Source organism: Carassius carassius, chromosome 49, assembly GCF_963082965.1.
Source record: "Carassius carassius chromosome 49, fCarCar2.1, whole genome shotgun sequence".
Lineage (NCBI taxonomy): Eukaryota > Metazoa > Chordata > Actinopteri > Cypriniformes > Cyprinidae > Carassius > Carassius carassius.
The window spans coordinates 7736496-7880674 of record NC_081803.1 but is presented as its reverse complement, the minus strand read 5'-3'; the positions used below and the strand labels follow the sequence as shown (position 1 = coordinate 7880674).

General features: G+C 39.0%; 1 protein-coding gene across 1 annotated transcript; it reads left to right on the top strand.

Moving 5' to 3' along the window:
* Positions 1 to 34171: 34171 nt before the first annotated feature.
* LOC132132240 (protocadherin-1-like) lies at positions 34172 to 131506 on the top strand. The gene is made up of 5 exons (XM_059544578.1): positions 34172 to 34765; positions 38846 to 39664; positions 40343 to 42529; positions 99007 to 99226; positions 127804 to 131506. Exons 2-5 carry the CDS (start codon positions 38873 to 38875, stop codon positions 128175 to 128177), a joined length of 3573 nt encoding a protein of 1190 aa, XP_059400561.1. The 5' UTR covers positions 34172 to 34765; positions 38846 to 38872; the 3' UTR covers positions 128178 to 131506.
* The last annotated feature ends 12673 nt before the right edge of the window (positions 131507 to 144179 follow it).

The window sequence follows — 144179 nt, the reverse complement described above, 5'->3', positions numbered from 1 at the left end:
TTGGCCCATATTTGCATTGTTACCTGATTTGCTTCAATAGGTCTTCAGCAGGGGGTCGACGGCTGTACTATTTATTGTTATTGTTATTGTATGATCTCAAAAAAAAATGCAGTAAATAAAGATACACAACATTTAACCCAAATAAATATGATACTATATGCATATTTTTATAGGCCAAGCTTTCAAAACTTTTACAATATACAAAAGGCATATAAATGGTCAAAGACCCAGTTACACAAAATCAAGTGCTAAAAAAAGCAGATGGCATGCACAAATTAATGACGCCATCAGCGGGTGTGATTTTATCTTTGTTTTTGTGCACTGGGTACAAAACTAATGATGGCACAACCGTTTACAGTTTGATCATCCACTGCAGAAGGTGATAGACTGTCACACTGCATCTGTCCTTCTGTCGGCTCCCTGAACAGAGCAGCGACATCCCAGCTCATCCGTGGAAAATGCCGGTTTGCCTCATGGGGAAGGGCTTTTGATCGGCTGCCTGTCTGCATGACCTCCTCCCCCCCCCCCCCCCCCCCAAGCCCTGATTCTATCTCTGCATTGAGCCATTAGCCAGATCTGCATGCTTAGATACACATGACTCCAAGGTTTCTGCTTTCTTTGGAATTAATGCAGCTAATCACTGTGCCATTAGTGTGTTGTTGGTGACATATAAACCTTCCCGCTTCTGAATGATAATTTGACTTTCTGTATGGAACTACTCATGGTGAGGCAAAATGTGGGAAGTGGGTTTGTTGTGTGCGCTGTCACATACTGTAAAATGTGTGTGTGTGTGTGTGTGTGTGTGTGTGTGTGTTCATACATCTTTGGGTGTGTGTGAAGGCAGGTGAAGGAAGGTGAGAGAGTGAGCGAGCATGTCTTGCTTGCACTCTCTTACATGGACTGTGAGTCTGGCAGGGGCCAGCAGGGGTTTGTGTGTTGCCATGGTAATGTGAGGCAGGCTTGAAAGAGCAGTGTGGTTTGCCCAACAGGACATGTCTAGGACATGTCCAAAGGAACACGTGTGAACCTCTTTTCCTCTCTCTCCCTCTGTTGCTTGTTCACTCTTTCTCTCTTCGGTATTAATCATCTTTATTTGCAGAACGTTCAGCTTGTAGCACTAAGAATTTCTTTGCCAGGTTATAATGTAATATATTAAAATCTATCTGGATAATGTGGCTGTAATAATATACTGTGCTATTTTTCCTGTTCTTCATTTCATTTGATTATTTTTTTTTAATCATGACCTTAGTTATTGTCATATTTCAGAAAAAATATATATTATTAAGATAGATGAGTATTCAGCGCTAGTACAGTTTGAGATATGCCAGGATAACTATACAGAATTAGGGGTTCTGTTCATTCAGAAATAATTATTTTTAATAAAGTGTAAAGAATTCTGACCTAAGGTAACCTATGTGCTTCATGTAGTAAAAGTAAAAATAATAATTAACAAGTCTAAACTAATATAAGTACTGTCACGATCTCTGGCTGGAGTGCCTTGCCTTAATGTGTTTTTTTTTTTTTTTTTTTCTTGGACTGTTTCTGTGTTTTGTGCCTGTTTTTTGGATTACTCTCTTGGTCTACTTGGTTATTGTTTCCTGGTGATTAACCCTGCCTTTGACAATCATCTTTTAATAAAGCTATCATTTGGACCCGCAACTCCGGTGTCACGACTCCTACTTTACAGAAAATGGAGTCTGGGGTAGAGTGGCAAGAGTCTGGTATGGAGCGCCCTCTAGCAAAGAGATTGTGACAAGTACTTTTCCTGCTGACACACACACAAAGATAAGAATAAAAACTAATTTAACATATTAATAAATAAATAAATAAATTAACCTTTTTTACTCCAGGGCCCTCCTCCTCTCTGAATCAATACTGCAATGCCCTCCAACCTTTTCTAATCACACAAATCTTTGTATTCTACTGTTATTGTTTTTCAATTTCATGTAATTATTTTTAAACAATAAAATGTTTAAAACTAAATTCCAGATAGATTTAAACACCCAGTGTTATATTATGCAAATATACTTTGCAAAAATGTCATGGCAGATATTCTCTACTACTTAAAAGTATGTAAAGCTCAGATATACAGATATGTACAGTAACCTAACTTCAACAAGTAAGCACAAGTCAACCTGCCATGCCAAAGAAGACCACAGGGTGATGCAAAGACCGCATACAAACTACTACAGGGATCCATTCAGAATCACTAAACACATCATAATACAAATGAAAAATAGAAACATTCTCTTAAAAAAAAAAACATTCTTAATGTGTGGATCTGAAGGCGTATCGATGTCAACAGTGAATATCATGTATGTGTTTGGAGCATCTGATGTTCATGTGTACACATAAACACCACTGATCTTCACAAACTTCTCCAAAACATGCTTCTTCAGTGAGCATCCATTATAAAAAACTTGCTGTACATACATTTTTATCAACGTGAATATACTGAACTGTTCAAGCAGAAATATGATGTTATAGCAAAGACTATAGAAAAGCAAAGACTTTGGTTACAGTGATCAGTGTGCCGAGAGTGCAAATACACTGTTTGTTTGTACATTAATGAGCAAATCCTGTATGTCACTGTTATCATCTTAACCTCGATTCCAATCGTCATCCATCAAAACTTTACTAGCATGACACTGGTTTGCTTCAACCAGTTGTGAGCTGTAGTTTGCTTATTATATGCTCATGTAGCGGTCGGGTGTTGTGAACCGCCGTTCAGTCTGTATTTTACACAGCATAAAGAGAAACGGCTTGAGCTGCTCTGAAACACAGAATATCACAAAATAGACCTAAGTACCCTAAAAGAGAGGTGATGCTGTTCTTTATTGTTATATCAGTTATAAAACTGTGAATAGTGAAAAAAAATAGTGAATTGAATATACTTTAATTTTAAGTTATCTCTCTGGAAGAAGCACACTCTACCCTTTGGAAAATAAGTGAAAAAAGAAACAGCAATTCTCACTCAAGCTTCTATTTATAACAGGTCAGTGTTTGACATTCTAAATTTGCTGAGACAAGGAGCAGCCGCAAACGTAGGTCGATACATTTACAAATCCTCGATTCGCTCAGAGATCTTTATTTATAGAAATAAACAAGGAGCAACAATGCTGAAACGCAGACGATTGAATGTGACCTTTTCCAAACGGAATCATGCCTGACATGCAGTAAATTAATATCACAAATCAGTTTGAGCGATTTCCTTATTTTGTACACAATCATTTTAGTTGGAATAATCTGCTCTGCCATGTATCCAGGCAACTGAGTCATGTGTTTGTGACCCCTTTGGAAATAACAGTGAAAGGGAAGATGTACATTTAAATTAGGTTAAAACGACATTTTGTTTCTGCTCTACTGTACATTTCTTTTTTATCACCAGTCCATTAACTCCTGTCAGGTCTGTCATTCCCTCAATCTACTTCCCTTTTTATTAAGCCTCTTTGCCTGTCACACTGTACTTAGCGCAAACAAAGCAGTGGAAGGAGGAATCCTCAAAAGTGGAGCATCACCGTGATTGGGTTTGGGTTGGCATGCAGCCCCAAGGCCCTGAGTAAAGACAAGTTTTTTTTAAATACTTTTTTTATACGCACGTCCTTGAGACGTTTTCACACCCTGGTCTTAAGTGCAGCCGCGCCAATGTGAACAGGTGAATGCACTCTTGCTGTGAAGCATCTAGGTAAGTGGCCCACTTTCCCACTTAGAATGGTGATGTCATAACCTGGTACTGAAAAACACCTGGGGGAACAAGCTTCAGAGTGTGAATGAGATCTGTTGAGAATGTTTGTTTTTGTGAAAAGTGGGGCCATCCCATAGGCATATTGGTTTTTATACTGTAGAAACTGTATATTCTATCGCCCTTCACAAACCCTACACCTAACCCTAACCCTCACAGGAAACTTTTTGCATTTTTACTTTCTCAAAAAAACTAATTCTGTATGATTTATAAGCGTTTTGAAAAATGGGGACATGGGTTATGTCCTCATAAGTCACCCTCTCCTTGTAATACCTGTGTCATACCCATGTCATTATACAAAGTTGTGTCACACACACACACACAAACCAATGATTGTGTGTATAGATTAACTTATAGAAACATATAAATTACAAAGTTTCAGCTGATGTCCTAAAATCACTAAAACTGAATTAAAAAATGTATAATATTTTGTTAAAAAAATTATACTTTTATTTAGCAAGGATGCATTACATTAATCAAAAGTGACAGTTAAACCATTTATGGTATTATAACATATTTCTATTTTAATTAAATGCCGTTCTTTTGAACTTCAATGAATCCTAAAGAAAAATAAATAAATAAATAAATAAATAAATATACATTATGTGTGTGTGTGTGTGTGTGTTTTCCACAAAAACTGAATGATCATGTGACACTTAATCTGGAGTTATGATGCTAAAAATTCAGTACTGCATCACAGAAATACATTAGATTTTAAAAGACATTAAAAGAGAAAACAGTTATTTTACATTCGTATTATTTTTCTAAATAGATTTTTGTAATTTAAAAAAATGCAACCTAGATGAGTATTTTTTTAACATTTCATAAACTTCACCAAATCATGATTTACATTACAGCTAGCTGTTCTGCAGACTATTTTGATGTGTTGACACTGAATTATCCAAGTGGAACACACTGGTGGTGTTGAGTCCTAATTACACAAAAAAAGTGCATAAAATGTCTATAAAAGTGCTCCCCAACTCAGTACACTCACTTGAAAACACAACCAACTGCTCATAAATCAATGCTCTTTCATGAGAAAAATGTTATTGCAGACATCCAGAAATAACACTTCTAATGACCTAACATTACTTCAGATTAAAGCTTGAAGTGTTTTTTTGACAGCTCTGAAATGATTTATGAAATAAGATTCATGAAAACACTCTCTATATATTCTCTAGGCTCTCTCTATAGGTTCTACATTCTCTTTACTGTCAAATAATGAAATTACACTTAATTTTTCTATACATCTAAAAAGAAAGAAAAAAAAACATTAATTGAGCTATTAGTTAAGACTCGTTAAGACATGTAATTGTACAGAAACGTAATTAGTTCCATACCAAGTACTAATTCAGATTACTATATCAAGCATTTAGCGGAGCCCGATGCCAGTAACACCTGTCGAGGCTAAGCAAGATAACCTGAGAAATCTTTCTCGACTTTCTGTCATCATTAAAATTCCCAGGGCACTTCTTGCAGGAAGGCTAGGGTGATAACCTGGCAACTTGGACAAATTTCCCACTGTGGCCCATTGCTTTAAGCCTCCTCCATCAAAGAAAAAATTCTCCCCTGCCCTTCGATGATAAGTGGTGAGTGCCCATGGCCAGCATGAGTACTTCTGCAAGCTTTACAGGGTAAATACATATGGAAATGCCCAGTAAGAAAAAGGAACAACAACATGCACTTTTATGTAATTATGTTGTGGAACAGTCTGTGATTGTTGTTGTTGTTAATTATATTAATTAAAAGTAATATCATTAGCAACATGGGTTCCATAATGAAAAGCATTGTAGAGTGATTTACTATCTACTGCTACTACAGCTCCTGAATTTTATGAATTTTTACTAAGAAATCGCCAGACTAACACACTAATTCCTCACAGATCCTGATTATACAAGTGCCATCGATGAGTTTTCAAAACACTGTTGAAATTGACAGCCTTGAGAGAAAAGTTTTATAATGCCACTTCAGACTTGAGGGATCTGCAAAAGGCCATTTTCATAAAATGAATGTATTCAAACAAGACATCAAATGTTCTCTCTAGTGAGGAAATTACTACAAGGTTTTATAGTGCTTTATAAGCTCCAGCAATTTTGAACCTTGTTTTAGGTGTAACAGCATTGTCTACGGTTTATGAATCTCTGCTTTTAGAGAGATTTTAAGCTTCAGCAATTACAAAAGTCTGTAAAAGTCTCAAATGAAAACTCCAAAAGTACAATCATGCTTTACAGTGGTTCCAAACCTCAGATCAGTTGAAATCTCAGTAACACTTTAGAATAGGTAAAACCTATTAGTTGCTTATTAGCATGCATGGCCCGGTTCCCCAAAACGTTCTTATCACTAATTAGTTCTTAACCTATTACTTAACCTCTCTCTTAACCTTATGGCACGATTCCCGACACGTTCGTACGCTAAGTATATCTTCTGTAAGTCATACTTTTGTAAGGTTGGTCTGGACCATTCGTAAGCTCTCTCTTAGCGTTGTTTGAGCTCAAGACGCTACTGTACAGCCGTCTTTAGAAATCAGCAAGTGGCACAACGGGATAAGGAGTGTGGATGATTAGCAAGGGATACCTGGTTCGTCTAACCGTCAAAACATATCGTGTGAACATATTACTGATCATTTGATAATTTAATTTATAGTCTATATTCTACTGATAACTTAAACTATGTTAAAATAAATGTTACTGTAATAATTTGAGGAATGTTTCATTTGCATAGAACTTGTTATCTTTCTTAACGCTGTATTGCACCTTCGCGTGAAGTGGAAAATCGATTCCTGAGCAATCGATGCCTACTAATTCAGCACCCTCACTCGGGACAGCGCTCTTGTAACGTCGGACGTAAGAGGCAGCGTGTTAAATAGCTTCCTAAGGGACACTTCGGGGAACAGACTTAGGAACATAAACAACTTTGGTAAGATATATCTTTCGAGGTCTTCTTAGCGCGCTAAGAGTGATCGTTATCGGGGAACCGGGCCCAGATTACTAGAATATTAGCCATGTATTAGTGCTAATTAAGAACATATTAATGCCTTATTCTACCTTACCTTATTCTATATCCCTAATCTTACCCAATACCTTAATATAACATCTACCTTACTAACTATTAATAAGCAGCAAATTAAGAATTTATTGAGAGAAAAGTCGTAGTTAATAGTTAACAAGTGTTACCTATTCTAAAGTGTTACTGAAATCTCCTTCCCTTTAAAACTGTTAAGTGGTCACAAATATGTTATTTGCTGAGTGCAAAATAGCATGTAAATTTTAAAAAAGTTTTATTTGCATCACAATACTATCAAATGATGTTTCCCTAACATAATTTTATGGTGGCTCATTCAATCGCAAAACCTTGTTTGGGTGGAGCATGCTTACTGTTAAAATGCCAAGTTTATTTACATTTAAATGATGTTTTCTTACAAACTATCGCAGATAATTAAGTTCAAGGTTTCTAGTTGCGGCACACAATTACTTTTTGCTGTGAGTAATTATGACAAATTTGTACCCCCCCCCCCCCCCCATGCTCAAAATGTTCTTTTTATAAACAACAATCTCTGTTTAAATGTCAAATCTCACCGCTCCGAGACTCTCTTGACCCTCAACCCCAGCCAAGTCTTAATGGCCTTTTCTCCAATCATAAACAGACAGAATATTTACAGTATACCTACTCTTCTGTTTCTTTCACAGTTCACTGTAAGGCTTTTAAAGAAAGAAGGGGAAGAACTAAATTAGCTTTATGTTACTAACCAGATTCTATCTCACATTTTCCACATAAGCATCACACGTTTTGTGTTTTGCTTTACAGCATTCAAAGCCAGTGCTGGTTAATTAAGATTTGACAGACAAACTCACACCTCCATTAGACTGGTCTATTACTTAATGTGTCAGTTGTGACAAGACTATGTTTAATTTTTGACACTATAGTTACAGGTGATATTCACAGTTATCCTAAAAAACAGAAATGCTGCTTGAATTTGGTGATTTGTTCATAGAGCTGGATACGAACTCTTTTCACATTTCCACGGTTGACAGGGTAAAAATTGTGAAGTCGGGTAAACTTCTATTAAACCTTCAAAAAATCTCACTGGTCAGAAAGGAGAAAGATATAGAATTTGCCATTACTCACTTCTTAAAAAAATAAAATTAAAATAAAGCTGCTCTCGTTTATATATATATATATATATATATATATATATATAGTAGTGGCTGGCCACCACTGCTGACCCGCCAACAGGAGAGTGTTATGGTTAAGGGTCAAAACACTCAATGATAGTTGGTAACCATCTGATGACACAACCTCCTGGCTGAGAGCTCCAAGGATGTATGCTATAACAATTGTGGATACATGTCATCACCAGTCTGTGAAATGGGTCCATAGTATGACTAGGATGATTTGAGAGTCACACCAGGTTTGAATCCTGAACACTGACTGTGTGAACGCAGAAAGGGCACTAATTGCTAAGCCACGACTCAAGACAGTCCAGCATATCTGAAGCAATTTTAACACAAATACATTGTGTGCTTAGAGTTCAGATGAATTTTGTGTTCAGGATACCGTTTCTCTTACGGTGCTGCTCACGGCAAGGTAAAGGTAATGCCTTCGGCGTCAGACAATACCCTGACACTGCGCTCCCAACACTTTCCTTTACAACATCAAAGGGGTACAGATCATGTAAACACAGAGCACATTACATCAAAGCAGAAGACTTCATGTTTATAGCCCCTGACTCCCTCTTCCTCTCTCTTTTCAAACACTTGCAACAAAACACATACACAAACCATGATATCCCGCAAAACTAGCCGTGATTTGTTTCCGAAAGACAACAGGGTAACATGTTTCACGAGCTGAGGATTTGTATTAAGAGCCAATTGTTAACAACTAATTAGACACTCACAGCAATCATAAATTAATAGCGTTCCAAGGGGCAGAAATAATCCTAATGGAAAAAAAAACAGCTTAAAACATACTAAACCTAGAGAAATGTGCAAATAGACTGTTTGCGCTAATCCACTCAAATCTGTAATATTGATTTAAAAGCATTTTTCTCTTCTTTATGACAAACCGTTTCATTAGACCACTGTATCATTAAGAGGCTTAATATGCTATTTCCTTGCCGGCTGTCTTCTCTGCATTTGGTGCGTGGGTAAAAAATGAGCATGATAGACATTAAAGCAGAGCCCTATCACTGTTGGCCATGCCGGTTAGACAAGAGTCTCACCGCAGATCCACACAGTTGTAATCCCACTAAACAACCCGACGGCAGATAGCCTAGAAGGTAGAAAACAAGCATCTGCTAAGGAGTAAGCAGCATGGCAGGGAAAGAGGTGAAACGTGGCTGGGAGCTAGTACAGATACATTAAACACTCACTGAGAAAGGGAGAAGAGACACAGAGAGAGAGATCTCTAAAGCAAGTAAGATGACTAATTTGATCACCGACTACTTTGATATTCAAGTTAAGACATGTCAGAACATGTATTTTTCTTGGTGGTAATTGCTGTGGATGACAGTGCGTGATGTGCGGGTACCAAGGTAAAATCACTTGTACAAGCTCAACTAGAGCAAACACGCACCAAAGTAACAGGTTCAATATCAATGGAGCAGGGAGACATACAAAACGTGAGGTGATGGGGTGCTTGCCTATGTTTAAGTTCACTGTGTTATGTGGTTGTAGATTTTGGCTAGATGATCTTCTGTTTGGATCCTTGAGTAATAAACTATAGGCCTCCAGGGTATTTCCTTTGTCATGTGCTCCCTTACAGCCACATACTACTGAGAGTAATTTTAGTGTTGTAAAATAATAGAATCATATTAAAATCAGTAAAGAATCATTCTATCATTACAATAATAATATATTTTATCCTATTTTCTTATACTTAACATTAAAAATAAGAATAATATTTAAATTGTTTTACTGATAATCGTAAATCTGTGCCTTTGTATATTCTGAAATATTATATTTTTAAGTATAATTTATCTATTATTATTAAGCAATTATATTTTTAAATATACATTTATTATACAATTATTTATAGTATTTAATACAACTTAAAATGCATATAAAAAATAATAATATTCAGGATAAAAAATTATAAGAAGAATCAGTCGATCAATCAATCAATAAAAAATTTAATTAGCAAATACCTACATGCAAAGTATAACACTACTGTTAATAATGTGTTAAGAATAATATGATATTTTTCTCTCAAAAGTATACTTCTTCAACATTGCATGGTAAGGACACAGTGTAACTGAAGTTATTCTGTCTGTACTCAAGCTGCTCAATGCCTAAAGCACAAAGTCATGACATACAGAATTCATAAGTCACTTCTCTCTAGTCTGATACTCTCCTGTCTGTCCTACAACCTACAAACAGGTTCTGCCCTGTTAGATCCTCTAGAGGGAACATAGGTGGGTCATGTCCTGAATCCAGCCGGAGGAGGGTCAGTTTTCTGCTTGACACCCCAATCATCAAAGGATTACAGCTGATGTCCAAAAAAAAAAAAAAAAAAGTTTTAATGTATATTTTACAAAGCAGAACATAAATTATACAAAATGGATGGAATTTGTATTGAATTCACAGAGCTTAAAGTTTAGACTGAAATGTCTGGAAGAAAACAAATCTCCCTCCCACTGTTTTTGCATTGCCCTCTGTCTCAACTGACATGTTTTACCAACCTTTAGAGGGCATCTATGCACTGACTACCCAACTTACATCTAGACTAGCTCTTCATTAATTAACTCACAGGATGTTCTGTTTGACCCACTGTGTGTGCTCTGAAGGGGATGATGGCTCATATTGCACCAGAGTCGGTAATTTGCACAGAAAAAGTCTCATTCTTTATTCTCTCTAAATTAAGTCATCTCTCTTTTTCTCCAACGAATCCACTCCATCTTAACCTACCTGGCCCCTCCCCCTCATAACAGAAACCCCTCCCTTTTTACTCCATTCCTCATGCTTATTAAACTATAATGTGGTTTTAATCAGCTCATCACCTCTGGAATAGATCTGTGGAGACAATTTATCCTCTCAGAGGACAACTGGACAGCTCAAAGGGTCTTTTATAGCACAGGAGACTTTAAAAATACGTTTCATATGAGTAGTGACACTGATGTGAGAAATACAAACACTTGCATTTCTGTTGGATAAACGGACAGCCCGTACCATATTACACAACTGGTTGAGCTATTGTGCATTTTAAATAAATAAAAATACACACATTTGCAGGAATATTACATTTTCAGTACAATTTAAGTTCATTCAGGCAGCATTCATTGCATAATGCTAATTACCTCAAAAATAATTTGGACTCTAAAATGTTTATTTATAAATTGGTACACTAAATTTCAAAACATTGTTATAAAAAAAAAAATTATTATACTAAAACAATTCTAATACATGCATTCATTATTGTCTTTTTTGTTTAATATCATATTTGATATACTGTTGAAGGATATGAAGATCAAAAATACAGTGGTATCTTTATACCAGTGTAACACACTACTTGCTGTACACATGAGTTGGCACTCTATATTTGACAATAATATGTCTTAGTCAGATGATATTTAAGTGCTCAGTTATATAATTAAAGCTCTGTTTCCTACAAAATGATGTATGGATAATCAAGTAAACCTTAGTTATTCTTGTATTTATTTTATAAAATCAGTAAATAATTCTAAATGTTTTTGAGAGAAGACATGTATTAGATTATGTACAGCAGGTTTTATAACAATGTGAAAATACAAAATTGAGTATCAGATATGATGCAATAGGATTTATAAGGTTAAACAGTGAAGATGTGTAAATGATTGGTGTTGTGTCGTCATGGCAACTAAGTTAGAAAAGGATAGTAATCAATTTTCCTCTTTTAAAAATGAAGTTCATACAAATTTTTTAATATCTTGTGGGCTACATTATTGCAACAGAGTTTTTATATGCTTGGCTCCAGTCTTTCACTTTAACATAGATTTGTTATTTTTCATTCAGGAAAAGAAGGTACAAGTGGGAAATAATTTCTTTGCCAATCAATATTATGTCAGAAATGCTGTCAGAATGTTCTCGGAATATTCATTTGTAGGTTCTCTCCTATGCATTTAATATCATTGCTTTCTTATAGAGAAAAAAATTTAGATATTAAGATTGCAATTGTAAATTTTCTTTCTTATGGGCTTTTCACTCTCTCTTCTGTGAGTTAAATAACTACTGTATTCTGCCTGAGAAAATACAAGGCCAAACCTTTCTCCACTGTTTTTGACCAAACTTATATTCGGCCCATAAATGTAAGCACCCAGAGGCAGGAAGCGTAAATAAAGTAAATTGCTATAGGATGCCATAACATGAGGCTGTTTGAAATAGAGGGTGAAGTGACAGTCATTTAAAAGCTCATCTAGCTGGGCTGGCATGACGTTACTCAACAAGACAAATGGCTGAAGTAGTCAGCTCACTGTAGTGGCTTCACCAGAAGCCAGAGGAAACCTACTTAATAGATATTACAAAGCAAAACGAGAAAGTTCTGCACTTTTCTGCTCACACAAGCTATTTCTTAAAGGCCATCCACGTTTCTTTCCCTGCAATACCTCTCCTCTTTTAGCAATCTCGGCATGCTGTGTTTTCTCTAAAGCTTTCATCACCTCTCCTCCCCAGCTGCCTTCAGCATCGCCTACACACAGCAGCCTCGAGCATGACTTCCAGGGCAGATGCTTCCTCTGGACACTAGAATAGAAAGGGTATATAAGTTCAATGTGCATGATACTGACAAAGGCAGCACTGTATATTTAACTGCAGTCAAGTAGGAGGAAAATATAGAGACTTCATCTATTATGGGGAAAGGTGTTGCTTCAGCTATCGGCACTTTTGCCCTAACTAAACTCGCTTAAAACAAACTTTTTACACTCTCACTAGTTTAAATTGTCCAATAACAAAGTTCAACAGTGTATATATTCATACATCACAGGAGAATACTGTCATGTTTTCTGAAAACCAAGAATATTTCCAGCATATTTGAAATTCTGTATTGTATGACGATGGCAGAAATTATGTTCTGGCATCTTGCACGTTTGCTATTCGCTATTTTTAACCAAAGTAATATTACAGCGACCAAAGATTTTTTATATTACGCAGTTTTAACTAAACCACTGTACACAGAGCCGTCATGTTCTGTTTATGTTTGGAAGGCTACTTTGCAGAGAGCACTCTTGAAAGGTTGCCATGTCCACTTATTATAAGTGACACTTTTTAAGTGTCTTTGAGCTTGTTGTCTGGTCTCATAAAGCGATTCAGTTTAAATTTGGAATTGAGTTTATTATGGATGTTCTATTTTTTTATTATTTTATTTTTATTTTAACATCTGGCAACATTAGTGAGTCAAAAAATGTACCCTGTGATCTAGTACAGAAAAACCCCACCCCTCAAATATGCATTTAAATAAGTAACGTTTTTGTAAATGCAGCAGTCAGTGAATTTTTTGAGAGTCAGAAGCGGTTGTGGAATGTGGTTGTCACTCCAGTAAACTAGTGAACTGTGTGTGTACAAAACAGAATTAAGCACTAAAAGGTGAACTAAGAAACCGAATTTAGCTGCAGTGTGTACATGGCCAATGAATGACCTACTTTTACCTACTTTGTCTACCTAATGCTGATTTCACAATACAAGGCCAAACCATTCTTCATTGTTTTTGAACAAATTTATATTTAGCCCATGGAAAACAGTAACTTGTTCAGTAACAATGTTCAACAGTAGATATTCATACTTCACGTTTAAATGTTTTTCAGAATAAAATGGCGGCATCTGTTGTGTTCAAGAGGCTTATTTCACAGCTAGCATATAACGTATCTGAAATATACACAATGTACACATGATATTTTCATACTTTTGGCATAATTTGACTATTGCAGCCTGATTGGATTAAATAAAAAAATGTGATATCTTCCTTGATTTCCCTTTGTTTTCTTCATACATTAAATATCTCATATTTCATTTCAAAAGCCTGTACACTGACAGTTTTGTTTCCACGGTTACAAAAGAACACTTACCTGAGGAAAAAAAAGAAAAAACTTTATTGGGACAAATGTTTGTTTTGAAAGAAAACAGCATAATAACTGAGAAATAATTACCACTCGTTCTCTCTGTGTGTGTGTGTGTGTGTGTGTGTGTGTGTGTGTGTGTGTGTGTGTGTGTGTGTGTGTGTGTATACAGTACAGACCAAAAGTTTGGACACACCTTCCCATTCAAAGAGTTTTCTTTTTTTTCATGACTATGAAAATTCTAGATTCACACTGAAGGCATCAAAACTATGAATTAACACATGTGGAATTATATATGGAGTTATATACATAACAAAAAAGTGTGAAACAACTGAAAATATGTCATATTCTAGGTTCTTCAAAGTAGCCACATTTTGCTTTTATTACTGCTTTGCACACTCTTGGCATTCTCTTGATGAGCTTCAAGAGGTAGTAACCTGAAATGGTCTTCCAACAGTCTTGAAGGAGTTCCCCCGAGAGCTGCTTAGCACTTGTTGGCCCTACTTAAAGTATAAAGTATAAAAGTAATGTAAGGAAAAAAATACCATTAAGAACAAAAGCTTAGGCCGCACCACAGGGGCCTATTGTGCACTACCCCTCCTCCTCAAAAAAAATTGTTCTAAAGGCCATAGGCCATAATGACTATAATGTTATATTCAAATGTTCATGTTGAAAAATGTGGGATGCACTAGGCTACCTGTTTCAGCCGCATATATGCCCATTGACAATGAACGCACTTTAGTACAATGCAAATACATTAAAGAACTAGAGATATGATGACTAGTTGCCTAGGGTGACCATATGAGCCATTTTCCCTGGACACGTCCTTGCCAGGATTTCTATATTGCCTAAAACATCCAAAGTAGTTTGACCAATAACATGCAGGTATGTTACATAATCAACCAATTGTGGCGTGTGATAAGGTGAGATCTACAGAGAACGATCAAAGTAATGCAAATACACGTACATGTTAGGTGTTTGTTCGTTCATTCAACTTGAAGCGTCGCTGCGCACCAATCATTGTATGATACCAAAGTACCAAGAGAGTGATTTGAATGCATAAGGAGCCGTCTGTTCTGCTCTGCTCTCTATAGCTCTTTTGAATGCCATACAATGATCGATCTGCAGAGCACAACGGCCAAACTCTGGATATTATAGGCAAAATAAAAATCCTGGCAAGGACATGACCTGGGAAAATGGCTCATATGGTCACCCTATAGTTTCCTATAAGTATTGTTATGGTGCAAAAAGTCAAACTTCAGAGGCATGCCATCAATAAGCTTTAATGGAATGTAAATGTACATCCAAGCTTAGCTGCAGGAATCTGCGAGGGCAATGGACAAGAACATTGGTGCAGGCTAAGAAACAATTACCCTTGTATGGTTGTCTATATACAATAAACATTATAGTGCTGTCAAAAGAATAGAAATGATTAATCAAAAACTAAAAATGAAAAATAACTCATAATCCTGATACCTTCTTGATTGATAGCTTCCTGTATTCGCTACATACGTCTGCTATGTCCAGTGTGTGTGTGTGGGGGGGGGGGGGGGGTAACGAGTTAAAAAGTTGGTATAGCCTACTTATCACAACATTGTCAATCGAGTCGTCAATCGCAAACGATAATTTATTAAAACGTCTCGCTACCGAGCTACCTACAGTAGCTTAATTTGTGGAGGACGAAGAGAAAGCACCCATTTGGTAAATGAGCCAGTAGTGAGAAATAATAACTTTTAAGTAGGGTCCAGTGCCATTTCGATACTCTTAAAATGGTACCAGTGCATAAACAGTGCCTGAACCGATAATAAAAAAAAGAGCCACAAAAAAACTATGGATAACATTACAAATATTTAAAATAAATCCATAGCTTTCACCTTAGATGATATCATTTCCCAAGTTGTGCTTCCCTTAATCTAAGGATAAGAAATGTATTTCACAATCTGGGTCATTATTTAATACAAAACCACACATAATGTTTCTACTGTATCTCTGGCACTCACTGATATTTAGTTAAGATGAGTGCTGTCTGTCACTGTCTTTAATCAGTTCTGTGAATTACTGTATGCTCATTCTTTATAAAGTAGCAACAGTGTCGATTGTTAAGTACAGTACTGTGCAAAAGTCTTAGGCACATTAGTATTTTCACCCCAAAAAAGGGTTTTAAGCCAGTTATTTATATCTTTTGCTGTAGTGTGTCAGCAGGAAATATCAGTTTGCCATTAATTTTAATAATAATCTAGTGCGATTTTGAATGCACAAGCAGTCTGACAACGGCGAAATGAATGTTTGTAAATGTAAACTGATATTTTATACTGAAACACTACAGCAAAATATATAAATAACTGGCCGAACACCATTCTTTTAAGTGAAAATACTAACGTGACTTTTGCACAGTATAGTGTATGTATAAAGTACGTATGATTAAATTAAGTATATTTAAATAAGTGTAATTAAAGTATGTGTTCGTTCAAATGTGTTAAGGGCTAGATTTACGCTGGAGGAAACAGCTGTTTAGTGATGAGCGGTGAACGCGGTGAAGAGCGCGCTGAAAGACGGAGAGGAGACCGGTCTGACGCCGGTTTCATATGAAACTTACGAGGACTGACTCTGAGGCGATCGCAAATTTGAGTACAGTTTATGGAGCTAAATGCTACAGCCCCGCTAAAAAAAAAGCCTAGCGACGCCCGTGCTTCTTGTGTACATTTCAGAGAACCAGGAAAATATTCAATCGATCGCTCAGGCATTTAAAAGGCACCGAAATCTGCTTCCTCTTGTTCGGTTTGGTGCATACCGGTTCCATACCCAACCCTACTTTTAAGAAATATATTTTTGATAAACGAACCCAAAACTGGCAGTGTCCTTGTTTGAGTGTGGTGTGATTTGTGTCATGTGCAGGTGCGATGGGTCGCGTACAAACCAATAGGGTGTCGGAATGGTACAGTATATGTTTATACTTCTCATCCAATCACAACCAAATTCACTCCATCCGGACGGCGCGATTTATCTGGATAGGTTTATTTTTTTTTTAATGATGACAAACCGGAATGAAAACAAGCCGAAATGAAATAGCAGTTACGAAGCTATTTTTAAAATTTAAGGAGTAGAAAGTACAGATACTTGCGTGAAAATGTAAGGAGTAGAAGTAAAAAGTCGGCTGAAATATAATTACTCAAGTAAAGTATAGATACCACAAATTTCTACTTAAGTAATGTAACGAAGTATTTGTACTTCGTTACTTGACACCTCTGCCCCTAAACCATCTGGATTGGGTTCAGGTCCGGTGACTGTGGAGGCCAGGTCATCTGGCGCAGCACCCCATCACTCTCCTTCTTGGTCAAATAGCCCTTGATGCCTTCAGTGTGACTCTACAATTTTCATAGTCATGAAAATAAAGAAAACTCTTTGAATGAGAAGGTGTGTCCAAACTTTTGGTCTGTACTGTATATATATATATACACACACACACACACACGTGTATATATATAAAGAAATTATGATTGCATGGTAAATATTATCTAAGACAGCTATACTGTTCATTTAACAAATGAAAGTGCCCAGAATGCAGATGTTTGATGGCTTTGTGGAATCAAATATGTTTGTGCAAGAGAAGAAAAGGGGTGCTGAAGATGTAGGGGCTATTCTCGATAAGGGGTTTGATATTAGTTGATAACACTGTGTGTGAGCCAAAACACTGGACTCTTTGAGCTGTCAAGTCAAGTTTACACACAAAAACCCCTCCTTCTTTCTCAAAGCTATCTGAGATGTCAGATTGGATAGCTAATAGCCCCATCGATGTGGAAATAGCATCTCAAAGCAAATAAGCTGCTGATGTCTCTCAAACAGGAAGAAAATCAATTACACACCGTTTTTAGTTTTGCTGCTCTGAGATGTTAAGGCTAAACACAATTATCAACAACACGAAAACAAATACAATACGACCTGACAGAATCACATGAGCAGCTAACTAATAGATGTCAAAGGAGACTGACCAGCAGAAAGCAATTACATTACATAAATCAAATACCACAACAATGTACAGTAGAAGGAACTTGTTTACATTCTGAAGTTCTAATTTTATATGTTAAATGAGAGATAATCAATTCTTATCAATGGTCTTATCAATGCAGAGTTAATTTTGCACATGACAAATGTTAATGTCACTGCATACTTATTCATCAAATCTCTATGGAGATGTGTAGCTTTAATTATCTGACATTGTATTTAAATTTTAAGCCTGATTAAATCACATGTTTTGTCTTACTTAAGCAAGATCGGCAGCCATTGCTCCACCTCCTAAGAAACACTAATGTACTTCTCTTATTAAATTCTATTGTGCGCACACGTCTTTTTTGTTCACTCTTTTTTTCAGGATATTTAATGTATTTTGCCCCCTAACAGTTCCCTGTTTAACCTTGTTCTTGTTTCTTGGAGTACTGATTTTATTTTGACTACAATGTTTATTTATGCTCGGTGCCCTGTTGCGTTTTGTGTTTGACTACTACAGCATTGGACTTGGTGATTTAGGTGATGCAATAAACACTGAATCTTTTTACATTTTTTTATTCTCCTAATTATATTATTCTGCAAAGATTACATTTTTGTACTCCAAAACCTGAAAACTAGTTCCAGTTCCGTCTGTGATTAACACAAGCTCAGGACATTTTCATGTTTTATTCTATAATACAAGATACATTAGTAATACCTCCTTGTGATTGTTTTAAAGCTTTTACTTGTATTAAAAAGGCCGTGTCTAAGAAGTGGCTAAAAAGGACTACAGAGGTTTAGGGGACATTAAACGTTATCATTAAACACCAAACAGAAAAACTCATCTACTCACTAGTCAGCTTTCACAGCCTCGTTGCATTTATAATCATGCTCTTGCAGACTATTCTAACTCAAACTTTCAGGAAATTTTTTAAATGTTTCTTTTCTTTTTTCTTTTTTTTTTAAACTGAAAGAGTTGTTGGAAGGTTAATGGTGGTGTCATTAATGTGATGGTAGTTCATTTATAGCTTAAGTTCAGCTTTTTACTTCTGCCAATTGTATTTAGGCTTAAAGATTCATGAAAGCTGTGTGCATTTCAGAACATTATGATGAACAAAACATGTAAGAATCATTATCTTTTGTTGGTCACAGAGCTTATTTTCTGCAATGATCCAAAAGCCAATGGATAAATCCTGCGTTTTTGTGAAGCAAACTTATGGAATGGCCTACAAAAATACATCATTGCTGTATAACACTATTAAACTTTGGTGCAAAAAACACACTGTATCTTTTCATATATTGAGGTTTTACAATTGCACATAAGCATTACATTTTTACCACTATTTGTAAACATCATTAACAATACATAAAATTGCAACCATGTAGCAATGCCCTGGTAACAATCCACAACAACTCACTGTTTGTATTTGTCAGGAATACATCTAAAAGCATGACACAATAAAAATACATTATTTGATTTATCCTAACATATTTGTGGTACGCTTCCAACATTCAATCCGATTATTTTGACATATCAACTTTAAAACAGTTTAGTTGCAATCAGCAGCACTTCCGATGCAAATGAGCTCTTCTGTTTTCAAGATGCCGTTGTGACAAAAAAACAATAATGCATGTTTTTCCAACAATTTCTCTCCTGGTATTTTCACTACAAGAATAGATACATAATCATTCATCTCCAGTACACCATTGTTACTGTGAAATTTCTAATCGTTCCCATTACAGATTGTAGCCCACTGATTTACAATGGACAAAGAAGCCAGTTATAATTACTCTGTGATATATGGAGGTTATTATACCATATTGAACACTATAATACGATAAAAGGCCTCCATGCCATCCACCTCTGTCGCAGTCTGTGGGGGGCGTATGCTGCCTCAGAGCATTGAGGTGTGACAGACCTTTGATGAAGGACTTCATTTAGACCTGTTTGTGCAGTGGCTGGTCAGTGTGAGCTGAAAGAGACCTGCGGGGGTTCGCGTTAAGATTATTATGGAGTCTTCAAGCCCATTCGAAGGCCACATATGGTTTTAGTGTTTGCTTTTGGAATTTCTGTGTCTCACAGGGGTAGATCACAGGAAAGTGGTGGTTAGATCTCAACAATATAGAGTTGAGGAGATTATGCCACCTGTCGATGGGCCAGGACTCACTCAGTTTAATGTTTAAACTCACTCATTTATGATGCTTGTCATGTATAATTAAGGACACAAAATATATAAGTACCATTACAATTATCAACTAAATTTAGTTTTTATTTATTTATGTATTTATTTATTTTTATTTTTTTAAGATAGCACTTAAGAATAGGAAACACATATTCACTATTAACCAAGAGTTTTCCCTGAACAAACTTTGCCTTTTATGAATAGTTGGAAGTTGTTAAGGTTTGGTATTAGGTTGGATTAAGTGATCTTGAATATGCAGAATAAATAAAATTTATGCATTTGCTTTTATCCAAAGTGACTTACATTGCATTCAGGTTAACAATTTTCTCCTAACATGTGTTCCCAGGGATTCAATCCCCCAACCTTGCATTTGCTAAAGCAATGTGTCTACCACTTGAGCTACAGGAACACTAATGTATTACGTATTACTAATGTATTAAAAGCTAATAAGCAACTAGTTAGAATTAAAAATAATTAAAAGCTCTTCAAATTAATAAGAACCCAACCATGGTGGTTCTATGGACTTCCTGCAAAAAGCTCCTTTTGTAACCTATATTTTAAGACTGAAGAATGAATTGGAAAAAGGGGACATGATTGTGTCTAGCATGAGGAAAGTCCATCACATACAGTCATTATGATAAGAGATGAGCCACCAAGCAAAGGAGAGACAGATAACACCAATATTTGTTTGCTAACAATGCTAACTAACTGTAGAAACATAATGCTACCAGGGCAGTTTCTTTTCCAAGCAACATTGTCTGAAGCACTCTAATGAAAAATAATTATTTTAGCTGGTTCGCCGAGCGAGAAAGTGCAGTTTTACATTGTGTTGGTTAATGTTCCTTTGGATGAAAGCCACACACATTAATCCTTGTCTTTGCATTTAACAAAGCTAAAGGCTTATAATCATCATTACTATTTATTCATTTACATTTTTTTCAAGCATTGCTTCAGCAATTTGAGTTGGAGGAAAATTGGTCCTCCACTGAGGTAGCCAAGACATCAGCTCTGTTCCAAAACCTATTGAGCTGCTTCTGTATTTTATGCATTTTAAAGCATCACACACACACTTTCGACATTAAGACTCTTCCAAAGTGTAATTTTTTAAACTTAAACTTAATTATGCAGGCTCCTAAGACACCATCTTTTGCCCAAATAGAAAGGCAACATGGTATGTATCCTTCACGGAGAAAGTAATCCTAGAATGAATTGAAACGAACAAAGAAACAAAGTTGATTACAAAGGATTTATATTTCTTTCAATACTGAAAAGTTTAAATAGTTTTAAAAACCTGACTTTTTCTTTTTAATCCAAACGTCCTGTATTCTATGCATATTTATGCTAATTAATGTAGTTCCTCTCATGCTGTGTGAATTTAAATCAATTGTGTTTTTTTTAGTTGTGTGGTTCACTGTTGGTGCCTAAATTAGTCACTTATGAGGTTTCATTTCAGTTAGAATGATGCCTTAGAAGGGAGCTGCTTATGTAGTCAGTATAATGCTGACATGAATTTCAATCTTCAAAAAATTAGTTCATAAGTTTATAGTGTTTTTGCATTGCTGTCAGTACTGTATGTGGAATGATTATATGATCTCTATACTTTCAAGGCTTCGTATGATAGATTATTAAATGGTATTGTAGGAACTGTAGGAATTGTTATCTGAAGCCTCCTTTCATAAAGTCAGTCGGCTTGAAGAGCAAACTCGCTGAATTTCCAATCATCATGCCTGCTCTGTTTTATTCAAAGCTTTCAGGTGAAGATCAGATGTTTGGCAATCATGACAACTCACTATGTTCTGTAGAAGTCTAATAAAACATTACAGAGTGTATGTACTGAGTGTTAATTATTTATTATTGTAGCACAGCATCTGCAGTCAGTGAAAGGGCCTTCATGCTGACAGTGATTTGCAGAGAAGAAGCAACTAAAAGTCAATCATTTTCAATGAGAGTTGGTGATTTCTGGCAGCACGAGTGACAGCGCCAGTTGTGGGTGTGTCCAGCTATGTCACAAAGGTGATAAAAGTTGAACTTTATGCAAATGAACAGCAAGTCAATGCAGCTACTAGTAAGATGAAAACAACGGAGCTCCTGTGATCCATCAATAGTGAGTGATTTCATTGTTCTATGATTTGTCTGTGCTCACATGGTGCTATATAATTATGCATGGAAACTATGTTAGAAATTGTCAGCATTGAATTTGATTCAAGCATTAATAATTGCTCATCATGTTCATGTTATGATTAATTATGCACTACTGCGATTTATATACTGTACCAACCCTTTTGGCTCCAGAAAGAATTTTGAAAAAAAAAAAAAAAAGAAAAAAAACAGCTTCTGTGTAAAATAGAATGAAAGCTTATTTTTACCAGCAAACATCCCATTTAGATAGAGACAGACATGGATGGATGGATGGATGGATAGATTTGTGTCAGATTATTATTGTTGTATTATTACAAATCTTTCACATCTCAAATTTTCGCAACTCTGCTAGTTACGTAGCCCCCAATAACATTAGTGCATTCATCAGTAGAAAGTAGCGAGCAACAGTGTAGCAACCTGATGGCTTCCTACAATAATATCTCTGTCAGTGTGAATGGGGCATTAAGTGATGCTTTTTAGGGGCCGGCAGAGCTGAAAGTGGTGGGTCAACCAAAATATAGCTTTTATATAAGGTCAACAAACCATCTGAATACCAATGTGCACTTACATTCAGTGATTCAGGCAGCGCTACTAGCAAAAATGTTTGGCCTTCTCTTAACATTACTCTCCTGGACCGTGTTCAAGGTTGGATCCAACTCTTCATTTGAAAGGAGTAATTTAAGCAGGTTCCTTGGGTGGGAATATCTTTTTCTTCATGCACTGGCTTTATGCTGTCATAATGCTGTTGACCCTGAAACGTGTAGAAAAGGTTCCTGCCTGGTTGTGTTCCTAAGCCCAGTTAATTGTCCCCCTACAGTCTTGTCACATGAATCAGCCTCAGGGCTAAAGCATTAGTTCACATGAATTTCTCTGAAGCAGAGTTGTTTTAATGTGTAAATGTCAGTTTGTAGAAGCAAAAAATGCCCACACACATTATGTTTTTCCATTTATTACTAAAATCATCATCGCACATAGTCGAAGAGAGAAAAAGAGGGAAAAAGAGGGAGTTCCAGCTGTAGAAGAACAATGTGTGAAATGACTGTATGGAAATGTCAAAACCATCTCATGCTCTAAAGAGGAGAATAATCAAACTGCTTTACTTGAGAAATAGAGCACTAACCAAAGTAACTCCTCTGCTCCCCCCTCCGAATTCTGTACACTAAATGCAATTTTTTTTGCAATATAAAATGTGTCTGTCTATTTGTAGGTTGGTACCATTTGGCCAAATTGTTATTATATTGTATATCAATATGGCTATATAATAATTATAATAATAATAATAATAATATATATATATATATATATATATATATATATATATATATATATATATATATATATATAAATTATCAATATTAATTATTTTTTACTTTTTATATAATACTAACAATAATAAATAGCTGAAAAAGCTTTTCACTTCACTAGACATGTACTGTATTGGTCTTGTAGATTACTGTGATGTTTTTATCAGCTGTTTGGACTCTCATTCTCATGGCACCCATTCACTGCAGAGGATCCACTGATGATCAAGTGATGTAATGCTAAATTTCTCCAAATCTGCTCAGATGAAGTAATGAACCCATCTACATCTTGGATGGCCTGAGGGTGAGTAAATTTTCATTTTTGAGTGAACGATTCCTTTAAATATATAAAAGGAAAATACTAAAAACCAAATAAGAAAATTATAAATGTGGTATTTAAAAATTAGTAATAATATTTATATTTTTAATTGTACATTACAACTATAAAGTTACAATGCTAATATTTGTGGCTGTCTTAGTTTCTTCATTTTTACATATTAAACCAACTTTTATTTTGATGTAAAAACACAAGGGTTGCTTAACGGGATGGTATAAGATGCTGCCAAAAAGAACATTATTTTGGTGTAATGAAATGTGTTTATGTGGTTTAAGGTAAAAAAAATAATTATTTTCCACATACTGTACATTATTGTTTCTCCTCTATGCCCTGCCTTCTGAAATGCATACATTTTTACAAGGTTTATTGGTCTGAAAAGCGAGGTGCGCTGTGATTGGCCAGCTATTCAGTGCATTGTGATTGGCCGAATAACTCAAGCATGTGATGGAAATGTTACGCCCCTTAACATATTGTGATCCCCTGCCCGTCCGGAGCAATGAGACATAAACATAAAACCCATTATAAAAGTGATACAAACATCATTTCTAGTTGTGTCCTTTTTTGGAAGGCCACTTTCTCAAAGAAACAACGTCACACACTGCAGTCTTGAGTGAGTGGAGGCCGGAGGCCTAGAGTGAGCCACGGCCCTGACTGAGCGGAGGCCGGCTTGAATGAGCAGAGGGGGGGCAGCTTGAGAACAGCGCGGCCAGCGGATTCTGCGAAAGGAGCGTCAACCACATGTGACGACCACGGGCTGGACTCCGCTTTGTCCACAGTGAAAGCCGATCCGGCGATCCACAGTGCAAAATTTATGTATTTCCTCAGCGACCAGCACAGATCAGCTCCAGGCATGACAAAGCGGATATTGTCCTCTTTTGGAATGCCAAACAAAGTAGTTTCGATTTCACAGTGAAACGCGCATCGTATATTAGACATGGCGGCTGCAGCAACAACAGTACTACAATGAGAATAAAAGTACACCTTTTTAATTTGCATGAACATCTGGGCAGCGCTATGCAAATCTTCCCACTTAGTGACATAGAGATGTGGGGGCATGTTAGAACGAGCCGTTTTAGGGGGGTGTGGACGAGTCTTAACTTTTATAAAGAATATCTCTTTGGATTTGAGACTAGTCTTTGCAACTTTAAAGATCTTCTTTATGTTCTAAGAGCTTGTAACACTCCAAAGAGAAAGGAAAAATTTAAATAGCATCATATGACCCCTTTAAAAGTTCTTTTTTTATGCTTCTTATGACACGTATGGAAAGATAGTTGCCAAATACACATTAAAGCGACAAAAAAACTAAGTGCAGATGCAGAGAGGAGAGTTTGATTTGAACAGCATTTCCTGCAATCCAAGCTGCTGTGAGACACTGTAGACACCTCATATAATGACCTGCTCACGTATAAGAACACAGTGCCATGCTTCACTCTGAAAAACACAGTGCATATATTCAATTAAATCACAGCCTTAAATAACTGCACTAAGTCATATCACAAGTTTGATTTTATTTCAATTAATTGTACAGCCCTACTTGTGAGACACAAAGATACAGTAAAAAAAACCTGACCTCTGACCTTCTCCCTGTTGCATGTAGGCGGGCACAGCATGGGTAGAAGCTTCGCTTTGATTGGCTGGCGCCAGGCTTATGAGTGAATGGCAGTGCTTAATGAGAGCCCAGGAGAGGTAACCCGACAGCTGTTTGTTTGCTGCTAATGAGAGACAGAAACACTCTGGAACTCTCACACACTGGAACTCTTTGAAAGAGGCTGCCTTCAGAGCGCCTGGCAGAAAAGAAAAGTCCTACCTCTCCCTGAGGGCCGGGCTCAGGGGTCTGCTGCAGTTATCCGCTCTGGAAGCTCCTGGGTTCTGCCACCACTGTTCACCACAGATCGGATTTGATGTTTGTACAGAGAGCAGGGATATGTGGCTTGTCAAAGCTTTGCTGTGTCTGTGATAATTAGGTTTAACAAGATTGTATTGATCTTTCATAAAAGATGACTATATAAAAAGATGATGAACCATTTTTAGCACTTAGGTCATGTGATTTTGGTAACAATGTGTGGTGGATTGGTACAGTTTTATCTATACAGAATCCTGCTTTAAATGTTTTTTCTCTCTGAGCTTTTATAACTCCAATGCAGCATGTTGGAAAAAATTAAACGTGTAGTTTCCAACCCCAAAAAAATCACAAAACGTCTGTTGGACTCTTTCTGAAGGACAAAGTGCCTGCTGTCTTTCTTTTATACAGACCTCCTCTCGGCTGGGGGGAGCTGCATGATTTTAACAGACAGCATCAGGTGGCATGCTGTTACACCCAGTGTAGAAAACATGTACCATATTGAATACATACAGGGCTAAAAATATTGAGTTGAATCCTCAGTTTTGCAATGTAAACACTGAATCATAGCAGGTTCTACTTTCTGCTCCACTGGTCTCACAGCAATCAATAAAGGCCTTGGCAGACAGTTTGTAAGGTACTTAAAGGGATAGTTTTGCCTAAATTAAAAATTCTGTCATCATTTACTCACCCTCATGTTGTTCCAAACCTCCTAAACACAAACAAAGACGTTTAGTGGAATGATTTCTATACAATGAAAGTGGATGGGGACCAGGGGCTATCAAGCTACAAGGACCAATAGCACACTAAACGTAGTTCATACTTGTTTACAAACTTGTGCGCTAAATTCAGAAGTCATCCAGTAGCACAGACAGCAAAATCTTGATTGACAGATTCAGTCATTTTTCAATTACATAATATACTGCATGAATGAGGTGAAGGTAAACTTGCTGGCTTGCTGCCTCTGATGGGAGCTTGAGAACGAAACAATTCAAACTCTAAATTTGTTCCCGTAACTAGCTAAATACTGAATGTAGAATAGAAATTAGTAGAAATATAGGTGGAGTTAAGGTGATTGACAGGATTAGATTAACATATTTCTCCCAAAATGTACAGTCGTGGCCAAAAGTTTTGAGAATTACATAAATATTAGTTTTCAAAAAGTTTGCTGATAAACTGCTTTTAGATCTTTGTTTCAGTTGTTTCTGTGATGCACTGAAATATAATTACAAGCACTTCATACATTTCAAAGGCTTTTATTGACAATTATATGACATTTATGCAAAGAGTCAGTATTTGCAGTGTTGGCCCTTCTTTTTCAGGACCTCTGCAATTCGACTGGGCATGCTCTCAATCAACTTCTGGGCCAAATCCTGACTGATAGCAACCCATTCTTTCATAATCACTTTTCTTGGAGTTTGTCAGAATTAGTGGGTTTTTGTTTGTCCACCCGCCTCTTGAGGATTGACCACAAGTTCTCAATGGGATTAAGATCTGGGGAGTTTCCAGGCCATGGACCCAAAATTTCAACATTCTGGTCCCCGAGCCACTTAGTTATCACTTTTGCCTTATGGCACGGTGCTCCATCGTGCTGGAAAATGCATTGCTCTTCACCAAACTGTTGTTGGATTGTTGGAAGAAGTTGCTGTTGGAGGGTGTTTTGGTACCGTTCTTTATTCATTGCTGTGTTTTTGGGCAGAATTGTGAGTGAGCCCACTCCCTTGGATGAGAAGCAACGCCACACATGAATGGTGTCAGGATGATTTACTGTTGGCATGACACAGGACTGATGGTAGCGCTCACCTTTTCTTCTCCGGACAAGCCTTTTTCCAGATGCCCCAAACAATCGGAAAGGGGCTTCATCGGAGAATATGACTTTGCCCCAGTCCTCAGCAGTCCATTCACTTTACTTTCTGCAGAAGATCAATCTGTCCCTGATGTTTTTTTTTGGAGAGAAGTGGCTTCTTTGCTGCCCTTCTTGACACCAAGACATCTTCCAAAAGTCATCGCCTCACTGTGCGTGCAGATCAATAATAATAATAATAATAATAAATTTTATTTGTAAAGCACTTTACATTTGACACCAAATCTCAAAGTGCTACAGTAGAACATAATTAAAAACAATACAGTATTACAATAAAAACACAACATGTTAAAAGACGGGACTAAAAACAAGCTTTAGCTGTTAAAATAAGCCTGTGTAAAAAGGTGGGTTTTTAGTCCTTTTTTGAATGTGTCCACTGTCTGCGGGGCCCTGAGGTGGTCTGGGAGGGCGTTCCACAGGCAGGGAGCAGCGACTTGAAAGGCCCTGTCGCCCATTTTTTTGAGCCGTGTCCTGGGCATGACCAAACGGTGCTGTTGGCCTGACCGGGTTCTGGTTGATGAATTTGGCGTGAGCAACTCAGTGAGGTAAGTGGGGGCCGCACCGTGCAGACAGTGATGGGTATGAAGGAGGACCTTATATTCTATGCGGGACTGAATGGGGAGCCAGTGCAGCGAACGAAGGATGGGGGTGATGTGCTCATGTTTTCGCACCCTCATCAGGACCCTGGCAGCGCTGTTCTGAACATACTGGAGCTTTTGAAGGCTCCTGCCAGGAATCCCAATGAGGAGTGCATTACAGTAGTCCAGCCTGGAGGAGACAAAAGCATGGACGAGCTTCTCTGCAGCAGAAATGGAGAGGGAGGGGCGCAGTTTGGAAATATTGCGGAGGTGAAAGAATGCAGTTTTGCAGATGGAGGTGACATGACTGTCGAAGGAAAGGTGGGGGTCAAATTTTACCCCTAGGTTAGTAACAGAGGAAGAAAGGGGAGTGGTATGTCCAAAGAGTGAAACAGTGGTGATTGGAGAGGAGCGGAGTTGATGAACAGTTCCAGTTTGAATGACCTCTGTTTTGGAGCCATTCAGCTGCAGGAAGTTTTGACTCATCCACGCCTCTATCTCCTCCAGGCAGGAGCTAAGGCGGGCAGTCGTGGTAGAGGGGGAGCTAGAGGGAGTGACTTGAAGGTAGAGTTGTGTGTCGTCAGCATAGCAATGGAAATTAACTCCATGCCTGCTGACGACACGACCCAAGGGGAGCATGTAAATGGTGAAGAGGGTTGGACCGAGTACGGAGCCCTGGGGGACCCCACAGGTGACAGTGTGGGGTCTGGATTTTACATCACCCAGAGCTACATACTCGGTTCTATCAGTGAGATAGGAGTGAAACCATTTCAGGGCAGTACCAGAAAGACCTGTGTAGTGCTGAAGTCGGTGCAGGAGAATGTGATGGTCTACAGTGTCAAACGCAGCAGAGAGGTCGAGAAAAATGAGGAGGGATGTGGAACCGGAATCAGAAGCCATCAGCAAATCGCTGGTGACTCTGATAAGAGCTGTTTCTGTGCTGTGAGAGGGACGAAAACCAGATTGAAATTTCTCATATAGCCTGTTGGATTTGAGATGATTATGGAGCTGGGTGGAAACAACTTTTTCCAGGAGTTTGGAGATGAATGGGAGATTAGAAATTGGTCTGTAATTCGACAGTGGTGTAGGGTCCATGGTGGGTTTTTTGAGGAGGGGTTTGATGAGAGCAGTTTTGAGGGAGGTGGGAACATAGCCTGTCTCTACGGACATGTTTATTATTTTGGTTATGAGGGAACTGATAGAGTTAGTGTGAGTTTTAAGCAGAGGAGATGGGAGGGGATCAAGGCGGCAAGTGGATGTTTTGGATTTACGAATGATGTTCTCGACCTCCTGCTGCGTTGTGGGGGACAGTTGTGATAGGGTTTGAGAGATGGGTGTTGCGGGCAGGTCTAGTGAGGTGCTATTTAGAAGTGGAAATGAGGAGCGAATAATGTCAATTTTTGATGTAAAAAAATCAAGAAACCGGTTGCAATTTATATCAGTTGGACTGTAGAATGAGGAAATCTGTGGTTTGATGATGTGATTTATTGTGGAGAACAGTTTTTTGGAGTTACCTGGGTTGTTGTTTATAAGTGTTGAGTAGTATTCTGACCTAGCCTTGGAGAGTGCTTTGGCATAAGCCCTACGATGTTCCCGGTAGGCCAACTTATGCACCGTCAGGTCAGATGTTTTGCAGGCACGCTCCAGGACACGGCCAGACCTCTTCATCCCTCTCAGCTCGTTTGTAAACCAGGGGGCAGAGCGGGTAAACGTGACTGTCCGGGTTTTTAATGGAGCAAGACAATCCAGAATAGAGGTGAGGCTGGTGTTGTAGTAGTCCATTAAGTCATCAGCTGATGAGTGAGGAGAGGGGGAGAGATGCTGGAGATGTTGACTGAGGGAGGTGGCGTCCAAGTTCTTAATGTTTCTGAAGGTAATATGGCGTTTTGGTTTGGTGGGAGGAACTAATATTGGGACTTCAAATGTAACCGCCAGGTGATCGGAGACACCCACGTCATACACCTGAAGGCCTGAAACTGAGAGGGAGTCTGTAATGACAAGGTCCAGTGTGTGCCCCCTATTGTGTGTGGGGGCATCCACAAGCTGTTGGAGGTTAAGACAATCCAGGGTTTGTTTGAAATTTGAGGCCAGTTTACAGTTATGGGAGTCCACGTGTATGTTGAAATCACCAATAACCAGAATATTTGAGTGAGCTGTGCAGAGGGAGATTAGAAAATCATGAATGTCAGGAATGAAAGTTGGTTGTGGTTTAGGAGGGCGATAGACGAGGGCTATTGTTGCTGAAAAAGCTTTTTTGCAACTAAAAACCAGACTTTCAAATGAGCCAGTACTGGGCACAGACACGGGGGATAATTCAATGTTGCTGCGATGTAAAACAGCTAGGCCCCCACCACGGCCAGTTGTACGAGCCTTATCGAGGTAGTTATACCCGGGTGGGCAGGCCTCATTTAGGGATGAGTATATTCCAGGCTGCTGCCATGTCTCTGTAAGACAGAGAATATCTATCCCCTTATCCAGGATGTGGTCGTATACAAGTCCAGATTTGTTTGACAGGGACTGCACATTTAGCAGTTCAAATGTCATTTGAGCTCTAAAATCCAGTTTATTGACAGGGCGGAGAACCCTGCGATCCACTCCAGGTTTTACAGTGCACCGTTTACACCCAGCACTATCTATGCCAGGAGTAGCGGTACTCTGATGACGCAAACGGTGACGTGTCAGTTGCGCAACGGGACGCGATGCCGACCAGAGGGATGAGATGGAGCTGTGGTCACCGGATTTAAACACAACAAACCGGCGCCTTGATCCCCTATGGATATATCGAGGTCGGTACGGAAGATCCAGTTGCTGCAGGGGAGCTCGGTTGTTGTTATTGAGAGCTCGGAGATGTTGCATCGAGGTGTCGGACCACAACATGATGCGTGATGTGTTAGCGGCTAGCCGATATCCAGGCGAGTACCGGTGAAAGACAACGACACAAGCCAAGGTAATCCACAGCTTCCACAAAGATGGTATTCCACGTGCAGACATCCGCTTGAAGGCAGAGGCGATTGCAGAACCCGAAGCTGGTTCAGGGATTTGAAGCCAAAGAGTGGAGAATACACTGTGACTTTGCCGGTTTCAGCTTAGTAACAGGTATGTGCCAGGTAACACTTCACGTAGCAATCAGTTGGCTACTGAGTGCAAAAAAATATCCGTCAATTGCTGTAGCGATTTCAGTAACTACAGTAAGAATAGTACGGTAGAGCGGATTTGCGCGAATTTGCAGAGAAGCGGCGAACAGCCAGCGCCAGCGTCCTCTCCCAAATAACTCGAGTCAACCACTTTCCCTGCAATCATCATCAATCACACCTGCCTGCTGCCATTCCTGAGCAAGCTCTGCACTGGTGGCACTCCGATCCCGCAGCTGAATCCTCTTTAGGAGACGATCCTGGCGCTTGCTGGACTTTCTTGGACGCCCTGAAGCCTTCTTTACAAGAATTGAACCTCTTTCCTTGAAGTTCTTGATGATCCTATAAATTGTTGATTTAGGTGCAATCTTAGTAGCCACAATATCCTTGCCTGTGAAGCCATTTTTATGCAACGCAATGATGGCTGCACGTGTTTCTTTGCAGATCACCATGGTTAACAATGGAAGAACAATGATTTCAAGCATCACCCTCCTTTTAACATGTCAAGTCTGTCATTCTAACCCAATAAACCTTGTGCTCGTCAACATTCTCACCTGAGTTAACAAGACGATTACTGAAATGATCTCAGCAGGTCCTTTAATGACAGCAATGAAATGCAGTGGAAAGGTTTTTTTGGGATTAAGTTAATTTTCATGGCAAAGAAGGACTATGCAATTCAGCTGATCACAACATTCTGGAGTATATGCAAATTGCTATTATAAAAACTTAAGCAGCAACTTTTCCAATTTCCAATATTTATGTAATTCTCAAAACTTTTGGCCACGACTGTAATTTATAACTCCAAGATGAGAGACCTAAATGTCAACATACAATTCACTGATATGTGCATGATATTCTCTTGCTATCTTGGCTCTTATGATAATATAGCACTGATAATAACAAAACACCAAGTTTTAGACAATAGGCATATTTACGTGCACCAATTTTCACCAATCAGAATAAATCCAATCTGCTCTTAGATTCTAAAAGTGATGTTTATATAAACCCTAAACTTTACATTCCAGTTCACATATTCACTTAAAAATTCAGTTTGTCACATTCAGAATGGATCAAGTCACCACAATGACGTCACCGGAGCTACTATTAGTGCAACTGCCATATTTGCTTTAATGACAGATCTAAAAGCTGATGTATGTCAGAAGAGCTTTTTTCACAAAAGTTTAATAAATATTCGGTCTCCTCCACTGACCAATTCATGAGACGGAAATAAACAGGCACATTTGTAAGACGTAAAATGTATGTAAACATGCACAAAGGTGTTTTTGAATTCGATTAAGAAGTTTCAAGCATTTACATGCTCAGTAGCATGTTTAGGAGTCACCACACAATCAATGCAACTGAGTGGGGCCCCGCAGTCCAGGGGGGCCTCTGAGAACATGATTTCTACAAAGGGGACACCCCAGGGACTGCTTGTTAGTGCCTCCAAAACTGTAAACACGCCCCTGTACATGCTTATTTTGTATTGGTCAAAATATTTAATGTCTACACCACACCTTCCATTTCGATCAAAACTGCATTCAGATCAAGCTCAGTCAAATTGATTGAGGTGTTTACATAAAGGATTTTCAATCAGAATTAAGCCATCAATTGGATTACTTAAGACTGTTGCATTTGGTTTCATGTAAACGTAACTGTGACACAAGGCAGTGTTTTTATGTTTTAAGTTATGATTTCATTTATGTCATTATGGCATGAGCCCACACCTGCCCTACTTTAAACAAGAAATAAACATACATGGCGTAGATAGAGGCAGCAGATGTTTCATTTCTGTTGTTTTTGCTGCTGTTGAGTGTCTTCTTCATTCAAAGCTTAATCACACATCTCCATTCATTCCTATATGTGCTCATTTCTAAACAGCAAGTTCAGGGATGAAGTCTAGTCTTCTCTTCACAACAACTGTTACACAATCTAGCATCCTTTCTTCAGCATAAGAACAACAACAGCGGCTCTGACGGTGCGTGACGGTGTGCGTGCGCGTGCGCGCGCGTGGGCGATGGGGGAGTGGATTTATGGGGTAGATTAGAGTAAACGTGAACAAGCTTTGCCAGACATGTGTACATTCAAACGCCTGTGGGTGGCGCCAAAAGAGCAAAGAGCGCCCAGCTCTTAAATGTTGAATGCATCAAACTGTATCTGTTCATTGGATGCGATTCCAGCTCGATCAATAATCATCACGTTTCATGATCCAATTGCTCAGTATTATGATCCATGCTAGAGAAAGTAGCCTATAATGAGCAATGACACAGCCAGCAGAGCTCCGTGGTTAACCCTTGGAAGGGTCTGGTGCTTATGAAGCCAACTCTTTAAAACTAACAACTTTAATTAAAATAATAATAATAAAAATAATAATAAAAAGACATTATCTGAACGAAATGGTTATGGGTGCGAGTCGACTCACCTCTAAACGACCGTTTCCCCCGGAACAGTTTCCAAAACCAGTTCAAAAGCGATTATTTTTTAATAAGGCCATCACGTTGGTCTCTGTTTTTGATCACATTTTATTTATAGGCACTTTACTGTTATTTTTTTGTCTACCAATCCAGCTCCTATAGCCAACTCGGGTCATTAAAATAGCAACTTACTAACTCGTTTATGTAGCCTATTAACATTCTGATTGTTGGCTATTTAAGAAATTCGATTTAAGGTCCATCAATCAAATCCTAAATTCAGTCCGAAGGGTGTTACTATCAGACCACATTTCTCGGTCCGAGATCGGCGGTGTCGTTTTGAACACAAGAAAGTTCAATGACTTGTGAACCGATTCAGTCAAATTCATGGTTGTGTGAATTGGTTTAAACAATTCATTGAAGAGGTCTGACCCGGTTTGTTCACGAATCTGTCTTACTAATAGGAAAGCATAATGATATGAAAATGATATGGGCCATATATATTAGACTATTAACAATTATTTTCCTAACCTAATTGTGCTTTTCTCATCAAACAGCCTGTGGCTCACAAGAGCCCCACCTCCTGTCTGTCTGCGCGTCCGCCTGTGCGCGCTTCTAGCGAGGGGACAGCGCGCGGTGCTGAGAAATCTCTTCACTCACTCTCTCGCATGCATAGAAATGCAGGATTAACCCTGTGCGGAGAAGATTCCTGTGCCAAAACTGCGCTGACAGTCTACTTCTGAGGAAAGCGAAGGGGAGAAACCCGATTCCACTTGGTTCTGCCATGTACTGTCACATTTTTACATTATTATTACGCTATCATTCCGTAGGTATAACGAGGTGCAGTCAACATTTGTGAGAACCTGTACTCTCCTAAAATGACTATTTGAGGATTTATGGACTGAAACGGGGAAGGTTGCTCGTATTAGAACTGTTCCTGTGTTGAGAAACAACATAAAAGACATTTCAACACCCATCATCAGCCGTAATTTCTAATCCATTAAGACTTAAATGAGTGTCGGCGTTGTCAAACTGACGCGGAGTCGTGGGAATGGCGTGGGAAAATAACGCGTCCACCTATGGATCGGTTTCCAACGAAAGGATGTTATGTTTTCTTGATATCTGGATCCTTTAAAGCAGGTGTTTAGGGCTCCGTGTAACCACGAAGGAAACATCAGCTGTAGTTGATCCTCAGACAAGAAGCCTCGGTCTCGGCAGGAAAAAGTGATCGACGAAGGTAGGCAATGAACTTTATTGACGTCGCTGGAAAATTAATAAAGCTGAGGGGAATGCTCGTTATGTCGATAGGTTAATATTAAACATTTCCATACGGTGGTATGCCACTGCAGAAAGTATAGTGATTTTGAAAGATCACCCATCGATGTCAGTGATATGTAGTACGGCAGCCCTTATTATTTCGAGTTTCTGACCGCATTTAGACGGGGTTTATGTGCCGCAGAATCAATTGGGCTATTTAGGCTAGGTTTACAAGCAAATAACCACTTGTTTGTCGCCACTAGTATTTAATGCGACGCGAATTAACGATTCTTATTTATTAGTGGTGTAAAGGTTTTGCCGATCTTTTGGTGCGTATTTTAAGGTATCATCAATCGTACGGGTCCAGCTGCGGTGAAGATAGTTGACGAACGACCAGTTGAATGTGCTGTTTGCCGTGCGCAACTGCATGCTATGTGTAACATTATTATCGTTAGTAACTCGCCATCGAGCCGACCTGGGTTGGATTTTATTCCACAGGGCTGCAGATAAAAAGGAAATCGCAGTGGAGCGCCCACCTGGGCTGGCAGGGTCAACAGCAGGATCAATGTTTGGTCAAATCTCTGTAAGACTGATTACAGGATTCCCCCGTCCGCCATCTCCACCCACAACCCTGTCTGAGCTCAAAGGAAAGTATGGTGTGCGTCTACAAATTGGGGATTACAATAAATAAATAAATAAATAAATAAAATCCCAGACAACCCCCCTGTGAGTTGATGATAATAATTATTATTATTATAATTGCTACATACATTCATATAGCTATCAAAAACAAAAAAGTAAACTAATAATGCACTTATGATAGCATTCCTAATGATAGCATTCCTAATGAGCTTATGCAAAAGATAAAAATAGTGCATGGTCTTAAACAGCCATTACTGAATTCATTTGGCTGTAAAATGATCCAGCGTTTGTCCATAGGGAAAGGTATGGCTAATAATATGGGTAACTGATTTAATTGGACTGAGCTGAAATGCTAAACCTGTTGAACCTGAATGAATGCGATAACAGCTGATTTACAGCACTGCAGAAATATAAAAGGTCACAATACTTCAGGGAAAATAAAATGTCTGCATGAACTATCAGTCTCAAGAGCAGAGCAAAAATGTATTTAGAACTTGTTTAGGGTGGCTCTCCTGCATGTTCATCTCTGAAATGGTTGCAGGCATCTTGTGCAGTGTAAGCAAGGCTTTAAATGTACAACTGAGGGTTCAGTCTGAAAGTGCTTGTGCTGGATTTTCAACAGACCTCTGAATATTCTCAGCCCTGTGTGAGACTGATACACTGGCTGAATGTGGCTGGTTCATTTAGATTGTCTATGTGTTTACCAGCATTCACTAGGGAAGGAAATAATACATAGTGGACATATGTTCTGCTCTTTGCCTCTCCACAGCGTGTTACCAACTGATGTCTTTCAAACAGACCCTATAGTTAATGTTTTTATCAACATATTTTTCAGCGCTTACATTTGAGTTCAAAGCCAATATAGTAACCTTTTGTTCATGAGGCACTCTGAACAGCTTAAATCAACAGCACTTAAATAGTTTTTGAGTGTTTGTAGACTCTTATCAGGATGAGATGAAGTGCTTATGCTCTTGTGGTGTTGAAGAGTCTCTTATGTAAAGGATGTTTCCGTGTTTAACATTTTTTTTATATTATAATTATGATTTGCTAGATCCATATATGAATCTCTGTCAATTTATTGTGGCTGCTGAGGGAGTAAAAAAATGAAAATGGCTTCTACAGCCTGTCAAATATGGCATGAAAAAGCACTCAAATGAACCTCCCCCTTGCACATTTCTTCAGCAAAATGTTTTCACTACCCTGTGAACCGCCCAAACAAAGGCAAAATGCAATAAACATGTCAATGCTGGAACTGAGGAAAAAGAGCTTCATAGTTTTTTGATTGATTTTTATACTCAGTTTTCTCTGAATCTGAGGATAGTTCAGCTAGACATGTCTGTCAGATGACAGATCATAGACTAAGAGACCCAATTTCGGTCATAACCCACTTTTGACCAAATGTGTAGTTATTGTGCTTTTGTCTTTGTAGGGCAGTGCAGCGTCAGTGAATTTATATTCAGTTTCAAATGAGTGGTTATATAGTAGAACTGGCTTGAAGGTTCCTCAGTTGCAGTCGGGTTTATTGCCAGGATTTTTTTTTTTATTGGCACAAATCATTACATGCACTAGTCAGTTACTTGGAGCAGCAAACGTAAAGCCCTTATGATTGATCAATTCTGAAAAAAAAAAAAAAAACATATTGCACCAAAACGTCACAAAATTGCATTTCCTTCACTAAGACATAATGCATGGGCCAACATATCATCACAGTTAGAAGTATTTTCACATCCGTAGCAGTGTTCCAGTCTCACTGGATACTTGTGTGGTTGCTCACTACATTACCACCTCCCCACTGCCATGAGTGCAAGTTATTGCCTGGGCCTTCAGAGTCTGTCCTTTATGCCACAGCCCCTAAGCAAGTTTTTACCCTATACATTATCAGCACAGCTAAATCGACAGGAGGCTGCCCTACAAATTCAGAAAGAGGACACATCAATACCTGGGCAATTAGTGCATCAATACGCTGCACTCCAAATCTTAACAGATACGAAGGAATTGTATTTCTTATTGGATTTCTATGCATTCTTGTGTTTAGCTATTTTGTATAACACTTATTTACTTTCCTTTGTATCATGGCCACTTGCAAAGCCTGTATTGATTCTGGTTTGACTCATGCCCCATTCTAGATGTTACATAGATGTTTTGCATATAAACATACAGGGTCTTCAAGGACCGTAGCATTACGTGCCCCAGCAGAATAAACTGTCTACTGTCTTTTAAAGGCGCAGCATCATCTCACTCAGAAAATAATTACAATTTAAAACTTTATGGTGCTTAAAAAGGAGAGAAACCTGGATCCAGGGGAATACAGATCAAAGCAGATGCTAAAATAGAGGATAGTAATTCATGAGGAGGCCTAACAGGTTGGAAATCAAACATGAGCATTACAGTGTGTAAATTAGCCTGAAACTTCTGAGCCTTGATAGGACAGATATTTCAAATCTGTCTTGAGTAAATCTGTACTTTGAGATAAGGGCTGGCCTTCAGGTGCTTTGTGATCTGGGAGTGCATACCAGTGTTTCACTGAGGGGAATCTTTCAGCTTACATTCTGTGATGCTGAATGGTTCCTTTGCCTCGTTAGCAGTCTTCTTGGTACGTTTTGTCTCATCAGCACTTTGCATTGAGAAACTGCCTATTTTACGTTATGGGCCAATCAAATGAGTGTAACCTTCATTAAAGGGAAGTCTTCCAAAATAATAGCCCCATCACTGGCTGTGAATATGCATTGAATAAAGCATATGTTGAGGAAAGTGCATTATAAACTGCATGTAAGATGATTTAATTTATCTTTTAAATAGTACAAAGCTTGCTGAGCTGTTGTTTCGAGCCTAACAGTAGCCCATAACTTCTTATTAAAGAGCCCATTAAGAAGTGTCTAATTGCATGTTCTAAATCATTAATTTTCAAAAGCATCTTAAAAAGGCTTAAAAATTAACATTTTACTGTGTGGTATTAATAGGGATAATGTACCTTCCAGATTTAAGAAATAAAGCATTTTTGTAGCAATGAAGGTACTAAATCATTGGTTGAAGGTGAAAACATTACCATGGTTTCAAACACCTTTATGAACGACATTTGTACAGTAGGTCTTTATTGTCTTTCCTTGCATACAAGTAATCGTCTGCTCAAAAATGAGGATGATAAATAATGTAAGATAATGAGAGAGGAGCCTTTTAGTTGTGTCGGGGGAAGAGGCAATTTCCGGGAGCTTTTACAACTCTTAGCCTTGGATTTAGTGCTCACAATGTGTACACAAAACAGTGTGTGGTGTGTGCCTTCTGTTTCACCCTCGGCTAGTCCCTCACTGGTAAAGTAAATTAAAAGAAAAAAGGAAATTAGTTTTTCTTTGTTTGTTCAAAAGAGTACCACATGACACACTTGTTTATGATTTAACATGTTTTTCACACTGTTTTGCAGACTGAGGTGTTACCTCTCCAAGGGCCCATGGATCTCCCAGTGATGTTGTTTCTGCTGTGGGGACTGTCACTGGACTTGCTGAGTGTTGCCGTGGGTGGCATTCTATACCGCGTGCATGAGGAACAACCTCCAAGCACACTGATTGGCAGTCTGGCAGCTGACCAGGGCCTACCAGACACTGGACACCTGTACAAACTGGAGGTGGGCGCTCCCTATCTGCGGGTGGATGGCAAAACTGGAGACATCTTTACAACTGAGATTCCCATAGACAGAGAGACACTGAAGGATTGTCGTAATAAAGGCAGGCCCTGCTTTCTGGAGTTTGAGGTATCCGTCACAGACCTTATTCAGAATCAGAGTCCACGACTAATAGAGGGAAGGATCGAAGTGCAGGATATCAATGATAACACACCACAGTTCCCCTCACCTGTACTAACCCTCTCAGTTCCAGAGAACACCCACGTGGGGGCGCTCTTCTCAATTCCACTGGCCACTGACAAAGATACAGTGAGGAATGGAGTAGCTGACTACACCTTAACAGCAGGACCAGAAGCTGTAGCACTCTTTGGTCTGCAAGTTGCAGAGGACAGAGGTGAAAAGTTGCCTCAACTCATTGTGTTGGGAAGCCTTGATCGAGAACGGAAAGACTCCTATGATCTCACCATCAAAGCTGTGGATGGAGGCAATCCACCTCGCTACAGCAGTGCCTTGCTGAGGGTCGTCATTGCTGATGCCAATGACAATGCACCCCAATTTGAAAAATCCTCCTATGAAGCAGAGGTCGCCGAGAACAGCCCAGTTGGACACTCTGTGTTACAGGTAAAATCGCAAACATGCTAAGTCAACTTTTATATCCAAACAAAGCTTGATAAATTGCCTGTTGCGTCATGTTGGAGTGTGAAAATATAATGAGTGCTGCTTTTCCAACCTCCCAGCTGTCTGTTCTTTACTTTGATGCCTTACATCAGTGGAGCAGGGCCTGACTTACCAGATTCATTTTGTTTAATTATTAGAATAATCCAGTTTGATCATCACATACACGTTCATCTAGTTAAAGAATAAATAAGTTCAAAAATACACATTAAATTGGTTAAATAAGATACATGCTCATTTGGTTAAATAAGTAAATCACTATAACTATTAAAGTTGAATTTGAAAGCATAAATTATTGAGATGATCTGTGTAGTCTGTGAACCCCACTCTTTATAGAAAGCCTGTGCCCCAGAAATTCTGTTATGCAGCGCTTTGACCCTGTTCTCAGTTTTGTGTTATATTAATATTATGTTATATTAGTTATGAATATATTCACTGTTTAAAAAAACCCAATATTTAATGCCCAGTGAATGTTAATGAATGTTTTTTGCTGTCTTGTCCTACAGTGTTTTTGTACACCGTCTTGAGTATATGTAAAATCAATTTCACTGTTTTTAAATTTACATTTATTTCAGTGAAATAACTATATTTTAAAAGTTTCAATTACTATATTTTCTATTGCAGGTGAAGGCTAATGATTCAGACTTGGGTCCTAATGGTGAGATTGAATACACATTACATCAGGCCATTGATCCTGTGCCAAAACTTCTCAGGATAGACCGCTCATCAGGCATCATATATGTCAAAGGCCTGTTGGATCGTGAGGAGATCAACAATCTGAAGTTTTACGTTGTTGCACGGGACAAAGGCCCCTCATCCAAAAGTTCTAAAACATATGTTTCTATTGATGTGACTGACCAAAATGACAATGCACCAGCAGTGGAAATCCGAGGCATTGGTCTTGTCACCCATAGTGATGGAGTAGCAAACATTTCAGAGGATATGCCTGTAGGCACTGCAGTGGCATTGGTCCAGGTTTCAGACAAGGACGAGGGAGAGAATGCTGTGGTGACATGTGTGGTTGCTGGTGATGTTCCTTTTCAGCTTCGGCCAGCCAGTGATTCATCAGTTGACAACAAGAGAAAGTATTTTCTGCAGACCACAACACCTCTGGACTATGAAAGGGTTAGGGACTACCGGGTGGAGATAGTGGCAGTGGATTCAGGCAATCCAGCTCTGTCCAGTACCAACTCGCTAAAAGTCCAAGTGACTGACACAAATGACAATTCCCCTATTTTCTCACTAACTCTGTTTGAAGTGAAGTTTGCTGAGGAGAACCAGCCAGGAGAAAAGGTGGTAGATGTAGTCGCCTCAGATGCAGACAGCGGCACTAATGCAGAGCTGGTCTACAGTATTATTGCGGACTCTTCAACAAGGGGACTTTTTGAGATTGACCCTAACTCAGGTGAAGTACGTGCTCGGAGCCCTCTTGATCGTGAGCACAAGGAGCGCTATGAATTCCGTGTTACTGCAGCAGATAAAGGGGTTCCCAGTCACAGGGGTACTGCCACAGTTGTAATCAAAGTACTTGATCGGAATGACAATGATCCCAAGTTCATGCTGAGTGGATACAGCTTCTCAGTCTTGGAGAACATGCCACCCCTTAGCCCCGTTGGCATGGTAACAGTACAGGACATGGACGAGGGTGAGAATGCTCAAGTGCAACTTTCTGTGGAACCAGATGTGGGCAAATTTGTGATCCAGAATGGGACTGGCACTATTCTGTCCAGTATCTCATTTGACAGAGAGAAGGAGAGCAGTTACACTTTCCGCTTGAAAGCTGTAGATGGAGGGGATCCACCAAGGTCATCCTACGTTGGAGTGACCATCAATGTCCTTGATGAGAATGATAATGCCCCTGTTGTCACCAAACCATCTAACTCATCCTTCATACGTCTGTCTCCTATGGCTGCCCCAGACAGTGTTGTGGAAGTGGTCGAAGCTGAGGACATTGATTCCGGTTCCAATGCAGAGTTAGTTTACAGCATTGGTGGGGGAAATCCACATGACCTTTTTTATATCTCACCATCTAATGGTGAGATCATTTTAACCAAGGAACTAACTCGAAAACATAGTGGTCTGCATCGTCTGGTGGTAAAAGTGAGCGATAGGGGCAAACCTTCCCGCCAAGCCATTGCCTTGGTACACATTTACATAAATGAAACCATTGCCAACGTAAGTCATGTGGAGGCACTTGTAGGGCATAGCTTGTACACACCATTAGACATGGACATTGCAGGAGACCCAGATTATGGTTTGGCTGCCCAAAGAAGCAACATTGTATATGGCAGTTTAGCTGGAGTGGCAGGAGTGGTCACTGTGATTGTTGTAGTAGTCTTCATCAGGCATCGCCTTCAAAGAGAAGCTAAGAGTGGTTATCAGGCTGGCAAGAAGGAGACCAAAGATTTGTATGCCCCCAAGCAAGGGCCAAAAAGTGGCAAGGGGAGAAAGGGTAAAAGAGGTAAGCCCCCAAAGTCACCTAAACCTCTTGGAGAGGATGAGGAAAGCAGCCTTCAAAAGAGTCTGAAATTTAACCTTGATGGGGTCAACGACAGCCCCAGGATCCATTTGCCCCTGACATATCCGCCTGGAAGCCCTGACCTAGGCAGGCACTACCGTTCCAATTCCCCATTGCCCTCCATTCAGCTCCAGGCCCAATCCCCATCTGCATCCCAAAAGCATCAGGCTGTCCAGGAGCTCCCTGCTGCCAACACCTTTGTGGGAACAGGTGGTGATGACAACTCCACCGGCTCAGACCAATACTCGGATTACAGCTACAAGACCACTCAACCAAAATACAGCACAAAAACGGTACCAATCTTTCTTTTCTGATTTTGTATGTGCAGTGCTGTGATGGAAAAATAAGTTTTGCTTGAAATTTCTGATATGAGTCATTTAAATTTTGCTCAGATTGGTACTTTTGCTAAAGTAGTGAGTGTTGATATATAGCAATATGTTGATATATGCTAAATATTATTCTCCTCATTTCATTTGTTGTGGGTTAATTCACAGTATCTGACATGAAAAGACAATTTTTCCATACAAGAATCTGTCTGTATGAAAGATGTCAGAAATGGCTCTTGTATTGGTGGCTCTGGCCACCAGTTCACTGTCTAAAAATACACTTCACTTTTACTTTATGATCAGACAAATGTCCAGTCATGAAATGTTTTTATTGTATTTGTGTAGTTTAGGTAGAGTGCAAAATGTGCATATTTGCAAAATGTTTCTTACATTTCTCATGAAATCCGATCTACTCAGTGAGAGAGACCTGTATAAACTGTTTATATTGAATAAGTCCAAAGTCGTTTTCTTTGGCTCAGATCTCAATTCAGTCTTGACCCATTTACAGACATCCCAACCTGCAAAAAGTCATTTCAGGGAGGTACCCCCCCCCCCCCTCCCCCCCCCCCCCCCAAAAAAAGGAAGGAAATACATCTCAGCTGTAGTCACCTTCTCAGTGAGACTTTGCTGAATGGGAGAACTGAGATATATTGGAGCAGCCTGCGCTTAGCCTCCCTAACATGTTGTGGTCCCTAACAGATATAAAAGCATAAAATATCATTTCTATAAGCTATAGGCCTATGTAATTATCCGTTAATTATGTTTAAATATGTAGATTACTTTTACTATTTATATAATCTGCTTATACAATTTATGTAAACTGCTTTTATTTATTTTCCATTGCAACTTTAAACAGGTCTAAGGAGTTTGTTGTTTTCATGTAGCCTTGGCAAGTAGCCTGAATAATATGCAGATGAAATGAAACTCACCTCAACATGCCTTTTGCAATCATATAACCCGCCATGGGCAATGCTTGAGCAAGACTGTCATTATGTTTGACACCTATAAGACAGGGGTACACTTTCATGTAGTCTGCCGTAAAATGTGTCTTATACTTTTTTTGTTTTGTGGCACTCTCCCTCTGCCATGGTGCTCCTGTTTCTAGATAGACATAACTGTTAAATTTTGTTCGGGAGAAGAGATAAAAGCCCGCCCAAACACAGACAATTGAATGGTTGATTTGCAGAAACAGGCCAATCAGGATGCTCTCCGTCTTAAATGCGCTTCGCACACATGCACATTAGCACACACACACAAGGTCTCTCGCTCGAGTCGCTCCCTCTCCCTCTCTGCCGTGCGTGCGCTACACGGTTTGAAACACAGTATCTGTTTCGCATGCGCGCTTTTGCACGCTCGTTCTAGATTCCGGGAGATTTTAACTAATTTGCGGGTCTCAGGGAGCCGCTTTCAATAAGCGGGAGACTCCCGGAACTTCCGGGAGACTTGGGATGTCTGCATTTAGATGCCAATTCAACATGCTAATTTCAGATGGAATCCAAGGAGGGAAAAGTAAAGCAACTGGTGCTATGATTTCTGTGTGGATTAAGGGTAAACATAAGAAATTTAAAATTGATTGTAATCTACAAGGAGAGTTGTAGTGAAGTTTACTGGGCAGAGGTTTGAGACAGAAAGCAAGGGCACATGGGTCCTGACTCCGTCAGTACCATACTGGTGTTTGATAAAGCCAGCAGATGCTAGATGACAGTCAGGGTGAGTGCAGGCCTTGCAGACTCACTGACTGGGGAGAACAGTTACCCACGGCAGCTCCCACATCATGATGGACAGCATATGGCATGGAAGTGACAATAGACTCCAGCTATGGAGAGCGTACTGCATTGGTGTGTGTGTTTTTTATGTGTGTACTTCCAGGCTTCTGCATGCACTCGTGTAATCCGTTTGTGTGAATGTGGGCTGAGTTTCCTGTTTCCTAACTGATAAGATTCTTACATGCGTTACATAAATGGATATTTGTTTCTGTGAAAGTTGACTGATAGGCATTTAAACAAGGGACAGATGTTGACTCATGTGACATCTCTTGGCAGATGTAAACTCGTTAGGGAACCGCCTCCATCCCATCCCAAACCCACATCAGGCTTAACAGATTGACCAAAATGAAAAATTTAAATCTCAGCCAAACTGATTGACAGATGTGGAGAGTAGAGCATGACAGAACGAATGGTAATATGTTCACCGATTACTCAGGGTGCATGGCAATGTGCTCAGGTGCATGTGACATCCTTGGCTCAAGCTCTCCCAGTTTAAGCTCTGATGAGTGTAAACACAGTGGCCTTGTTTGCAGTTTATTGCCAGTGAGGATTGAGCGTGATGACTGGCTTCACTGCTTTCCTTCCTGGTCCGTAAAAAACTCATTAAGAGGAGTTTGTTTGTTCAGAAATACTTCTCCTGAGGTGTGAAAAAAAAACCTCAATACTCAATGCACAGTCATATGGCCTGACTTTGTGAGGAGAGATTTGTTTAAATATGTTGCTGTGTTTTGTGTTTGTGCTTTCACAGTTCATGGATCTTCCCAAAACTCTCTCCCTAAAACTTCCAAATGTGTTAAGACTGTGTGACAGTTACCGAGGTGACTGCATGGGCTTATCAAGAACAGTGCTGATAATTGGGTGGTCATGGCAAAGATCTAACACCTTTTTTATGATGTGTTCCTCTCTCTCCAGAACAGCCTTGAATGAGAGACATAGCACACAGATGGAGATCAGGGGAGAGACATTCCCAGTTATGTTGAAATGGGCGTGATGAGAGTTTGTGAAGCTGTAAATCTGTGCTTAAATTAAACCCATCCAATTAAAATGCCTTATTTGACAGAGATAATGCTTTGTTTTACCCACTCTTCACCATGGGCTGCCCTTCATCTCTTACTGGAGGGTGGAGGATTGGGAGGCAGGGATTCAGGTTGGATTCTGGGGTGGGCTTTAATAGTGAAACACATCTCCTAACCTTACAAATTCCAGTGTGTTTGAAGAGTACTCATAAAACACTAATATTGGGGCTGGGCAGGTGATGGTATATATTGTGAGTTGTTTGAAATGTCTCATTTGGCAAAGGTTTTGCATCTATACATATTAATATGCATGACTGCTTTGCTTTTATTGATGAGGAGAAAGTTTTATAAAGGGAGCAGTGTGAAGCACAGTGTGAGTTTCACAAATGTCAAATAAATGCTTTATTGTCCATGTTATAACATGAAACACATTCTGACTTGAAGGTAACACCAGTGCACAAGTTCAATTCCATTTATGCTGTGTGCACGTGATTATTGAAAAATATGTAGGATGCATATATTGGCTATTTTCTATGGCTTCAATGTGGAATTTAGCAATGTTACTTAATGTGAATTTTAAAAACTAATTTTTTCTTTTTATTTCTGTTCCACTATTACTATTAAAACACAATAGCAAAAATAATGTTTTCACCTAACACATTTAAGACACTGCTTGGACAAACAGGTACTTCTGTCCCAAACTAACATGATGGTTAAGCCATTATTAATATATTCAGGCAGGTTATGTCCCTCAAACAAACAGATTGTAATTCCATATGATGCACCATTGGTGCAGAAATATCACACTTCACCTTTCATTCTCTAAACCATTTTTAGTTGATTTTCCAGTATGGTTGTGATGTTGAGCAAATTTCCCCACCAAGTAATCGACCTGTGACAACACCGGTGATACTGTGGAGTGATACTACATCACCATGGAGGCAGGGAATTCCCTCTTTTCCTCAGTTTCCTCAGCTTTTAAATAGCTTAAAAGCACCTATAAGCTCAAATAAATGACACAAAGTTTAAATAAAGTAAAAATCTGCAAACAATGTGGAATCAATTAAATAAGAAACAAATGTTTTACAAAAAACTTCCGTGTTCCAAATTATTATGTAAGTAACATATAACAACATATCAATAGGATTTCAGTACAATAAAGAGTCAGATTTTTTGTTTGGGTTGTTTTTCACATCTTTTCAGATAACTGGTGTCAATCTCAGACTGGTTTGATCAATAGTTTGACAGGTCTTCTTAGGTAAATGGAAACCCTACTTAAAGAGGTTGTTCAACATTATTAAGTAAGTCACAGTTCTCATGAAATACGGTGAGAAAGAAAGATCTTTCTGAAGATGAAAAGTATGAAACAATACATTGTCTTGCAAAAGGCATCAAAACATTTTGCTAAAAGCAAATAGAGATTACTGAACTATCAAAAGATTTGTGAATGAATTGGAGCACATAAGATCTTGGTCAGATGAAGATTTATTAAGGAAAGTTTCTGTCAAACAAATGAACTGTATTGTAATGCCAGCCAAAATCTGACTCTTTATTGTACCAAAATCCTATTGATATGTAATTTGCATAATACTTAGGAACACGGTGTAAATGGCAAAAGTCAATAACATTTTCAAAATCCAAAATATTGCTGAACAAGCACTTTTGCATTTTTTTTCGAAACTTAATCTTCCACCATAGTCTTGTCTGTCTCACCTCACTCTTCTTGTCAGTCAGCTCGACTCACTCTCCTCACTGGAGAAATTAAATTTGACAATGTAGTTTGGCATGCTGCATTGAGCAGCCGTGTTTAGTTTTTAATTGTTATATCTGTTCTTTTACTGAACTAAATTATTTTAATTACTATCAAAAATCTAAACGATGGTGGGGTTGGGGGTTGGTGCCATGGTGGGCAAGTGACAACCGTTGTCAAGGCTCAACACGGGTATTACAGTCAGCACTGTCTATCTCGGCAAGCCTATTTTCCAGGACAAATAACTATCATGATACAGTCATACACTATAGATAATGTTGTATAACATTTCTCATAACTCTATATACAATTGATAAGATTCAGATGACCCTTACTCTGTCAGACTGTGTTGACCATCCACGGCATGGCAAAACTAAGTAAAAACAGTGAAGTGCAGACTAGAAAAGCATTGTAGCAGATAAATAGCTCCAAGCCTTATCTCCACTCCATCTCACTATCTTCATATCTACCACAGATGCCTTATATTCTCTGGCAAGTGAAGCTTTAAGATAAGAGGATCTACCATCAAAAATGTTTCTACAGACCATTCTTCCTTTTTTCTCTCTATCTTTTTCACTTTTCTAAATTATGCACCCTATATAACAAATCCAATATGTCCATAAATCAGACTCGGCACCAAGAGAAGCTTAAAGAGTAAATATTCAGTAACTTTAGAGCCCCCTGCTCTTTGTATGGTTCATCTCCTACCCAATTATTCTCTATGTGAACCAGTGTTGCCTTTATGGAGGCTGCCTCAAGGCCCTTCCCAGAATCCCACATTTTGAGCATCTGCTCAACCCAACTCTGGCTAATATACAAAGCAGAATGCAGCCGTAAACCTCAAACCTGACGCCCACCCTCTCAGATCTGCCCTCAGTGAATACAGCCCATAATACTCTCAGACTGCTCCTCATTAGAGCACAATACTGCCGGCACTCAGCTCCCTCTCGGTGGAGCAATCTACTGTCAGGTGCGAAGGCCTCATAGGCTCATGCTCCGCGTGAATACAACTGCTGCACTTACAGGAATTCAAAAGTACGTGGCACCCTCTCTCCTTTTAGCCTGCAGGAGCAAACAACTAAGCAATTATCAAGAAATGCTTTGCAATTATATTCCACAGAGATCGCTCATACTGAATGAAATTACCACAAAAAGAAGAAATTCCATTATACCTACGCTGGTATGATTGTGTCAACATGGCAGATGTCGTGAAGACAACAGGAAGGGTCAGATATGCATTCTTGTTTGCTCTTGGATTCTTGCTGGAGGTTCTCTCTGGGACTAACAAGTCTGTGCTGGCACTTACGGACAGACTGGTCTTGGCTGACACTTCAGAATCGATTGACCTGGACAAGTGCTCAGGGATTTAGTGCACTGGGCAGACATATTCCAAAAGTGTAATCTTGTCCAGTAGTGATAAGACGGTCTATGACGGTTTACAGTTCTTTCTTAGCCATTTTGTAGTCAAACCACATTTTGGCCACCAACCAATTTTAGGATGTTCAAGCCAGTTCTTCTGCCAAAATGATTCACTAGATATCACCACTCTGTTGGATCTCTACTTCAAATAAATGAGGCCGACATGACATTTTGAGTCTGGACTAATCGATTCTCATGATCTTGACAAGCATGCTGGGATTGGCCCTGCAGAAATGGCAGAGTAGAAATGGATAAAATCTCTCTGTCTGTCACTCCCTCTCCGTTCATCTCAAAAGAACACAAAATCTTCCAGAAACTTGAGGATTGTAGTAGTGGAAAGGTTTGTGTAAATCTTCATGCCTCTGGTTTGGTCCTTGTATGCGCTGTTTGGCGATTTCGATCTAACATCCCAATGATTACCTGTTAAGAGGGATTAGAGACCCTACCCTGGAGGTGCTCCACTGGCAGGATACAGTTTTTCTGTCACCGAAGGAGATGGCTAACGTTGTTGAGTTGTTCGACAGTGAAGCGCAGAGCAACACAGAAGCACACAGATGTGCAACTAATGATAGTGTCGTCAAAGACAAGGATGACAATAATGATAATGATAATGGTAATATGCAAGTGTTCACAGTCAGATTCATTTCCTCCTAAATATATTTCTGCACACAATCCCAAGGAGCTTGATTTATGCGGGTGTTGTCTTGGAAGCATTTTTCTACATGGGTGTTTATGAAACAATGTCATTTTTTTTATTGCGCCAGAGGCAGAGCATCTCTGATTTCATCATATTACATTTCTTGCTTATGATATGAGAAGAGAAAGCTGTGATAAGGATGGATGTAGATAGGCTGGGCTGACACAATTATGAATAATTGTCATACAAATAATAGCAATCATTAGTTCACTTTCCATTAACAGTGTTGCTTTCTGAAACTCAGCCAACCTGGATATTATATTATAGTGATATATTGATGTACAGTATGAACACATTTCAGGGAATTTCTTCATTGGCTTATACTGTGGACGGTAATATGAGATTGGAATTTAAAGTGCTTGATAATTACAATCAGATGAGATAAGATCAGATCAATCAGGTGATTTTGTAATAACTGTGACAGGCCTATGGAAAGTGAAATTCTCTATATCTCTAGCTGTTTGCCTGAGCAGATGAAAGGCAAAGGCAGTTGTATTCTGTGCCTCTGTCTCATTTCACCGGTGACAGAAACGCGCTCTTTGAGCCACCGATGGTCAGAGTCGCACTTAATAAAAAATGAGAAGCTCCTTTAGGGAAAGCTATGTAGAGGCTCAGCTCCCTGATGGCATTGCCTTTAGCTCAAATATTTTATCACTACTCCTTCCAGCCTACTTTACCTTCTGCCAGGCAGATTAGTGCTTTTATCAATAAGCAGCTTAGCCCCGATGCTTCTTTCAATAATGTGCTATGCCATTTCATTCCTGGTGCTGTAACTCCTAGATGCTTCTCTTTCTTTGTTTTTTTTTCTTCTTGTTTTCCTTTACATTGGTTGATGTACACTTTTTTTAAAGTCAGCATAATGCAATTATTAGGTAACACAACATAGCACCAACTAGCAATTAATAAACTAGAAATTAAGTCAATATATTACAAATTGATGACAGGCCATAAACTGTATGTATGCATGCATTTGTATGTTGTATGTAACACTTAATTTTCTCCTCATAACTTTTTTTTTTTTTGACTAATGATAAATTAGTTAAATCTCTTGTTAAATGTCTAGTTAACCATCCCTTTAAAACACTCGTTACAGTATCAGTATTTTAGGATAAATCTATACATCCTTACTAATTTAATGAGCCATTCAGTTTCACTGTACCTGCTGTGTGTGCAGAGGGGAAAATATATTAGGTCAAGAAGTGAAAAAATAAATGCTGCATAAATTGTGTCAATTATTTTTAATGAGTCCATATTAAGTGAGGAAATGAGCACATCCCTAAATTATGTGTGTATGTCCCACGAAACACTCCTAACATCGCAATGATTAGCTTGTGTCTGTGACATATATACTATAGTTAGGCTTATATTGATGAGGCAAGTTATTTTTCCCAAACTAAATTGATTACAGTGATTACTACTGTACAATATGAAATTGTTTGTGAATGCAAAGTTCCGGCTTTTGTGTTCTTTCTCCCTCCCTTTGTTCTGCTTTATCTTCCACTATGCAAATATAAGTTGTTTACTCATTCAAAGGCCAACAAGGCCAATCAGATTTCTGAGGTGACAGTAATGAAGTGGCTCGTTCTCTCAGTGTGATGAAAAATCAACTTTGCATGATGTAATTGTCTTGTCATGGGCTTTGTACTGTATGATGACTGGGGAGCACAAAATTTTTCTGTTCATTGTGTTGCCATGGAGAAATAGGCCACAGCTCTGCATTTGCTGAGGCTTATTTGTAAATATTGATGATATTAAAATTTAAGCCACTTTAAATAAAAAGGCAAACAAGCTCCCGAAGACTGAAGATGCCCTGAGCCTCACATATTTTCATTTCTTTAATATAATTTTCAGATTTGACAGACCGAGAAGATCATGTTTTGCCATCTTGCTAACAATATTTCATTTCAGCCATTGAGCAAACCACCAGTATGGCTGGTAACATGTTTTGGAAGTCGGCCTTCCCACCATGCTTCATAACTGGCGTGACCAGCTAAATCAAGGGGAAGAGTAACACAAAATGAACATGAACCAGCCAGGTTAAGAAGACACTGGTCTCAGCCTCTTCTGTAGGTCAGTGGGAAAGCTTCAACTGAAGAGAATGTGGACAAATACCTCTCAGACATCTCACCCCATTAAAGCGGTAGAGATCTGAACACAATCCATTAAGCTCCATTAGAGATGTATAAATTCACACATGCACTCACACCTTCACAGCCTTGCAGCGGTGTGTTGTTACACTTACAATCAAGTTTCATTATTCAGACACACCATTCATACAAAATGCAAGTTGCAAACTACTGTACCTAGAGAAAACATGGACTCATATTTGACCATGATATGTGACGCCGCAGAAAAGATGCCTAGGGGCAGACTTGGTAGAGCTTTGCTTTTAAAAACCTACTGTTAATATCACTTACTGTGAGCATACCCTGTCCGCAATTGCAATTTGCATTGGAAATCAACAGGACATGCTTTGTTTTTGTACATGAAAGGTGGCAGGAAATGAAGGAACAGTCCTGCAGTCATGATGTGCTTGCTCCAATTCCCTGGTTTTGAGCTGTCAGTGACTCAATCATGCATCACACTCTGGCACAAACAAACAAGAAGATACAACTAAATCAATTCTTCAAATACAGTGTTCATCGTCAGAGGCTTGTCAGTCAAGCCCCTCGACAGCCCCAAGACGGCCTCGCTCTTACTGAGATGTCAACGAGCAGGCTCAACTCCTGACCCCGTCAAAAATACAAGTACTAATAAGATATTCCACTATTTATCTCCACCCCTGAAGAGAATTGCTACATTTTGCAGTTTTGGAGAAACCAGCAAACCAGTTATGTTCAAATTGTTCAACCCACATCTTCAGCGACAAGCGTGTTTAAAGTCTAGTTTAATATCTGAGGCTTCAAAACTATAGGTAGTCATGATGGAAAACATACATTTTCTTGTGTCCTGGATTGGAGAATAATCAACTTGCCAGGAAAAAAAAGGGAGGAACCACCAAAAAAATAAAAATAAAAAAGTGCTGAAGAGACATGCTGTTGCATAATTCTCTTTGCTGCTTTTGCTGGCTGATAGGAGCAGTAAACTTTATTTATCTCACCTTTCTTCACCCCACTGGGAAGGTAAGATATTAGAATATTTCATGAATTTTGAGCTCTCCCAGGCTTTTTGGAAGTGGCATAAATACTGTTCTCTGCTGTTTCATGTTGGCAAAAGGAACAGGGCTTAATTGTGTGAGTCTATAAAATGGGATGAGAAAGAAAAATTAAAATGTAAATTGGTCTGATGCACCTCCTTGTATTAGTTTCAAGAGCAACAGCGTCAACTAGAATGTAGTCAAGGATGATGTGGAAAAGAAAGGACCGCTAAATGCTTTTAGATAAAAGGCAAATCTTCAAGTGCCCCACTGAATCACTTTTCGGTTTAGCCGTCTGTGAGATAAACTTTTTGAACTCAGCGATATGGTGTGGATGTGGAACATGCTCAGATCCACCTGGGACTGAGGAAAGGTACATTTGCAATTTTATATTGGTCTGTGTATGTGGTGTTGATTTCTATTTAAATGGACGATATTTCTTACAACATTGATTCCGGAAGCTTTTCCCCCACCCCCTGTAGAAATGGTCACTGGTGTTGAATAACATGGCTACACTTGATCCAGATCCAATATTTTTTCACCATGTTGGATTCCCTTGTCTGACTAATAACTAGGCACTGGTGTGAAAGAGAGCAAGAGAGAAAACGAGAGAAGAGACACGCAGGGAGAGCGTCCACTGCAGTCTAATCCTTTATTTCCTGTGTTAAGAGATTCTTCGGGTGGGTGCTCTAAAGCACATTCTGAGATGATTATTTGCATGGCAGTCTCATGCTCTTATCTGGATAGAAGGCATGTTTAAACACAAAGGCCACTGAGAAGAGAGGCAGAGATAGCACTGGACAAAGCACCAGTGATAATTATCTGTCCAAAAGCACTTGTCAGGATGATGAAATCCAATTAAAGCACTTTAAAAAAAAAGCCAGAAAATAGGATAAAACTTCAGAGTCATTGCATGGACAGTGGTTGAGTTCATTAGCTCCATCATCTCAGGCCGACAGACATGTTTTGCATCAGTTTTGTCTGCCATCGCATTCTTTAGCCACAAACCTTGTCGATACAACACAGACACACAACAATTGCTGCACTGTCAGTACAGATTAGACAAACATCCAATCTCTTTAACTCATGTTTTTTCTGTTTCCATAATATGAGAAGATAATTGATGATAATAACACATCATTATCAGCGTTATTTCTATGACTGTAATCAGAATGCAGAGCAGATACCCTTATCTGCAGTCGCTGACATGGCTCTCAGTTGTCCATTATGCGCTTGGCTACACAGACGAATTCAGGTTAATTATCTAGCTGCTGGAGAACACTCTATTCGTTCCCAGTTGGGGTTTGAACCGGCAGCCAGCAGGTCACCTGCTTGACCGTTTACCATGAAAGAGAGAAAGAAAGGATGGTGTTATATTCAGAAATTGATCTACATTGCGTTGGCAATATTATAGTTTGGACAGTGGCATCATTAAATCTCCATTGAATGTGAATTTTAAAGACACACAGAGAGAGAGAGAGAGATAGTTTACTGCAGTAGCTGTGCTCTGCCATTCATTACACACTGATGCCCTCTGAGTGGACGCACAATACCAATAAATGAGTTTATCCAATTCTGGCGGTAGTGCATTCTGGACAGCTACCTTCATATATATTTTTAATAGTTATTATTACCACCCGTGCTTCATATTTATATATATATATATATATATATATATATATATATATATATATATATATATATATATGGTAACACTTTAGAATAGGTAACACTTGTTAACTATTAACTACGACATTTTTCTCAATATTTTCTTAATTTGCTGCTTATTAATAGTTAGTAAGGTAGTTGTTAGGTTTAGGTATTGGGTAGGATTAGGGATGTAGAATAAGGTCAGGTAGAATAAGGTATTAATATGTTCTTAATTAGCACTAATACATGGCTAATAATCTAGTAATATGCATGCATAAGCAACTAATAGGTGTTACCTATTCTAAAGTGTTACTATATATATATATATATATATATATATATATATACACATACACATACACACACACACACACACACACACCAAGGCTTGTATTTTGCTAATGTTTTAAAATCTACTAGTTGGTGGGTTGACCAAAAAGGGCTGTAACACCTGGTGAGAGCTGTCAAATAGCATTTCTATTTATCTTAGTGGCACCTGGCACAGGACCCCCTGGAAAGACACAGTTTGAAAACTGCAATCTTTGTTTGTGGAATCAGTCCCAAACCCTTCACTAGTGACTATCTTAAGCGGTGACTTGAAAGGTAGCAAACACTGGAGAAAACAAAAAGAAGTCAGGCTTTCAAGCCCAGAAAAAAATAAGTCTCAAAAACAAAATGAAATGTTCTTTTTTTTTCTACTGGCATCTACCAGCAAAAGACTATCAGGTTCATGGTAACCAGCCAAATCTTGATTTATTAATCTGAATGACGAGTTAAAAAAATATTTACGAAGCCCTGTAATAGTAAACTGATCAGATACATTTCTTAGGCACATTTACACCGCTGTTTAAAAGTTGGTCTAGTAAGATTTATATATAAAGGTGTTGAATAACATGGCTACACTTATTCTTTTTAAAAATAAATTATTACTTTTATTCAGCAAGGACACAATTAATAGATTAAAAGTGATAGACAAAAAAGATATTTACATTGTCACAAAAGATTTCTTTATCATTTATTTAAATTCATCAAAGAATCTTGAAAAAACAAAGAAGTATAATGGTATCCATAACATTTTTTTTGCATCACAACTGTTTACCTGTATATATTTAAAAATGACTAGTGAACCTCACTGTCATCATGGCCCATCCCTAGTCTCATACTTCGGCTAAAGCACAATAGAGTCAACTATCCAGCTCAGTATGTGTGTGAACGTTCAAGAGGTTTGTATCTCCCTAGATTTTATTTCTGTTTTTGGCAGAGGTGGGTAGAGTACCCAAAAACTGTACTCAAGTAAAAGTACTTCTAGAAATATTTACTCAAGTAAAAGTAAAAGTACTAGTCTTGAATAGTTACTTGAGTAAGAGTAAAAGAGTATCGGATAAAAAATCTACTCAAGTAGTTAGTTACTTACTTTGGGTCATATATACTGAGCCTATTTTTATTTAGATATATAGATAAAATGTATGTTATGTATGTGTGCGTAACAGATATACTTAAGTAACAGATATAGGTGTCATGCCTTAACATATTTTTAATACGACTGACTTTATATTAAATGTGAATTTAACATTGAAAGTTAATGTGATATAAATATTGCTACTAATCGTTCATTGTTCAGAAAGAGAGCAAATAACATTTACATTATTAAAGATCATTTTCACTGACAGTCTAGATTTCAATCACTCTCAGAAACTCCCATTAAAATCACTGAAACTGTTAACACTGTGAAATCAATATCTTAATTAAAGATTCGTACACACATCTGCACTTTGTTGTTTCTGACGAGAGAATTCGCCAGAAAGAGGTATTCAGTCAGTGAGTGAGTGAAGGAAGCACCGGCATTTTAGCGATGACTCATCGGAACACCTCTGATTGGCCAATGCTTTAATAAGCTCAAAAGAATCATGTGTGATTGGTTATAATGCGCAGCGCTGTATAAACGCATCTATCTCTGGCTAAGCGCCAGCAAGCAATCACAGATTTGAATTTAGCAGCTGATGATATGACTTGCTGAACATACTCGCACAGGTGTGATTGTATTAAATTAAAATTAATAAAATCTTAATCAGCTATTTTTTGTCTTTTGGAAGCTGCATTCAACTTAACTCCCCTCTGTTATAAGCCACACACGTATAACAAACTAATGTCACAGTGGTATCGTGCACTGTAATCGAATGTAGCCCAAGTTATTACCTGTTAAACAGTAGACAGCACACGCGGTGTTCATCTAATAAGGATCTTAATCGCTAGCAAATAATGGCTTTTGTAGATTTGTTTTCAATTCAGTGCAGTTCCAGCCACGTTTTCAATGCTCTTTCTGTTCTTAAACGTTACAACTCCGAGTGAACCACTTCAGACGCTCAGTGCGTGCGGCAGGGAACTGAACGACTCATTCAAACTGATTCATGAACCAATTCACTCGTTTGCCAATTGGTTTGATCAAGCCTTTGAACAGAATTGACTCAAAAGAATGAATCATTGGCGACTGGGCATCGCTCATTGCCCAGAGAAAAGTAGACGGCGCGTTTGGAATAAACTGAAGCATTTATAACATTTATTGCATTAAGATAAAGTAACGAGAGGAGCGTCGCCCACAGTAACGAAGTAAAAGTACAGATTTTCCCCAAAAAATTTACTCAAGTAAGAGTATAAAGTACCCATCTTTAAATATACTCCGAAAAGTATTAGTTACCCCAAAAAATTACTCACGTAAATGTAACAAAGTAAATGTAACTCGTTACTACCCACCTCTGGTTTTTGGAGTATAAATAAAGTATTCAGCCTGGACAAAGACAATCAAAAGGATCCTTGAGAAGCTCTGTAGAACAGGATTGAGGATATCCTATAAAGTTCCTCCTCAGGCTAGGAGAGTGTAAGTATATCAGTATATCATGTGTGTGTGTGGATGTGTGTGTGTGTGTGTGTGTGTGTGGGTGTGTATGTGCGCGTCCGTGCATGCATGTGTGTATGCCAGTGAGGGGACATTGAAGCAGATTTTAGTGGAAGGATTCATGCGTGCTGTTATGAGGAAGAAGCGAACCAATCGGACAGTGATAAATGAACCATAACCTTTTCTCTTCCAGATGCCACCCCTTTACCCCCTCTTCTCCCTTTAGCCCTCTGTTTCCTGCTGATATTGTCTTTGTCTGCTGTTTTGAAATGTCTTTGTGTTCAGCGTGTCTCTGAAGGAATGGCCTAAGTCAAGGTCTCCGTGTGTGGCATGAGTAGCACTAGATGCTTAATTCAGAAATGTATCTCAATCAGGGTGGTGCGCTCTTCTGTGTTGAACTGAGATAATAACCTACAGAAATGTGTATGTGTTATATGGTAATATTATAAAGCATGAACAAACATATTTTTATGTATTTATTTATTCTGCATGTATTCTGTGTGTTTCTGGAAGCAAAAAGTAATCTTGTAAAATTAACTATTATGATCAATAATAATAATAATAATAATAATGCCATTCTTGTTCAAATACCATAAACATGTAGCCAGTATTCAGGAAACCTTCAGTTCAGTTCAGCTTCCTACTCATAAATGGAAAAAGAGCCATATTGTGGTACATATTCTATTACCAGCAGTGACTTAAATGTGTATTTAAAATAATATATTCCAGTCAATATTGGATTTTAAGTTTAGGCTAATATGGAGGGTGAGGAAGCTCTGTTCTATCTATAATCACCATCCTTATAATAGACATTTTTGCTTGAGTTTTAAATTGAAATGCCAGGCAAGGCGAATATTAATTGCTTTGCTACTGTATATCTGCACTTGTTTTTTTTTTCTCTCTCTCTTGCAATTTTTGTTTTCTCCTCCCTACTTTGCCTTTTTATTTTTTTGGATGCCAAGCACTGGAGCCTGATAAGAAGAGAAGTACAGGGACACCCTGATGCTCAACGAGCTTGTCTATCTCCCCGTCTCCATGCTCACTGTGGTAATGCTAATGCGATGGGCCAGTCCGCTTAAGCCTCTACACCTCTATACAAGACACTGCGTCACACAGCTCAACTTAGCAGCACACCAGTATCTATTTGCTCCAAATAGCATAGGCTACAACAACAAAACTTTCATACCAAGAGAATGGTAGCTAAAGATAGCCTCTGGTATTGACAAGATTGCAAAAAAAATATTGGCTGTTTTCAACAGGATGATAGAAGATAATTAACAATACCATAATGCAGCATAGCATGAAATGAGAGAGTTTTGAAGATTGGATTCGGGTCCCTTTGAGAGGGGATTCAGTGAGCTTTTAAAATTATCTAGTGTTCACTGTGGCGTGCAATTATGTGTTAGATTGTTTGTAAGACTATTATGGTTCTTCAGCATTTATTACAGCATTTAAAGACCTTGGAGAGGCAGATGTTTTCATTACTTTGCTAATACATGAACACTTTGAACAAAATTAGTCTGAATTGCTATACTTATGTAATCAAGTTCTAAAACCAGATGACTCTCTTTTGGTTGCATGCGATACCAATCACAAGAGAAAAGCACAAGTCTATAATCAAACTGTTACCCTTACCTTATTCTTTAGCTGCTACCACATTCATATTTATAAAACACCACTGTACACCACAAACACTTCTATTTTGTGGACCAGTGGCAAACAAAACATTTATGTCAAGTGGAGTCTTGCTCCTGTTACTGTGCTGCACAAGTTTATTTATTTTCCCCAAGTCTGCCCTTTTAAAGACTTACTTTACTTAAGGTGTGAGAGGAATCTCTCACACCTTAACTGGGTGGGAAACTTCCCAAGGCATAATTGTTAGGTATGGGAAACGATGTCATACTCACACTCCAATTTCCATCTAAAAATACCAGACTAGAGAAAGCTGCGTGGAGGCACGAGTCTCCAGAGCACCGATCCTGAAAATAGACAGTCTATTTCCATTTGTTTTATTTATTAGTTTTTCACACTTTGGTTATCCTTGTTTGAAATCCCTGAGTCTTTCAGAAGTCATTTAGCTTTCTTCACAATGAATACCTGTTTAGGAATTCATATTTTCCCCCCTCATTTCCCTTTTGGATTAATGTCAGAGTAAACAAAAGACCAGAAATGTGAAGTCCGAAAAGCAGCTCTGTGGGTTTTTGAGCTTACAACAAAAAGATTTGTGGAAACTGAAGGGTCTCGCCCAGGGATGGATTGTCTCTGATTAGCAGTCCATATGAAGTGTCAACCAGGATTTGACAAGTATTATGTGAAGCAGGCAATCCCTGCTGGAGATTTCTCCTGAGCTGAAACATATTGTCTACTATTGTTCACCAAAGAGAGAGACTTGCCCTCTTGGATGACCCATGTCATTGTGTGATGAAGCTAATTATTAGCTTCAACTCATTGGTCGCGTTGTCCATGTTTTCTAAAAACCTGTCTGTGCCAGTTTTTATGGCTTGTAGGAAAATAAAAAAGTAGCATATCAGTGATTTATTGACAAAACCATGCTCTGCCCCACTTTTTTGTGTTTAAGCTTTGTTGCTAAAGATGGCATCATTATGGATGCACGGATCAGCTCCATGTAAGGGAATCCTATGCCCTTCATTTCAGTTTGCCATACAAGACTCTAGGGCAGGGGTGTCAAACTCATTGTCACTGAGGGCCACTTCAACATTATGGCTGCCATCAAAAGGGCCGGTTGTAAATGTAAGACTGTACAAATGTTACTACTCCTTAACATATTGTTAAATAGCTGTCTCTTTATTTTATTATTACTTATTTAAATGTTAAATATTGCATGCATTTGCATAGATGTAAAAATATATGCAATTGCTCTGTGTTATTTTAATATAAATCCTTTTAACTAACCAGGTTAAGAAATCCAAATTACTCTATAAATCAAAGTAAATAATAAAGTCATCAAACAAGTCATGTAACATTCATGGCACAACAAATAATTGTGAGCTGCTAAGAATGTGTGACAGAAATGGCATGAGCCCAGTCTCATGAAAATGAGTATAAATAGAAGGATTTTCTGAAAAGAAGTGGTGGTACTCAACCCCACTCCCCCGACCAAAAATAAATAAATACAAAGTAAAATACTAAAAAAATACTTTTTAATTTTCATAATTTGCAATGAATGTATGCCAAAATGAACAAATAAATTCAATAATAATTTTGATTAGGTTAATTAGCACTTTTCATGATACACTGTTGCAAAGCAGCTTCACAGAAAATTAACATTTCTAGATTACATTTAGTAGTTTATAGCACTTCAAAAAAATAAATAAATAAATAAATAAATAAATAAATAAATAAATAAATAAAAATAAAAAAAATTGCACAAGTCATTCTGCCATACCAAACAGGAACACAGGGGGACATCAAAGGAACAATAGCTAAACGACATAATAAGAAATAAGCTACCTTGAAATGGTTATGACCACCTGGTTATAGATCTGTTGCAGGACAGTAGATGCGATTTTGTGGGACAATGCGGGACATTACTGTTATGCTATGTAAATACTGATTTACATTCGTTGGCAAACTTGGCATATATGCACACATTTATTTCTGACGGTGGATGCACACACTCCAGGTTGTGTTTATTAAACTCAAGAGATACACATGTAATGTATGAGCGATAGGGAGTGCATCTGTTTTATGAGTGAATGAATCGGAATCCACATGCGAGCAGATAGATTTGCGCTCATGCATTTGATGCACTCTTGCATAGGCTATATAATGCGCTCTGGACTTTTGTCATTAAAATAACTCAATAGAAACAGCTTCATTCAAACTATTACAATGAGAAAAAAGTCGTGTTTGAAAGGTTTTTTTTTTCGTTAAATAAAAGCAGAATATCATGTTTTTCCATGTGTGCTGTTCGATCATTTTCGTTGGTGGTACTCGAGCAACTGAGGTCCGCACTTATTCCTTTGAGCTGTCCACACAGTCATCATCAACAGAAAAACCCCTAATCACATATTAACCATTTCTTATCATATATAATGCACACCAATGTCAATTCTGCATATAAATAGAACACCAAATAGAAACAGAAACTTGTGGTATTGATTCACACTTTCATAATTTACAATATAAAGCAGCATAGATTTTTATTTTAAGACAATCATTTTTTTCTCGTGGGCAACATAAAATGATGTGGCGGTCTGAAATAAGCCCGAAGGCCTTGAGTTTGACACAGGGGGACATATTTATTACGCCTCTACGCTTTATTTCTCCATCAGAATCACAGCACAGCTGGGGTTCCACAAGGGTGTGTGTTTGATCCCGTTCTGTTTTCCGGCATCACCCCGGCTACCCAGCTGGGATCCAAATGAAGTATGAACCACTGTCCTGCATTCAGTTGTTGCAGTTGCAGCACAGCTGGGATTCAAACCAGCCTGCCCTGGCTGTGTTCTACATTCCCCATCTCCATGGAAGCACAGCTGGGGAGGGTTTTATCCCCCTATACCACCTCTTACAGAGCATCACAGCTTGAGCCTCCACAAGTCTTAGAGCAATCTGCCTGAATTGACTGTGACTGAGAAACTCAAACACAGCGTATGAAACAAGCTTCCCTTCTTAATCTTTAAATCACTTCTTGCTGAGGAAAAATCTTTATTTGCAACTGTTATTTTTCTTACTGTCACTGAAAGACTTTTCAAAGTGATACTGGAATGTTTTGATACTCACAGGCAAAGATCGGAATTAGGACTGGTTAGTGCAGACTGCTTCATAATACAATACACGTTGAAATAAGTATGTTGCAATGCAATATACTGCAATGCATCACAATATTATAATTGGACTGCAGTTGAAATCAGTTTCAATCTTTCATATGTCAGTATCAGAGTTTGTGCTTATTTAAAAAACATGCTTCTTCAATATTTAACTGTAAGATGGGGGGAAATCGCACCTAAAAAACTAAATGTGCATTTACTTTTAAACTGTAACATATTTAGACATAAATTTTGCATGTGCAAATAATTTTTTTATGTGTATCTATGTCTACATAATGTACAATATGTACATACTGTGTATAATGTGTAGTGTATATATATATAAGAAAAAGTTTCATGCTGTATGATTTTTGAATTTTTGTATTTGTTTTCTGACCTTCAGCCACCATTTGTTCTCCGACCCCTGTAAGCAATTGTTGGACCAACCAACTCTCCTCAACACACTGAATTCGATCTCCCAATACAGTTTTCATTTTTAAGTATTCCTCAACACAGTGCACATTTGTGTTGGATTAAATGTGACTTCTTGTTGATAGAGCAAATATATTTAATCAAATTCTGATTTGGAAGTAATTCAGATTTCATTTGATATAGCCTTTGCTAGCTGTGTATAGGCATGTTTTGTGATGAAGTCTGTCTGAATCGAATGTAATTTAATGCTAGTTCTTTGTGCATCTATCCATAACAGGGCATTATGCACTTACAAGGACTGCTGCAGGCTTATTTGGTTGCAGGCAGGCAGGCCATCCCTTGCCCCCTACTACCCGTGGTCACTGACTCAGAAACAATTACTTATGGGGAACTTTGATGATTTGAAAGTAATTCAGTTTATTCTCCTTGATTTCACTGGTAATAATGCCTGCCTCACAGTCAAGCTTGAAATGCATTCAATTAAAGTGGAGGAACTTCTAAGAATTCTACTGTAATGGTTTAAAAACTATGTGAAATCAAACTGACCTTATTTATTTTCTTAACACATTTTGCTGTGTGACTCATCGAGTCATGCTATTCCAAAGAAAAAAAAACGTTTGTTTTCATAATCATTTGCTTTCATGAATTCGCCAGATAATGGTAAACAAGCTTGGCTTGCTGTCCGTAAAAGAGGCTCGAACCTGAGGCTTGGCTCGAGCTCTGAAAAAGACCGCCCTCCCCCCCATGATGGTACAGTGTGGAGGATAAAGAGAAGGAATTATAGGAAAAGAAGGGGAGGTGGAGGGATGTCAGAAGAATTGTCACTGGAATGGAGCAATGACAGCTGCTTACATGCGGTCGTTGCCATGATTGACAAGATTATTATGATTATGATTAGGCTCCATCCAAACCTGCGTTGGGAACTTCAATTCATAAAAATTTAATAACTCTGTTTTTCTGCTCATGTAGCTATGTCTGGGCAGGTGGGAAAAAATTGCATGAACCATTAATATCATTGTCTTGGGATCCCTGTCCAATTAAAATCCTGTCTGATAAAAAAAAAAATTCTGCCCTGCATTATTTCCTTTTCTATAGTACTTCATTCAGAAATATGCTACATTATGAGTGGTTAATGTGGTGCAAATTGCATTTTTGTGTGTAAAATCAACAAAATGTATCTTATTCACTTTCTTATTTAACACTGATTATATTTCATTGCTATTGTTCCAAATGAAGGAAATTAAATTCCTTCATAAGAGTCTGAAACGGCTTTGTTTTCAACCCTGTGGGCTACTGGATAGTTTTAAGTAATACCTACAGTAAATAGTGATTTAGACATTGTTTTACCAAATTTGTATTCAGATCTGGTGCCATTGTGGTATGTGATGCATCTATGGTGAACCTTTAACATGCATGGAAACTTTCCATTTCACAAAAGCACCCTTTTGGAACCTTTGTTTCTAAGAATCACATCAATCACAAAATGTTTCTTATCTACATTCGGATAAAACCAGGTGGAACGTACAGTTACTTGATAAGATCTTTTTTCATAGTTATCACTAAAAAAGTGTGCCATGTTAAACTAAAATAATTATACATTTCTAAAATAATATTTATAATGCTAGCAGAGAGATGTCATGACAAACGTTTAGTAATCATTTTCATTAGAAGAACTCTTTAAGCGAGTCTTTTTTTGGAACTTCACTAAAAAAATGTGCATGTGCCGTGCAAACCAGAAAAAGATAAAGATGCAAACAAGTAGGCCAAATAGAAAATGTATCTATATCTAAGTTGATTACATAATCCTAATCTTGAGAGAGAACTGGTTTGGTTTTTGAGAGACTTCATAAAGTTTACATTTATTCACTTCACACTCTATTGTGTGACTTTAGAGGTCTGTGTATAATATTGCGCTGATCCCCTGGCTCAACTGTTATCTAGCAAACACCGGACTGTGCCAGCATCAGCCGAATATCCAGGCAGAATTATTCCTTGTCCATTATTCGTTTTTGAAGCCATTATACGTGCCATTCCGGATAAGGTATTCAGCTTCGGGCACACCCCTAATTATTACATTACATATTTTCATTTTACATGCAACATAGATAAAGTCATAGAAAGTAACAGCTACATGCAATATTGTAATCCTAAAATTAAAATCGTACTTGCAAACTCTGTGCATGCTTTATGGTTAATGCTACTCGAGTAGTCGATTGTTTCTGACAGCGCCGACTAGTGGTTGAAGAAGTCAATCACTCGACTACTTGACTAGTCTATGCAAGCCCTAGTCCGGCTACATGTGGTGGTTTCAGAGATAAGTGATTAACTATAGGGTTCCCTTAGAAGGAGTAATAGATGGAGATGGAGTGAGACAGTCTGAGAAAGAAACAAGAAAACTAAAAAGAGAAGTTAGAGTAGCTTTGGATTGAGATTGTACAGAGAGAGTACTCATGCAAGAGATGGGGTTACATCCCAAACGCAGAATGGGGGTCAACTAGCAGAGGGGGTTGAGGGTAGAATAAAGGGGGCTAAGTCATGCCGAGTGAAGATACCGATAGGGAGCCTCATGGGCCAGAGACAGCCGAGGTTGCTAGGAGACTGTGGTATGAGAAGAGATGTGCCGAGCGCATACAGAGAGATAGTGTGCCAGTTTGAAGACGGTAAGCTTTGTGCCAGTGATTTCAGAAAGCTGCTGTTGTGAAGGCATCAGACCAAATGAGCACAAGATACACCAAAGCGAGATACTAAACCGTGATCTATCGGCACACCAGTGAGCACGGGCATCTGGATAAACCTTCCCTCCGACTGCAGGCGCGCTGGTCTCGACACAGCACGGTGTCAAAAGGGGAAAATCATTACACGCCACAGCCCAGCCCTCTGTATGCATAATTTAGATGGAAGATGTATCAGTAATTGGCAGGGTTTAAACATCGTGAGCTGAGGTAATAGAACAGTCTCCCTACTAATGGAAGCATGTCAGACATGAGCTTCCACCCAGTCGACAGTGAGTGACAGGCATGCTGCAGAGCCAAGAGAGAGGGATACAGACTTGGAGCAAGGAAGTGAGTCAGAGAGAGTGAAAGACAAGTCCCTTTTCTCTTTGCGAGGATGATGAGGGAAGATTTTTTTATTCAAGTTTTTGGCTAACTCGCAGCCACAAGGCTGCCCCAGACAGATTCTGCCTCCATAACGTGAGCTTTGGTCTGGGATGCCATTTTGCTAAGCAGGCAGAGGGAGAAATAAGAAAAACCTTAGAAGCCCTTCGGCCTCCCCGGCGGCACCCACGTTGGAAACCATCCCATTTACTGTATGACAAATAAGTCCATCTGTGTAATAAGCACCAGAGACACTTGGATTGTGAAAAAAATGGATCCAAAACGGCTGTCACTTGCAGGAATTGTCAGCGACAGAGAGGGGTGAGCAATTTGAAACTACTGTTATACTGCAATACACTCCGAAGCATACTACTATATCTGCTGCTAATTATACATATTCATGAATTCATGTTAAAGATCTCTCTTATACTCACCAAGGGTGCATTTATTTGATCAATAATATAGTAAAAGCAGATATGCTGTAAAATGTAACAATTTAAAAGAACAGTTTCTTTATAATATATTTAAGATATGTTGAAATGTATTTTATTCCTGTGATGGGATGGCAAAGCTAAATTTTCAGTGGCCATTACTCCAGTCTTTAGTGTCACATGACCCTTTAGAAATAATTTTAATATGTTCTAATATGCTCAGCTATTATCAGTTATTACTGGTACTCAATTATTAATAATGGTTATTGTTGAAAACAGATTTGCTGCATTGTATTTTGTGGAAACTGTGATACATTTGCAGTATTTCATTTAATTCATTTTTAAGTAGGTTTTTTAACATTATAAAAGTCTTTTCACTTTTGTTCAGTTTGATGCAATATATATATATAATGTTTTGCATGTTTATAACACAGCCGCTTAATAGTGTGAGTTGATTTTCATTTGTTTGTGTGTTTAAGATTCATCATACTTGTTTTAGGGGTGTGCGATATGAAGATTTTTGATGGTGGATTATAAAAATGTCTCCACAATCTCCTTTTGGAGAAATATCATAGCTACAGAGCATATTCTATCAGCTGAAGTTCTGATACCTCCATATCAATATTCTGTACAATGCAACATATATTCAGAGCAAATGTTATCCAGCAATAGCGTTACACTTATGGGACAGCATTTTTGTGCGCAGTCACTAAAGTATATAATTTGCATTATAATGGAGGTTCATGGTCACCACCCCAAAGAACATGCACAGAGGAGTCCAAATGAAACAATTCCCCATCGTAAGTACACACTGATGACCTAAGACACGAAACGAGCGGTTTGTGTAAGAAAACGAACAGTATTTATATCGTTTTTACCTCTTGTACACAACCACGTCCAACTGATCTGAGTGCGCGAGTGCTTCCTGATGTGACGTGCACGCGCGCTCTGGCTTAGTCTGCACAAGCGCGGAAAGCCCCGGATGTGATCTCTCGCGCATACACATCACCCATTGTTTACCACACGATACGCCACCAATCTGCACTGTCTGAAATATAATGCAGTAATTGCAATAAATTATTTTTTTTATAATGCACCCTATAATCGTTGCGATTATAATAAAAAATACAACACATTACTCACTCTATTGACAGTGTGCCATTGTGTCCCTCTGGCATTGGACGTCGCCTCCAGTTTATACATGGCAAACTAAACACAACGTGCAAAACGCTGGGTCTCAACAGCGGAGAAAACTCAGGATCTTCAGTCAGGCAGGTGTGTGATGCGATACTGTCAATGTCCTCGTCGTCGTCTTGTAGTTGTTCCATTCATGACAACATATGCTCTCCACTTCTGTTGGCATCTCACAACACTTGCTACTAAAACACCACTAATTTTGAAGAGATCTCTGTCTCTCTGAGGCTTGAAGACGTGCTGCTGCAGCGGATAGCTCCTGAGTACTTGGTCTGTGTATTCTGGTTCAAATAAATATGGTTGTGAAAAAAATTCAACGTTGTCTATGGATATATTGAAAGCGTCTTCCATTGCAATTTCCTGTACATCTAAATATGTTTAGATCTTCACAGTGAAAGGTAATACTTCCAAAATCTGTGTAAACCATAGGCAGTAAGTGTAAACAATGAGTGATGTACACGCGCGAGAGATCACTTCCGGCGCTTTCCGCGCTTGCGCAGACTAAGCCAGAGCGCGCGCACGTCACATCAGGAAGCACTCGTGCACTCAGATCAGTTGGACGTGGTTGTGTACAAGAGGTAAAAACGATATAAATACTGTTCGTTTTCTTACACAAACCACTCCTTTCGTGTCTTAGGTCATCAATGTGTACTTACGATGAGTAATTGTTTCATTTGGACTCCTCTGTGCATGTTCTTTGAGGTGGTGACCATAGACCTCCATTATTATGAGTCACAAACAAGAACAATTTGACCTAAAAATATCAAAATGGGAAATACAGAGGAAACAAAGAAACCTACATCTTGGATGTCCTTGAGGTAAGCTAAAACATACCAAAATTTAATTTGAGAGTGATATATCCCTTTAAGTTTAAGAATTACCTTAAAAGATGTCTTTTGCATTTGATTGATTTCTTCCTAGCAGATGACGTGGGTCTGAGGACCGTCGTTTTTAGGAGACTTCAGCTACGAGAGTCCTGATGCTGCGGCTCAGGACCTCGGAGGGCAGGCTCCTCTGGGGAAGAGCGGTGTACACCGCATTACACGGTGCCCGTCTCTCCTCAGTGCCCTCAGGAGATTGATCTGCCAACCCTGCCGGTGTTCCAGGGCACAGCGGTGTCCAGCGAGCGCTTCTCTCAGTTACCGCCCAGAAACGTAGCGGTGCTAAGAGGCTCGCGACCTCCTGGGAGGTTTCCAGAGCAGCTAGTTTGGCTGTCTCAGTGGGTCCTGCACACTGTAGTGAGAGGCCACAGTATCCAGTTCTGGTGGGCCCCAAGCAGGCTCTGGTAATGGAACAGAAGTAGACTCTCTCTGAGGACGGAGACCATCGATGTGGTCCCTCCTTGGGTTGCAGAGTCCGGGTCCTACAGCCGGTACTTCACTGTTCCAAGGAAGGATGAGGTGTTGTGTCCTTTTCTAGATCTGTGCTTTTTGAACCTCTCAGTCAGGGGACTGAAGTTTACCACGCCTGCACAGGCCAAGTCCGAGGACTGGTGTGTCACAATCTATCAAAAGATGCACTTATCTCCATCCTTCTTCATCAGAAGTTCCTGAGGTTTGCATTTGGGGGCAAAAGCCTACCAATACGGATCTTCCACTGGCCTTGCACTCTCACCCCACACTTTCACAACTCAACCACATTGACAATTGGTTGATATCAGCTCAATCTGAGCAGATGACGGTTCTGCACCGAGATCGTTCTCGCTCACATGAAAGAGCTGGGGTTAAGACTTAACGCCAAGAAAAGTGTGCTTTCTCCAGTTCAGAGAACCACTTATCTGGGCATGGTGTGGGATTCGACCACGATGCAGGCACGTATGTCACCTGCTCGGATCGAGTCGATCCTCACTGCAGTCGCGAGAGCGAGAGAAGGCCGGTCACTCACTGTCAAGCAGTCACGGAGATTGCTGGGTCTGATGGCAGCTGCGTCCAACGTGAATACTATTGGCCTGCTGTACATGAGACCCCTACAGTGGTGGCTCAAGACCAAGGGGTTCTCCCTGAGGGGAAACCCACTTTGCATGCTAAAGGTCACGCGGCGCTGCCTACGTGCCTTGGATATGTGGAGGAAGCCTTGGTTCTTGTCTCAGGGCCCGGTGCTGGGAGCTCCTTGTCGCCGCGGGATGCTAGCGACAGACGCGTCCCTCACCGGCTGAGGTGCGGTCATGAGTGGCCACCCTGCCCGCGGTCTGTGGAGTGGTCGCCATCTGACATGGCACATCAACTGCCTGGAGATGCTGGCCGTGCTTCGTGCACTTCGTTATTTTCTCCCAGACCTAAGAGGTTGCCATGTGTTGGTGCGCACCGACAACACAGCGGTGGTCTCTTACATCAACCACCAAGGAGATCTGCACTCACGCCGTTTATGCAACTAGCGTACCAGATCCTTGTGTGGGCCCAGGACGAATTCCTCTCGCTCAGAGCAGTTCACATTCCTGGGCATCTTAATATGGGAGCAGACATCCTGTTGAGGCAGGGGCCAAGGCCCGGGGAATGGCGGCATCACACTGAGGTGATGAAGCAGAGTTGGAGAGTTTGGCCAGACTCGGGTGGATCTGTTTGCGACTCGAGACACATCGCACTGTCCCCTCTGGCTTCCTCTGACTCATCCAGCTCCACTGGGGCTGGACGCCATGGTACAGACGTGGCCGAGGCTTCATCTGTACATTTTTTCCCCGATTGCTTTGCTCTCTGAAGTTCTGGAGAGAGTGCGCCGGGACGGAGTCCGGCTGTTGTTAGTAGCCCCGTTCTGGCCGGGCCGGGAATGGTTCCTGGGCCTGATTTCTCTTTTGACGGCACTCCATGGGAGATTCCCGTCAGGAGAGATCTCCTCTCGCAGGCGGAGGGTGCGCCCCCCCATGGAGTTTAGAGGCTGTAGGTGTGGTCTCTGAGGAGGCACAACTCTTAGCTTCCCGTCTTTCAACCGATGTTGTAAGACCGTTCTCCAATCTAGAGCTCCCTCAATGAGGAAACTTTATGCCTTGAAGTGGAAGCTTTTCACTTCTTGGTGCGGAGACCGCCAGCTCGACCCAGTTAACTGCCCGGATGGTACAGTGCTGGAGTTCCTGCAGGCTCTCCGCAGGGTTGACCCACTCCACCCTGAAGGTCTACGTGGCGGCCATAGTGGCCTACCGCACCCCTCTCAGTGGCCAGTCAGTGAGCAGAAACCCTCTGGTTATACGTTTCCTCCATGGTGCGCTGAGGCTGAGGCCTCCGGCCAGAAGAAGCTTGTGCTAAGCGGTGATCAGGATGCTATCCTAAGCCTCAAGACCTCTGATCTCCCCTCTCCTGGGGGTCAAGACTCACTCCTTCTGAAGTTTGGCCATTGGACGGGTTGTCCCCGATTTCTGTCAGGCTCCTTCTCCTTATCTTATCTCGTCTCGTTCCTTTGAGGAACCAGGGTTACATACGTAACCTTAGACGTTTCTTTGTGAATGTTTCTCTTCAGGATTTGTGAGTAGTGTTTTTTTACCTTGAATTGGGCTATTAAATACTATTAAAAGAAAAAAATAAAGTTGGTCGATGGCTTCAATACAAGCTTATACCTACAATTAATAAACTTGAGGCTCATGTTGGGTTTGTCTTGAAAGGTTTACACAGAACTGTTAAAAATCTATTTCCTTATAGATAAAATGAATGTTTTTTTCCTTCCAGAACCAGACTGTTGCACTCTATTGCCTTTTTGATTTTTGAGGGTTTATTTACTGTAGAGTGTGCATGACCATTAACTGGACCAGCCTGACATAACAATACAATTTATGTATTTGATACTATTGTTGTCAGATTTTAGTGCTGTTTTGAAATATATTCTTGCAATGTAATCTTGACAAAATTGTCAAGCACCCAGATGGCGATTCCAAATCGTGTTATAGTCTGTGTGTTCCTCCCTGCCCGAGATATATAACGGGTGGGGATACACACAACCTGTGCGTGGTTTGCCTGGGTTCGAAGCACGCTGAGTCAGCTCTCGAGGGGGCCGACTGCCCGCACTGCAAGCGAATGTCGGTGCGGCTGCTTCGTTCCCGGAGGGCCCTCTTCGAGGAGGGGGCCTTCGCCAGCGTTCCCCGTGGTGCTGGTCCCGCTTCTGCCGAGGCAGAACGGCGGCTGCACTCGTGGGGTTCGCAAGTCGATCTGGTGGAGGGAATGGAGACGGGCCAGTCCCTATCTCCTTCCACTTCTGCCAGATCCGGCACCCAATCCCTAGAGTCGGAAGCACGCACAGCGGTTCCTTCCACTCAGGGTGAGGGATCGACGCTCCGCCTCTCTTCCTCCGAGGAGGTCGATGTGGAGTCGCTCGATAGGGATTCGCCACCCCACTCGCTACAGTATGAGGAGCTCTTAGAGGTGGTTACTCGCGCGGTGGCCAAATAAAGCATCGATTGGCCCGCCGAAAAGTCAACTGAACCGCAGAGAAGCAAGCTGGATGAACGCTTCCTGCGCGCGAGTCAGCCACCTCCCAGCCGGGGCCTTCCATTCTTTCCCGACCTGCATGATGAGATCGCCAGGTCGTGGAAACGTCCATTCTCGGCCCGCCTCTACATCCCCTCGTCTGATTACTACGGAAATGTAGTGGGGATGGGAGAGCACGGTTATAGAGCGATGCCCCGGGTGGAACAGACGCTCGCGAGCTATCTGTCCCCTGGCGCGGCATCGTCTCTAAAGGCCCCGGCATTGCCCTCAAAGCCACTAAGAATAACTTCGGCTTTGGTGGGCAAAGGGTATGCGACTGCAGGTCAGGCTGGTGCGTGTCTGCACACCATGGCGGTGTTACAGGCGTACCAAGCCGACCTGCTTAAGGAGTTAGACGAGGGAGAGGAGATCAAGTCCCATGATATATCTGAGTTAAGAAGGACCGCTGATCTATCCCTCCGCGCCACCAAGGAGACCGCCCGAGCAATTGAGCGGTCCATGGCAGCTATGGTGGCCGCAGAGAGGCACTTATGGTTGACCCTGTCCGATATGAAAGAACGGGACAGGGTCTGCCTCATGGACGCCCCGATCCAGCCGACTGGCCTGTTCGGCGACGCAGTTAATTCTGTCGTCGACAGGTTCCAGGAGGCCCGCAAACAGGCGGCGGCGTTCCATAAGTTCCTCCCTCGTCGCTCCCTCGGGGCATCTGGGAAGGAGATCCGCATTCTCAATTATATCGACGATTGGTTGATTTTAGCTCAGTCAGAGCAGATTGCGGTTCGACATCGAGATGTCGTTCTCGCACATATGGGGGAGCTGGGTTTGAGACTGAATGCCAAGAAGAGTGTACTTTCTCCGGTTCAGAGAACCACCTATCTAGGCGTAGTTTGGGATTCAACCGCGATGCAGGCACGATTGTCCCCTGCTCGTATCGAGTCGATCCTCATCTCAGTCAAGAGAGTCAGAGAAGGCCAGTCACTCACTGTTAAACAATTTCAGAGATTGTTGGGTCTGATGGCAGCTGCGTCCAACGTGATACCTCTTGGCCTGCTGTACATGAGACCCCTACAGTGGTGGCTCAAGACCAAGGGATTTTCCCCGAGGGGCAATCCGCTTCGCACTATCAAGGTAACGCGGCGCTGCCTCCGTGCCTTAGACATGTGGAAGAAACCTTGGTTCTTGAATCAGGGCCCGGTGCTGGGAGCTCCTTGTCGCCGTGTGACACTAACGACGGACGCGTCCCTCACCGGCTGGGGTGCGGTCATGAGTGGCCACCCTGCCCGTGGTCTGTGGAGCGATCGCCATCTAACATGGCATATCAACTGTCTAGAAATCCTAGCAGTTTATCGTGCACTGAAGCACTTCCTCCCAGACCTGAGAGGTCACCATGTGTTGGTGCGCACCGACAACACATCAGTGGTCTCTTACATCAACCACCAGGGAGGTCTGCGTTCGCGCCCTTTGTACAAACTGGCGCACCAGATCTTGGTGTGGTCTCAGAGCAAACTCCTCTCATTAAGAGCAGTATATATTCCTGGGAAGTTAAATATGGGAGCAGACATACTGTCGAGGCAGGGGCCGAGGCCCGGGGAATGGAGACTTCACCCACGGGTGGTAGATCAGATATGGAGAGTGTTTGGCAGGGCTCAAGTAGACCTTTTTGCGACTCAGGAGACGTCACAATGTCCCCTCTGGTTCTCTCTAGTTCATCCAGCTCCTCTGGGACTGGACGCTATGGTACAGACCTGGCCGAGGCTTCGTCTGTACGCTTTTCCCCCTATCGCTCTGCTCCCGGGAGTTCTGGCGAGAGTACGCCGGGACGGGGTCCGTCTGTTATCAGTAGCCCCGTTCTGGCCGGGCCGAGTATGGTTCTCAGATCTAGTCTCGCTCCTCGACGGCTCTCCGTGGGAGATACCGATCAGGACAGACCTACTCTCACAGGCGCAAGGCACGATAATTCACCCTCGCCTGGAGTTGTGGAAGCTGTGGGTGTGGCCCCTGAGGGGGCACAACTGTTAGCAGCTGGTCTCTCAACTGAGGTTGTTGAGACCCTACTCCTATCCAGAGCTCCCTCTACGAGGAAACTGTACGCCCTGAAGTGGAAGCTCTTCACTTCATGGTGCAGAGACCGCCAGCTAGACCCAGCAAACTGCCCAGTTGGTACAGTTCTGGAGTTTCTACAGGTGAGGCTCTCTGCAGGGTTGACCCACTTTACTATGAAGGTCTACGTGGCGGCCATTGCGGCCTACCACGCCCTTCTCGACGGTCAGTCTCTGGGAAGACACCCCCTAGTTACACGTTTCCTCCACGGTGCACTGAGGCTGAGACCTCCAGTACGGTCCCGTATTCCCCCATGGGACTTGGTTGTGGTGTTAGAGGCTATGTGCAAACCCCCGTTTGAACCTATTCAAGATATCTCAGACACCTCACACTTAAAACCTCTTTTCTGTTGGCTATTACCTCTCTGCTGAGAGTAGGAGATCTTCAGGCCCTCTCGGTGGCCCCTTCTTATCTTGAGTTTGCACCAGGCATGACTAAAGCATTCATATACCCTCGAGCGGGATATGTTCCCAAGGTTCCCTCTGTTACACCACGACCTGTAGTGCTGCAGGCCTTCTGTCCTCCTCCCTTTCGGGAGCCCGACCAGGTGAAGCTAAATTGTATGTGTCCGGTTCGAGCACTGGACGCATACGTCCACAGAGCTGCCCTGTGGAGAAAAACTGACCAATTGCTTGTGTGCTACGGTCCCCCCAAGAGGGGTTCTCCTGCTTCTAAGCAGACTATTAGTCGTTGGATAGTCGAGGCTAACAACGTTACCTATGAGTCCTCTGGTCGTCCCCCGCTGTCGGGAGCCAAGGCTCACTCTACTCGGGGTATGGCGGCCTCTAAGGCCTTCTTAGCAGGTGTATCCATGCTGGACATCTGCAACGCTGCGGGGTGGTCCACGCCCTCTACATTTGCTAGGTTCTATGGCCTAGATATGCCAGTCACTCCAGGCGCTTCTGTCCTCCTGTCCTGAGCTGTGCTCTTCGGATGCACACCAGGCAGGGGTTTGGTAGTCTGGTGGCGTTAGGACTCGTTCCCCAAAGCGCTTTCGATGCAGCTCGAGTTCCTGAAGAGGAACGTCTCTAGGTTACATATGTAACCCTAGTTCCTCGAGGGAACGAGACGCTGCGTCTCGGAGCCATACCCCCGGCACCCCTGCCGGCGCTTGCTGGTACTCGAAGCTGACGCCAGCTGCGTGGCACGTGCTTTTATAGCTTCCTGGTCGCTTACGTCACCATGTCGGTGACGTCACGCCCTTCCATTGGACTGATTACACACGATATTCAGAGTCGCGTACGCTGAACGCGTTCCCCAAAGCGATTTCAACGCAGCGTCTCGTTCCCTCGAGGAACTAGGGTTACATACGTAACCTAGAGACGTTTTCCAATATTCAAGTAGAAAGGTGCTGCATTTGTGTGCCAGTTACTTAATTCTTAAAGTGACTTTCACACTAATAAAAAAAAACTGCATCATCAGGTGAGCGAAATCTCACACCCTGAATTGGCCATGTGTAGTAAAGGGAAGTGGAGTGCAAGCAATGAGCAGGGAAGTGGCTCGCGGTGTACACTTGTCCTCCACTCCTCTTTTCTGCTCTCATCTCTCCCTTCCATTCATGAATCAGAGCCATGAGAGCAAAAACAGCCCTCGTAAATAAAGCAAGAGGGTAGGAAGGAAACCTCTTTCTTTCACTCACTCTCTCTCTTCTTCCTCCCTCTTTTGGAGTCACACGGCATCGCTCGATCCCCATTACGTAACCATTGAAAACAAGCCCAACAAAAACCCTTTGCAGAGGCCAGAGGAGCGTCCTAAGAGAACCTACTGAATTATGAGCCCCCACTTTATTTTTTCACACACAATCAGGAAGCATTAAGGATTAAGCATACAAGGAGTGCAAATGGAACCTTATGCATCACAATCGATCAGATCTTAGAAGACTTTTTAACGTTCTTTCTCCCTCATCAGCCAACTGAAGACCAAGCATGGATATTGATCTTTGATGTTTGGCATAACTATAAATGCAGAGAAGAGGGAGTTTTATCTCTATTGGATTTCTCCTCTCCTCTCTCCTGGGACCCTTCACACACTCACATCAAAATGCCACTAAAATGCCAGCAGGGAAATGGAACCATTATTCACCGGGCCTCCATTCATAGTGGAAAGATGCTGGCAGTTGCAGCCCTTCTTTACATCCTCTTCATTATCTATCTCCCCTGAAAATGCCACATCATTTCATGTGACTTATCCCCACATCAGACATCCATGCAAATTAAAAAAACTGAGCCAGGTTTGGACGGGGGAAAAGCATTTATTTTTTATTGGATTTGATACCTTTCTTTTGCAGGATTGTCATTAAAACAATGCAGAAAGTGCAGGCACAATATAGATAGACAGAATGCGAGGGAGAGTGGAAGAGGGGGAACGGCACGCTCTATATTTGATGAAGTGGATCAAAGCACTGCCACGCTAGCTGCCACCACTGGCATCTCTGCCTTTTTATTTAAATTCAATACATTATTTATTTTAGAGCTTGACAAGTTAATGTGGGGTTCTTTGATTGGAACTCTGGTAAAGCGCAAGGGGCTGTGTCTTTTTCATATGTTTGCCTTATGTTTATGGAGAGCACAGAGAAAAGAAAGCTGTCAGATAGACACTGATGAAAGCAGCTCTGAAAATGTCACCGAGCCGCCAGAGGTGAGATGGGTCCGCAGACGTGTGACATCTTTAACTGGAATGACACAGATCACCGAAAACAAAGTGGAAATTAAATCAAGCCTCTCATTTTCTCATAGGTGGCAATAAGGATAGAAAGGCAGGCGAACATGCTGCCTCGTCAGATGTGAACACGCTCCTTGAGACACCTTTAGTCAGCAGAGTAGATCGCAAATAAGTCCAGGGAGATTCGCTGGGATATCTCGCCATCCCCATAAAGATAGCATGGTGGCAGGCCAAATGATGGAGGAGATTTATGGAGGAATCAGGCCGCTTCAGTTCTGCTAAATTGGTCTGCGTTGTTCTGCAGAGCACACACAAAAAAATGTGCTGTTATTAAGAGAGCGTTTGGTGCACATGCCAGGTAAGCCTCATTAATCTAATGTTAGGAGCTGTATTATTGAACGCAGTCTTTGGGGAAGGACTTCAATGGGTTAAATCCGAGAAGATGTTGTGTCTGCAATGTTGGAGGGTTAAAGATAATGGCCCACACTCATTTCTTTTTCAGATGGTCCTGAGCCACCAGAGTGCAGTCATGTAATGTGACTGTGTGCCCCCTGCCTTTCAGAAACGACTGTGCATTTATTCATTTACACTCTGAAACACTACCAAGAAAAGCCACCCACGTCCAAGGCCGGAGGAACTCTAACACGAGAAATCAATCTACTAAGTGTCAACGCAATGAGTTTCCTACTGCAGCTGGTTTAGGCTAATGAAACGTGTCCACTGAGAACAGTGGGGGAAACAAGAGTGAAAAATAGAGACGTTGTCAACATTCTCTATCTTTAAAGCCAAACACTCACTCAGAGAATGATCAGGTAATTGAAGATAACACCACCTCAGCTTCCAAATAGTACCATGTCAGTGCTAATACCAAGTTGACATAACAAGTGGGTCTCAGATTGTCAGGGCGCATTTAGGACTTCATAGAGCACTGGTATTCCTCTTTAATGCCTTCTGAGAGCTACGGCTGAGGCGGAACACAGCAAACGTCTCCTTTATTCCTGCATTTGAAGAAAGTAAGGCCAGACTTGGTGGGTCCACATTGGGACACAATTATTGGCTACCTAGATTTAACAACCCTGCTATGCAAAGGCTTGTTTGAAAACTAATGATGAATATCAACAGCATAATTACCAAGCTGATGAAATAAAAGAGGATGGACACCATGCGCTATTTTCCATGAAAAGGGGAAATGGATGAGAGCTCTATCCATCAGTGATAATTACATGGAGTTTTATTCAGCTCGTGAACTAATTAATGTTTTTTTTTTTTAGGGGAAATGTAATGGACCACCTGGTCATCTCATTAGACACCAAAGGCCTTTATGGGTTTAAGAGCCAAATAAAGCTTGTTCAGGAGCATTCTAATCCAAACCTTCATTACAAACAAATAAAAGATACACTCATGAATATGGATGTGATAGCCATATATGTAAGCATGATAATGAGATCTTTTGTGAACACTGACACATTTTTCTCCATCCCTGATGCACAGTGATAAGTGATTATAATGAATAAAGCCTTAAAGATTTATATGATATTTCAAAGGTTGGAGCGAAAGGATCTCAGTGTTTTTATTTTTTATTTGAATTTATTTTTTTTTTTTGGCTCTTCCTACAGCAGTTTACCCTTGTAAGACAGCACATCACTTTCAGCTTGATATTACACAAGCCTAGTAACACAGATACAATCTAAACACTGTCAGCACATTGTGTATATGTGTGTGTTTGAGAGAAAGAAAGATCACTGTCTGTCAGAAAAAATGTCTGTCTGAGACCTTACAATTCTGTGAGCTAATGATGTTTGATGTATTAACTATGAGAATACAGGCAGTGTGTGTGTGTATGCTCTTGTTTTTGTGACATATCAGGACACAACTCTGTATAATGACATAGGTATGACAGGTGTTATTTATTTTTTTGTGAAGTGACATTCAGCCAAGTATGGTGACCCATACTCAGAATTTGTGCTCTGCATTTAACCCATCTGAAGTGCACACACACACTGTGAACACACGCCCAGAGCAGTGGGCAGCCATTTATGCTGCGGTGCCCGGGGAGCAGTTGGGGGTTCAGTGCCTTGCTCAAGGGCACCTAAGTCGTGGTATTGAAGGTGGAGAGAGAACTGTACATGCACTCCCCCCACCTACAATTCCTGCCGGCCCGAGACTCGAACTCACAACCTTTCGATTGCCAGTCCGACTCTCTAACCATTAGGCCACGACTTCACAACTTCCCATAAAGGAGAGGGTGACTTATGAGGACATAACCCATGTCCCCATTTTTCAAAACGCTTATAAATCATACAGAATGAGTTTTTTTGAGAAAGTAAAAATGCACAAAGTTTCCTGTGAGGGTTAGGGTTGGTGTAGGGTTGGTGTAGGGCAATAGAATATACAGTTTGTACAGTATAAAAACTATTACACCTATGGGATGTCCCCACTTTTCACAAAAACAAACGTGTGTGTGTGTGTGTGTGGAGGGGGGTGTTAGCATGTGTGAGTGTATGTATGGGAGATAATCAGAGAAAATGAAGTGTGTTTTGCCTCTGTGTGCAGTTGAATAAGGGGGGATAAGTGTTGAAGTCGTTTAATGTTTTAATCATTCAGGCTGATTGAGTGTCTCTTTGTTAGATGGTTTCAAGTTTCAATCAATCTGTCACTTCAACCAATGGGTAAACACTTTCACAGAAATATGAACAGAAGTCACTCAAATGTGACAGCTTTGATGTGATTGTGTGTGTGTTTTTGTGTGTGTATGTAGAGCTGAATAGAATATTTTCACTAAAAAGAACTATGATTTTTCCACATTTGTGCACCTGAGGTGGATAACATTGTGCTGCTGTTCGGCAGTGCAGCAAGTAAAATCTGAAGAGTATCTTAATGCATTTACTCTTGAGATTCATTAACAGTGCTTTTTATGGACTTAGCCGTCTAGTGTTAGCCGTCTTAGCCATCATTCTATTATTTATCTATAAATCAAATCCAGATCTGGATGTTTATATTGTGTGGAGTTATATTTGCATTGTTTACATTACAATTATTCCATTATGTTTGTCATCCAAATGAATTGCTGAGACATTTTGTTTTCTTACTTTATCTACAAAATATATGAAATTCATAATGAATTATTTACATTTGACAGAATCTATTCACAGCACTAGTTTCATTTCATCATTTGCCGGAGACAGTTTATTTGTGGCACAAAGTATTGATTTAGTATCAATATTGAGGAAACAGAGGCTAGTATCATAATGAAGCCAAAATGTTGGTATTGATCCAACTCTAGTGTATGCAAATGTTTATGTCAATAGAATGAGCATGAACATATTGGAATGTTGCCAGCATAAGTGTGATTTATCTCCAAGTTGGCATAGACGCATCTTTAATTAAAGCCTGTTTTGTTGCTGTGCACTGAAAAAGTATGTGTGTGCCTTTATCACTTCATTTAAAAGGAGTTATAATGGCAGCTCATGCTTCCCGAGATGCCAATTGCTTTAGTTGATGTTTGGGGTTCAAAAGAGCAATGGCCACTGCAGAAAGTTAATGCATTAGAAGACTATGTGAATGTGTGATCACAGAGAGCCTTCTTTAGAAACCAGTACTGTTAATGTGTTAACAGTGTCTCCAGAAAACTAGCACTAAATCATTATTTTCAAAAGTATTGCATTTCAATAGATGTTTGACAATTTTTGAATATGTAAATGATTTGCACTACACTGGACTCATACTGTTGTGGAGAACCTGGAAATATCAGGGATTTTCTAAAATAGTAATTTCCAGGCCTGTAAAAGTCATGAAACATTCATTGCTATGCTTATCTGTTAAACATATTACCAACTAAATATTGATCTTTTCAATGTAATCTGTATCAAATTGATTTTCTAATCAATTTTTATAATGTTTTTAGTATATATTTACATTTATTTTCCAGTGATCATAAATAACAAGGGAAAAAAGAAAATAAAAGTTTTTAAATCTTGTTTGTATTTACATTCTAATAAGACACACTAAGATGCACTAAGACATGTTTCACAAAAGTGAAACAAGGATCAATGTTGTGTGATGTAATTGATGTCAAACCTGGCACCAGGGTTGAGAACTAATTAACTATAATTCACAGCACTAATGTAACTACATTTTATTAACATTTTAAATAGTTTAAAGTACAACCCGAATTCCGGAAAAGTTGGGACGTTTTTTAAATTTTAATAAAATGAAAACTAAAAGACTTTCAAATCACATGAGCCAATATTTTATTCACAATAGAACATAGATTTTTCACAACAATTTTGATTTCTGCTACAGGTCTCAAAATAGTTGGGACGGGGCATGTTTACCATGGTGTAGCATCTCCTTTTTTTTTCAAAACAGTTTGAAGACGTCTGGGCATTGAGGCTATGAGTTGCTGGAGTTTTGCTGTTGGAATTTGGTCCCATTCTTGCCTTATATAGATTTCCAGCTGCTGAAGAGTTCGTGGTCGTCTTTGACGTATTTTTCGTTTAATGATGCGCCAAATGTTCTCTATAGGTGAAAGATCTGGACTGCAGGCAGGCCAGGTTAGCACCCGGACTCTTCTACGACGAAGCCATGCTGTTGTTATAGCTGCAGTATGTGGTTTTGCATTGTCCTGCTGAAATAAACAAGGCCTTCCCTGAAATAGACGTTGTTTGGAGGGAAGCATATGTTGCTCTAAAACCTTTATATACCTTTCAGCATTCACAGAGCCTTCCAAAACATGCAAGCTGCCCATACCGTATGCACTTATGCACCCCCATACCATCAGAGATGCTGGCTTTTGAACTGAACGCTGATAACATGCTGGAAGGTCTCCCTCCTCTTTAGCCTGGAGGACACGGCGTCAGTGATTTCCAGCAAGAATGTCAAATTTGGACTCGTCTGACCATAAAACACTATTCCACTTTGAAATAGTCCATTTTAAATGAGCCTTGGCCCACAGGACACGACGGCGCTTCTGGACCATGTTCACATATGGCTTCCTTTTTGCATGATAGAGCTTTAGTTGGCATCTGCTGATGGCACGGTGGATTGTGTTTACCGACAGTGATTTCTGAAAGTATTCCTGGGCCCATTTAGTAATGTCATTGACACAATCATGCCGATGAGTGATGCAGTGTCGTCTGAGAGCCCGAAGACCACGGGCATCCAATAAAGGTCTCCGGCCTTGTCCCTTACGCACAGAGATTTCTCCAGTTTCTCTGAATCTTTTGATGATGTTATGCACTGTAGATGATGAGATTTGCAAAGCCTTTGCAATTTGACGTTGAGGAACATTGTTTTTAAAGTTTTCCACAATTTTTTTACGCAGTCTTTCACAAATTGGAGAGCCTCTGCCCATCTTTACTTCTGAGAGACTCTGCTTCTCTAAGACAAAGCTTTTATAGCTAATCATGTTACAGACCTGATATCAATTAACTTACTTAATCACTAGATGTTCTCCCAGCTGAATCTTATCAAAACTGCTTGCTTTTTTAGCCATTTGTTGTCCCCGTGCCAACTTTTTTGAGACCTGTAGCAGGCATTAAATTTTAAATGAGCTAATTAAGTGGATAAAAGTGTAAAATTTCTCAGTTTAAACATTTGCTACGTTATCTATGTTCTATTGTGAATAAAATATTGGCTCATGTGATTTGAAATTCCTTTAGTTTTCTTTTTATTAAAATTTAAAAAACGTCCCAACTTTTCCGGAATTCGGGTTGTAGTATTAAGTAGTGATTCATATTAACCTTCTCAGTCTTAGTCAAGTATTTATATATACTGTCATTTTAAGTAGTAACCCTAGTTTTCATGTTGGTCGGCCAAGTAAATGCTCTAACTGTAATTGTAGCTGATTCAAATTTTTTTTTATTCACATTTAATACACTATTACTTGCCATTTTTTATTCATTTCTGAGTAAAAAAAGTTTCTACACCCTTTTTATTTTTCTACAAAGTAGCTTCCCCAATGTGGCCTGTTAAATTCATCTTGATAATATCTGAATGTATGCAAATCAGATAATGCTATGAATGTTTCAGTCTGTGTCAATTTTTGTAGCTTGACAGAGCTCATCTGCATTCACTTTATTTGAATGAGAAACCACATCTTGAAAATTCTTCAGAGCATCTTTTTTGTGTTACACACACACAATAAGAAAATCATATAGATTTGGAAAAACATGAGGTGGATGAAAATCATTTTTGGGGTGAAAACAAAACAAACTAATCTGTATTAGCTGCAAGTGGTTTTAAAACATATTGTTGCCTAGGTTTTCAGAGTGGGAAATGTGGCATGGTCTGTATATGTCCTTAGGGATCGAGACCATGTGTCAGGTCCTTTTTAAGGGTTTTTGTTTTTTGTTTTGCGAGCCAATTGTGAATGTCTATGCCAGTTACAATTGGACTGTGAGAGTCTGGATCTTTTAGAAAAGTTGAAAGAGCTCTGTGTATTTGACACGATCACTGCACTGATAAGGTCCCTGGAGCTTTATGGCCACTGAAGTGCAGTGTTACATATAAACTGAACCAGACTCTGCTCCCAGTCTGCCTTTCAGTTTGTGGTCAGAAATGTACTGAAATTAGTTGATTTAACATGGGATAAATGGGTATCTCTCTCTCTGTCTCTCACTATCTGTTTCTGTTAATGTCCTGCAGTAGTGTAATGGAGGTCAATGTGTGCTACAGAATATAACCTCTGGCTGCCGATTAGTCCACTGACCTACAAACCCCCCTATAAAGCCCAGTAAAGCCAGTGTCTCAAATCCCAGCATGCTGAATGGCTGAAAACATCTCCAATACAACTAATGCAGATTTAAATTTGCTGCTTGAAGAAACTTCCTTCCCCTCCCATCTGCTATTCTAATCCCCAACTAGCTGACTCACTTCTTGATTTCCATGAGAAACGACGGGTTATTTTTTAAACAAATCCAAGAGAGAGAAAGAGAAAACATTTTGCCGTTGAGTTGCGCTACAAAAGAAAACACTGATTCCGGTAAGACTGGTACACTTCAATCCCTGTGTTATCCAGGGATTTAGGAGCAGATAGTCTCAGCCTCCAACCCTCTACGGGCACCTTGGCAATTGACTCGCTATTATCTAGTAAATATTTTAATTAACTCGCCAGTTTGATACAAATCTCTCTCTCTCTCTCTCTCTCTCTCTCTCTCTCTCTCTCTTTCTCTCTCTTTCTCTCTCTCTCTCTCTCTCTCTCTCTCTCTCTATATATATATATATAAATGGCACAGTTTTTTAAATATCTGAAAGTACACTTTTGACATCATTCTTAACATCCAACATCAGCAAATTACATTTACATTTATACATTTAGCAGACGCTTTTATCCAAAGCACAGTGCATCCAGGCTATTCAATTTTTACCAGAATGATAACTTGATATCCATGTATGAATGCATATTTGTGATTTTAACTGAACTTTGGACTGGTGGTGGAGCTTTTTGGTCATTCAGTGTTTCTGGCAAAAAAAAGTAAAATACTGACAAGCTAATGATATTAATAAAATTATACTAATAAAAATAATATAAATGGCACTAAGGATTAATCAGGCGGGAAGGAAGTCGACCGGAAGTTGAAGTCGGCCGCGTGCCGCCATCTTGTAGCAGAACTTCACTTGCGTTAGCATCCCATTGACTCCCATTCATTTTGGCGTCACTTTGACAGCTAATAACTTTACATCTGAGGCGTTTAAAGACTCCATTTGTCCATTATTTATTTCTAAAGATACACGACAATGTATAAAGGGCTCCATTACCTTCTATGTTACATTATGGCCCCGTAGAAACAGTTTTTGTAAAAATAGGCTAACGATTGCGTCATAACCACTCGACTCTCTGTCGCACAGTAGAGAATTTACCGTACAGAAAGGAGGAGAAGCTCGTAGGCAATCGGGGAGACCATGTATATATATATATATATATATATATATATATAAATGGCAAAGTTTTTTAAATATCTGAAAGTACACTTTTGACATCATTCTTAACATCAAACATCAGCAAATTACATTTACATTTATACATTTAGCAGACGCTTTTATCCAAAGCGACTTAGAGTGCACCCAGGCTATTCAATTTTTACCAGAATGATAACTTGATATCCATGTATGAATGCATATTTGTGATTTTAACTGAACTTTGGACTGGTGGTGGAGCTTTTTGGTCATTCAGTGTTTCTGGCAAAAAAAAAAAAGTAAAATACTGACAAGCTAATGATATTAATAAAATTATACTAATAAAAATAATATAAAAGGCACTAAGGATTAATCAGGCGGGAAGGAAGTCGACCGGAAGTTGAAGTCGGCCGCGTGCCGCCATCTTGTAGCAGAACTTCACTTGCGTTAGCATCCCATTGACTCCCAGTCATTTTGGCGTCACTTTGACAGCTAATAACTTTACATCTGAGGCGTTTAAAGACTCCATTTGTCCATTATTTATTTCTAAAGATACACGACAATGTATAATGGGCTCCATTACCTTCTATGTTACATTATGGCCCCGTAGAAACAGTTTTGTAAAAATAGGCTAACAATTGCGTCATAACCACTCGACTCTCTGTCGCACAGTAGAGAAATTACCGTACAGAAAGGAGGAGAAGCTCGTAGGCAATCGGGGAGACGTCAAGAGAGATGCCCATAGATACAAGCCCTGGTGTTACATTTTAAAATACTATACAAAATAATTAATCAGAATATTTACTTCTGCTCACTCATGCCAAAGAACTCCCCGCTCAAGCTCGTCGTCTCTGCAAGATTAACAATGGCATCTGTCAGACAGGTTGCTGACATCATCAAGCTTAGTTTGAGTCTGCGCTTCAGAAACGGAAGTGCTAAAAATCGCTAAAAATGGGCTTCACTTGTCTCAGTTGAGTTCCAATGGGGTCGCTGTGTCCATTTCTTTTACTGTCTATGGGATTAATGAGTTGCTGGATTCATGAATATTAATCAGGTTTTGTGCATTCACTCAAACTGATTTGCTGAAATCAAAACAGGGACGATAATAGGTGAGAGCCAGCCAATGAGATGCAGTTTGCACATTAGTTCTGCCCACTACCGGAAAACCTGGCAGTTCTTAAAAGCTGAAGAATTTCAGAGGAACACTGTTATTTTGACAGGAGAATGCAACAAAGAATATTGTTTACATGTAGTGCGTCAATTCTCTCTCTCTCTCTCTCTCTCTCTATCTCTCTCTCTTTCTCTCTCTCTCTTTCTCGCGAGTAATTTACTCAAAATGTAGAGGGTTGGCCTCAGACGTCACACCCACAGCCCATTGGCTAAACGTTTGATTCATATGGGACACAAAAGTGGAAACACTTCAGGAGTGTCGAAGTCATCATTGGATTGGTTGAAATCTACAGGATTTCCGGGAAACGTGTGTTGCATTCTTTAACGTTCTGTACGGACACCAGGATGCAGTGAGTCGTGATGCCAAACCTCCTCACGAAAAGAGAAAACCGTAGTGTTTACAACTGTGATGATGAGCACTTATCAGGATCAACTAAACACTGTAGTTTCAAAAGTATGTAAAATATTTAATGTTCACAGCCAAGAATCTTTCAAATACGTCCAAGAATTTTCAAATTAAAAACAATGGCGAAAATGATTTATTTGAAGTTGTTGAATATATTTATAGAAATTCTTTGGTGTGCTATTTGCTTGCTACGACTTTGGTGGAATTTTCTGTACAACATCATGGGTAATGTAGCTCTTCACCATGAAGACTATTACAATTAACAGCTGTTAATAGTAATTATTTTTTTAAAGGGGACATAACTTTAGTTCACTTGTTCTAGTCTGAATTCAGATTATGCACAGAAACACAGAGAGAGAGAGAGAGAGAAGGGGGAGCAAGCGAATGCCTTGACTTTCAAGCCATTATCACACCACACTAAGCACAGACAAACACTTTGCCTTGCACGCACACGCATGAATGCGTAATCACAAACTCCTCAACTCGACATGCATCCTCACTTAATTGGAAATGTCGGATCAATGCTTTCTGATTACCAGGCTTCACAAGATAGTTTGTTTCTGGCTTACGGCAGTAGTTTTTATCCAGCTTGTTTTTTGTTTTTTCTTTAAAGACTAACCTCTATCACTCTCTCTCTCTCTCTCTCTCTCTCCCTCCTTCCGTTTACTTGCAAGGCCCAGCTGTAGCCAGAGCTATACTCACCCATCTGTAATCAGCTTTTAATTCATTAAGAGAACAGAGCTTAGAATTCATCAGCTGTACGGCGTGTTGTTTCACCCACTGGCTAAAGTGGGCGGAGGATGAGATGTGAGCAGAATCATCTACTCCATCATTTTCTTGGGGTATTTAAAAGGCTTTGAATTCCTTTGATATTTGCAAACAGAACTCCAGACAAGACATCCTTATGATTTCTGAAGCAAAGGGAGAAAGCACATGAGTGAGCCGGCCTTGCTGCAGATAGAAAAAAAAATTCTAAGAGTAATTTTTACGTCTGGTTGAACACTCTTAGGCAGCTGCCAAACCAAGGGGTTCACTCAAAAGGATCAATAAAAGAATGTTGTCCTAGTTCCATGGCCATGGCAGAGAGCACTGAACAGCAGATGAAAGTGCTCTCCGGCTTCTAATTACACATTATTTTTTTTATATAGTCTCCCTCATTTTATATGTTTAGGAAATTCAGAGTGTGATTAGTCATCCCTTTTAAATAAGAAGGTAGGGGAAATGTGAATAATGAAAGTTGTTCCAGTCCTGTAAGTGTTCATCTTGAAATATTACTTACAATATAAAAGTTATTATTTTTACTTTATAAAAATGTAAGATTTAACTGCAAAAATACAAGTGAACCACAACCTAAAGGGCAAAGTTTCAGGATGATACTTAACACTTTATATTAAATACCTTCACATACAGCATCACATATATACCTTTATTGGATGTAAATAAAAGAGTATAAACTATCTATCAGATGAGAGAAGGCATGAAAGAGATTGTGTACTACAGGTTTTGATTGTGTTGATAATTTAGTTACAGTTTACAGATACAATAGGCTTTACAGAGTCAATAATACTGTATATGCTAAAACATCTTAGTTTACATAAGCATAGCAACACCATAAGAGAAGCTGTGCTCACTTTTCACTGGTTCCCATGTGTATCAACAAAACGGCAGATTTAAATGTGTGAAACGTGCAGGATTTGAGAACTAGGGCAGTCTTCCACACCACCTTCACAGTACTTCTACAATAAGCTTTGAAAACCACTGTAATACAGTAACTGTCTTTAGTAGTATAGTTTTTAACACTGAACTAGCTTCCAAGCTATACCATAAAAGGGCCCTATCATACACCGGCACAATGCGATGCAGGGCACTGTGCAAGTGTTTTTGCTTGTTTTAGCCCGGCGCAGTGTTCATTTTCCTGTCTTGTGCCAAGTTGTTTAAATAGCAAATGCATCTGCGTCCATTTGTGCGCTCATGGGCATGCTGGTCTTAAAATGAGGTGTGTTCAGGTGCTTTACTGGCGCGTTGCTATTTTGAGGAACGGAAAATAAACTGTGCCATAGACCAACTCAAACCTGGTCTAAAGTCTGGCACAATGTTTTTCTTTGTTATTTAAAGAGCGTGTTATTATAGGCGGGTCCACAACGAGCATTCACACTGCTTATTAAACACACAGGGTGGCACAGCAGCACACAAACATGCCAAATATTAAAAATTAAAGTATTATAATGCAAATTAATATTATTGTGTAGGCACATAAATATAAAAATGTCATACATGTCATAATGGAAAATCATCTCATGAATCAGAATACCTATACCTATTTGGTCACGCACGAGCAGCTCCGTTTCATCTCTGAGACGCGTTCTATCTTTGCACAACTGGCTCTTAAAGGGAATGGGAAATGAGATTCTGATTGATGTATTGCACGTTAACACCCATTACTCATTAAGAGAGCAGGGTCAACCCATTTAGACCATGTGCCCGGGCGCACCGACCGTTTTCCCATTGTTAAACTAGCAATAGTGGATTTGGACATGCCCTGAGTGCACCTGTGCCGTGTGCCTTAGACCATGCGCTTCGATCGTCAAAATAGGGCCAATGGTCTATTAATAGTGATGCAAAAAAAACAATTTCGAAGGGAGCTCCTGAGGTCTGCCACACGCTTGAGAGCTTCGTCATCTCTCCCCACAATCCCATTATATATCAGGTCCTTAAAGCAATTTGAGGCTGAGCTTTATGCATGCCTTCTAGCCAGGAGCTTTAGGGACTGAGATATTAACTCTGAAATGGAAGTTTAAAAAAGAAAAAGGTGTCCACTTGGGAGTGGATGCTGAGGATTAATTTCTCAAGTGCTTTTCTGTGCCTCTCTCTTTTCCCTTGCAACTCCTCATTGCAGCTTAATATTTAAACTGCCTCTCCCACTGTCAGTCAATATTTTTAAAACAAGGACTTTCAGAACACAGCACAAATGAAATGCAGTTTAGGACACCGAGCCCAAGTGTTTGCCCACCTCTAAATGCAAACACTTGCATTGGGGCCGACCAAGTGCAACCCTCAGGATAAAGGATTTATTGCAGGAAAACGGCTGCTTGATCCACCCAGATTACGAGGTAATATTCTGAAAACTTGACACACTGACACAGCCCCTCCTTCTAATGTTGTAAAAGAGGCTTGTGTTATTATTTTATTATGCTGTGACGGATCCATACTCTTCTCTCTCACGCAGGAAGTCAGATTTTTCACGTTGGAAATCGCAGTTATATACCTCTCATATCTTATGAAATGGGTTTTTCTCCCCAGCTTTAAAAGAATCGGCAGATGTGCGAAAAGGGAGGAGAGAAAGGTAAAATATAGAGGGTGTTAAGAAACTGGAAGGAGAAAAAAAGTTTAAAATTTAGGCCACTTCCACACGAAGCCGGTGCATTCCCTATCCGATAATTTTTTTTTCCTCGTTCTAAAATAAAATTCCGTAAACACGGCGTCGTCTCAAGAAATATCTGCATACACACGAAACCACTGAAACCGACTGAAAACGGTGTAGTATATATGCCAGACCAGTATGGGGTGCTGTAATTCTGCCACAGATATACACTATACACGGAGAAGAAGACTTTGAGCATGCGCATAACCTTGCACGCTGTATACGAACCAAGGAGAAGAAGACGAAGATGGCGAACGCAACAACTTCAAGAGCAAGAGCAAGAGCAAGAGTGGAGTCTTTCGTATGGACAGACGACGTAGTCGAACTACTACTTAGAGTCGCACTCGACTACAAGTCCACTAAGCTCCAAGAAAACGTTGACTGGGAGTCGTGTCACTCTAAATATATTGTGATATAACAGACGCGTTTCAGGCACAGTATCCGAGGGAGCTAACCGAGAAGGATTTCACTCACGATGCTAGCATGGTCTCAAAAGCCCAAGTCATCGCAAAGTTGAAAAATATACGCAGCAAATACAGGCATGCGGTTGACACAGGGCGTCGAAGTGGTCAAGGATGGGTAGTACTCATATTTTATGAGCTTTGCGAGGAGATCTGGGGTGGGTCGCCTGCTACACGCTCCATCGACACCGGCATCGAGACAGGTGACCTGGAAGAGTCGTCTACATCAACATCGACAGTGGAGCTGCCTTCCGATTCTCCAAACTCCACTGAATCCCTCGACTGTCTTCCATCTGCGGTTGTAAAGCAGCGTTGGGATTTGCTCCAGGTAAAATTTGCTCCAGGTTTATGATTTCAAGCCTATGAGTTGAACTTAAAGGAATAGTTCACCTCAAAGTTGAAAATTGTATCATCAATTACTCACCCTCATGTTGTTTCAAACCTGTATGAATTTCTTTCTTCTGCTGAACACAAAGAAAGTTATTTTGAAGAATGTCGGTAACCAGACAGTTATGGAAGTCATTGGGTACCAACACCAACAACTGTCTGGTTACCGACATTCTTCAAAATAACTTTTTTTGTCTTCAGCAGAAGACAGAAATTCATACAGGTTTGAAACAAAATGAGGGTGAGTAAATGATGACACAATTTTCCACTTTGAGGTGAACTATTCCTTTAATTTTAGTTCAATTTAATGCATTTGTTTAAATGTAGTTAAAATCAATTGTGTGGACCAATTAGCATAACATTTAGTAAATTCAATGAATTATTTTTTTTTCAGTGTAGTTAGGATGGATGCATGTTCTTTGTGTAGGTGCCCACTAAGCAAAATAATGTCCAAAAGACGTCTTTTTCATTCTGGCTCCTCAGTGGACGTCATTTCAACATCCGATTTTTGTAACAAAGACACTGAAAAGACGTCTTTCGGACATAATTTTCCTTAGTTGGTGTGTTGGTTTAGTGCATTATTCACATAGCTTTTCTGAACTTATTTTGCGTAGTAATAATGCAAATTTTCTCTGCTATATTAAAGATGACACAGAGTGACTGCCCTGTTGCACTATATAATTCTTGATTTTATATTGTTTGCACTGCACTTCAGTTCTGTGCACGGTTGCACTTTATACAGTTTGACCTGTTTTGTGTAAATAACTCAAAACAGTTGTAGTTGACATGTTGTATATAGTTATTGTGTTTTGTGCACTGTTGCACTTTATACCTGTTCAATATTACCTGTTTTTTCAAATGGTTCTTTGACCTAAATATTTATTTTCCAATAAAAACAAGTTCTCGAATTGTTGCAGTCATTTATTTTCACTTGTCATATTCAATACAACACTTTCAAAATAATCATTAGTACATTTTCAAAAAGGTAAATACTTAAAAAAAAAAACTAAACAAAATAGAAAAAAACCTTGATGGCCGGCATTTTTAAGGGTCAAGGTACTTTGTGAGTACTCTCCTCACTCTCTTTCCCTCTCCTCCATTACAGTCTGTGAGGTAGTTGTTGCATTGTGTAGGAGGCTGTAAGTCTTTTCACCTTGAATCGTTCCCAACACAGTGTTTTCAGCCACAGTCTCCTTACAGTTTTCACAAAAATTGTGGAGAACAAAGCAGGCGTAAATGACAAAGGGCAGGTCCTGCAAGTTGATGTCCATAGGCCTTTTCAGTGCAGCAAATCTGACTTTGAGATGACCAAAAGCACACTCAATTACCATCCGTGCCCTACACAAACTTAGCCCAAAGTACTGTTCTTGAGGTGTGGAGCCACCGTTTGTATATTCCTTCATCAAGTAAGGCAGCAGAGGGTAGGCTGGGCCACCAAGAAGATAAATTGGTATGTCCTCCTCGTTGTCCACAATCTGTTTTTTCAGAGGAGGGATCTGGCCAGTCTTAAAATACAGGTTGAGCTTTGAATTAGCAAAAACCCGTGCATCGTGTACACTCCCGGGCCACTTTATCACAACATCCATAAATCTGTACTTATAATCACAGACCGCCTGTACATTGAGAGAATGTTTGCCTTTCCTGTTGATGTAGTCCATCGAGTTGGCAGACGGCTGCTTGATTTCTATGTGTGTGCCGTCGACCGCTCCCAAACACTGTGGCATGCCATGAGCACGATGGAAACGCAAAACCAGATCCTCTAGTTATTGTTCATCTCTAGTTATTGTTCATTCAGATAGTTAAGAAAAATCCAGCTTTTTAGCCGTCCGTTTTTTTTTTTTTTTGACATAAAAATCCTTTTAAAAAATTATATTACTTCTAATTTTTTTTCTTTTTTAGAAACATCGGTAATACATTAATGTATCGCATTGTTTTTCAACAGTATATTTTTTTATTTTTATAATTGGTAACACTTTCTATGAAGCCTTTATTTGTAATACATTATAAGTGTATTCTTAAGGCATTATAATGAATGCATAATGCATTATTATTAAAAACTTAATAATATTCATAAGAACAGTTTTAATATATTATAATATTTACTTATTTGTGGTTATAGCTTTTAAGAGTATCATGATTTATAACACAACGAACACGTTTTAACTGCTTTTACAACTGATTATATTTCACATAGTTAAAATGTATTATAAATCACATATCTTGCCATTTTTCTGATGCTACTTTACTTAAAGCGGTCAAAGACCACTGATAAGTAATAATAATAATAATAAAATTTCTCTCAAACAGCCATAATATCTGATATCAGATCAGATGACTATGCAATATGAAACATTTGCTTTAAACTATTTTTATTGTAATATCAGTTTGATTATTTTGTTGGTACCCTTTAGACAGCTCTTGATAAGTAACTCTGCAACTACAAATCAACTAGCTGTCATTAGAGTATCAGTATGTCTGCTACTGTAAATATACTTTAAAAAATATACTGTAAAATACTTTAATGAGAGGTAGTTGGAAAGTTGCTTACAGTTGAGTTGATTGATTAAGGGGACCATCAAAAGAAAATGTAACCATATAAAACATTGCATTTTTTTCAGTTGGAGTATTACGCTCACATCAATTAATTAACATTAGCTCCACAGGAAACACTCAAATAACACTCAACATCTAACCACTCAAAAGCTGTAATAAGATACTGTGCAGATCTTAAACAATGTCAATATATGATACAGTCCATTATGCTGTAATTAAGTAGATTTAATATGGTGTTCATTGTGTGTTATAAATAATCATACTCTTAAACTTATAACCACATATACATAAGTATTATGATGTATTATAATTGCCGTTATGATTACTTATGAGTTGATATAACATATTATAAGGTTTTTTATAATGCATTATGTATTCATCATAATGCCTTAAGAATACCCTTATAATGTATTATAGATACGGGCTTCATAAAAAGTGTTACCAAATAATTTATTATGTCATCATTAGCAGAAATGTGTTTAAAAAGACTTTAACAACACTTCTATATGTAATTTTTTTGATGAGATTAAAAGTAGGAAAATTCAGTTAGAGAGTTTTATTCCATGTTTTAATGCTGCTTAATTTCCCATGCTGTCTCTTTTTTTTAGTGGCCGGTTCACTAAAGAATAATGTAAATTATGTAACACTGTGATTCTCTTTAAAATGTGAAAGTGTGTTCATCTACACTATGCATTAGAATGTATGCCCAATCATAGTGCTCTTCTCCATATTTTGGTCATTATTTGATCTTAAAACTGCTGCCATTGAAAATGTGCACAAGCAGCTCTTTAAAATTGTGATGCTGAAAACTGCCCCAAAATTAGCTATAGAACAAAATTTCATCTGCTGTCCCTGGGCAAGAACATACAAAACAAATGATGTGACAAAACATCAGTATAATAAATACCATGTACATTCAAATAGAAACTACAATCCAAATTTCTACAAAATGTCCCCTATAAATACTACAAAGCATCATCCTACAGACAGTTATAAAAAATATTACAACTCACCAAAGTTTCATTCAGAATACAGAAATACTCAATGGTCACACACCTGACTCGTCTTAAACCATATTTTCAAATGTATCTTAAACTGTGCTAAGGTTGAACACTATCTTTGATTGGTAAATTATTCCAGTTATTAACAACCCTTACAGAGAAAGCTGAACGACCAAAATAAGTAACTCTAAAATTCACTACGCAATCTCCTCTTGACGAAGTTGCAGTTTGTCTTATATTTTCAGTACAAGAGAAATTCCTTCAAGGGTAAAGGTGCAAGATTGTTAACAATTTTGTACATTAACAGTTATAAAACACAATAAAATTGTCAAAAGTAAAAAATATAAATAAATAAATTGTACTGTACTTATAATCAAACAATGATGATGCCTGTAAGGTTTCTTGTCGAATTATTTTAGTGCACGTTTATACAAATGGTTTAAGAGTAGACTTTCCTGCTTCTGACCATGAAGTAATAAAATCAGAGAAATGAGAAAAGTTCAAAGAATTCAAAAAGACTCTTGAAGCTTCTAAAGCTTTTTCTAAAGCTTTTTCTTAAAAAAAAAACATTTAATATTAAGCAGCACTGAGTAAACCAATCTAAATTTTTTGTCATTCGATAGATCATTTTTGTGCCACCTTTTCTATTGTTTTGTCAGGTGCATAAATCTATTCCGCATAATTTATAATTTAATGTCATCTGTGTACATTTAAATATGTACATCAGGACAAACATCTGGAAAATCATTAAAATACAAACTAAAGAGTAATGGCCCTAGGGTTGACCCCTGAGAAACCCCTGTGGGACAATCTCTCAAAGACGATATTTATGTTCTAATCCAGGTACACTGTTTCCTTGATGTAATATAAGACTCAATACATTTGATTGCATCTTCCGAAAAATGTTAATGTGTTAATTTAGATAATAAAATGTTGTGATTTAGTGTATTGAATGCCTTTTGTAAATCAAGGAACACAGCAATCACAACCCCAGCCTTACCTAATTTTGACAGAATTTACTCAATAAAATAACATACAGCAGTTTCTGTTGAATGCTGTTTACAAAACCCAGATTCTTTTTTCTACTATTTTAGACACTACTGATAGAATCGAACTCGCCCTATAATTTGCCACATTAATTTGATCACCATCTTGAAAACTGGGGTAACTAAACCCATTTTCCAACATTCTAAGAATGTAAATCGTCTAATTGATAAATTCACAAAATGAGTAATTAGAGCTAAAAAAACACTATTATAAAAATAAAATAAAATAAATACTGTCTAAACCATCTAAAATATTTTATAATATCCTGAATTATACACTGCAGATGATGAAAGAGTGAATTATAAACTCCCTTTAACCTGGATTGTGAGAGGTTAAGATGCCAAATTTTACATTGAAATAAAAACTAATTTCTGTGAACAAAAGTAGTATGCTTACTGTTTAGTGAATTCATTCCCTAGTGAATTAACTACCTATATTCTATGTTTTACACTGCATATATATCTATGGACCTTCACAGAACCCCAGTGGTCCCTGCTTTAAAACCTTGGCCCTAGACCATTGAAGTTAAGTATGGCTGTTTTTATTTGACTTTTAGCATTTTTTTTTCAAGGCATTAAAAACAACTTATTGTACAAATGTTTTATTGAAAAGTCTGGAAAGGTCTGTTGTGCTGTCTGCTGTGATAAATTATGTGACAGAAATTGAAAGTTGTTTTCTCAGCTGCTTTCCTATGGTTAATTTAGAGATCTTTCCTGCCTTTGTGCACCCACACTGAGTAGGAGATGTACTGTGAACCACTGTGCTCTCGCTTGGTTAAAGTCAGTGGGTGAACTTTTGGTGCCATGTGTTAGTTAAAGGGGATCTGAGCGAGTGTTCAGGCTCCAGGGCTGCAGGCGCATGTGAGGATCAATGAGCCGCTGCTTCAGAAGGCATGTAGAGCAGAGGAAAAATGAGCTGCGCAAACAAACATGACAATGAAGAAGTGCACCTCGGAAGAGATGCAGCCAGCATAAAATCACAGAGAGCTGAGAAAAATAATCTGGGGGGGGGGGGGGGGGATTGTTAGCCACATACGGATCTGTTCTTATTTTCCATCCGAGTCTCACCAGCTTTTCCTCTTTCGTCTTTCTGAATTTTTGTTTCTCAGTTTTTTGTAGGTGCAATAGCTTGGAGGCAAGAAGTGTGACACTAGGGTCTTCAAAGAGTCCAGACTTATCAAAGAGACACAGGGAGGGAGAGTTTGGGAGTGGGCACTCTGAGAATGTGTTGGAGAATGAAACAGAATGGAGGGGGTGTTCAAGAAAAAGAGGAAAGAGTGAAGATATGAAACAAGACGAAGAAGAGCTGGTGATTGAAATGAGAGAGGGCAGGAGAAAGCCATTGTCAGAGTTGTTTAGCATTCACTAGTGGCTAATTTCACGAGCAAAGTTTGGTAGATACCAACTACTCTGTGTCCGAAAGGCATGAGAGCTTCTAACTCAATAGATCTCCCTCCCTGCCTCGAAAACTGCACTCCTAAAGCAGAATGTTTAAAAATGGTACAGGGTTTGAGGCTGCAGCAGCGCTGACACAGTAAAAGCCTGCATTGGCCATACGCAGAGTACAGGGGATCGAGCTGCCACTTCTAATGACAAATCTCACAGTTCATGCAATTTGGTATGACAGCGTGCAGGAGTAATGTGCTGAATGAATCACTGGTAGGGAAAGCTCAGCCTCGCCGCCCTGCTTGCAGCTTAAACCACCCTATGTATCCGCTATCCATTTCTGGAGTATTTCACCTCAAACCACACCTCATGCGTGATGTATAAACAGATATCAGGCAGCACTCCATTATCAGCTCAGAGGCACAACACTTCAGCCTAGCAAACGTCATTTTCTCCCTCTATCTCTGTTCATATCTGTGGAGTTTTGTGAAATTCTCTTGCATATTCAGTATTGCATGTTTGTATTCTTCCATTTCTATTTCCATGTGCACTGTTCTAGTTTTACTCAAATCCTTCAGGGCCATGTTGTTTGTCTCTTTTACTTTGTCAAGTCATATTTGCGGTGCATAATTAAATCTTTATTTGGTTTCAAGTCCAGTGTAAAAGCCAGTCCTAGAAACCCTAATACACTTCTCATTTCTGTCCTGTAGACAGCAGATTATCACTCTCCCTCTCCAGTCCAAGTCTCTCTACAATCTAAGTTTCAGTCTCCAGTCCAAGACCCTCTCCAATCCATGACTCCCTGCCTAATTCTAGGCTGTCTCTCCAAAGCAAGACTCTCTGCCTGGTGCAGTTCTCTCTTTCCTATCCAAGACTCTCTGACCTGTCCAAGATTCTCAGGCCAGTACAAGACACTCTCCAATCCAGGACTCTGTCGATTCCAGGTTCCTCTATAATCTTAAGATTCTCTCTCTGACTTTTCTTCCAGTCCAGTATTCTATTACAAGACCCTCTCTCTAAAGTGTCCAACTCCAGTTACACAATTCACAGTCATCAAAATTCATGCAGGTCAATTCTAATCAGGGATCACTTAAGCCAGCCAGAATGGAGACTGGCTCTTTCACATCCAGGCCCTGTTCCTTTATCTTGGTCCTGCCTCACTGCTGTCCCCACTTAACCACCTCCCCCAATACAGCGCCCCCCCCCCCCCCCCCTCCCCGTCCCAGCTCTGCAGTGCTCCTACTGGAGGGAGAGAGAGAGACCGGACTGTGTGCTGAGACTCTACTCCATCTGCAGAACTGCAGAGCTGCAGCTTCCTGCGCTAAGGGGGAATAAAAGTGCTGACTTTCAAACAATGCCTGTAGGAGCAGTTTAAGCAAGAATCCATATTTAAATGACTAAATGCCTCTCTTAAGTTTAAATAGCAACATGTCTGAAGTACAGTTCTAGTCTCTGAGAATGTCATTATTTCAGGATGATAGCTGGGTTGGCAATGATATTAGCAATTAAAATATCATAACTGTAATAATATGCATTTCCTAATAAAACCACACTGGAGGATTTTTCTTTTCAAAGTCCACTACTGTAGATCAAACGCTACAATTTGCATATTACATGTGGCCTTATAATCACTACATCCCTTTACAGTGATCAAGCGGTGCCATTTGCATTTTCCATAAAGCATGATAAGCACATTTTACAGAAAAAGATAAAACAATAACTAAAACGTGTGCCTCCCGAAGAATGGTGTGCATGTGGTCCCTTGCACATCAAAGACTGATAATTAATAAGAAAATTTAAACATTAAAAAAAATATATATATATATATATATATATTAAACTCTTTCTGCTCTAAGACAAATGACCCCTCTCCCTTGTATCGCTTTCTCTCTTCCACACACATGGTCCCTCATTGTATATAAGCTTTGACAACAGAGGGACTCATGCTGTGAGTCCATGTCTGAGTTTGGGGAAGGAAGTCAATGTAATTACTGTGCAGTGAGAATGTTCGTCTATGCACTTCAGTGCCTCGCTAACCGTAAATACCAGAGCACAAGGGAGCACAAGAATTACAGGCCTACAACTCATGAACGTGACAGAGTAAAGAGTAAGCGCAAAGTACAAATGTTTAGTAGAAGTGTGTGTACAGCTTATGAGCAATGAGGGGATGTGTACAAGTAAATAGATTTGGGGCAGGCAAAATGACCAAGATCTTATATCATGGTAAAAGTAATTTTATATCATGGTAACAGTGCCTAAAACTTTGCACAGTACTGTAGCTTTGCAGGTTTCTTGAAGCGTTTTGGAGACATTGCCACCGTTGTTCTGGATTGAGTCTGTCTCAGTTTGTTCTGTTTCTTCATGTTATTCCAGATAGACTGGATGATGATGAGATCAGATCTCTGTGTGGAGCACTGGCTGCTGTCAGACTCCTTGTGCAAACAAAAATCTCATTAGATTATTACATTTAATGGCAAAAATAATGTTTGCAAATGTAAACTGATATTTCCTACCCACACTACAGCAAAACATAGAAATATATGATTTAAAACCATTTTTTGTTGGTGAAAATACTAGTGGCCTAAGACATTTGCACTGCATTTCTGAACAATTTGGAGAATTAAATTTCAGGAGAAGTCAAGAAAATAGTTGAAGAATGAGCATATAAATAAACATGCTGAAATAGAGGGAGAAAAAGAAAGCCTTACAACTTTGGGATGGTGAAGTATTTTGTGTTAATGGCCTTTCTATATGCTTTAAATGGCCATGTTAATGGGCTTTTTATATGAACAGAAAATGCTCTCTTAATGGCCCTAATTCCTACTCTAAAAAGGTTCTGTTTGCCAGTTTGTATGTGTGTATGCAGCCTGGCACTATCGATCCCTCCCTGCAGTCGGCAGACTGTGAGCTCATACAGAATTGGGAATGGAAGCTTTTTTGCAGGATTCTGTGATTTCCACAGTTTTATGAGCTCTGCAACTCTATATTTCAGCATGAGTGTTTGCCCTCATTGGCCTTGTGAAAAACAATGTGGTCACCTAAGCAGTGATATCAAAGAATTATATTGCTTTCCCCTCTGCCAAGAGATAGTCTAATCAGTGATTTCCTCTTTACCATTTCCCCTCAATTTGAACAAAACGTTTCCTCATTAGCTACCCCTCTGGAAATTACATATTGAAAATGCCCGACTGCTGAAGTGTGATATTACAAATTTAGTGGTCAATTAGCCTAGTTTTGGGGCCTAAAGTTATAATTAGATTGTTGTGTGACTAAAGGCCCCTCTTTCCTCTTGACTGCAGCTCCCGCATCGCAGAGTGACATTCTCTACAGCCAATCCCATGCAAGAGCAGCAGGACTCCTCTCAGCAGAGTTACTATGACAGTGGTCTGGAGGAGTCTGAGACCCCCAGCAGCAAGAGCTCTTCAGGACCACGTATCGGCCCCCTCGCCCTACCCGAGGACCACTATGAACGGACCACCCCTGATGGTAGCATCGGAGAGATGGAACACCCAGAAACCGGTAGGCAATTTAGACTGCTGTTACATCTCATTTGGCAGGGTAACACTGGATCCAGTGAAGAGTTGCCCAGGTGAGTTTTTTTTATCAACACTGCTTTGTTTTGGCCGAAGCTAGATCTATGTGTTTGGGGTCAGAAGCAGACTCAGCAGGGTCTGTGTCTTGCCCATCAGCAAGCCCTCAATCACAACAGCAAATCATTCTTAATGACCCTCTCACAAAAGTGTGCTAATTAAAAACTCAGACTAATGGAGCTTTTGGTCTCTGAATAAATCTGCTCTTTGACGTCTGCCCAGACAACAGTGTGCTGATCGTAAACAGCTTCTTTGCTCAAGCCAAACTGCTCTCACAGCAGCTGCCATGGTCATAAAACAATAAGACAGAAAACAATCCAAAAAAGAAAATGCACGCAATAAGCAGGATAGTCTATGGTCGGTTTCCTTTAGCCATTACTAAATTCCGCCGGAGACATACTAGACATTCTTCCTGCAATTATTTTATATTGTCACTCTCATAACCAGAAACATCCTCACAGCCGCTGCCATTTAAATGTTGCCCTCCCAAATTCATCTCTGTTCAATTTAAGCTCCATTACCAGGGGCGGACTGGGACCAAAAAGTGGCCCTGGACTTTCTGGCCCACAGCAGCCCACCACATCAAAACGCAAACGCCCCTGTTTTGATGTAATTTATTTATTTGATATTTAAGTATACTGTTTGGGGATTTTAACCAATAGGGCAACTGATCCTCCATTGAAAAAAAAAAAAAAAAAGAAAAAAAAGATAACCTGCGTGCTGCAGCTGTTCATTTAGCGACTCCTAGTGAGCGATACATGTTCATCACGAGACAAACATTCTCCTAGAACTCACACTTTGCATTCAGTTAACAGATGCATGAATATGCGGTAATATAAGTTCATGATCCGATTCGTGAACAGATTATTCTCTTGAGTAAATATTTTAAAATAATCATTTATTTTGTTTAACGAAAACATTGTGGAAACCAGTGGTTCACAAACTGGATAGATCTGAGGTGCAGGGCTCGCAAAATCGCTAGCCCGACGTCCAGGGGCTATTGTGTTTTGCAGTCGGGCTCCAAAATGTATCACTGCTCTTCCCGACGGGCTATCGTGAATAGCGATTTAAAATTCGCGTTGTTCACTCGCTTGGAGGGGTGAAATGTTATCGTAGTTGATCGTTTTCACTTGTTTCTAAATCTTGCTGATTCAACTTTTTTAAACAATTTGCGCGCGTTCGAAGCTTGGGCGCACTCGTTCAAAGCACGCGCTGTGAGCAGCATTTCAGACAATGCGCGTACAAAGAATTAATTCATCTTTTGGGTATCGTAACTTCTGAATGAACAAATACACACACAATTATTTCAAAATAATTGTCTCTTCAAGTATTTTCGTAAACACAGTCGGTTATGTTTTAAGTGAACGTATACAGTGGCCTGCTGCTCAGAGAAATTCGCTGTACCAGATGAATCTGTCTCTCTCTAAATTAGACGAAAACGCGCTTGTTGGCTGCGCGATCGACTCACTCATCCATTTGCGTAGAAAAGAGATGTAATATTATGATTTCCGTCAATTAAAAAAAAAAAAAAAAAATTATATATATATATATATTTGTGTACCGGGTGGGCCGGCCCACATTGGCTAGCGGCCCACCGGGAAAAGTCCCGGTGCTCCAGATGGCCAGTCCGCCCCTGTCCATTACCCTAGCAACATTGCCAAAATACCACTTTTTCACATATTATCTTCTTCAGATTTTTGTTCTATTAGTGCTGTTGTGCTCAGTTACCATGTTGATATCCCTGGATGTCTTAGTGAACTTGTGTTAACATTTTAGCTGTGAAATGTACCTTCGTCTCCTCATGTCAGTGTTTTAACATGCTCCGTGAAACACAACGTCTTGTTGATTACACACTGGGAACCTGCGCCGCGTGTGGGGTGTGTCTGCCAGCCCCACAGACATGCATCAGATTTTAGGAGAACCGTTTAGGAAGTGAAATGTCAGCACTGCATGCGACTGGCTCTGTGTTCAACAGAGAAAATCCTATGGCAAATAAACACATAACCTTCTGTTTGTACATTGCCTTGTGGGTATCACCTTAGTTTGATGTGTTATGCATGATTTTGCATGATGGTCTTTGGCCAATATCTTCAGGAAGCAATGAATAGAGGGACTTTTAGAATTTAAACTTACTTATTCTTTTAATGGAATGCAACAAAAATGAAAATATACCCACATAGATTTTTATAGGACTGTCAGCCTCTAGAAAGAACAAAAATATCCTAAAATGTAGCACTATAAGTATGGTGAACAGAAATTTGAGTCAGATTTTTTTTTTTCTAATAGGCAATATTCACACTATTGTATTTTATAGAACCCATAGAACATAACTATACAATAATAAAAACAACAACAACAAAAACATTTGTATTATTTACATGCTAGTATGAATATTTTATTATATTGTACTGTATATAGTATTATTTTTCATAAAATATAAAATATTATTTTTTAAATTTTAAAAATGACAAAATTAGCTTAATAACAATAGTACTATTATACTGAAAAATAGCACAAAAAAAAACGAAAAAGTTCATTAATTAATTAATTTTAGTTATTTATAAAATATTTTATTCAATTATATTGTAACATTTAAATAAGAAAATTTATTAACTCAATAATACTATTTTACTGTAAAATAACAAATTAGTATTTATTATTATTATTAAAATTATTTAATAAATAATTCAATTTAACAAGGCAATACTTACTGTAAAATAATAAGAATAATTATTATTTTATTTAACACAAACATTTTATTTGAAAGGATACTTAATCCAAAAATGAAATAACCTTATGATTTACTCACCCTCAAGGCATCCTAGGTGTATACGACTTTCTTATTTCAGACGAATAAAATCGGGGTATATTAAAAAATGTCCTTTATAAGCTTTATAATAGCAGTGAATGGTGGTTTGAAGCAAAACAAAATTCATCCATCCATCTTAAAAAATGCTCCACATGGCTCCAGGGGGTTAATAAATTACATCCTACATTCATCTGATGAACGCCACTCTCCCATGAACGCACATACGACAGTAAGCAGAAGCTAGAGATTATGGTTTATAAAGTTTTAAATATGGGTATTTGACTCACACAAACGCATTGATATGCTTCAGAAGACCTATATTAACCCCACCAGATCCGTGTGGGACACTTTTTTTGAGGGAAGGATGCAGTTGTTTTGGGGCTTTAAAATCCCGACCACCATTCACTGCCATTATAAAGTTTGGATGTGTCAGGACATTTTTTTATGTAACGCGGATTGTATTCGTCTGAAAGTAGAAAGTCATATACACCTAGGATATTATTTTTTTCAGGGAGACCATAAAGCTTATTTTTTGTTGACAATAGTTTTTATACACAATTTTCATTAAAAACTTGGGAAGATGGTTGGCGTTTGCTTTAAAAAAAATGATTATAAGTGTTTCAGATTGACAGCCCTTGCAAAGATGGATTCCTGTAGAGAACCATTTACTGCCAACAAAACCGATCCGAGACACTGAAAACACAGACTGCTTGCTTGTTATAACGTGATCTGCTTGTATGTTAATAAATGATGTTTTATTAACAAGATTCGGGAGGAGCGCGTCAGATACTTAGCCTAATCAACACAGGTGGACCATAATTAAGTGATCAATCCCATAGTATAAATATTGATGACTTACCTCTATCCATTGACGGTTTATCAGCATCCTACCTCCACCCCATCTCCTCACTTTGAGTTCACTTTTATAAATAGACGGGGAAGGGGGGTACTCTATGTTCTAGCCATTCCCGAGCTCGGAGCCCTTCCCCGGACAGCATGCCAAATTTGCATACCATACCTCAGCTAATTATATGTAAGCGTGAACTCGTGATACACGCTTTAAGCACTCATCAGATCCACACGAATCACACTAATTACCTATTTTGATTCCAAATGGTGATTTTTATCAATTTTGCACTCCTGATCACTGAATAAAATGTTTTTTTTAACTTTTGTGGTGTTCTTTTTTTGGTCCGGTTGATGTAATAAAATATTGTTTTGGTATTCTCTTGGGGGGATAAAAAATTGCAAATTGTTCATGTTTTGGTGAACTAGTTCTTTAAAGACTAGCATGGCACAAGCTGGCTTTTTGTTGTTTGGGGGTGTCACGAGAGTGAGAAGACTGAGGATTGTTGGCATCTTTGATATGATCCAATTTGATCTGAAAGTGAGTGAGTGTGACAGCCCTGCTAGCACCGCCGGGTGGACACGTACACTGATCAGGCAGGGAGGGGAACTGTTAACCAGAGGTAGACCTAATTAAAATATGATTCTCACCTCAGGGAGATTATAAAGAAATCCCTCATTGAGAAATGGAGGAGAAAATGATTTTAAAAAGGCAGTTGTTCCCACTCCCCCAGCCCCTCTAGCCATCTACCATGCGGTGCTACTCTCTGCCCCCTATTTATATTTGCGCTGGGATTTGAGTGACAGGGTGACAAGCAGGGGCGGGTTGAGGGTTTTGTTCACTGCCGTTGCAATGATTGACAGTTTGACGGGGATGTAACTCTGTTTAAACTGGAAGAAAAGCAATATGTGAACTTCACACACACATTCCCGTGCGTCTGCGGCCCACAGGAGAAAGGACACCATGGATCCCCGAAGCAGTTTGGCCTTTGGTTATGAAAAGTCTCCTTTTTTCTGTTGCTGACGTTGGCCCCTTCATGCAGGAAATGATTGTGTTTTATGATTTGCTCTGACCTTTGTTACCAGCCCTCTTGATTCCCAGTTCTCGTTGACAGTGCTGGAACAAGACGCTTTGATCTCTTGCCTATTTTAGATATACAGTGAACACCTGCAGCCTGTGACAGATTCAGTGACCAACTGCAACTCTAAACCAATCATTTCTGCAGCCCAGGATGACGTGTCGAATATCATCCATCTTTCATGCTGAGCAAATGGCATATGTAATATTTCACATGCCCTTCACGGGATATTTGACACAACAACCATTGTTAGCTGCTATCAGTACAGAGCGCAATATACATGATACCTCAAATCCATCCATAAGACCGCAAACTGACGTACCAAGAACTCCGCTAATGTTTCAGACTGTCACTACACTGCTTGTTTGTCAATCCACTAACGATTGATTGGTGTCATCTTGACAGAGTTATGCAGCTCAGAGCAGAGACTACTGATTTATGTAATGCATATACTGTGCATTGCGTTCACCACATTAGCCACAAACTGTCGATATGTTTTTTTTTGGAGTGGAGTGAAGTGACCAGTATAGATGTACATTAAATGATATAATGTACATAATGATAATAATATAATAATTTTATTTTAAAATGTAATTATTAATAAAATAATGAAAATGTTTAAATTATGTCCCATTGCAAATAGGAAATAATTTAGCAACATGGCAGCGTTATTTTATTATCATCAATATTCTATTCTATTATAGATTTTGTTGATATTTTGAATTAGATGTTGTTTTTGTTTTTTGTTTTCATTTCAGTTTTAGATTTTGTATTTTTTTGTAATTTTTTAGTTTTATATAGTTTTTAAGTTTTAGTACAGTTAAGCTTATTTATTTTAGTACTTTAAATGAAAATGAGGTTTAATTGCCTTGACTACTAGCTTTAAAAATAATACTTTTTAAAAATATTTTATGTCAGTTAATAGTTCATTTATATATATATATATATATATATATATAAACTATAAACTGAAATAGAATAAAATACTAAAATGTAAATATATAAACAGGACACACATTTGTGCTGGTCACAGTTGTCTCCACAAGTTTCTTCACTATGGTTTTGTTTGGTTAGTGTTGTGATGTACTGGCTATATGGTGCTGGAATTTCCTATATTTATTGCTGTATGTTTTTTTGGGGTTGTTATCAGTTGTGGAAAGCAACAGTGGCGTTTTCTCTCCAGCTCAAACTTCTCAGACATGGATTCTAATCTACTGCATTTCAGCAGCTTGCCATCCGTGTGAATTCACAAAACAAAATGCAAACAAATGTCACCCCAGTCCAAATGTACATCCACCAATGCACATCTGGGTTTATTAAAATAAAAAGTTGTATTAGTGCGGATTATAATCTGGAACCTCTCGCACTCAAAGTGATAATGTTATACTGGACCACCAAGATATACTTATTTTTCAATTGCTGATTCATGCACATGTTCACTGACCTGAATGACTTTGGTAGATCAGATTAAACATGTCATTAGGTGATTGGCCCTATCCAAATCAGTACAAGATTATTTGAAACTGTTTGTGCTTAACATAATTAAAGGGTTAGTTCACTCCAAAAAGGAAAATTATGTCATTAATGACTCACCCTCATGTCGTTCCAAACCTGTAAGACCTCCGTTCATCTTCGGAACACAGTTTAAGATATTATAGGTTAAGTCCGAGACTGAACGTACAACGCTGCTGACCGTTTCTGGATGAACTAACCCTTTAATATTAATGAGAAATTTTGTGAAGTCACATCCATTTCTGCGAAATTCTAACTGCGACGCCCATTGTAGTCTGATTTTGTGCTGCAGAAAACACACTTGTTTCAAACATCGATGTAATGTAAAAAATTACACTCTGTCATTTCTTATTTTGCAGTTTGCAGCAGTGTTATATCGTTCCATCAGTAAATATCAAATTTGAGCTTAGGCAGTTGTCAGACATATTCTTAAGAAGTCAACAAAACCCCGGCGTCTCCTCTGCACAACACCAGTCAGTTCCAGAGGTTTACACTGGATGCTGGAAGAGGAAGTCTTTGAAGTGTGTTTCCATGGCACCCACACGTTTCCCTTTTGATCTTGGATCAGATTGAAGTGTATGATGTAATTTGGTGGTATATATGGTGGGGGAGAAAAAGGACGGTGGTCTTAAATTCTGGGATTCAATGATTTAGTGAAAGGAAAATGTTTTCTGTTCTGTGCTCTCTACCCCCACCCCCACCCCCACCCCCTCCCTTTTTCTGTCTGTCTACCTGTCAGTCTGAGTCTTTGTATCCCTTTCTGTCTCTCTATCTCTCTCTATTGTTCTGTCTTCCCCTTGCTGTTGGTCTCATTTTTGTCTCTCTTCCCTTCCAATCTGTTTCTCTCTCTCTCTCTCTTGCTCAAGGCTTTTCTCCTTAGAGAAAAGGCTCAGACGGGCTTCCTGAGATCTGTGACACACAATTTGATTTTCATGTAACGTGATCTGTTACTATTGATTTCTGTAGTTCTCATTTTGGCATTAACAATAGATCTGGTTTTTGGTTTGCTCTTGGTTTTTGTTCTGTACATTTTTCCCTGATCTTCCTTTGTTTGTTTAAGTACTGTGGGGCGATTATAAGAAACACTTTTGTGCACAATATTTAAGAGCAAAAACCGGCTTTGAACACAATCCAGTTTAACTAGGTGCTAAGTAGCTCTGTGTTGCATTTACATTAAATAATTGACTGTTTTAAATGTAAACACACCTCCTTTCTATGTAAATAAGGCTTATTATAGATCGGATAATTTTTTTATAAGGTATCCTTGTTACAGTGTAATTATACATTTAAGAACATGTACTTACTGAAGTGTAAGTGAAGTTGTAAATTAAAGATCATTGTAGTTCATTTTACAGGAAAGTAAAGTTCTACTGTTTAATTCAGTGCTTGCTTTTTTTAATAATTTTAATTTTACTACCAATTTCAGAGTGAAAATTATTTCAAAGTAAATCCTAATTTATTTTTTTTGTGTATAAGTCTTTAGTTTAGGGTTAATTGATTTATTGTTTTTACTACAGTAAGTATAAGTGACCACAAAACCAGTCTTAAGTGTAATTTTTTTTTAATTAATATTTAAACATCAGCTGGAAGCTGAATAAATAAGCTTTCAATTGTAAAAAAATAAAAATACTGAGAAAATTGCCTTTGAAGTTGTCCAAATGAATTCTTAGCAATGCATATTAAAAAATCAAAAGTTAAGTTTTGGTATATTTAAGTTACAAAATATATTCATGGAACATGATCTTTACTTAATATCCTAATGATTTTTGGCTTAAAAAAACGGATAATTTTGGTCCATACAATGTTTTTTGGCTATTGCTAAAAATATACCCCAGCGACTTAAGACTGGTTTTGTGGTCCAGGGTCACATATTTAACGTGTACAACATTTGACACTGTAAAATTAAGAGTTATTGTAGATTCTGCCTAATTTATGAAACTACAGTACATTCCTGCCTCAATTAACGTTGCTCTGTTACTGTTCGTGGAAGGCAGACTTAAAGGGCAGTATCATATAAAAGAGATGTTTGCACACATTTACAATTGATCACTAAATCAGTTATACTTCAGATTTTGGAGAAAAGTGTTATAAGAAGTGTTAGAAGTGCGCTTTCAACACAAAACTTTACTCGGAAACAGTTTTCACTCAGAAATTGACTGTAATTTTATCGCAAGTAACACATTTGATTAGGAGTGAAATTTGGAAATAAAAGGCTTAAATAGTATTTTTCTAGTAAAACATACTCTTTTTTGACCGCATAATGCTGTATGGTTCCAGTAAAACATGCCAGATCACAATAATCGACTAAATCCTCCACAACCAAGCACACCAACACGCAAAAGAGGGAAATGTAGTGTAAAATTTTTCAGCGATTTTATATTTGCATAATTCCTCTTAACGAATATATATTTTTTTTTCTGTGTTCTGGTTGAGATCTTGGCTAAAGACTTCCCATAAACCAACTTTTTAGAAAAGCATGGATTTTGTTAAATTAACATTTGCCCAAGCAGCCATACATATTTATGCAGTGATGAGTAATTTGCATCACTGTGTCTCCATATGTAGGCAGATAAATGATACAGTGCTGTATAATAATTAATGTTAATTAGAAATCATTTTATACTCCATAGTTAATAAACAGGAAAAAGTCATCGCTTCCCATGGACTGAATGACTGTCAATCTTTGTAGTTGTATATTGAATGCAATCTTTCAATAAATCTGTCATCATCGTGGACATTATTAAAATTGATGAGCGTCATTAGTTTAAGTGCTAGCTAATGCTTATTAGTATCATATTAGCATTATGTGATGAAAAATGAACATGAAATCAAAAGTGTACAGTTTATGACAGGCCACTTATTTCTCTTCAGTGATTGTTTTGAGTGGTTAGTGTGTTCGTATGTGGTCCCATCTGCTTGAGTTACAGTAAATGCATTACAAATGAACTTGCCTGTATAAAGAAACATCACTACAATGGCGACAACAGTTTCAGTGTACTACAGCTTGCGCTTCACTCTAGATGCTGTTCTGTAATATAAATATGGCAACACAGAGGCCACCCAAAATAGAGATTTGTGTACTAATGTATACAGGCGCACCCAGTTTTGATTATGATTTTTCAAGACAGGCAGCGCTAGTGGTGAGAACGTCTGCCATAACAGGTTCAGAGTTTTAATCTTCTCTCTTAATTGGACTAGTTTGATTGGAGGAGCCAGGTGTACAGAACTCATTTATGTAGACAATCTGAGTGACAGCCAGCGAACAATCATATGCTCGCAAATGCTGATTTTCTCTTTATTGTGGCTTCCTCCACTCGAGAAAGAAAGGAAAAAGAGCAGGGATTGATGCCGATGAATCATTCCTTCCTGATAAGTGGCTGTTTGACTCTGATTAGGGCTGCTAATTTTGATTTATGAAGGAATTATCAAGCATGTTTTTTGTATCGAACGTTGTAGTTGTCTAACGACAATCCAGTCTTGCGTGTGTCTGGAATAATTTGACTATCAGAAACACTTTTAAAGGCTCATTAGACAGGATTGTCAGAACAATTGGTTTCTAAGGCACTGATATTGGGTCCTACTCGTCTTACATTGCTTTTTTACTCTTTAAGACAAGCACTCGCTCGTCCCACAGGGAGAGGCAAGTGCACAGGTTTTGTCCCTGAGAGCTCGCTGGGAGTTTTACACAGGTCAGCGGTGACGTTTGACCACATCTCGATAGCCACACCGTGTCCTATGTGTGGTGATCAGCTTGGGCTGTTTGATCCCCAGATGGGGGTATTTGCATGTGGCCTGGCTGAGCCTCCTTTTGAAGCCCCAACATGAGCCACAGCACATATGGCCAGAGTGAAAAAAGAGACAGAGATAAAATGGAATAAAATGGCATTTGCATAATGATGAGGAACTTTAGCAATGCTGTGTGATTTTTTCTTTCTTTCTTCTTCGTTCCTGTGATGTTTCGGGTGCCTTATGAAGTCCTAATAATGTAGCATGTTTTTTTTAACTCTTTTGACAGATTCTCTCTTAGTTTCAAGCTCTGGGTTTTAATGAACTCATTTTTCATTGTGTCCCGAGCTCGTTCAGTCACAAGTCACATTCATCTCATGCTGCTTTAGTGGTCGGTCTTGTTTGTGAGTGATTTGTGTGTGATCGTTTGCTAGTTTTTGGGTGTACTAAAGATGACGTGTTTTTGTTTGTTCTGTATTTGATAATGCATGCATGTATGGCAATGGAGAAGAACTTTATAACTGGTATATATCCAGACATGCGTAATAAACAAGTGTGCTTTTAACATTTTAAAGAGCCACATGAAGGGGACACTGAGAAAACTTTGGTCAAGGATTTTCATTCAGAAATTGCTAGTAAATTTTGTACAAATAGTTAAAAGAAACGGAAAGTAAAGAATTGGATTAAACGTGACATTTTGGAAAGACTGGAGTAGTATATACTTGCAAAACGTACTACAATAATATTTATTTACTACTTTTAAAAAAATCTATTTTAAACCCTGCTGACAGCATCTCTCTCAGTTTCAAATTCTGGATTTTAATGAAATCATTTTTCATTGTTTCCAGAACTCGTTCAATTGCATGTCAAGTTCAAGTATTGCATCGCTTTGGCGATTGGTCTTGTTTGTGAGTGATTTGTGTTTATGTGTGATTGTTCATTAATTTGTTGGGTAAACCAAAGATTGCAGATCTTTCTTTGTGCAGTATGTGGCAATGTATATGCGCATGGTGAAGGAGAATAATGTTATAACTCTTTATGTCCAGACGTGTGGTTTAACCAAGTGCACTTTAAATTTTTAGTTTACATTTTTACATTCAAAAAAAATCATCTTTGTAGCACTTGAACTCCATTGAAAGACTCTTAGTTTAAATCTCTAGGTTTTAACAGAGGTGTAAACTTGAGTAATTTTACTTGATTACTGTACTTAAGTATTATTTTGGGGGATTTGTACTTTACTCAAGTACAATTTAAACTGACTACTTGTACTTTTACTTGATTACATTTCTAAAGAAAAAACAGAACTTTTTACTCCTTACAATTTTATTTCATCTTGAAAAGTACATTATATTTTAATTTTATCTTATGCACATTAAATATGGTAAACAGAAGCTCAAACGTGTGTGCCTGACGTGAGAACTAATGATCATTGTTTTCATGCATCAAACACATTTGTACTTCAATTCTAACTTTCATCAGGTAAATGTCTGGCTTCGAAAGTTCACCACCAAATCTGAGGAAGCATACTGAGGTAGCAAAGTTGTGCAGCTATGTTATATAATAGCTGAATGCACAAAATTGAGGGCAAATAAAATCAGTGATGAGAATTTAAATACAATTATTTTTGTTGAAATTGTTTTTTATTAAATGTTACAAATCTCCAAAAAAGTGTTTAAATAAACATTATATGCTAAATAAATTGTCATTCGTGATTAGTGATTTTCTTATGGAGGTAAATCAGTAGCTAAACTCGAGAGGTTGAAGATCTGAATGTGAGAACTTGTCATATTAATATTTGTATTTGTAAGTTAAAATTTACACTCACAGCTCTGATGTGAAAAGCTGAATCTTTCAATTTGCACACACAGACAATGATCAAAACAACCGTGTTTTGAATTGGAAGTTGTAGATTAATAGTTACAAATGTGTAGAATGACATTCACACAAAGAAAATGACATACACCCATGTTTACGACATATTTACTTTTGCACTTTACTTCAGTTTCGCTGGACAACGTCAAGTCGGCACTTACAACCTCTCAGATCTGGAAGTACAAGTTCAAATCCTAGCGCTCTGACTCTTGCTACTCTTTTTGCGGTATTCTGTTGCAAAACTCACTTGTTCACTTGTATATGCAGATGTGAGAGAGCAGAGCTGGGGGCGGGGCTTTGGTGCGAATGAAGACATTTTATTAGTCGATGCCCGACCAATGAACAACGCCAATTGTTTTCACTGAATATCCTTAGCTTTGACAGGATTTTAAGACACTGCATTCATTATGCCATTCAGGTATTATCTAGTAGACAAATAATGCAACATATTTTATTTGTATATCCCACTGCATATTGCAGAGTAAACTCGCTGTACCAGAGCATGCTTTGATCTAACCGCCACGCGGTCACATGTTCATGGAGCTATCAATAGTACTAAACTAAACGTTTTGTCAATATGCTTGAAATGTATTAAATGGGACAGACAGTAGTTTCATTATATTCGCAGCGATTTCTAGTAATTTGTAACACAGAAAGTGCATTGAATATGCATGGATAACTACGCTGACTAATGACTATGCGTTACAATAGCATTTTATACTGGAAAATGGAACAGCATTATGTTCTCATACTCCTCCTTGGCAGTTAAATGTGACTAATTTAATGTGAATCTAATGTGAATAATTAAGTGTAACTTTTAACCAATAAAATAACTGTAGGCTACTACATGTTAACTCAGTCCTGTTTAGTTAATTTGAAGAGATCATGGTACTAAATAATATGCGCAATAATTATGATCCATGAATGACCATTTGAAATATAACATTTTCTAATATGGTTTTTATTTATACTACAATAACTGAAGTATTTAGGTTTAAATTCCAGTGCAAAGAGGCACGCTTTAAATTAGAGGCATTTGGTGGACAGAAAGATAATATTCATATGCAATTCCATTGCTTAAACACTAGATGGCCTTGTTGATGTTTAATAAATACATGTATTTAGCTCTACTAGTTGCTCAAAACAGTACTTCTGGTCATAAGTGCTTATTTTTTAGGTTTTGCTGTTTAATGTATTTTTAGACATTATTAAAAACTCGATTTTTATTTTAAAAAAATTAATAATAATAATGTTGCATTTAAAAAGATTCATTACTGACAAGCAAATTAGGAATTTAACCCAATGAAGATGTTAAAATTATTTTTACAAAAGATATAAATAATAAAACAGCATTATATTGCAACTCTGGTACAGTGATATGCAGTGGGATATACATATAAAATATGTTGCATTATTTGTCTACTAGATAATACCTGAATGGCAAAATGAATGCAGTGTCTTAAAATCCTGTCAAAGCTAAGGATATTCAGTGAAAACCGTTGGCGTTGTTCATTGGTCGGGCATCGACCAATAAAATGGCTTCATTCGCACCAAAGCCCCGCCCCCAGCTCTGCTCTCTCACATCTGCATATACAAGTGCACAAGTGAGTTTTGCAACAGAATACCGCAAAAAGAGTAGCAAAAGTCAGAGCGCTAGGATTTGAACTTGTACTTCCAGATCTGAGAGGTTGTAAGTGCCGACTTGACGTTGTGCAGCGAAACTGAAGTAAAGTGCAAAAGTAAATATGTCGTAAACGTGTGTGTATGTCATTTTCTTTGTGTGAATGTCATTCTACACATTTGTGACTATTAACTTCCAATTCAAAACACGGGTGTTTTGATCATTGTCTGTGTGTGCAAATTGAAAGATTCAGCTTTTCACATCAGAGCTGTGAGTGTAAATTTTAACTTACAAATACAAATATTAATATGACAAGTTCTCACAATCAGATCTTCAACCTCTCGACTTTTGCTACTGATTTACCTTTATATTTTCCAGAGGTGGAAAGTAACGAATTACATTTACTCGCGTTACTGTAATTGAGTAGCTTTTTTGTGTACTAATACTTTTTAAAGTATTTTTTTAAATCTGTAATTTTACTTTTACTTAAGTATATTTTGTTTAAAGTATTGTACTTCGCTACATTTTAAAACACATTAATTACTGAGTAAAAAAAAAAAAACAAAAAAAAAATCGCTCCCTGGAAACTACGTCAGTAAATAATGGGCAGGAGGGCAAACTGGCGCTAAAATCACAAGAGAGATTCAGACGGTCAAAACAGGCGTTAGTGGTGCAGACACCGCTGAAAACGAAACCCCGTCATATTCTGAAGTTGAACTCGAAGGAAATGAAGTGAACCCCTGGCCATATGTATGCTCTATTATGCAGTGTAAGCTGTACTTGCTTAGGAAGACCAAACTAGCAGCTTATAAAATCTCGACAAGACATCAACCCTTCGCAAGAATGTAGAGGTAAGCTAAATAATTGCATCGTTGCATTGGTGGTTAAAATGAAGCTTTGACATTTTAGCAAGAGGTTTTGCACAAATTAGCCAAAAAGACAGTGGTGAGGAGTGTGCTATATATATCATCTGCGATAATATCATATTTTTTGTTTTAATGATGTGCGCGCTTATAGTGCGTTCTTTCACTGTGTGATTCAGTCTCCTAAAATGCATTTAGAATCATAGGCGCCGATACCGTGGAGCACCCACGGAAAATACCGAACACCCACGGAAAATGAGCACCCACGTGTGCCAGTGCCAGACTGCCAGTAGGCTACATTTATTTAAAATTAAACATTGCAGTTGGCGCTATGAAGCGTCTGCCACACTGTGATTGGTTATGTTGTTGTCAGTGACAGTGACATAACCAGTCGCATGCATGTTCCATATCCTATCCACCAATCACAGCGTTTCTGAAAACGTCCCATCCCCCACTATACAGTGCCGTGCGAGTATGTAATCATTTAATGCTTTCCGTAATCACTAATCATTAATCAGACTAAAATGGACAGATTTGTTATAAAAAAAGCCAAACCTATTAATATTGATATATCGACATTATTTTACTGGATCTAGTGGCTTTGGCTTTTTGTGAATAAACGTCCAGTATTTTTTCTCTTTCAAAGTTTTGTCTGTCATGTTCTTCCACCTCATTTCATACCCAGCAGTACGTTAATATGTAAATGTTACGGTACATTCCCTAGACTCCTTAAAGTTCGTAACAGGGTTTAAATGGGAACATTTTTCTGCTCAAGTATAGGACTATATACGGTTTAAAAGAGGAAAAACTAATGGACACAAAAGTAGCCTACTTTTGGACAGAATACAAGTTCTTTGTTAAATACATAAAATAAAAAAAATATTTTTTTAGCCTATATGAATAATGGATTCGAAACCTCAAAGAAAAGCCATGCCACTATCAAAAGAAACCTCGAAACATAAATGAGGTAGACATTCCCAGAAACTCATTATTTTAGTCGCAACAATCGGTTAATGGAAACGCTGTCCTTTCGCAATAGTCTTTTAATCAATATTTACAAAACATTAATTTCCCAAGAAGCTGAACGCATTAGCGGTTACGTGTCAGTTAAACTTTTCATCTCCAATCCTGTTTGTATTTTTGAGAAGTGACGCTGTTGTGTGTGTTTGTATCGGCCGCTGTCCATTAGCCTAAGGTTCTGAAATGCAATATTTTTTTAATAGCCTAGTCTATTTTTTAATTTTTTAAATGGCTTGCGCCCTTGAGCACCCACGGAGAAAAACATAAATCGGCGCCTATGTTTAGAATGATCACAAAATTGAAGATATAGGGGCAGAAAATTCACATATTTATATAATTTCATACATTAAATCAAAATCACACAAAGAATGCCGTCTTTTCCTCCAAAAATCATCATGAATATATACATACATACATATATATATAACAGTTCAGTAAACAAGTTAATTAAGAGACTTGCGTTTTAGACACCATATTGCCTTTTTTAGCTCTATTTCTAAAACAGAAAATAATTCCAAACACAGCCACCAAAGCACAGTTTTGCGTCTCTGAGCAACGTGACAGTGTTTCGTTCCTGAATGAATCAACCGTTTAAATGATTCGGTTCAATCGCAATGACTCACTTATTAACAGTGACTTGCTGACACATACTGGCCATTTTAATATCACATTTAAAGTATATTTTGATTTTTTTAAATAATTAATTTCTTATAATTTCAAATGAGTATTCAACATTTTATGTTTTGTATATCAAAACATTATTCATGCATTTGTAACTGCAGGTTAAATGCATTCTTGTCCTGCACTAGTGTAATACATCTAAATGCCACTTCCAATGAATCTTCTGCATTTCCTCTGCATTAAAAGATGAGTTTGTTGATACTGATTTGCCTGGTAACAGCCCAAATGTTTTATTATTCTAAATAACTGATTCCTTTAATTAAAAACAACTAGTTTGAGATTAATAGGCCTATCCCAGGGGTGTCAAAGTTTAGTTCTAACCCTGCTCCAGCACACATATCATGTAGTTTTCAAATAAACCTAAATGATTAGATTAGCTGGATCAGGTGTGTTTAATTAGGGTTATATCTAAACTGTGCAGGACTGTGGCCCACCAGGAACTGAGTTTGACACCCTTGGCCTGTCCCATTTTTGACTCCCTCCCACTGTTAAAATGTAACTAAGTAATTTTTACTCTGAGTAAATTTTAAATGAGCTACTTTTTACTTTTACTTGAGTTGATTTTTAGACTGGTACTTTTACTTGTACTTAAGTAAAATTTCATTAATGTAATGGTACTTTTACTTGAGTAGAATATTTTTGTACTCTTTCCACCTCTGATATTTTCTTACCAGGTGGTGGATAAGTTGTATTTACAATATGTCATTATATGAAACATTAAGCAGGAATTAGGACTGCCAGTAAATATTTTTTTAATCTTAATAATTGCATTATTTTCTTATTAATTAATCTAATTAGTCACAAATAATTATTTATCAATATTTGCTAAGAAAAAAAAAGGTCACACTTTATTTTAGGGTCCAATTCTCACTATTAACTAACCATTTACTATGACTTTTGCCTCAATTGTCTCCTTATTTGCTGCTTATTAATAGTTTATAAGGTAGTTGTTAAGTTTAGGGTATTGGGTAGGATTATGCATGTCATGCATTATATGTAATTTATAAGCACTAATAAACAGCCAATATGTTAATTATAGATATGCTAATAAGCAACTAGTTATTAGTGTGAATTGGACCCTATACTAAAGTGTTACCAAAAAAACTCTTAATGCCCCAAATAAACATTTAAAAGATTAATTGTCCTTTTAGACAGTGACGTTGAATAGACAACACAAATAAAGTGGCCTGTAAAAACATTAATGTTGTATGTTTTAATTCTATGACTCTCCTCATTAATTCAACACATTCTTGTATTCGGTCTGGAATATATTTCTAGCCTCTCCATCACATCTTGCTCTTCAAAGGGATAGTTTCCCCAAAAATGAAAATTCTCTCAACCATTTACTGAACCTCTGTCATCCCAGATGTTAATTACTTTCTTTCTTTCTTTTTTTTAGTACTTTTTACACTTTTTTATCTTGGTTTTAATGAAACCATTTTCAATGTGTCCCTAGCTCGTTCAATCACATGTCACGTTCAGATCTCATGTCGCTTTGCAAGTAAGTATTTTTTTTTTGTTTTGTGAGTGATTCTTGTTTATGTGTGATCATTCACTAGTTTGTTGGGTGAACCAAAGATGACGTGTCTTTGTTTGTTCTGTATGTGACAATGCGTGTGTTGAAGGAAGGAAGAAAGAGGGACAGACTGAAGAACGGAGTGTTAGTCTGAGGGGGCTTGTTTGTCTTCTGGGTGCCAGCTTGGGTTGTTGCCCGGGTGCCAGTGTGGCGTGACGACGCGGGGCATGGCTCTGTTCAGACAGATGGCGTTAGGCCTTGTCAGAGTCCCTGCCTGTTAGTAGAATTGATTGCAGAGGCCCGAGCCAGCCTCTCTGCTCTCTACTCAACCTTCCCCACAAGAGAGAGGCGCATGCGATGTTCTGGATTTTTCAGACAGTATTTATTTTTTTTTTCAGGTGGATTGGGGGTGGGGGGTGAAACAATGTGTCCTGGTTCTGTTTACCCTCAAGAGGTGAGCTGTCAGTGGCTTTCTGGCCTTAATGCCAGTAGTTTGCAACACAGCTATTGTGCTATCATTCATTTTTTACCTCCTTTATTGTTCAGCACTGCACCGTTTACAATTACAGTGCAGTGGCAAGAAAAAAAAACAACTAGGGCTCAGATGTATCTGTGTTGCAGGGTTTGGTTGAATGTAAACAGAGTGAGGAGACATCGAGAGAGTGGGTCACAGCCGGTTTAAAAGAGTGTTCCAGTTCAGAAAATAACTTCAACTGTCCCATATTTCTTTTTAAGGCACATATAATGAAAGGGAACAAGGCTATGAACAGATGAATTAACGAATGAACGAAAGCACTAACCATAAAAAAACTAAACAATTGGGATTATAGTTCTAGCCCAAAAAATTATTTTTATATTAAAAATATATATATTTGTGTAAAGGCCAGTTCTTACCAAGAACAATAACTATAGTAACTTTTCGAAATGTTTGCTTCATTTCAACAAACCAAGCTGCACCTTCCAGCCCAAGCATGCAGCACTTTCTGCTTAATTCACTTTGTCACACTTTTAAAGTATTTGGTGTCTAAGTGTGTGTAACACTAAAGGAGAGTACTGCAAGAGGTAGATATAAATGGCCTCAACAAAGTCATTAATTTAATCATTTTAATATTATTTAGATGTTTCTTTTTTTTTATATAAACATTGAGAATCTGCGGTCCAAACTGATCTGAGTTTTTTTTCCAGGTATACTCTCTTCCTCCTCTCCAAGCACCCTTTTTTAGCCCTCCCTGCACACACTGCTCCGATATTTACCCAGGATCGCCTGTAATGACTGCGTGCCGATCTGGCCCAAGTGGTGCAGATAACATCTGTCATTAGGACAAAGTGGATCGTTCAAAGTACAGAAGTGGGTTCAGGGCTTGATGGGGTCTCGGCAATGTGAGCTGATAAAAATAGATAAAAATTAGATGATTATCGCCTTCAACATCAGCCTTCGGTTTGAGCCTCAATGAAACTGATTATACCATCATCATGTCACACTACAATAAAGCACAAATAAGACCTTTCAAACCTCTCGCCTGCCCCTCCCTCAGCAAATAGTGCCCAGTTACATCATGTGCAATGAAACGTCTGGCTGGATGTTGCATATCAAGCTAAAGCATGCCTTTGCTGCAGTGTGACTTCTCATCTTCATGCCACATAATAATTCATCTATGATCCAAATTTCATCTCGATCTGCATACGTAGTCCAGCCCGAAGTCATTTAATTTACTGTGAAAGTCAATAATATAGCACTCCATTATTATTTATTAAATGGCCATGATATATTAGTTAAATCATAAACACCAGTAAAGCTGAAATGTTGGTGCTTCAATAGATTTTTTCAGCAAGTTTCAGTTTTTTGTGAGCAGTTGATTTGAGCATGCTTTCAGTAAATGTGTGTGCCTGTATGATAATCAGAAGCAAAACCTTTTATACTAACATGTGGATTGCTCACAGAATAAACAACTTTGATTGTCTGACAAATGGAGAACATTACAAGACACATAGCACAAAATAACCCAATAAATAACACACACAAGTTGTGGAAGTTGACATTGTAGACTTTAAGTTAGAAGAGTAAGGGGAACTGTTAGACATTATAGAGACACGGGGGATCATTTTAAAAAGTGCAGTTGCTACGGACTGACGTTGCAGAACAGTGGCTGATGGGTTTTGATGAGCCGAAGCCGGACAGAGGATTAGCTCAAAACAAAGAGGAAAGAACAACATATCTGAGCTCAGACTGGACCTCAGTCTCTGTAAGGGGGTTCCTGAGCAAATTAGACACACCATGGGGCCAATGGAGCCTCTTCACACTGTATAACAAACCACAAGTTCAGTGAAGTTTTAGCTTAGGGTGCATGCAAACAGTTAAATAGAAGCAAAAATTTAAAAATGCAGTACTTGATTATTCACATAAACCCTAGTCAGGGTCTTAATTGAACATATAGAGTTGAGAGTGAAAATATGTGTAACAGTATATTGGATACGTACAGCTCTTAATGTGACAGACAGGCTGCTGTCTGTGTGCTTAAAATTAATCAAACAACAAAAGACAAAGAAAAAAATCACTCACTGCTCTTGACTGAAGGACATCTGTAGCCTGAATAAGAATAAACAAAGCAAGTTCAATTCTTAAAGTGAAGACTATGCTGTTTTATTTTACATTCGATTGTTCAGTTTCTGTATTAGACTGTTAGCTGAATACTTCAGACTTGCATACAAAAAACTTAAAGAACTGTTTACTTCACTTGTATCTTTTTTCTATTGTGTTTGTCCTTTGCTTTTTTGTTTTATTGTATTATTGTTTACTTATTAATAAAAAAAATTGAGGACTTTTAAAAAAAATATTTTTTTTACATAAGAACACACACACACATATAAAACTACAGTGCCTTTATAACCTGTTTTAATCTTTTAAGTTTTGCTTACACTGAGGTAGGACAGTTACCTCTCAGGTTTCATTTATTATATCTTAATGCAGGGCTTAATTTGTGCCGGAAAAAGCTTGATTCGTCACCTCCGAAATCCGATTCGGCACCTGATTTTGGCAGATCCCCCTCCTTACGCGCCACTGAAACACGTCCGTGCACACCTACAGCATGCATATATGTCATGAAAAATCTTAAAATATGAGTGCACATCTACATTTGAAATAAACTTCTGCGCGCAAAAGATGTGACATGTGAACAGCTGCTGCTCACACGAGGCTGCTCACACAAAACCGAATGCACGGATCCTTACTGTTACACATGTTTTCTTTCTCAACTGTTTACATTTAGGAACGTACAGTGTTAAAGAGGATACTTATCAGGAAGGCTATTCAGACATCATTCTGTGTGTATTTGGTCACTTAAGCTCAACAAACTACAAAAAAATAACTTCTATATAATACTCGCGAGACGGCTTTATACGCGTGCACTTTTGATGTGACTTTATGAGTGTACAGAATACAGCCTCTGGAGCGCGCAAGTACCAAATGGCTTAAAATACTTAAAAAGATGTGCAAATGATACATTTTAGTGACAATGCAACAATGACCCAATTATTCAAGTTACAGCTCTGTCAGCTGTCCTAAAATGCAAGTGAAAGTCTTGTATCTCAGTATGCAGCATGCAGCAGCTTGTCTATAATGCAGACAAGATGCACTGATGTGAAGCGCGCTCTTAGAGAGTTCATGGTTTCAAACGCTGGTTTCATCATTTAATCTTATAGTTTGTGTGGATTTATTTGTTCATCTAGCCTACATACTATATTGAATAAATGCAGGGATTTCCCTCATTATAAACTTGAAAGCTGCGGGAATGTAAAACTATGCGATATACAGTGGCTACATGGAACTCCGCCACCGAAATTTAGGACATGATTAAATATAATTCCGTTATACAAAGATTTGTACTCTGTTTTTTATTTACTTTTTCAAAACTTTTTCAGGCCTGGAAATTGCTATTTTGAAAATGTTATGGCCTTTCCCAGTTATTCATGACCGTACAGACCATAAAAGCAACTGATGCATGCTATTAATCACTTCAACTTGTCCACCAATGTGATTGTGCGAATGATCCGTTACCTCTCCCTCCTGTAATCACATGCCGGATCCGTTAACCCGCTTGTTCCTGTACACATTTACAAATTAAGCACTGTGTTAATGTTTTAGGAAAGGTTAACCAAAGCCTTATGGGTTTGGAATGACAGGAGGGTGGGTAAATGATGACAGATTTTGGGCTAATTATTATTCTTTTTTTAATTCAACGGTGGGAGGAAGGAGGGAATGATGGCAAATTGGAAATCTTTCTCTTTACTGACCAATGTATAATGCTATTGACCCAAATCGGAAGGAGAAATTATATTCATCACAGTTTCTGTCCATGCAACACCTCTGCACCACAATGACAAAGTTCTCTTAGAGCAGATAGAGTGAAGGGCACTTTTGAGAGACTGCGGGCTTGCAGCCAAATCCACTTCCACCCCAGTTGGGCTGCTCATAAAGGCAAAGAAATGCCCTGGGGCTCATGCCTCCATCTCTCACACACACACATACACAGAGAAGCAGCAAAGCGCTCTCTAACTACTGAACTGGCCTGCCATGATGGATGGCACTAGAGGGAGCAGGCTGTGTGGCTCTGACATGTACTTCCTTATTTTCAGCAGTGCTGAGAGGAGCAAGTCCACTGTGGCCACTCTCCATCTTCACCAGCAAGCCATTGACAACACGGTCTGTGTTGTCAAACATATGCTGAAAATCTGCAGACAGTATACGTTCCCTTGCATGTATTGATGCGGCCATACACACCATTGCCAATTCGCTCCATGCTCTAAAGCTTTGTGATTATACAATCACACTCCAGAAAGCCAGACTTTAATTGTTACCCCTTAATCCAACAGCAAACTGATAGTGCCAAAGTGTGTTGCATCAAAGCCAGATACGACCATATGAGCGCCAGCAATCACCATAATAAAACCTAGGACATGCTACAGCCAAGCAGCACCACTCCGGCGCCAAGAGGAAAATGATCCCTAGCTCAAAAATTGCTGCCCATCAGAGGGACCTGGCAGAAGTGAGTGGCTAATCAGTTCATCAAAATGGCCACTACCTCCCAATCTCTCCCTTTCCTCTGTTAGAGGTAGAGGTCTGCATTTGATGTCACTGAATGCAGCATGGGACAAGTTCTGAATTTCTGAGTGCAAGAGGAAAGATGACGATGTGTGTGTGCAGGAAGCTGAAGAAAGAAATCAATCGTGGGACTTCCACAAAATACTATTGTTTAAAAGTAAATGTTGCAATTTATTTTAAGGTAGAAACTGTTTACAATTGCAGGGTTGGATATTGTCCAACGGGACATAATCTTGTAGGGACGGAACTGAAAAATCAATCCCGCACAGACCTCCACTTGGAGGTTCTTTAGGTCCTCTAGAAGAAGCTTTTCATCCATTCCACTCGTTCTCAAATGGAAATGCATGGCACAGCATGCCAAACACTGGAGGAGGAAAATGGACACCAAAGACAACTGCAGCAACCCAAATGTTCCAAGCAGCAATCAACACACTCACAAGTACAAAAATAGGTACTCTGTCCGGCTCAAAAACCCCTCCAACTCCAAATATGAAAGGTTTTGTAACCAAGAAATCAAGCTCTATGCTTTTTTATAGAGCAACAGAAATTTCCTTGTAATGGAAACAACACAGGATAATAGACGTCCATAATGCTTCAGCACCTGAAAATTTGCCATCATTACTTCTTAAATATGTATCCTTCTTGGGATATCTCTGCAATTATGTGAAGGATTTCAAGATCTGTCTTATTTTGTGTTATTTTCTCAGCTGATTTCTCTCATTTTCTTTGTCTCTCCTGGTTGCTCTAGAAAGGAACATGATGTACTCAGCAGTGCCAGCTTGTTAGAGGAGCTTCTGTGTCTGATAATAACCCCAGCATGTCAGGCTAAACCAAGCTGTGTCATTTTCCCTCCGCAAGAAGACAACTGCCACAAATTATTACAGAAATATAGACATCATTGTTTTTCTTTTGTGGTTAACCACAGGGCACCTGATTTTTGATAATAGATTCTTATAATTACATGAGCATTTTGCACATTTGATTAAAACTGTGGACAATTGTGGAGTCAGATTCTTTTCATCTGGTGTGCTTTTCCGTGAACTGGACTGTAATTTCCAGCTGATTAGAGCACAGCGGCACACTCAAAAGCAGCAGGTAGAAGGAAAGAGAGGAGAGACGAATGGAGAGAAAAAGTGGCAGATTGGAGAGAAAGTAAAAGAGGAAGGGAGGGGGTGGGAGAATAAAAGCAGTAAAGCAAGGTAAAGAGAGTCATTCAGAAAAAGAACTAGAAATAGTGGATCAGAGAGACAGAGAGAGGACAAAAGGCTGAGGGTACGTTAGAAAGTGTGCACGCCAGATCAAAAAGGAGGTGTTCTGTGAAATCTCAGGAAGAGCAACATGCCCATTTCCCCTCCACACTACCCCCAGCTGGAGATCAGACTGAAAGGAAGCCTGCCACAGATCAACGAGACCAGTCATCCCACTGGTTCCCTGATGCAAGAACACTGCAAACCCACCCTTACATGTGTCTTAAAATGAAGGTCGGGCAAGTTTTGCATGCTAAGGTGGTCATGGCGAAGTGCTTGTAGCGTGCAGTTTACCTCTTTTGTGCTCTTTCATCTTTCCTTTTTCTGACTTCCCTTTGGTCTCAGGTTGTGTGCTGTGAAAACCTAGATGGTTTCAAGCTTTTGTTGTACAGACAGAACACCCATGTATAGTCCAAACCCCATACACAATGCCAATTACAGATCGACTCACTGATCAGTTTTGCAGATTAATCAGCATGATAATTGATTGCTGGAACTATCGCTATCAACAAAAATCCATACCGATAGTTTTCTGGGTTGCGTCAGTTGCTTGACTGGCTGAGATGGTCCTGCTGTCATTACAACATGAGAGTGGCCTCTAAAGGCAGAAATCTGACACCTTGTGTTGTTTGTTTTGACACGTGAGGCTGGCGCTGTTTTAATTTTAATAATTGTTACCATCTATTGTCATTAGTTTATATCCAGCTGGTCACATGAATTTATTTGTCAGCCAGAAAAGTTGCATATTTAAAGCTAGTCAGTCACATTGATAAGAGTCCATTGTAAAATTAAGATTAATGAAAGCTGTAGAAGTATTGTTCTTTGTTAGACTGTGAATTTCAACATTTACTTAAACATTTTAAAATTTTAAAGTTGCTACTGTTAACATTAATGAACTATGAACTAACCTTAATTATCAATATATAATTAATATTAATATTTTTATTCATTTACAAGGTTCAGTTTCAGATTATTTTATTTATTATTATTTATTTTATTTATTTTTTTATAGTAAAGCAGTATTTTAGTTTTCATACAGTATCCATTTTAAAAACTATCAGTTGATTAATCGTATTGGCCAGTGTGATCCAACCTAGCTATCGGTATCTGTAAAATCCACTATCGGTTGACCTCTAATGCCAATCACAGTAAACACCAAAACACACACAACTTTAAGATGTGAAATGTAATTTATGAAAGCAGTAAGCTACTCGAAGCTCTGAAAGGCAGTTATAATCGAGCTACAGCAAATTGAATGTGTATACTACTGGATAAAGCCGAGCTACGATCACATTATTTGGGTCTGTGTGTTGGATTTCGCAAAAAACAAGAAACTAAGAAATCACTATGAAATCACTAAGAAAACATTTGCAAAGAAATGGCAAGTAACACTTTGATTTTAACATGACATTTTGAAGCAGAAAGAATTAAACAATATTTTCTGTATAATGTGTTCCCGTAATCTTTGTTTTATTAACTTTTTGTAACAGTGTAACAAGATGAACTGAATAAAACTAAATCAACTGAATAAGTCTTGTAAAGTGCATGTAAACACACTTACTGATTGTATTGTGGGTAAGGTGTGGTAAGGAACTAAAATATTATCAAATACACCAATAGTGAAAAAATAGTTTATGTTATATATATATATAAACTTTTCCACAATGTAGCACACAAATTACCTGAACAGTTGCTTGAATAGTAGTCCAAATGTGGCAAACTTAATCAGAATTTAGAGTCAGAATTAAAGTAACTGCTTCATAAACTACAGTACTTGTTCAACGTTGTCTCTTGTGCTCACATCTAAATGAATGCTTTCTTTTCCCGTTTTCATTCATTCACCTACAACTACTTCAAATCATTGTAAATAGAAGTGCATTTAATTGGCTATTATTCTATAATTTCCAGTATGTATATATATATATATATATATATATATATATATGTATGTATACTGGAATAAATGAGATCCAGTAATGGATAATAGATGTAAGAAACTGTTTTCACGCCTGCCTACATAGAGCCACAAGAATATCACAAACGCACGCACGCACGCACACACACACACACATTTCTACACTCCCAACACCTCACTTTTCAAACACCATCTGTAGCACACATCCTTCTTGCACAAACACATGCAAACACATACTTCACAAGCACATGGAAAGTAACATCATCTAACACACATGCTCCCTTTCCTACGCACATCCTACCCCTCATACACACAGGTTGTGCCTCTAATGCACATTCTCAATTATATTCCGAGTTCACCACACACTTTTTTCTCCCACACAATCTAGCCCTTTCGCACACAAACAAGCAGTAGAACTCTAATGTGTTTGTTCCAGAGGGGTGAGCTGATCTATTCCGTTTGGTGAGATATAAAGCCTCTTTCCTCCTCCAGTAAACGCCCTCTTTTAGCCTATTCAAGACCTCTTTGATGTATTGACCATGTCGGCTCCTGCTTACTGGGAGTTTTTTTGAAGCATACATTCGTTTGTGTGGTGGTGGGGTCAGTGTGGTGTTTTCGTGTGGAGAGAATTGTCAGTTATGTTGTGCCGGTGGAGCCTCACAGAGCTTTATTTAATGAGTGCATTAAAGCTGTCTGGATGTTCAATGCCAGTGGAGGTACGTCCCCTGGGCCCCAGCGTCCGCCTCAGGGCTGCCATCTGTAGATCTCTTGCACATTTAAGGGTCTTCACTACTTTTCTCTTCATTTTCTCTGTCTCTGGAAGATGAAGTAGTTTGAAACTGTGGCAAGAATTGAAAGTGGAGAGAAAGGTAACATTGCAGGCAGAATGTGCAGATCAGAGGTTCTTACCAGTGTTGGGGAATACTGACACTACTAATGTAACTACATTTTTTAGTAGCTCGACAGTACCTCAGCTACTTTTAAAACAATGTAGCTTTTCCAGTAGCTAATTACTTTTTCCAGGGAAAAGCCATCTTTTACACAATATTTTTGAGAGAATAATTTTGTGAGTTTAATTTAAGCTACTTAAAAATACAATTTTTTTTGCAATGCTAAATGTGATGCAGTGTTGAACTTTGACTTTTGACAGCCTGAGATATTATATTGTTTGGAAAAAAACAATAACATAATTGTATTGCAATGTTGTTTTAAATAACAAATATTTTACTTAAAAAATTCCTCATTAACACTTATTCAGGTATTTGTAATATATGTCATTGTGAACAAAGGGTAGTTAATGAAGCTAGCTACTTTCTGGTAGCAACTTGTAGTGTAGCTAGCTACTTTTTAAGAAGGGTAGCTTGACTGTAGCTTAACTACTTTAACTTATGAGTAGCTTGTAACTTATCAAGTTATAGTTTCAGAGTAGCTTCCCCAACACTGGTTCTTATTGTTTTGTGTTCCGCAACCAATTCCTTATAGGATCAATGGTCTTCTTTATTATTTTTGATTTTGGTCAAAGTAATAAAATAATGTTTTTCAATGACTGAAGAAAATATAAAAGTATGGTATCTGGGATAAAAAGCACCTTTGCTGTTGGGTCTAAATGCACAATACTAATAAATAGCATTGCTGACTTTTCTATTCGTTGCCATGACGTGGTTAGATTCAAATATATACAAATAACAAATAACACAAATGCTTCCTTTCGGTCCTAAATACCCATCACTACTTGAAATTCTTATCTTTGTCACAAAGTCATTTTTTTATTTTACTGTTTTTTTTAAGATTTTTCTCCTAGACTATGATAAATAAAAAGACCATGACTCCATCTGCATTTCCAGCAGCCCCACGCAGGTTCATAACTGAGAGACTGAAAACCTCTGGTGTGAATGCACAAGGGTGAGGAATGTGGTCCACAGAGTGGAACGGCTCCTGAGAGAGAGTGCATGTTGTTGGTGGATTACAGGGAGTGTGTGTTAATGTAGCTCTCTGAATGGTTCTGTCAGAATGAGGTCACTAGGTCTCAGCCCTGTTTAATTAATTAGGGAACAGTGGAATGGAAAATGGATAGCAATCAGAGGCCCACTAATTTCAGACCTGCCAATCTTTAAGCCTTAGTGCTGAATTTTCCTTCAGGGGCCTTGGTGGATCTCATTTACTGTTGAATGTAGGATACTGAATGCAAGCATGCCTGTATGTTTATTTGTGCATAAATATTCAAGACACGAATATCAAGGAATTGCAGCCCAACGGACATAAATGCAGGGAAAAGTGAATTGCACTTCCACCCTTTTTCCACCAAACTTCCAATACATATGTGGGCATGCATACATTCGAATGCACCTAGCAACCGTCAGTTGGAATGCATACACTATGAAGAAACCATTTAAATTCAAAGGACTTTAAAGAATCAAACCAGAAAAATCTGACCCACAGTAAACACTGAAGAAATCCCAGTATGCAGTCCATAACAACAGCACTGTGCATAGCAAATACTGCCTCTCACATGGCAAACACAGTGCATAGCAACCACTGGCAGCTCTTTGTGTATTCCCTGTTAGTTGCTTGCATTTTACACTAGGTGAACTGCAGTGTCTCTGTGACTCACCCGGTACAACAAAATAAGTTTTGATTTGCTGTTCTTTAATATAATTTACTCGTCATTAAAGACTGTTTTTTGTGTGCCTTCTTCTCACAGATATTCGCTCACTGCCTGATGTTGCCATGACGGGAAACTGCAGTCAGGAGTGTAGCGAGCTGGGTCACTCAGATGCCTGTTGGATGCCTGGTCAGCCTTCGCCTGTCCGCAAGACCCGCAATCCCCCTATACTGTCCACGTTTGTGCCTTATCAGGAGAGGGGGAGCTTGGGACGCCTGGCCAATGGGAGCGTGAGGCTGGGAGCAGAGGAGAACAGGCCACGCCTCCCACCTTCCCGTAGTGCCTACTCCAGTAGTGACCACAACCCCAGTGACCACGCCCCGCTGGAAGAGGTGCCTCTGAGCGTGACATCAGAGTTCCCACCTACCAGCCCCCCCTCCAATCACACCTCGAAAAGAGAAATATACCTGTGAGATAACCACACCCACCATCTTTGATTGACACCGGAAATTACAAAGTCACAGTTGCAAAAATAGAACATCGAATTTGTGACAGGATATAAATTGGATATTGGAAAAATACACAATTGTCATAATGTCAAATTAGATTTATTTATTTATTCATCCATTCATTCATTCATACATGCATCTATTTATTATGGTTACTTTAAACTTTTTATACTGTTTTTGCATACCATCAAAAAAAAAAAGATGCATACTTTTACATGACTAACCGACTTTTAGTTTCGCTAGCCTACAGAATGTTCATGGGTTCTTCTACTAGATTACCAAGTGCTATAGTGGACTGGAGATACTGCTGTAAAAGGGTCTTGAGCCACATAGAGTGTCTGACACTCTTAACCTGATCCTGTCCTCAGAGGAGAGCAGTCTTTATACATGCTGTAATAATGCTGTAAATACATGTGTATGGTGAATATATGAATATTACTATCAGGCTCAAGTTGAAAAATAGTATATACAAAAAGGTCAAAAGTTACATCTAAATCAGCCTGAACACCTGAAGTGTGTGTCGGTACCACTGCTTTTGAAGGTTTGAACATTTGTAATGGCCATATGGGAACGTGAATAGATGAGCTGGAGTGAAGGGGAAAACGATGGACGAACATCCGATGGTGCTCCTGACCCTCGTTGTGCCCGTCTAGGGCCTAGATCCTCACCTGCTGTGCTGTATGTCCATATGAAAGCTGGAGCAAGGTGTATAGCTGTTTGAGTGCGCTTGGAGAACGGGCAGTGGGTTTAACATCTATTAACTCAATATGACAGACCTGAACGTATGCCGGTGTGTGCGTTCATGCGTCAGGGGACCTACTGTCACAAAAAGTAACACATGTGGCTTTTGGTACATTAACACATTCTTCATGTGCGTGCATACATTTGTGTCATACGGCAGAACTTGTGTTTTTTGGCACTGTGAATCTCTCCTGAACTCCCACGATGTAGTGCAAACGCTGCCTGGCACTCGCAAAGACGCCTACGGCTCACACAGCACAGCCTCAGTGAGGAGGAGACCACCTGCTTCCCCTCAAATTATCAGTATGGTTTTGTTAAACTGACGGTGTGTGCGAAGTCCACAAACTAACCTCGTCTCCATTAAATGAGTCCTTTTTGCCACGCTCATAATCACGGTCCTGTTTTCTTTGTTTACATAGTTTTTACAGTTTTAAATGAAATATGTGTGTTCTATTTAGACTTTGTTTGAAGAACAAATGTATTAATTGCCTTAAAAACAGTTGTATATAACAATCACAATGGACAAATTAGACTGATAATCCTGTCTTGTCTTTCGCATGTCAACTGTGCATGTTCTTTTATTTTCCCACAATTATAAAAATTACACATTTTACAAACGATCACATCACCATTTGCCTATTTTCAGCCACCTTTTTTTTTCATAAATTGTTCTGCCCTCCATCAGTTGGGAATTTCTTCGGGGTTGTTTTTTCTTTTACACTGTGCTGACTATCTAACCTGTTCTGAATCTGTGGCTCCCTCCAAGTTTCAGAGAATCTCTGGGGGACCATTTTGACAATGATTACCTAGTGTGCTCAAGGACCATATCTGATGGACATTATCATTACTATTGCATCACGGTGCATCACCTCAATATCTCGACATTTTCCACACCTGGGTGCGCTTGCTTTATGTCTGCAGGGGGGTTGACGGTGGGCATGTCCTTAATTAGGGTGAGTATGAGTATGAGTGTGGTGCAGTTGGCATATGCGAACACTCCAGCCCCCAAAGGAAGCACAGATCACAGAAAAAGATCCTGGTCCAAATGCTTCAGTTGTTTAGCAAGTCGCAATTTTCAATGCACTTACCTCATCACGACGGTCTTCAGCACCTCTCACCAACTGATTTAGTCTGAAACGTATGGAAATTACTGGACGTAGCCATGATTAAATAAGGCAAATGATTATCCCGCCTAAGGAAAGACAGCACATTATGCTTTTTTCAAAGCCATTTAGTGACTCCAAATAGGAAAAAAAAATAATAATCCAGCGAGAGTCATGATCCAGCATAATTAGCCCAGTTTGCTTCTCCTCTGCGCTTCAGGCAGGCTTCCCAGGCAAACCTGTGAGATCGCTGACCTGGACTTAACACAGCTAAAAGATAGAGATGACCACGAAACTCTACCACCACTTAAAGGCTTTCATCTATTCAAACTCTGAGTGAAGCAGGTTTTGACCTTCCTCCACTCTGATGCCAGCCTGATTCAGACAGTCTGAATTGCAGGTTTCGACTCCTCTGGCTTTATATTGGCTGTTTTATTCCTAGGAATTCTAAGGCTAGACTGCTAGAGTCCTTCGGCCCAAAATGCCAGAGGACAGATGGAGGAATGTCCACTTCTTGTGGTTGTTTTTTAAACTGGTGTTTAGATGTGTGCTCTTTCGCTGTTAGATGTCTGGATGTGATGAGACGACCGTAACGAACAAGGGAGTCTTTTCTTCATCCTTAGAGCGAGACTTTTCTTCATAGAATAACGAAAACTGGTGTTTGTAGTAAACATCTCTTAAAAAGTGTTCTGTACATAGCTCTCCACATTCCCCGTGTGTGGTGTCTAGCAGGCGACGAGCTGAGCATGAATTCCAAAGATAATTGGTAGAAACCGTTTACTGTTCTTGCTGAAATGTTAGTGCCAGTTCAGAAACCTTTTCTTGAGAACAAAAGCGACGTTCACTGCACAAAACTCATCTTCACCATTCACCCCAAACTGAAGACAGCTGCCTTGAAAGTATGTCTTTTGCAGGAGAGTTCAAAACTTGTTATCCTTAATTGTTGGTTATATTTATATAGGATTAAAAATGCTTGTGATGATATGTTTTTGTACAGTTTTATGTACATGCAAGTGAAGCTTTTTAAATCTTACAACAAAAGCCGATGGCATATAAAAATCGTAAAGTGTTTATTGAGATGTGCACATCTTGCCTTGGATGGATTGATCTTTTTTGCCGAGTCAGTGTGAATGTGGCCATCGTATGCCTGCACCGTAGTCATTCACTGGCTCCTGTCACCGAGGGCTTTATCAGATTTTATGTTTATTGTGAACAGTGGATTGTCCTATCCGACTTGTTTGTTTGATTCCCATGTGTTTGGTTTTGTTCTGTTTCCGCATGTTGAAAACAAACCCCTTGTAATAAGTCCTTGCAAAGTTTGTAATAAAATGAGAGAAGAAAAAAAAAAGGAAATACATTTGCTTGGTGAGTCATTGTTTAAGAATGAATCTAGGGACTGTGATCTCTCCATGAAGCTTTTTCATTAATAAAGCAAATTGATCTGACAAAGATATAAGACTCAATTTCTTTCTCTCCAATTCTGGGTCTCTTTGCCTATGTAAACAGAGAAAGAGGAAAAGGTTACGGTTTCACCAGACTGACAGGAACTTAATAGAACAGAATAGCGAATGTGAGATCTAGTCATGTGAAGCTCTCACTTCACAAAAGCTGTCCATCAATATTAATGATCAAAAAACACAAGACCCCGAATTTTCTCAGTCTCTGAAACCTAATTCTCTCCTCAACAAGGAGTTAAAGCATTACCCCCAAGACCTCCCAGTACTCGACAGCACAATAAAGACGAAGCCATAAAGATGATAACGCTGAGACAAAAGACAATAAATCAATCCGGCTTTCATTTGGTGCGCTGTCTTTATAGTTATGCCACTACATAATTCGCGCACCTCTGAAATGATAGCTTTCACCGATAAAAATAAATTGATGTGAGCCAGCAAACAAACGCTTTCAAAAGCGAGTCATAAACAAGATCAAAAGAATATCAAATGTACAAGATGGAAAGTGAGGTAAATACTTCGAGCAAGTATGTGAGTAAACAGACGAATGTGAGAAATGCACATTACGCTGTCAAGTGTATGAATAAGATAGTTTAGAAGGCCAAACTGCCCTCTAATGGTCGTCAGGATAATTACAACTCCCCAGTAAGGCAAAAGATTAGCGTTTAATACCTGACACTCAACAAGTCAGGATTAATGAATCAGATAGTCTTCCTTTCTGCTGGTGTTCTTCAGTTTCTTGTTGACATCACCTACAGCGTACGCGTTCCCGATGATGGCGGATGAAACGAGTGAAGCTGTATGAATAATAATTGAGATCAGGATGATACTGGTTTCTGGACCACATAGAAGCACATTTCGCAGACAGGGATGCTTGTAGCAGCTTATTTAACCGAGGCTGCTTTGGGAGGACCCACTGAGTTTTTTTTCATTTATCTCTTTCTAATGGATAGGTTTTCGCTTCGCCTCACACTCTGCAGGCTGGTGCTGGTGTTTTGTTTACGTGTGGCTGGGGCATTTATTTCTCGCTGTGGATAAGCCTAAGCAGAGAGGGTCTTTCTTCAAGATGAAACTACCCCCTCGGCTACTGCCTACTGTTGATGTGCTGTTGCCATAGAAACCTGGCCCCTCTCTCTTTCTGTTCCTCCCTCACCCACGCTCATTCTTGCTCGCTTCGTTAAGCGCGGTGCTGCTGGCAATTACAAGCAAAGCCAGCGGCGGGGACGGCTGCCTCTCAAATGCACTCTCCAATTAAACACTGTCAAATAGTGGCGTTTATCAAAACCGCCACCTCCCTTCGTACCCTCCTATCACATGACACATTTGTGCCTGTTTAAAGACGCAGAGATCGATGCGTGCACGAATTCCACATTTTCCCGGTAGTAGGCCTATACATAATGATGCTAAAGGTGGCATATTTTTCCTGTAGTCACAAGACGTTAAAAACTTGATTATACTTTCATTTAACAGAAAAGGCATGTAGCTGCAAGCCCTAAAAAGGTTTTCTCCACAGTATTGATTGCACATTTTTCAGGAAAGTGAGGTGTTTTACAGATCGTGGGCACTTAAGACTAATCGAAAATTGCTGAACTAAAGCCCTCTTCATATTCTATTTGTACATATCGACTCTCATACACTATATATGTAATTGGTGCATTAAAATCAATGGCGCAATTTAAACAGCATCATCAAAGGCTTATATGCGAAGTCAATAAGCACAGGAGAGATGGTTCGGAACCGCAGGCACATGCAACAACGCACATAAATATAAAACGAATTTTGCGTCTTACTGTATATCCAATCTCACACATGCCTGTCGATTTTTGTCCACGCCAGCTAGGTACTGTATACACTCTTCTGCTGCCCAATAGTGTCAATAAAAAGTCTCTTTGTCTCATTTAACCCCCTATTACATCCCACTTGAACTCAATCTTCCAATCATCTATGATCCCGAAACAGCCTAGAGCCATCAATCAGCCCTGACAAACACAGCAACCACACACCACGCCTCACAGTAGTGCCTCCTCACCTGTTCACTGGGCCTAAACGCCCCCCTTTCCACAGTCGCATAAGCCTCAGTAGGCTTCTCCTGTATGTTCAAGTGGAAAATCACTTTTTGAATAACTACTTGTCCCTTTCACATTCGTTCACTGCCTCTTCTGTGGCATTCTTCTTGATAAAAATGGCCTATAGCTCATGACTGGCAGAGAGAGAGAGTTACTGTGTATAATAAGAGTCACATTTGTGGAGTAGTCCAACAGGAAGTATAACAGGAAGTCTTATTTTACTGACCCGTGCTGTGTGTGTTTGTCGGTTTGTTAAAACGGGATTATTGAAATTGTAGAGCCATTGCAGAGAGCTCAGAATCAGTGGTGCCTTCAAGACAGTGTAGCTCACCTCACACTTCCCTGCCCACCTGCTGAGCACCATCACATACCTAGAGACTCATTTGAATTCATCTTCTAATCCTGGAAAGATGACACTTTAACATTAATCTAATTTACACCAAGTCTCTGCCCAAATGGAATTAAAACAGCTTTTCAAACCACTGGAATACATGTTTTCAACAATGTCTGAGTCACCTGCTGTATATGTTTATATGTGAATATTTATATTCTGTAGCTTGAGGTTTTATATTATTTACATTTAGAAAACAGTTCTGCGTTGAATGTCACAGACGGGTCATTCCGTGTGAACTCAACCAGAGGATACCGGATCAAATATTTTATATTGCTAATAAGCCAAAATGTTAAAGGGGTCATAGGATGTTACATGCACTTTAACAAGTTGTTAGAAATGAATTGTGTGTTGGCAGTATGTGTACACAACCACCATATAATGATAAAAATCCACCCAGTTTTTTTTTTTCTACTAAAATCTTAACCATTTTCTCAAATCGAGCTGATCTCAGATGCCTGTCTTTGTGACATCACACAGACAGGCCCCTCCCACGATACACAGACTGGACTGGCGTCTTACCTTAGACCTATCCTGAGTGAGCTGTCATCAGTCCGCCATTGTTTCCCGCCGAAGCAGATGTAGACACGAATGACTCCTAAGTGATCAAGGTGTTTTATTGTTGATTGTAATAATGAACATAGCAGTCGTCATTTACTCCCGACATCTGAGTCACTGAAGCAAAGTGGATTACATTTGTTTGTAAAAGGAATGCATCCCCGATCTACCTAAATGAGTCTATCCACGCACAAATCATTCGTGGTCCAGCAGGTCTTTTAATAATTTTTTGCTAATCACCTTTCCTAATAATAAGATGTTGTTTTCACCATCCAGAAATGTCTGAATCATGTTCACGGATGTAATGAATTATTTATTTATTTTTATTACCTGTACCTTCCAAAAAGTTCTTCAAACAGCAAATAAATTATATAGAGAAAGCGAGAAAAGAACATTTAACGTTACATTGTCAAAGAACAGTATGCAGTAATCAAAATGGCAAAAGAATTGCCATTTTGACCCCTCATCTACAAAATAGTGTTTTACTCAGTAAATATTCATTCATGACATTTAATATTTTGACTTTTATCAATATACATGTTTATCTTTCTGCAGAAAAAATATTAGCTAATTAAAAGTTTTTAGATGGGGACCTCTGGTTGCGTTAACACGGAATGACCCAGATGTCTTGAAATAAAATTACACTTATCAAACTCTATTTTTGCACCTTCCAAATTTTCATTTGTCAGATGGAATTATTATGATGTTACAGAACAGGTAGCTTTAAAAATGCAATAAAGAATTATTATTACTGTTACTGAACATTATAAAGTGACACTGATGATTTATAACGAAGAAATAGGTGGTTGAACAGCAGACGAATTAAGTTTCTACTTTATTCGGTATTTGAAAATGTCAGATGTGTAACAGGCTTTTGAATGATGCCAAAAGAAAAAAACTATTAACTATGCCCTATCTCCAAATGTAAAACACAGCATATAAGAAATATAAAAAAGTATAAAATAACAATAATATAATATAGGAAAATATAAAAAAAAGTATATACATTCTTTCATTTACTCATTCTCATGACTTTTTGTGTTGTTGAACACACACAAAAAAAGTTAAAATTATATATATATATATATATATATATATATATAGGTTTATTTTTTTATATAGGTTTATTTTTTTATTTTTTTTTTTTTGAAACAATGAAAATCACTGGTGTCCAATGTTGCTTTAGAAACCAGGTAATACACCCAAAGGGTCAAGGTTTGGCTGAAAAGCATGGCTCTTTAGCCCCTGCAGGTAAATGTTGTAATCACTTTTCTCCATTACACACCCTGGAAACTATGGTACTTTCAATCAACTCACAATATAGCCAATATTAATTATTCCACTCCAGCTGATCATCATGATTTACACCATAATGTATGCATGTGGTATGATGCTTGTTTTGTTCTCATAGGTCTGGTTAACGTCGGAAAACTGTGACATTCTTTAGAAAAAGAACAACTGTGAGAACAACTATGCCAATAAACACATTTTTATGGTGTGACAAAAATGGATTGTAATTATCCTGCCATTTAGACAGGTTAGCAAATGTGTTAGCTGTTTTCTTTAAATGTTAATTGCATCCCACATGTTGTGACACATCGCATTTAAGCATAGTAAAAAAAAGTTCTTGGCTTACAGGCAGTGGTGAGGTGCACGGTATATACCCACTTCTTTGTCAATCTTAATGATTCTCTAGGGCCTTAATTAAAAGTCTGTAACATAGTTTGGTCAAAATTTCTCAATGGTAGTGTATAAAACAAAACTTTTACCCTGTCAAAAACAGTTATTTTCAGAGCAAGCAGTTTTGAAGCATTTTCCTTTAAATGTTAATGAGCCCTGCTGACCCCAACCCCCTTCTTCCAAGCCGCTCTCAGAGACACTGTTTACTTTAGCCGTTAACTTTTTTTTAATGATTATTGTTATAGCCATATCACCCTACAGCCCAGGACTGGTTAGCACAGAAGCTAAGCAGGGTTGAGCCTGGTCAGTACCTGGATGGGAGACCTCCTGGGAAAACTAGGTTGCTGGTGGAAGAGGTGTTAGTGAGGCCAGCAGGGGGTGCTGTACTAACGCCCCAGTGTAGTGACGGGGAAACTATACTGTAAAAAGCACCTTGCTTCGGATGAGATGTTAAACCAAGGTCCTGACTCTCAGTGGTCATTAAAAATCCAAATTTCCCCATTGGCCTCTGACCATCAGGGCCACCCAATCATCCCCATACACTGATTGGCTTCATCACTCTGTCTCCTCTCCATCAGTAAGCTGGTGTGTGGTGGGTGTTCTGGGGCAATATGTCTGCCGTCGTACCATCCAGGTGGATGCTGGTGGTGGATGAGGAGATTCCCCCCGTTCATGTAAAAAACTGTGAGTACCCAGAAAAGCATCCTATGACCCCTTTAAAGCTCTTAAAACTCTTAAGCTCTTGTTTTTTTTTCACCTTTTTAACTTATTTTGTTAGTTGTTCTTTTATATTATTCATCTGTTGTATATTATTATTTATTTGTTGTTAGCCTATTTACATGCATAAACGGTGCTTATCTTGTATCATTTCTTTGTACATACAAAAATTAAAAAAGCATCTGAATAATGCGGTGCTAATTGACAGCATTTATTAAAGTTGGCTATAGAAACTATAAAATATATCTTCCATATAATTCTATGATTAGGAAAATAAAGGAAAATATGACAGAATATTGGTTATAAACATTGTATTTGGTCCAGACCAAAGCAAGTGAACAAGCAGACTTTCCTGGTGTGTACACCCTTAGACAATAGTTTGTGTTTGATAATACCTTTCAGTTCTAGTAACACATTGTCTGACTCCTAAACTTGTGGGCACCCACTGTTTTTTTTCTGTTTGTTTTTTTTTTTTTAGCCCTATGGGAAAAGAGTTCCAGTCAATCAACAGAAGTCTGAAAGGAAAGTTAGAGAAAATACAAACTTTCAAAATTAAAAAATTCAATATCGCAACAAGAAGATTCTCCCGTGAGAAACTCACTTAGCAGCTTTAGACAAAGTGGATAGAAGCAGATGCTCAATAGCTAGAAAGTACAGGCAAGAAAATGGAGAGTAAGGAAAGATGGATCTTTTGTTGTAAACACAGGGGGTGCAATTAAACGTCATGTGTACAGCTGCTCCGAACGATTTTATTGAAGGCCATACGGAGTTACTACAAAACACTCCACTGCTAATGGTGTAGCGGAGTGCTTTATTTTGAAGAGAGATCAGTCGAGAGCCTAATCAGAGCTGCTTTTACATATTTATCTTGTGTGAGTAGGGCCGGATTATTTTGACGCCATTTTGTGCAGCTACATTGTTTGCATTTATTTGAGAGGTTTGTCGGATGTTGTTATGCACCTGAATGAACCCTACAGGCACGGTGAGCTATAGTGTTTCCTCTTCCTCTAAGGGTGCAGAGGAGGCTCTCCTGCACTTGCTTGATGGCTTTGTAAAGACAGTCAGGGTACAGTTGGAAAACATGGCGTTTTGTAGAAAAGTTTTGTAGCTTCTAGGGAGAGCAGAACTGGCAGTTCCCAGAGAAGAGGAGACAGGCTACATGATGGAGTGGGGAGGGGGCTCTCATTTAGAAGATGAATACTGACAGGTGGTCTCCCGGCAGACCTGATCCTTCTGTCCAACACGAAACCTAAAGGAGAAGCACTCCTGATTAAGCACACACCTGGGTGGCATCAGCAGATCTCAGCCGTCAGATCCTCTGATCAACTCCACACGCTCATTTTCTGCTATTTCAATCCTTCTGTATCAAAGTAGCCTATAATTGCCATGCTGTCAGACTAAATCTGCGGTTATATCTTAGGCGTTGAGGAACAGTCTCACCTGTTTGCCGACTGCTGAGGTTGGATGCACATGATTAGGGAGAAAAATGAGTGCGTCTCGGTGGGTAATGCAAAGCGCTTTTTGATTTACTCCACCAATGTAGCCTTGAAATGTTTCGTTTGTGAACGGCGGAAGGTTTTTTTTTTGGGAGGGGGGGGGGGGGGGGTTCTCTAATCCACATTAGGCATGTGTGTCTTGGCCTATAGTGAAAGAGAAATAAAATTCATTATGACTTTAATGACAGACGCAGCCATTAATGACAGGCACTTCCCAGTGTTGCTTACCATCTATTTTGGAAAAGAGAAATTATATATATATTTTTTTAAATCGCAGTCCTCCTTCTCACTAAAGCTCTGATCTTGTAGTCTCATTAAAGCTCACATTTTTTCCTAGCCCTTTCCCTTCTGAATAAAACTTTCTTCCTTTCGGAATCGATTCCCTTCTAATTAAAACCACCCTTTCTTTGCGTCCGTCATCTAATTAAAAGGCTCCCATTCACTTTTCTATATGTCAATCCACTTAGCTGCACATTAAAAAACTCACCTTTTTCTCTGTTCACAGATCGTTCCAGAAAGTTTCAGCCTCTACAACCCAAAGCTCTCCTCTGAAGACAATTCTTTCATTGTTCCCCTTCTAATGTCCGCAGTAAATTGGACTGAGAGCTGTTGGTAATTGAAGATCATTGTCTCCCTCCTCAGACAGTGGAGCTTCGCCATAGCCCTAACAATACACCTCTCTCCCTCGGCATCCAGCCAATTTTAGCCCATCCACTTTGTTGCTTCCCCAGACTGGATCTTCTAAAGCCATGTGGAATTGGAGGTTCCATCTCGAACCCAGAGTGTAGAAACACTTTTCTCAGCTAGTTTTCTTCCACTGTCCTCAGAGTCGGTCCTGTATCTCCCAGGAGAAGTATCTCTCCCAGTTCACTAACTTACAGACCTGACTTACTGTGTTTTCAGACAAGAAGTATACACACCAGGCATGGCTTTCCAATTATGATAGTGCAGATTGTGCCTCAAAACAACAACACATTGAATTCAAGATAATGGTGAGTCTCAAAGCCATTATTCAGCGCATGATGTGTTTTTGAAGAAACGTTTGAGGGACTTTGAATAGTCTCAGTAAAAAAATAAAATGAAGCATATGTTTTGGGTGCCACATGCTGTCACATTTCTTTTCTTCCACTCTCCATAAATTTGTTCTTTTGTTACCAGGAGACAGAAAGTCTTTTGTTCTGAGGAGGAAAATGGGGAAAAGTGAGACTTGATAACCTTTCAGCTGAACTCTCAAAGATTTCATGATTGAATGGAGAATATTCTCCAGAGGACGTGTTGACTTCATAAAGAGTTTTAAAGTGTGAAAATTAGCCTTTTTTCTGAGCAACACTAATCATGTAATGTAAAAGTGCTCTATTGTAGGAGAGAAACAGGAAGTCAAATGCATTTTAAATTTATTTCTTACACCAAAACTGACATGTTTCACTTTTATAATGAGTACTCCCTTCACACTTGACTAAACTTGTATTTCCTTTTTGTTCTTGTGAGATGGAAGACACCAGCGGAGTTTTACTCTCTCTCTTTCTCATCACTGTGAATGTGTCTGAAGTAGAGCTGACGAGCACGGTCAGGTTTCTAAGACATAGTCAGAAAATTTTAATGAATAAAGCAGCTACATGCAAAGTCAATTATTCCAGATCTGTTGTTTGCGTTGGTATAATTTTGTAAGAAAAAAAGCAGAGGTTGTGATAGAGAACAAGATAATACATGAGTAGCAATGGACTTTATTCAAGAGAGACACCATATTTCATTTTCAAAAATGAAAACGATAATGTGAGCGATAGATGTACAGTCTGCTCAGTGGGTTGTACTGTTGTGTCAATCTGGGTTGGACTTGCTGTGAAAAGGAACTGGGATGAAGGTTGAATTGTACACAGGCTTAATGTCCAAGCCAAGTTCAAGTTTGTATAATTTGAATATACAATAAGTGACTGTATGCATGAACTGAGTTCAGCAATGCAGAATTATGAATATTCCTATTCAGGTGACATTATTGCCCTAAATTTGTGTGACCACAAATGATTTCACCAAGCCTCTTAGAAGAATTGACTACAAAACCAAAAGCAACTGCTCTTGCTGTTAAAAAGGTTACAGACTCTATACTTCATGGCAACTTGCAAAGAGTAGGTTGTCCAAGCAATTTTAAGTAGATAGAGATGAGTAAGATAATTCAGTTTTCACTTACATTGTTCGCTAGGCATTCAGAACTGAGACAGTGGAAAATTTAATATTCAGGTGTCTGGGGCTTAACAGTAAGGATGACCTGCTGGCCAGTGAATAACTGTAATAACTGAATTATTTCCAGTTATTATTGCAGGTTTTATTTGTAAAGAACACTTAATGTCTGATTAAAAAGCATTTAGCCTGTAGTGTATGTAATTTGTTTTATTCATTTAATAATAATAATAATAATTATTATTATTATTATTATGTCTTTGTGCCGGTGGAAATATTTGCAAGTAGAAATCTGAGCTACTTGCCCGAGCAAGCAAGCAGAAAAAAAATCTTGATCATTCAATTGATGCAGTCAGTGACCAGATATGACACAGTACCCTGAGACAGTAAACCTGGATTAATATGGTGTCTACCCTGAATAAGGCTATATTACTGAAAAGCTTCAGTTATGTAAGCCAGAAGTCTCTCTCAGCTTCCTCACCCCCACAAGGTTTTCTTCATGGTGAGGTAACTTTAATGGCCTGTTGTGGTTTAGGCAGTTCTGTGGCGCCTACGGAGTGTTTTCTTTGTGGATGCGCGGGAAGCAGGTGACAAATCGTTGCATTCCTTGCGTCGGTCGTGTGATAGGGCCACTCATGCACGCAATGTTCCTGGCTGCTTTAAATGAGATTCATATCATGAATGAACACTCACTTACCTTGCAGCAAAGAGAGAAAATGGTCCAGAGCTAACCCTCCCCCAGCGGCTTTATAAAGAGGTGATTTTGAGGGGAAAAAACCCACTTAAGCTTCAGGTTTGGGGATGAAATGAATTCATCATTTTATAGGCCTGCATAAATGAAAAGCTTTCTGTGAGATAACATGCTTCATCTATTTTCACCCATAAAATTCAAACCTAAAAATGAATTATGAACGGAGTCTATTAGCCTACTCTCCATACTGCAAATACAGAGCTTCAATCATCCAATGTCCAGATCATTTTAATATATGTCCATAATTATTTTACAAAGTGTAGTTTTGAAAACTAAGATATAATGGAGCACTCTTATCTAAATGTTTAACCTGTTGGGGGGCAGTTTATTCATCATTCTTAATTATAGCCTACTTTGATTTAGATTTTTTTTTTTTTTTTTTTTTTTTGCTCCTTGGGAAACTAATTATAATGTAGTTTCAAGTCCAGTCAAATCAAATATGTCAGGTGTATTTAATGGCATATTTTTTAAATGATATATGGGCTAATGAGGACTGTAATATTTTGGTTGAAATATGCTTTTAAAATATACATTATAAATAAAACATAGCAAATACTCTATCATTCAAAAAAAGGGTACTGTAAGATTATATATTAAGATATATTAATGGTTTTGAAACAAATCTCTTCCGCTCATTAAGGTTGCATTTATTTGATGAAAAAATACAGTAAAAACAGTAAATCTACCATTTGTAAGAACTGCTTTCTATTTGAATATATTATGTGTTTTCCTGTCATGATTAAACTCCATTACTCCAGCTTTCAGTGTCACATGATCTTTCAAAAATCATGCTGATTGTTGCTCAAGAAACATTTCTTTTTATTATTATAGCTGGCACACCACACTAAAAATGCAAGATTTGCATTTTAATGGTCTATTACAAAGATATAAATCAGGACAGCACTGAAACAGGAACTGTTTTGAAAATAAGTACCATATGTTTCCCATTTTTCTGTTTAGTTTTCTGTGAAGTATATTTATAAGCAAACTTTGAAATATTCTTACAAAATCATGAAATATAGTAAAGGAGGGTTTACATTTCTTCCATTCGCATTGCTATTTACCCACCAAAATGACCATATCTGCTATGCCAGAAACAAAGGAAATTCAATATACTCTCAAAAAAAAAGAAAGAAAGAAAAAAATAGAGTATTTTCTAAAACTAAGGGATAAATATTATTATTTTTCATTGAAAGCTAATTGAAAATATGCCCCTGTAGATATATTCTAAAAATATTTTTTATCAAATCTCTTTAAACCTGGACAACAAGGTATAACAGATCATCACCAAAGCTGTAGCAATGCACATCACCAACATGCTTAAAAACTCTGTAAATTTATGTTATTATTCTTATTTTAAAAGTACTTCACTGTTTTTTATTTATAAATTTTTTAGTTTTTTTTATTATTAAAGTAATTTCTTAATACACTAAATGACCCCATACATTTGAATTTTATATTAACAGTCCTCATTATAAACACAAATTAATAATCAATTTTAATATTTAGTGAAGACAATTAGACTATGTTTTATTTGATAGGGGTGCACTGGCCTAAGCAAGGTTGAGAACCAATGATGAATCGGTCAGTTGTTTAGAAAATCGGTTCGTAATTTTGTCTGAATAAATTTGCACTGAAACCTTTGAAGTGGTTTCATGCTTTCTAACATGGAATACAGTGGTTCATCATGTCAGAAATATGTGAATATGCCAACCAATGAATTTTAAATTGAATTCAATGAGCTTTTCTATTTGACATGGCATGAAAGCAGCACAATTCTTAACAGTTATTTCCAATCTGAGACCCAAAATTGAAAATAACACAGACACTGCTTTATAACACAGAGAACTTCTCGGTTACATATGTAACCCTCGTTCCCTGATGGAGGGAACGGAGACGTTATGTCGAATGACATATGGGGTCTCACTTGGGAGGCCAATCATCTCTCATTCATCAGTTTAAGAGAAAACGCCAATGAAAATTGGCTAGTGGATTTAACATACCTGAGCCACTCCCCATGCCAACGGTATAAAGGGCGACAGGTGCATCCACTCATTAGGTTTTACGCTGAGGAGCCGAGAATGTGTCCCGGCAACAGCGAACAGTTCTAGGTTGTGGCATGGGGACATAACGTCTCCGTTCCCTCCATCAGGGAACGAGGGTTACGTAAGTAACCGAGACGTTGCCTATCTGTCAGTCACTACGAGTTATGTCGAACGACATATGGGGTCCTTTGGAAAACGCCCACAACCCGAACACCGTCACAATCCTGTGGCGCTGCAATTGTCGGCAAGCCGTGGCGTGCCCCAAAAGCTACGCTTAAGGTCGTAACCTTCCCAAAGCCCCAGCGCAAATTCACTGACCTTGGTACCAAGGGGTCAAAGGGTGATTACATCGCTGCTGGAGAAGGCCACGCTGCTATTCTGCCCACACAAAGTTAGTGGAAGGGATTTCAACCTTCTGTGAAAAATTGCTTCAAATCTTCCCTATTTGTTCTTTCAGCATGGTAAGACAATGGGGAAGCGAGCCTAGGAACAGGCCGCTATGGAGACCACGTCCTACCTGTAGGGAGGTGACATGTGGAGATACTGATATGGACCGACCCAGGGGGCAGTACTTCATATGGAAAGGGTCTCTGAGGCAGGTCCTACCTTAGAGTAGGGAAGAGACTGACAGAACGGGTCTGTCAAGGGAAGACACGGGTTTGCCAAGAGGGAAACCTTACCGTGGAAGAAAACACATATGGGATTACCTGTAGGGAATCAAGCCATGTGGACACATAGCCCAGTACAGGGGCTGACCGGAGCTCCGAGCATGCTAACACCAGTACTGGG

Excerpts from the sequence above, each read along its gene's own strand:
- LOC132132240 (XM_059544578.1), top strand. The coding sequence starts at position 38,873 with ATGGATCTCCCAGTGATGTTGTTTCTGCTGTGGGGACTGTCACTGGAC. Across the intron at positions 42,530-99,006 it reads CAAAATACAGCACAAAAACG|CTCCCGCATCGCAGAGTGAC; the intron begins GTACCAATCTTT and ends TCTTGACTGCAG. Across the intron at positions 99,227-127,803 it reads GATGGAACACCCAGAAACCG|ATATTCGCTCACTGCCTGAT; the intron begins GTAGGCAATTTA and ends TTCTTCTCACAG.